This window comes from Saccoglossus kowalevskii, chromosome 20, assembly GCF_978046115.1.
Source record: "Saccoglossus kowalevskii chromosome 20, keSacKowa6.1, whole genome shotgun sequence".
NCBI classification, from domain to species: domain Eukaryota; kingdom Metazoa; phylum Hemichordata; class Enteropneusta; family Harrimaniidae; genus Saccoglossus; species Saccoglossus kowalevskii.
The window spans coordinates 6,151,562-6,294,093 of record NC_140660.1 but is presented as its reverse complement, the minus strand read 5'-3'; the positions used below and the strand labels follow the sequence as shown (position 1 = coordinate 6,294,093).

At 36.0% G+C, this 142,532-nt stretch overlaps 2 protein-coding genes and 4 long non-coding RNA genes across 8 annotated transcripts; 3 read left to right on the top strand and 3 right to left on the bottom strand.

Moving 5' to 3' along the window:
• Nucleotides 1–14,813: 14,813 nt before the first annotated feature.
• Nucleotides 14,814–19,673, bottom strand: LOC146729955 (uncharacterized). The gene is made up of 2 exons (XM_085494721.1): nucleotides 19,325–19,673; nucleotides 14,814–18,616 (listed from the first exon to the last, which is right to left on the bottom strand). Exons 1-2 carry the CDS (start codon nucleotides 19,671–19,673, stop codon nucleotides 14,814–14,816), a joined length of 4,152 nt encoding a protein of 1,383 aa, XP_085350847.1.
• An 11,617-nt stretch (nucleotides 19,674–31,290) lies between these two features.
• On the bottom strand, nucleotides 31,291–34,549 carry LOC146729954 (uncharacterized). The gene is made up of 3 exons (XR_014927925.1): nucleotides 34,442–34,549; nucleotides 32,636–32,717; nucleotides 31,291–31,342 (listed from the first exon to the last, which is right to left on the bottom strand). It is a non-coding gene; the product is annotated as an uncharacterized LOC146729954 (long non-coding RNA).
• A 2,899-nt stretch (nucleotides 34,550–37,448) lies between these two features.
• On the top strand, nucleotides 37,449–43,178 carry LOC144349693 (uncharacterized). Of its 2 annotated transcripts, XR_014927775.1 has the most exons (3): nucleotides 37,449–37,530; nucleotides 40,364–40,438; nucleotides 42,004–43,178. It is a non-coding gene; the product is annotated as an uncharacterized LOC144349693 (long non-coding RNA). The 2 variants fall into 2 exon arrangements; XR_014927774.1 differs by lacking the exons at nucleotides 37,449–37,530; nucleotides 40,364–40,438 and adding an exon at nucleotides 41,240–41,423.
• A 13,026-nt stretch (nucleotides 43,179–56,204) lies between these two features.
• LOC144349694 (death-associated protein kinase 1-like) lies at nucleotides 56,205–122,130 on the bottom strand. 2 transcript variants are annotated; one of them, XM_085494581.1, is made up of 12 exons: nucleotides 121,987–122,130; nucleotides 117,600–117,689; nucleotides 92,025–92,123; nucleotides 77,876–77,974; nucleotides 65,454–65,594; nucleotides 65,247–65,354; nucleotides 64,122–64,241; nucleotides 63,063–63,332; nucleotides 59,887–60,022; nucleotides 59,630–59,799; nucleotides 59,344–59,532; nucleotides 56,205–57,970 (listed from the first exon to the last, which is right to left on the bottom strand). In XM_085494581.1, exons 1-12 carry the CDS (start codon nucleotides 122,020–122,022, stop codon nucleotides 56,669–56,671), a joined length of 2,760 nt encoding a protein of 919 aa, XP_085350707.1. In that variant the 5' UTR covers nucleotides 122,023–122,130; the 3' UTR covers nucleotides 56,205–56,668. The 2 variants fall into 2 exon arrangements, with proteins under 2 accessions (XP_085350707.1, XP_085350708.1); XM_085494582.1 differs by lacking the exons at nucleotides 117,600–117,689; nucleotides 121,987–122,130 and having other exon boundaries at nucleotides 77,876–77,991; nucleotides 92,025–92,124.
• On the top strand, nucleotides 66,581–73,774 carry LOC144349695 (uncharacterized). The gene is made up of 3 exons (XR_014927945.1): nucleotides 66,581–66,936; nucleotides 71,053–71,183; nucleotides 73,478–73,774. It is a non-coding gene; the product is annotated as an uncharacterized LOC144349695 (long non-coding RNA).
• Nucleotides 101,532–102,815, top strand: LOC146729953 (uncharacterized). Its single transcript, XR_014927897.1, has 2 exons — nucleotides 101,532–101,660; nucleotides 102,522–102,815. It is a non-coding gene; the product is annotated as an uncharacterized LOC146729953 (long non-coding RNA).
• Nucleotides 122,131–142,532: the final 20,402 nt, after the last annotated feature.

Genomic DNA, 142,532 nt, shown 5'->3' with positions numbered 1-142,532 from the left:
ACAACCGTGAGTTTGTTAATTTGAACACGTTTGTGATGTATATATCCACTATTCATATCATAATCAGTACACTGGAATTTCTGGGATATAAAGTTCGAGACAACAAGCAGAATATTTTGCGAGAGATCCTGTATAATAATTTGCCATTCTGGGGGAGTTTAATTTTTACCAAATTTAGTCAGTTATTCCTGTAATCCCGTAAAATTGTCACACTGAGTAACAAAGGCAATTCCCTATTTATAGAAAAAAACACACAGTCCTTCGTCACATATGAAAGCAGTAAACGAGCGTCCGAGTTCCATACTCCAGGATGTATTGCTGAAATATAAATATTGGGGCGGCATTATTAATGTAACACGATGAAGTAGGAAAATACATTATGTTCTCTGTAAACCGTGTGTACTCACAAGTTTCTTCTCAGATCCGAGTTTGAAAACATCTATGCTAATTATAGTACTGCTTACCATTGTCATGGGATTTCATCAAACTGTAAAATTGTCATCAAGTCCATATATAGCTTTCGGATATCAAACCCTAACCCTAACCTAGAATTAACTTGACTCTCGGACTTTGGTAACAAGACAATGAGTTTAAATGTAGCATAGTGAGTTCTATCATAAACCAACCAATAACTTGACTTGATTCTCGTTGATGTCACATTAAATACATCAATCATATTTGATATCATGGCAATGAGTTTATATGTAATTCTACTGCATTTTATCACATGTATCATGTAACTTCCATGTAATAAAACTATGTGATATTTTCTATATCAAAACCCCAATATCACTCACTTCATTGACAATTTGATTTGTCTTGCATAAATTTGAGGCCATGACAACTAAGAATCTCATAGGTAGGCAAAATAGTTCTACCTATAGAAATAGACTACAACTTCACACCCAGCGAGGAGAAACCCATATAGATCAACGTTGGCGAATCGGGGAAATATCCCGAAACTTGGAAATTAACGTCACACTATTCGACATAATGGAGCTACCACTTCGACGCTATCTAAAATTTGAACGTCCAGTTTCTACACATGTAACAATAAATATATATATTTTAATTGGAGCTGATAATTATTGGCTTTTCACCAGAAAACCAAACATTTGTCAACGAAACAATCGAATTGCACATGTAGCTGTCAATGCACCTTTTGAATGTTCGATGTCTGGACCAATGGTGATAAACAATGCTACCAGGAGATACAATATACACACCTATCACGTCATGATTGATATGAACTCTGATCCCGCGCCTTGCATTACATCATAATGGGATCTTGAAGCGACTGATATCCGTCACGAGGATGCAACTATTATTGAAACCAAAGCATGCCATGTAAAGAGATATACGGTCGATGGAGGTAATTATTTGAGTCAATTCGCGTTATCACTACATTGATACGGAAGTCGGAGCACCCACTGGTAACAATGAACTTTGAGCTCACTATTCGCCGCACACGTCACATGACCCAGAGGCCACCCAGGGACGTACTTCGTATTTACAGTAACATAATCAATGATCAACTAAACAGTGGCTACATAGAACGCGTGTCAAAAGATGACAAAACTATCGGATATTATTTTGTACAGTGATGAATTAAAAAAGACAACCACGTGACGCTGATACGCGTGATTTATGGCTGCAGCGCTAAGAATCGTTACGTAAACACCAGCCTTAATGACTGCTTGGATATTGGGCTACCACTGCTCAATGACCTAATATTGATGCTACTACGAAATAAGATCAACGTGATCGAGCTAACGGCCGATAAAAACAAAGCCTTACAACAATACTCGTAGTGCCGAACGATAAAGACGGTACTAAGTTTTTATGGTTACCAAGGCGACAGTGAATTCGCAACATACTGCCTCCATGGCGTTATATTAAGAACCATGTGTAATCCTTTCATCATGAACATTGAAGTGATAGCAATAACCTACGAGAACATGAAAATTCCTAGCACTAATGATCTAAATAGAAATATCTATGTGGATTACGAATTTTCAGGATGTGACATCATCAAGCAGCAATCTAAGCAATATTACCACGAAGTCAACAAACTTCTTGCTACAAAGAGCTTTAATTTATTTTTGTGGAGATAGTGGATTAAACACACACGCCATAGCCAAGTTGTACCCATTAGAGAGAAGTGCGACTGCTGATGTCATGGACACTTTTTATCCCACCTACGGAAACTTGTTGTATTAAAAATAAATTTATTCCTCAAGAAGCGGGTTATACGATCATCAAGAAGTACAACTGTGGATTCCCGTGAACGTATTATGTAAAATCGCGAGAACAAATACTGGAAGATTCTCAACTACCAGACATTTAAAGATGCACACATACACCAAATATACAATACATGAGACGTTTTCTCTCTTTTTAATATACACTAAATAAGACATTATAAACTCTGGTATCAATTGCGTCAGCACTGAACATGTCATGACCTCAGTAACTAGGTCATATTAACTGACCCTTAAGGTAGAAAACATTTAACATTGTAAATAGTTCTTGTTTAAAATTAGTCCTGCTTACCGTGACATATTTCTAATCTCGTCTTTATGTCTCTCTCAATATGGGTCACTAATAGTGCCCCCAGGATGTCGTCTTTATGTCTCTCTTAATATGGGTCACTAATAGTGCCCCAAGGATGTCGTCTTTATGTCTCTCTCAATATGGGTCACTAATAGTGCCCCAAGGATGTCGTTGAGAAAATATACACAATCAATAACATGATGTTTTAATCGCCATTATTTACTATGTTGTTCCTTAAATCAAATATTAATTCTCATTTTACATGCTTTGTTACGAGAACGTGCGAACGTAAGAGAGAGCTCCGGATATTTTTGTTTGGTCTATCCGTGCACAGGACAACCCTACCTGAGCGACATAATCTCTCGCTTCGTGGGAAAACAACAACTCGAATCGAGTCTCGGGATTGAGTTCCGATTTTACTGAACCCGATGATGGCCAATATATGAGCCTGGCCGAAATCACGCTATTTTATCGCCTTCTCCAAATTACGTTTCATTAAAACCGTGGAATCTCTGGAGTCAATATCGTTAGTAATTTCTGTGTGGTAAAACTGAACGAATTGCAGCCCTCTCGTTCGGGGAAATAAGAGTTGTTTGTCGGTGGCGATTGGCACAAATTGTTTGCTGTATTCTTACTTTCATTCAAGCGTACCTATTTTTAGTGAATGTACACGACATGACCATTGAGATAGTCATCGGGAGACATCAGTATCAAGGAGCTATTGCCGTCTAGATTTAAAACAGATTCTCAAATATTAAAAATATATTAATTCTCGAGTGATTAAAAGAGTTGTTTAAATGAAATGGTCGCATACAAGAAATAAACGAGGAGCTTAGCCCTAGCTAAGCGTTCTCGCACACTTCGTTTGCCCGTGCTAAGGTTCTGGGTCGGTTCTTAAAACCGGATCAGATTTAAGTCGTACTTAGCGTTTCTTAGCCCGTGACAAGTGTTCGCGTACGTTTTCTTAGTATGGGCTAACATGTTTGACCCCTTAGCCCGTGCTAAGAAGCTGTTCGTGAACGCAAGTATTAGTGTAGTAAAAACTTGATCCATTCACGAGAGTTCGGAACAAATTTCTCGTGCATTAATTTTGCGACCTGTCGTTGTGGCTTACAATGGCAACAATATATTTCGAGTTTGTTTTCTGTTTGATAAATGTAAATCAACGTGAAAGTCAAATATGGCACGAGAAATAGAAAGAGAAAAGCGTGTACAATTAAATGTTTAAATTAAGAATTGTCTGGTTATCGCGGCACCTCCATGAAAGCATTTAATCTACCCGTAACAAAACGTTAATTTAAATCAATTTATCCAAAACTTTCAACTTTCTACCATACACAACAAAGCTAATTTGATGGACGGTAATGGCTTACCTATTCGTAGTGATCCACGAGTGCCGTACTCTCTGCTTGTAGAACCGCCCCAAAACCAACATCATGATTCATACTTGCGACGTACTATATTTCGTTTTCCCAAAATTTTGAGTTTTAGAGCAAATTTTTCGGTGGCTAAGAGATCATATCTATTGCACACATACGCAAGTGTTCTACAAGCGTTTTCAGCCGCGTAGTAGTGGTGGTAGTATTATGCAAATGAGTGACTCGATGTCTCAAATACTAGTGAGATTGTAGCAATAGAGAGATGCTGAATTGTTCGAGTTACGGACATCCAGATACTAACACCGTGTTACGAAAACATCGAGTTACCAAAATTCACAGACATCAACTGCATTGCATTACTAGTAGTTCATCACGGAAGGAAGCAGACAGCGAGGTGATCGAACTTTTTTTTGTTCTCGTGGGGCATTCTCTGACCAATTGTCCCAGTGCGGGACTTTGTAATGCCATATGCACGCGGATACAAAGTCAATAGTTATATTTAGATGTCACATCTAAATATACTACTATAGTACTAACATCTTGTCGTTTGATCTTCCAGGAATTCGATATCAGTGGTTGGTTTTCGAAACTTGTCACGTGTAAAATGTACTCATAAGTTAATTATGCAGTGAGAAGTCATCCACGGGGGGAAATCGTTGATGTGTAAATAATGTGAAGAACGGAAACAAAGTCAGAAATACGTGTCACATTATATCAACACAATCGGTTAAACGTGTTTAGTCAGTAAAAACTTGACTCATTATAAGTCGGATAATTCACTCGTATCGTGAACTCGTTAAAATATTTTACTTTGAATCGCACCAGCGCCCTCTCGTGTTGTAGAGCATTTTCCATTTAAAAATTGTAGTGCAGGTCCTCTTTCCAATAACAAATTGCGTACAAAATAATTTACAAAACTCACTGAATGCCTTCAAAAGTATGAGAAACTCCTCATAATATATATCTATAAATGGTTTTATCAATGTAAACACAAATACACTCATTTTGCTCTTTTTCACTTATAAGGAATAATAATTTCGTTGCATGACGTAGTCAGCCAAGCAGTAGCAATAGCGCCCTCGCCGACCGAACAGCATCATATCCCACGAACAACAAGATGATGAACACTGGGCGGAAATTGTCCAGCACCTTATCACACATTATGTCAACAAATAAACTCTGCCGTGAATGTTTACTCTTTGATGGCTATCACTATTTGACGTTCCTCCAATTTGATTTGTACAGCCAAAAATTCGTCGGGGAAGTGAAAACTATATCGTTCTGTCAGGCAGTAGAGGGCGTGATGAATAGCGGCCATTAAATATGAACCACGAATATTCGGTATTACGTATCACGTCATACCCTTTGATGTTCGCATCGTATAGACATGCACGTCGATATTTGAATTCGGGTGGTGGGTTTTTGTAAAAATAATGCCCGAAAATATTATTAAACAAATATTTAAAAAAAATAACACACATTTCATAAAAGAAAAGCAATATCACACTGAAAGAAATCCGGCTCAAAACAGAAAAAAACAAAGTAATTTACAAATTTTTATCATCTTGACGCCCAAACTTTTTGTAGGTGAAACCAATATTTTCTTTATAAGGTCAGAGTCCTTCACAGTGATTCAGACAGTCAAATGGACGAGTCAAGACGTTGTGTATGCATAACTATTTTGTTACAATCATTTCAACATTGCCTGGTTCTTATTTCCCGCAACGTAACTTCGATCATATGTTACTGTGACATACACAAAAACGCTATTTCAATTTAAATGCTCAGTTATTTCGATTGAACCCATTGGCTTCCACGTATAATTGAATTAGCAGCAATACCCACGTGTAAGTGTGAAATGAAAGTAAGGAGGGGTCAATTTCCGGGGGTCAACTTGAAGTTGTAGAATGGAGATCTTTTAATTTGTTAATGACAGTTATTTTTGAAAGTGTAATATTAAAATGTAAAACAACCACCCCAAATGTTTTTTTTTTCTCAAAAACTACATCCCCAGCAATATAGACTTGTCTCTCCATCAGATATTATTCTTATATTGTTATATAAGAACGCGTGGTTTGTGAAAAACTGTCCACTTCCGCACCTCGGCGTGGAGGCACTTCTCATAGACGGACCGTAACAGAAATTCAGTAGAAGACAAAATATTTTTTCGTTAGCGTTGGGTCAGCGTGTGGGAAAACAGAGATGTTAGTTCGAACATTCATTGTCTTTTCCAGTTTGTGATTGGTTCTGGCAACGCTTGGTGAATCGTGACGTGGCTCCGACTGTGAGAATATATGATGTGTTCAAAAATAACGCGCAAAGCAGTGGGTGTCGGCCAAAATTAATTCTGGAGCATAAAATATGCCATATATTTCAGCATTAGTGCAGAATTGGAAGACGTCCTTGATAGTCAGGTCAATAAAGATAATTTATTTGCAAAAACAATCAGAATATACGGTGTATGTTTCGAATGACCAAAGATTCAAGGAATAAAGGGTGTATGCTATGATGATATAAGTAATATTGATTATTTTGGCAACAAATAAATGGCCGTGATTGGTCACCAATTGGCCTACCTTAGTGCACATCATTTTTAGAGGATGGACTTCATGTTCGTATCACAGATAAAATCAGATTATTTGCAATATTCTAATTAGAAGAGACATTTACAGAAGGAGTGAAAAGGTGCGTACTGTTCACAACGCTCAAAGGGATAAATGGTGCGTTATGCAATGTTTGATTCTAATTATTATCGATTCTTATGCAATGGCTGTCTTTGGTCACGGCTTTTTAAATCCTACTCAGAATATAAAGTCCTCGCTGCTGAAAACTGACTAAATTATTTGTATTTTTTTGAAATGTTTTCACATTATCAACATTTTTATTAAATTTCGTGATATGAAGAAATAATCTCACCGTGATTCCATTATAACGAATGTGTGATAAGAATTAACCACAATAATTATTTCGGTTCTCGTTAATGATTTGTATACAGGTGTGTGTGTGTGTGTTTGCAAATATGTTGATTTTTAAAATTTGAGATCTCTGCAAATGATTCAATCATTTACTAGTGTAAACGAGTTTTCCGAAATTAGGTGTTGCCTGTGAGTTAAACTGCTCACTCTGCCTGACTAACACACTTTTCCTCAACCCATTCACTTTTCACTCACCCACTCATTATCACACTCTCTAATTGACCAACTGAACCACCTAACCACTCGTTCACTGATTCATCAACCCAAATGCAGCTTTACTCACTCACGTAATCAGCATTTGAATCTCAAATTAATTCAGTCACTGTCAAACATACATTATCAAGACACTCATCACTTGACTCACACACACTTGCCAACTTACTCGTGTATTCTTGACTCACTCGCCATAAATTGCATTCTCACTATCTCTTTTTCTTCCACTTTTCATCAACCCATTCACTGTTTACTCAATTCACTCACCCACTCATTGCCACACCAACCACTCACTGTTTACTCAATTCACTCACCCACTCATTGCCACACCAAACCATTCACTGTTTACTCAATTCACTCACCCACTCATTGCCACACCAACCACTCACTGTTTACTCAATTCACTCACCCACTCATTGCCACACCAAACCATTCACTGTTTACTCAATTCACTCACCAACTCATTGCCACACCAGCCACTCCCTGTTTACTCAATTCACTCACCCACTCATTTCCACACCAACCCATTCACTGATGACTCAATTAACTCGCCCACTCATTGCCACACCAATCGACTCACTGTTTACTCAATTCACTCACCCACACATTGCCACACTAACCCATTCACTGTTTACTCAATTCAATCACCCACTCATTGCCACTCTAACCCATTGACTGTTTACTCAATTCACTCACCCACTCATTGCGACACTAACCCATTCACTGTTTACTCAATTCAGTCACCCACTCATTGCCACACGAACCCAATCACTGTTTACTCAATTCACTCGCCCACTCATTGCCCCACTAACCCATTCACTGTTCACTCACCCACTCATTGCCACACTAACCCACTCTCTATTTAGTCAATTCACTCACTAACTCATTGCCACACTAACCAACTCAATTGTTACTTAATTCACTCACCCAGTAATTGCCACACCAACCCACTCACTGTTTACTCAATTCACTTACCCACTAATTGCCACAAAAACCCACTCTCTGTTTACTCAATTCCGTCACCCACTTCTTGCCACACTAACCCACTCCCTGCATACTCAATTCACTCTCCCACTCATTGCCACACTAACCCACTCACTTTTTACTCAATTCACTCACCAACACGTTGTCACACTAACCCACTTACTGTTGACTCAATTCACTCACCAACTCATTGCCACACTAACCCACTCAATTGTTACTTATTTAACTCAGCCACTCATTGCTAAACTAACCCACTCACTGTTTACTCAATTCACACACACCCACTCATTGCCTCACAAACCCACTCACTCTTTACTCAATTTACTCAGCCACACACTGTTTACTCAATACACTCATTGCTACGCCGAATCACTCACTTTATAATCAATTTACCCACCGACTCATTGCCACAGCAACCCACTCACTTTTTACTCAATTTACTCATCAACACATTGTCACACTAACCCACTCACTGTTTACTCAGTTCACTCACCAACACATTGTCACACTAACCCACTCACTGTTTACTCAATTCACTCACCAACTCATTGCCAAACTAACCCACTCACTGTTTACTCAATTCACTCACCAACACATTGCCAAACTAACCCACTCACTGTTTACTCAATTCACTCACTCATTGCTACACTAACTCACTCACTGTGTACTCAATTCACTCACCCACACATTGCCACACTAACCCACTCACTTTTTACTCAATTTACTCATCAACACATTGTCACACTAACCCACTCACTGTTTACTCAGTTCACTCACGAACACATTGCCAAACTAACCCACTCACTGTTTACTCAATTCACTCACTCATTGCTACACTAACCCACTCACTGTGTACTCAATTCACTCACCCACACATTGCCACACTAACCCACTCTCTGTTTACTCAATTCACTCTACCACTCATTGCCACAGTAACCCACTCTCTATTTACTCATCAAATCATTACCACACTAACCAAATCAATTGTTACTTAATTCACTCAGCCACTAATTGCCACACAAATCCACTCACTTTATACGCAATTTACTCACCCACACTGTTTACTCAATACACTCATTGCCACGCCGATCCACTCACTTTATAATCAATTTACCCACCCACTCATTGCCACAGCAACACACACACTTTTTACTCAATTCACTCACCAACACATTGTCACACTAACCCACTCACTGTTTACTCAGTTCACTCATCAACACATTGTCAAACTAACCCACTCACTGTTTACTCAATTCACTCATCCACTCATTGCCACAATAACCTACTCTCTGTTTACTCAATTCCCTCACCCACTTCTTGCCACACTAACCCACTCCCTGCTTACTCAATTCACTCTCCCACTCATTGCCACACTAACCCACTCACTTTTTACTCAATTCACTCACCAACACATTGCCACACTAACCCACTCACTGTTTACTCATTTCACTCACCAACACATTGTCACACTAACCCGCTCACTGTTTACTCAATTCACTCACCAACTCATTGCCACACTATTCCACTCAATTGTCACTCAATTAACTCAGCCACTCATTGCTAAACTAACCCACTCACTGTTTACTCAATTCACACACACCCACTCATTGTCACACAAACCCACTCACTTTTTAGTCAATTTACTCACCCACACACTGTTTACTCAATACACTCATTGCCACGCCGATCCACTCATTTTATAATCAATTTACCCACCCACTCATTGCCACAGCAACCCACTCACTTTTTACTCACCAACACATTGTCACACTATCCCACTGACTGTTTACTCAGTTCACTCACCAACACATTGTCACACTAACCCACTCACTGTTTACTCAATTCACTCACCAACTCATTGCCAAACTAACCCACTCACTGTTTACTCAATTCACTCACTCATTGCTACACTAACCCACTCACTGTTTACTCAATTCACTCACCCACACATTGCCACACTAACCCACTCTCTGTTTACTCAATTCACTCTACCACTCATTGCCACAGTAACCCACTCTCTATTTACTCATCAACTCATTGGCACACTAACCTAATCAATTGTTACTTAACTCAGCCACTAATTTCCACACCAACCCACTCACTGTTTACTCAATTCACTCACCAACACATTGCCACACTAACCCACTCACTTTTTACTCAATTTACACAGCCACTCATTGCCACACAAACCCACTCACTTTTTACTCAATTTACTCACCCACACACTGTTTACTCAATACACTCATTGCCACGCCGATCCACTCACTTTATAATCAAGTTACCCACCCACTCATTGCCACAGCAACCCACTCACTATTTACTCAATTCACTCACCAACACATTGTCACACTAACCCACTCACTTTTTACTCAATTCACTCACCAACACATTGTCACACTAACCCACTCACTGTTTACTCAATTCACTCACCAACTCATTGCCACACTATACCACTCAATTGTCACTCAATTAACTCAGCCACTCATTGCTAAACTAACCCACTCACTGTTTACTCAATTCACACACACCCACTCATTGTCACACAAACCCACTCACTTTTTACTCAATTTACTCACCCACACACTGTTTACTCAATACACTCATTGCCACGCTAGTCCACTCACTTTATAATCAATTTACCCACCCACTCATTGCCACAGCAAACCACACACTTTTTACTCAATTCACTCACCAACACATTGTCACACTAACCCACTCACTGTTCACTCAATTCACTCACCAACTCATTGCCAAACTAACCCACTCAATTGTTACTCAATTAACTCAGCCACTCATTGCTAAACTAACCCACTCACTGTTTACTCAATTGACATACACCCACTCATTGCCACACAAATCCACTCACTTTTTACTCAATTTACTCACCCACACACTGTTTACTCATTACACTCATTGCCACGCCGATCCACTCATTTTATAATCAATTTACCCACCCACTCATTGCCACAGCAACCCACTCACTTTTTACTCAATTTACTCACCAACACATTGTCACACTAACCCACTGACTGTTTACTCAGTTCACTCACCAACACATTGTCACACTAACCCACTCACTGTTTACTCAATTCACTCACCAACTCATTGCCAAACTACCCACTCACTGTTTACTCAATTCACTCACTCATTGCTACACTAACCCACTCACTGTTTACTCAATTCACTCACCCACACATTGCCACACTAACCCACTCTCTGTTTACTCAATTCACTCTACCACAGTAACCCATTCTCTATTTACTCATCAACTCATTGCCACACTAACCTAATCAATTGTTACTTAATTCACTCAGCCACTAATTGCCACACCAACCCACTCACTGTTTACTCAATTCACTCACCAACACATTGCCACACTAACCCACTCACTGTTTACTCAATTCACTCACCCACACATTGCCACACTAACCCACTCTCTGTTTACTCAATTCACTCTACCACTCAATGCCACAGTAACCCATTCTCTATTTACTCATCAACTCATTGCCACACTAACCTAATCAATTGTTACTCAATTAACTCAGCCACTCATTGCTAAACTAACCCACTCACTGTTTACTCAATTCACACACACCCACTCATTGTCACACAATCCCACTCACTTTTTAGTCAATTTACTCACCCACACACTGTTTACTCAATACACTCATTGCCACGCCGATCCACTCATTTTATAATCAATTTACCCACCCACTCATTGCCACAGCAACCCACTCACTTTTTACTCACCAACACATTGTCACACTATCCCACTGACTGTTTACTCAGTTCACTCACCAACACATTGTCACACTAACCCACTCACTGTTTACTCAATTCACTCACCAACTCATTGCCAAACTAACCCACTCACTGTTTACTCAATTCACTCACTCATTGCTACACTAACCCACTCACTGTTTACTCAATTCACTCACCCACACATTGCCACACTAACCCACTCTCTGTTTACTCAATTCACTCTACCACTCATTGCCACAGTAACCCACTCTCTATTTACTCATCAACTCATTGGCACACTAACCTAATCAATTGTTACTTAACTCAGCCACTAATTTCCACACCAACCCACTCACTGTTTACTCAATTCACTCACCAACACATTGCCACACTAACCCACTCACTTTTTACTCAATTTACACAGCCACTCATTGCCACACAAACCCACTCACTTTTTACTCAATTTACTCACCCACACACTGTTTACTCAATACACTCATTGCCACGCCGATCCACTCACTTTATAATCAAGTTACCCACCCACTCATTGCCACAGCAACCCACTCACTATTTACTCAATTCACTCACCAACACATTGTCACACTAACCCACTCACTTTTTACTCAATTCACTCACCAACACATTGTCACACTAACCCACTCACTGTTTACTCAATTCACTCACCAACTCATTGCCACACTATACCACTCAATTGTCACTCAATTAACTCAGCCACTCATTGCTAAACTAACCCACTCACTGTTTACTCAATTCACACACACCCACTCATTGTCACACAAACCCACTCACTTTTTACTCAATTTACTCACCCACACACTGTTTACTCAATACACTCATTGCCACGCTAGTCCACTCACTTTATAATCAATTTACCCACCCACTCATTGCCACAGCAAACCACACACTTTTTACTCAATTCACTCACCAACACATTGTCACACTAACCCACTCACTGTTCACTCAATTCACTCACCAACTCATTGCCAAACTAACCCACTCAATTGTTACTCAATTAACTCAGCCACTCATTGCTAAACTAACCCACTCACTGTTTACTCAATTGACATACACCCACTCATTGCCACACAAATCCACTCACTTTTTACTCAATTTACTCACCCACACACTGTTTACTCATTACACTCATTGCCACGCCGATCCACTCATTTTATAATCAATTTACCCACCCACTCATTGCCACAGCAACCCACTCACTTTTTACTCAATTTACTCACCAACACATTGTCACACTAACCCACTGACTGTTTACTCAGTTCACTCACCAACACATTGTCACACTAACCCACTCACTGTTTACTCAATTCACTCACCAACTCATTGCCAAACTACCCACTCACTGTTTACTCAATTCACTCACTCATTGCTACACTAACCCACTCACTGTTTACTCAATTCACTCACCCACACACATTGCCACACTAACCCACTCTCTGTTTACTCAATTCACTCTACCACTCAATGCCACAGTAACCCATTCTCTATTTACTCATCAACTCATTGCCACACTAACCTAATTAATTGTTACTTAATTCACTCAGCCACTAATTGCCACACCAACCCACTCACTGTTTACTCAATTCACTCACCAACACATTGCCACACTAACCCACTCACTTTTCACTCAATTTACACAGCCACTCATTGCCACACAAACCCACTCACTTTTTACTCAATTTACTCACCCACACACTGTTTACTCAATACACTCATTGCCACGCCGATCCACTCACTTTATAATCAAGTTACCCACCCACTCATTGCCACAGCAACCCACTCACTATTTACTCAATTCACTCACCAACACATTGTCACACTAACTGTGGTGGATAAGTTTATATCGCAAAACTAGGCGTTGGGGTGTTCTTTTCGTCACATAAAACGAACTGACTAATCATGCGGAATTGTTATTGAAACGGACATCGATTGCGTTGTGTTTTCTTGAGTTGAACAGACGTGAGATATAATTCAAATTGGTTTATTTGTACTCAACATGAACATCAATATGTTGTACAGCAAATACTTCTTGGTATAAAATATAGATCGCTAAATAATAGCTCCATGAGGAGTTGGCATCGTAGAGAGCATAGAAAGGAGGGTGTGCATAACGAGCATCAAGTTGCGAAGCTACCATAGAAGGAATTACAGCGACGGCCTGAATCGGACTTCTCACGACAGCGCTTTGCCTGGTTAATGTAATTGTCAACGTTAGAGCGGCATTTGTCTCGGTGACAGCTAATCGGAGAAGTGCCAAACACGTGTTTGTACTCTAGAATATATCATGCCAAAACGTTCCGAAAATAAAACAACGCTAATGATTGGCGCATACAAACGAAACATAGCGCTGTCATTCCATATTAGGAGTGACACGCGACTAACACGAGGCAGAACTTTGGTGGGAATTTTGGGCGGTAAACAGACAAATACCGCGAGAACGCAATGGGAAACAATGTAGCGAACGTTTGGATATAGCGTCACGGTTGCTACAGAAACCGATCTAGTCTCTCAGGACTCAACTCGTGGTTATCAAAACAATGTCTGAAATTACAAACTAGCTTAGAGAACATCATACAGAAAGTAAAATTTGTTCATGTTAGATAACTGCGCGCGACATACTCCGGGGCGCAAAAATCACGAGAAGATCTCGGGATAACCTGAATCGAACATGATAAATTTTAAAATTAACTTGAATAAATCTCTGAAATTTAAATGACAGACTCTCAACAATAAACACATGTCAATCACATTGAACATCAGATATGAATTGTGAGTTTCAATCTTAGCTAAAACAGCAAATAACACGGTACAATGTATATCAAAAACAATACAGTATATCATGAACACATTGCAGATTTTGCTTTACAAATGATTCTCATTGAAAACTTGAAATAAAGTTACAGTGCGATACAAAGTTCAAAATTCTACAAAGTTATACAACACCATCACGGCACATTTGCCGTGTACTTTCGCTCGCTTTGAGCGCTGAAGCCCTTGGTTCGGGCCGACTAGAAAAGTCGTGGATTTGACTAGAAAATTCATTTTCAACGGACGGACTACCAATAACTTCTTCGGGAATTGAGAGTGTATTCTCTGGTGTTTCTGCATTAAGTTCGAGTGGATAAAGATGGTGTATAGAACGATTTGTTGAGCCGTTTTTGGTCTGTATTTCTACTACTCGGACGATACCGTCCTTGCCTGGAAGCAATTTAGTTACACGACCTAGTAACCAATGACATCGTTTTTTGATGTCCTGGTGTAATTGGACAATATCCCCCACCTTTATACAATTATTGGTTGTCCCTTTGATTTGATTCAAGTGACGCTCAGTTAGTGACGTCAAATATTCTCTTTGCCATCTCTTACTAAAAGCATTGTGAAGGGAGGATAAATACATAGCTCTTTTATTTGCAGTAATATTATCAATCTCAAAATTGGGTTCAGAAACACTAGGAATAGCTGGGGGTAACATTCTAATCTGACGTCCATTTAACAAGTGGGATGGAGTCAGTGGAGCTAAATCTTCGACACTTGCGGAGAGATGAGTTAATGGGCGGTCATTTATTGACGACTCGACTTCGACTAAAATTGTGGATAGTTCGGTAAAAGTCACGTTGGCACGACCTAGAATTTTCTTCAAGCAATTTTTTGTTATGGCTATCATTCTCTCGAATAGGCCTCCGGCCCACGCCATTCGTTTAGGATTAAAACGCCACGATATACGATTTTTGGTAAGATAGTTTTGTATCTCAGGACTGGACTCGAGTCCTTTCAAAATCTTAGCGGCGGCTATAAATGTGGAACCGTTATCTGAGATCATTTTCCGGGGCGTTGACCGTCGAGCAGTGAAACGTCGCATAGCCAAAATGAATGATGCGGCGGTCAAATCTTGAGTTAATTCTAAGTGAATACATCGAGTTGAGGCGCACGTAAAAATTAGTACATAAACTTTACTAGAAAGACCAGTGTGTTGGTCCCTAACGAACAAATGTCCCGTGTAATCTGTTCCGCAGAATTCGAATGGGACTGCTTCCTTCACTCGAAAATCAGGAAGTGGAGCTTGAGTAGGAAGGGGAAATGGAGTTCCATCGACCTTCTTACAAACGACACAAGATCTCAATGTAGAATTCACATGTCTGCGAATCGCGGTGATCCAATATTTTTCCCGAATTTTGTTAACTGTGGTTAACGGCCCACCGTGGTTTAATAAATGATGAGCATCAAGAATTATGAGCGTAGTAAACCGATGTTTACCAGGAAGGAGTATTGGATGCATGGTTTCGAAAGGAAAGTCGGTATTCTGAAGCCGACCACCAATTCGCAGTATTGACTTATCGTCAAGAAATAGTTTAAGTTGTTTTTGAAGTACGACATGTCTAAATTGTTGTCTCCGAATAGAACTGACAACGTCTCCGAAATGTGTTGACTGAATCGATGTCAACCAAGCGTGTTCCGCGTCGTATATCTCCTGTGTTGAGAGAGCAAGTCTACTTGACAAATTACTCGGAGTGTGGTTCAATTTGGATTTGAGTTTCGAAATGAAACGAAATATATAAGCAGTTGCTTTCAACAGACGATGTAGATCGTTGAAACGGCGAATATCGATAATCTTTTCAAGACTAGGTTCTGAGTTTGATTCAGTTGCGTGAATAATCTCCTTCGGTGCGATGTTTGGCTCATTGTGAAGTTCAAAATGGTGGCCGAGTAAATTGTCAGATTCAGAGGCGACATGTAACGAAACGATCTGATCATTAATTTTGGAGTTTTGTAGCTCAGGAGGTTCGCGGTTTGTATCGATGATATCTCCTGACACTGTTTCAGCAGTTTTTATGAAATCTTCTGCTGATTTATGGAAATGAGGACTAATTTCGTTCTCCGAATTGACATGTCCTCTGGATTGACTTGGGGGCGTACAAAGTAGCGGTCGATCGCTAACGGTGTCACTCGTACCAGTGGTCGGACACTGGGCACATTTCTCGGACACTTTTGGGGTCGAAATATTATTTTCAATTTTGGATTTTTCGGTATATTCTTTGTATTGTTGTTCATGTGTAATGTTGAGTGCCTGCTGTCTTGTAATCGTATCTTTAACACCCACTGACTCCAGGTCCCAGTAACTAGCAATCATTTTATCCATTACACTGTCATGTGCTCGGATAGAAGCAATGGTGAATGAATTTGTTTTGTTTGTCCTGTTGTGCGTAGTGAAAGGCCCTGACAGTAGGTACCCAAAGACAGTCGGTATAGCGTTTGGTTTGCCCCTAACTATGCGTGAGTTGTGTGTAACAAAATCCCAATAGTGATCGGCGCCTATCAAAATATCGATGTTTAATGTGGATCGATTTGACGGCGGATAGGCCAACGATAGACCTCTCAAATGTGGCAAACGTGCAATATCGTAAGTTACAGTGTTCTCCAATCCCTCGGAAATACAGTCGACCATCAGTACATCGATCGGGGATTTAATGCCACCTTTGCTTTGTAGTGACAGCGTGGTTCTCGGTATGGACTGCACACCGGAACGCGGATTGGAGAACGAATTCAGACTCAATAATTCGTTATAATTTGGGATTACACCTAGTTTACGTGCGAAAGAGTTTGTGACAAAGCTTCTATCACTGCCATTGTCAAATAGGAGGGTAGCAACACAGTTAGTACCTCGAAAATGCGTACTAACTCGTGCGGTTTGAAGCATTGCGCGTCGCGGACTGTCAGAGTTAATTTTTGAGTCACTACCGGTAAAACGCGATTGTTCACCAGTATTTGCTGAATGTGAAAAATGCGAGTTTGCCGTGCTAGAATTCGTTGAATTTGTTTGCGCAGTTCCAGATTTATCAAAATGAATTGACGTATGATGTTTACTCTTACAAACACGGCAAGTGAAATGAGACTTACATTGAGACAACATGTGCTTTCCCAAACAATTAAAGCATCGTTTGTTTTGGGTAATAAATTCGACTCGATCCTTCCTAGTTGAAATATTTGTACAATTTGTGGTGTAATGCTTGCCTTTGCAATATATGCAATGTGGGGTTCTGTCACCAATTTGTGTTCTACCATGAGTGTGATCAGTTTGTGTGACATGGTTTTGTTTCTGTTGATCAGAATATGTGGTACCACTGTAAGATTTGTCAGTATTATTGTAATTACGACGCCCATATCGTTTGGACTTGAACTGTGTTGAGTCATGTGTACTCTGGGTGAAAGCATGTATTGCTGAAGGGTTTGTGTCGTAATCTACCTGACCTATGGCGAGGATTTTAACCTCATGTAACATGTGCTGACTGAGTGTGACTAACGTCCATTCCCCGCTTGGGTTGGATCGCGCTAAACTTTGTTGAAATTGAACTGGGAATGTATCCAGTATCATGGGTATGAGGAGTTTCTCATAGCCCGCCTCTGGTACACCTAATAAACGAAGTGCCCTGATGTGCTTTTCCAGGGTATCATGATATTTCCGTAAAGAATTGGCATCATAATTGGGTGCGTCTGCTGTGCGTAATGCACGCATGTGAGCAGCGATAATTTGATGTGGCTGGCCGAATCGTTTGGTCAAAAGCTGGAGTGCCAAACTGTAATTTACTATAGTAAGATCTAAGCCGGTTATTACTTCTAAAGCCTCCCCCTCTAACGACCTTTTCAAATAAGCAAATTTGATTATAGGACTAAGTTGTGGATTTAAACCTACAGCAGCATTGAACATATCCCAAAATTCAGCCCACCCCGTATACTCGCCTGAATAGACGGGCAAATCAATACGTGGCAATTGAACAGAATTAAATTGAGTGTATTGTGGATTCATACCTGAAATATGAGCTGTTGGAATTGAATTGTTCAAAAAGTTATTTTGTGTAACTTCTACTTGAGGCACTGGTGCATTAGCGGGTTGATCGAACTGTTGTACAGGTGGTTGAAACGCGACTTGAAACGTCGGTACTGGGGGCGCGACTTGAGGTGTCGGCGGCAGCACGATTTGAGGTGTCGGCGGCGGTACGACTTGAGGTGTCGGCGGCGGTACGACGTGAGGTGTCGGCGGCGGTACGACTTGAGGTGTCGGCGGCAGTGCGACTTGAGGTGTCGGCGGCGGTACGACTTGAGGTGTCGGCGGCGGTACGACTTGAGATGTCGGCGGCGGTACGACTTGAGGTGTCGGCGGCGGTACGACTTGAGGTGTCGGCGGTGGTACGACTTGAAGTGTCGGCGGCAGTGCGACTTGAGGTGTCGGCGGCGGTACGACTTGAGGTGTCGGCGGCGGTACGACTTGAGATGTCGGCGGCGGTACGACTTGAGGTGTCGGCGGCGGTACGACTTGAGGTGTCGGCGGTGGTACGACTTGAGGTGTCGGCGGCAGTGCGACTTGAGGTGTCGGCGGCGGTACGAGCTGTTGGACCGGTGCTTGTTGATCATCTGGAGGGATTGGTTGTTGATTTACTTCGTGTTGACCAAGTTGTGGGACTGGATGTAATTCTTGCTTCGCTGGCTTGTTTTCTGTCAGGAATAAATTGATCGAACTAAACCTCTCTAGTAATTTGAGTTCGATTTCTTCTGTTTCCGTAAACTCTGCGTCCAGAACATCGGCGTAATTTCTGACTTCATCGCAGGCCTTTTGTAAGTTTGAGATACGATTGTCAAGTGCTAGTATGCTTACTTTGATCAGCCGATATACTTCAGATTTGTTGTCAGTGACTTCAAAGTCTTGGATTCTATCCTCAGCAAGTGTCAACGCGATATTTAATTGAGTCACAACTTTGTTCAGTCTATCCATTGCTTTGTTCAGGATTCTTCGAGGCATGATGAATCAGTATTGAATATCCTGGTCTCGGCACCAAATTTATGTGGTGGATAAGTTTATATCGCAAAACTAGGCGTTGGGGTGTTCTTTTCGTCACATAAAACGAACTGACTAATCATGCGGAATTGTTATTGAAACGGACATCGATTGCGTTGTGTTTTCTTGAGTTGAACAGACGTGAGATATAATTCAAATTGGTTTATTTGTACTCAACATGAACATCAATATGTTGTACAGCAAATACTTCTTGGTATAAAATATAGATCGCTAAATAATAGCTCCATGAGGAGTTGGCATCGTAGAGAGCATAGAAAGGAGGGTGTGCATAACGAGCATCAAGTTGCGAAGCTACCATAGAAGGAATTACAGCGACGGCCTGAATCGGACTTCTCACGACAGCGCTTTGCCTGGTTAATGTAATTGTCAACGTTAGAGCGGCATTTGTCTCGGTGACAGCTAATCGGAGAAGTGCCAAACACGTGTTTGTACTCTAGAATATATCATGCCAAAACGTTCCGAAAATAAAACAACGCTAATGATTGGCGCATACAAACGAAACATAGCGCTGTCATTCCATATTAGGAGTGACACGCGACTAACACGAGGCAGAACTTTGGTGGGAATTTTGGGCGGTAAACAGACAAATACCGCGAGAACGCAATGGGAAACAATGTAGCGAACGTTTGGATATAGCGTCACGGTTGCTACAGAAACCGATCTAGTCTCTCAGGACTCAACTCGTGGTTATCAAAACAATGTCTGAAATTACAAACTAGCTTAGAGAACATCATACAGAAAGTAAAATTTGTTCATGTTAGATAACTGCGCGCGACACTAACCCACTCACTTTTTACTCAATTCACTCACCAACACATTGTCACACTAACCCACTCACTGTTTACTCAATTCACTCACCAACTCATTGCCACACTATACCACTCAATTGTTACTCAATTAACTCAGCCACTCATTGCTAAACTAACCCACTCACTGTTTACTCAATTCACACACACCCACTCATTGTCACACAAACCCACTCACTTTTTACTCAATTTACTCACCCACACACTGTTTACTCAATACACTCATTGCCACGCTAGTCCACTCACTTTATAATCAATTTACCCACCCACTCATTGCCACAGCAAACCACACACTTTTTACTCAATTCACTCACCAACACATTGTCACACTAACCCACTCACTGTTCACTCAATTCACTCACCAACTCATTGCCAAACTAACCCACTCAATTGTTACTCAATTAACTCAGCCACTCATTGCTAAACTAACCCACTCACTGTTTACTCAATTGACATACACCCACTCATTGCCACACAAATCCACTCACTCTTTACTCAATTTACTCACCCACACACTGTTTACTCATTACACTCATTGCCACGCCGATCCACTCCCTTTATAATCAATTTACCCACCCACTCATTGCAACAGCAACCCACTCACTTTTTACTCAATTCACTCACCAACACATTGTCACACTAACCCACTCACTTTTTACTCAATTCACTCGCCAACACATTGTCACACTAACCCACTCACTGTTTACTCAGTTCACTCATCAACACATTGTCAAACGAACCCACTCACTGTTTACTCAATTCACTCATCCACTCATTGCCACAATAACCTACTCTCTGTTTACTCAATTCCCTCACCCACTTCTTGCCACACTAACCCACTCCCTGCTTACTCAATTCACTCTCCCACTCATTGCCACACTAACCCACTCACTTTTTACTCAATTCACTCACCAACACATTGCCACTCTAACCCACTCACTGTTTACTCATTTCACTCACCAACACATTGTCACACTAACCCACTCACTTTTTACTCAATTCACTCACCAACACATTGTCACACTTACCCACTCACTTTTTACTCAATTTACTCACCCACACACTGTTTACTCAATACACTCATTGCCACGCCAGTCCACTCACATTATAATCAATTTACCCACCCACTCATTGCCACAGCAACCCACACACTTTTTACTCAATTCACTCACCAACACATTGTCACACTAACCCACTCACTGTTTACTCAATTCACTCACCAACTCATTGCCAAACTAACCCACTCAATTGTTACTCAATTAACTCAGCCACTCATTGCTAAACTAACCCACTCACTGTTTACTCAATTGACATACACCCACTCATTGCCACACAAATCCACTCACTTTTTCTCAATTTACTCACCCACACACTGTTTACTCATTGCCACGCCGATCCACTCACTTTATAATCAATGTACCCACCCACTCATTGACACAGCAACCCACTCACTTATTACTCAGTTCACTCACCCACACATTGCCACACCAACCCACTCTCTGTTTACTCAATTCACTCACCCACTTATTGCCACACTAACCCACTCAGTTTACTCAATTCACTCACTCACTCATTCATTGCTAAACTAACCCACTCACTGTTTACTCAATTGACATACACCCACTCATTGCCGCACAAATCCACTCACTTTTTCTCAATTTACTCACCCACACACAGTTTACTCATTACACTCATTGCCACGCCGATCCACTCACTTTATAATCAATTTACCCACCCACTCATTGACACAGCAACCCACTCTCTTATTAACTCAGTTCACTCACCCACACATTGCCACACTAACCCATTCAGTTTACTCAATTCACTCACCCACTCATTGCCACACTAACCCACTCACTTTTTACTCAATTCACTCACCAACACATCGCCACACTAACCCACTCACTGTGTACTCAATTCATCCACCAACACATTGTCACACTAACCCACTCACTTTTTACTCAATTCACTCACTAACACATTGCCACACTAACCCACTCAATTGTTACTCAATTCACACACCCACTCATTGCCACACAAACCCACTCACTTTTTACTTAATTCACTCACCCACACACTTTACTCCATGCACACACCGCCACGCCGACTCATTCACTTAACATTCAGTTCACCATCCACTCCAACCCACTCACTTTTTACTCAATTCACTTACCCACTCATTGCCACGCCGACCTACTCACTTTTTACTCGATTCACTCGCCCACTCAATTGTTACTCAGTTCATTCACCCACTCTCTGTTTACTCAATTTACTCACCCACTCATTGTCACACTAACCCACTCACTGTTTACTCAGGTCACTTACCCACACATTGCCACACCAACCCACTCTCTCTGTTTACTCAATTCACTCACCCACTCAATGCCACACTAACCCACTAACTGTTTACTCAATTCACTCACCCACACCAACCCACTAATTGAGTGACTAATCACTCACTCATTTATCAACCCACTCACTATTTACTCAATACACCCACCCACCCATTGCCACACAAACCCACTCAATTCACTCACTAACTCATTGCCACACCAACCCACTCACTGTTAATTGAGTGTCATGTGACTGGCTAATTGCTGAGCATTTTCAAATTGAATAAATATTTATAAAACACTTCTTATGAAATTTATGGTATATGCAAAATTAAGTTTATTTAAACGGGATGTAATTGTTACGAGAACTATTTGTTTAAATTTACAGATACATGCAAGTATTCTCCATGCCAGTAATTAACTACTCGTAAACATCTTTGATGGGTCATTATTTTGTGACAAAGCATTGTATTTAAAGCACATTCCTCTCTGTCTTGTAGGTCATTACGGCAATAATACGTATGACTTGGGTTCTAGAGAAATAATTACATTCAATGTTGAGAAAATATAAAAGTGCATTAGTTAAATACTGAATATGAATAATTTTATCATTATTTCAACAAACTACAGACAAGTGGTGTGATTCATTGACTAGTAATACTGCAGAATATATTATTCATGTTGTTAATTTAATAATTTAACACAAAATGTTACAAAAGCCATGTACACATTGCCAGTGATATGTTGGCATCCATTGACAGGTAAATTTACCAATCAAGAGATGATCTATTGTCAAACATTACTGTTCCACAGTATTCACTGATTACAAATAATCTGTATTTCAAGTGTATCTAATAAGACAATACAATAAATATGCATTATGTGAAAAACAGTGATCCCAGTTACTGTAAAATACTTTATTATTTCTGATGGAATAAATTTTGGCTGAAAAAACCTTTTGGGTGCGTTGTACTGCATGAAGTTTATTTTCACTGATTCTTGATGAATTGAATGTAGAATAGAGGAAAAAAAAGTATATTTGCTGGATTTTATTTTCACTGAATCACCCCTTTAGAGCAAATACATTCCAAGCAAAAATAAAGTATTTTACATTAGTAGAGAAGTAACCAGGCAAAATTATTTTTTAATTAACAAAAGTGATTCATTTAAGAACAAATATTTTTGAAAAATTTCCCAAAATGGCATTTAATACAGCTTTACATTACAACTTATAAACACAAATGTGCATATAAAATACTTTCTAAACACATGTCTTTGTAAGTGTATTATCTATTGTGGACACAATTCTTGTATTTTTATGTTTCTGTCCATGAAATGCTGATTCATTATAGAATAATAATTACTTAAAGTTCATCCTGTAAAATAGACAAAAACATTGTATCACATACATTTATAGTCATCAACTTAAGGGTGGTGATCAAAATCATACCAGCGATTTCTGGTTCGGTATCGGTATGTTTGAAATATGACTAGAAATCGAGCCTGTTAGGGGATTCCAATTTGTTTTTACTGCCAGTGTGTCCAAGGCAATGAAATAGTCTTAATTAAATTCATGCATGGTTGGACGGGTAGTTGACCCCTCCTCCTCCCACAACTCCAGAAAAAATAAATCCTGGCGTAGTCAAGATGTTATGAATAACGGAGTTATATAATCTTATTGTTACTATGATTATAGCTGTGAATATTTGTAGAATGCAGATGTCAGCTCGCGAAAAGGAAGTGCTGCACTGAATTGTCAGCTCATGAATATTCTTGCATAAATTTGTATATTGCATATTATTATACATCTGTTACCGTAATGCCATAAGTTACAGCGTGCTGTAATTTTGCGGTGTTTTACGGGGTATTTTCATCCTACCATATTAGGAAATATGAATTCCAAATATGGAATTACGTGATTACGCACGTAAGTGTCCTCCAAAAATAAAAACAAACATGGCTGCCACCAGGGTTTTGCCGGACTCCATACAAAGAAGTTTGCTGATTCTGTTCTAAACTTTTTAGATTTCGGCATTCCCATGATGTATCCTTGGTAGGAAAAGATGTATAATAATAAGGTTATTACGAAGATACCTCAAAGTATGCACTCAGACAGTACGCTGTTGCATCGACCTCCGCTGCTCGTCGGTCGATACTGCCGCTGTACTGTCTTCGTGCATACTTTGAGGTATCTTCGTAATAACCTTATATTATAGAGGACAAAGCAGCTCCTCCGAGCTCCGTGGATACCGGCCAGGAAACCGCTGGTTTGATTTTGATCACCTCCCTTACATCGGAATTTAAAATATAAAATGAAAGTCAATGATAAGAGGTTGCACCCTTGTTTGCCAACACAATTAAAGCAGAAATTTTGATGGTCAGGTACGTGATGAACAAAACTAAACTGAGACAAATTTTTACAGATAACAGGCATTCCGAAGCATGCAGCCCTCTCGAAAAAAACGGCCGTCGCAACCATGTTACATACAATCATTAAGGTATTGGCTCAATTGAGACATATTTATCACATAGGAGGCCCTCTCGAAAAGAACACAGGGTTCCCACCATGTTCACGTTTGCATATATCGGGTAAAAGGAAACAGTTTGAATGGTGAGTTACATGATGACCCAAACTAAACTGCAACATATTTCAAAACGTAGCTGGGAGTTTCAAATTAATTATGCTCAAGAATCCATAAATGGTTTGTTACCTTGAAATAAATCTGCCATGCCAAACCATGAAACCCTCATACACCAAGGAAATTTGGACAGTCATTTACGTGATGAATTAAACTATTTTAACTTGTAGGTGGGGTTTCCTAACCATCGCCATTGATTTCTTTGTCTTTTCACTGTTGTTCACTGACAGCAGTTTGCGTACACTCTTAACCTATCAGAAGAAGACAGCATTGTTAGTGTCAAAACTTTTCATACTTTTACTTACAGTTGATTTGCAGGTATTCAATCTAATATAAATAGGAGCAAAAAATTAATCAAAATTTCGCATAATTATTGATTTTCACAAATGTGAAACTTTTCATGTTTTTTTACCTGAATGAGATATTGTTTTGGAGAACTGCCCAGCAAAATGAAAAAAATGACATTTTCAGAATAATTCCCACAGGAAGCCATGTTAAAGCATTATTTCAGATAAAATGAATAATAATCATCAGAATATTTTAATAATTCTTGACAACCATAATTACCAATCTTGTAACTACATAATATTATTTCCCTAAATGTAACCAACAATCATTTTGAGATATGGTATGATGTTTTAAGAGACAGTTTTCCATGAATTTTGTTAGTCAATGTTAATCTCAGTGAAATCAAAATTTTCTTTTCATAAACGTCATAAAATTATCAAATCTCAATAATTCCTAGCAGTAAAAATAAGCGGTTTACAGTATCTCATCATTAAACAAGCAGCCTATCGGCTGAGATAGTTCCGTTATTAGCAATGAACATTGCAATTAAAGAACAGAAGATATCAGTAGAAAATGAACAATATGTATAGTATCAAAGCAACAGAACTTCAAAAATAATCATCAAAATTAGATAATTAAAGATATCACCACGCAATTGAAAAATCTGAAAGAGGTCCACATGTAGTACGTATATGTGTAATATAAAAGCAATCAGACTTGCGGTTTTCAACAAGAAGTCAAAAATATCACTTTTTACCAAACATTTAGAAATATTCACTAAAATTAGAGAATTAAAGATATCATCATGAAATGAACAAATCTGGGAGGGAACCACATGTACCAGTAGTACCTATATATGTATTATCAAAGCAATTAGACTTGCGGTTTTTAACATGAAGTCGAAAATATCACTTTTTACCAAAAATGACAAAAATATTCACCAAAATTAGAGAATTAAAGATATCATTACAAAATGAGCAAATCTGAGAGAGGTCCACATGTAGTACACCTACATATGTAATATCAAAGCAATTAGACTTGCGGTTTTTAACATGAAGTAGAAAATATCACTTTTTACCAAAAATGACAAAAATATTCACCAAAATTAGAGAATTAAAGATATCATTACAAAATGAGCAAATCTGAGAGAGGTCCACATGTAGTACACCTATATATGTAATATCAAAGCAATTAGACTTGCGGTTTTTAACATGAAGTCGAAAATATCACTTTTTACCAAAAATGACAAAAATATTCACCAAAATTAGAGAATTAAAGATATCATTACAAAATGAATAAATCTGAGAGAGGTCCATATGTAGTACATATATATGTAATATCAAAGCAATTGGACTCATGTTTTTAACAAGAAGTCGAAAACTATTACTTTTTACCAAAAATGACAAAAATATTCACCAAAATTAGAGAATTAAAGATATCATTACAAAATGAACAAATCTGAGAGAAGTCCACATGTAATACCTATATATGTATTATCAAAGCAATCAGACTTCCGGTTTTCAACAAGAAGTCAAAAATATCACTTTTTACCAAACATTTACAAATATTCACTAAAATTAGAGAATTAAAAATATCATCATGAAATGAACAAATCTGGGAGAGAAGCACATGTAGCACCTATATATGTATTATCAACGCAATTGGACTTGAGGTTTTTAACAAGAAGTCAAAAATATCACTTTTACAAAAAATGACAAAAATATTCACCAAAATTAGAGAATTAAAGATATCATTACAAAATGAACAAATCTGAAAGAGGTCCACATGTAGTACACCTATATATGTAATATCAAAGCAATTGGACTCGCGGTTTTTAACAAGAAGCCGAAAATATTATATTTTAGCCAAAATGACAAAAATATTCACCAAAATTAGAGAATTAAAGATATCATTACAAAATGAACAAATCTGAGAGAGGTCCACATGTAGTACCTATATATGTAATATTAAAGCAATTGGACTTGCGGTTTTTAACATGAAGTCGAAAATATCACTTTTTACCAGAAATGACAAAAATATTCACCAAAATTAGAGAATCGAAGATATCATCATGAAATGAACAAATCTGAGAGAGGTCTACCCAAAGTACATATACACCAAGTATCAAAGCATTCAGGCTTGTAGTTTTCAAGAAGAAGTCGAAAAAGTAAAACACTGACACGAACGACGACGGACAATCACTCATATGATAAGCTTCACTCGACAAAGTCGACAGCAGAGCTAAAAACTTCTCAAAAAATCTGATGCCATGGCTGGCAGGAAACAAGCACTTGCAAAAAGCAAAATTTTTAAACAAGCAGCCTATCGGCTGAGATAGCTCCGCTGTTAGCAATGCACATTTCAATTAAAGAACTGAAGACATCATTAGAAAATGAACAATATGAATAGTATCAAAGCAATCGTACTTACAGTTTTCAACAAGCAGTCGAAAATATCACTTTTTACCAAAAATGGCAAAAATATTCACCAAAATTAGAGAACTGAAGATATCATCACAAAATGAACAAATCTGAGAAAGGTCTACATGTAGTATCTATATATGTAATATCAAAGCAATTGAACTATTGATTTTTAACAAGAAGTCGAAAATATCACTTTTTACCAAAAATTACAAAAATATTCACCAAAATAAATTAATTAGAGAATTGAAGATATCATCACAAAATGAACAAATCTGAAAAAGGTCCATGTGTTGTACCTATATATGTATTATCAAAGCAATTGGACTTGCAGTTTTTAACAAGAAGTCGAAAATATCACTTTTTACTAAAACGACAAAAATATTCACCAAAGTTAGAGAATTGAAGATATCATTACAAAATGAACAAATCTGAGAGAGGTCCACATGTAGTACCTATATATGTAATATCAAAGCAATTGGACTCATGGTTTTTAACAAGAAGTCGAAAACTATTACTTTTTACCAAAAATGACAAAAATATTCACCAAAATTAGAGAATTAAAGATATCATTACAAAATGAACAAATCTGAGAGAAGTCCACATGTAGTACCTATATATGTATTATCAAAGCAATCAGACTTCCGGTTTTCAACAAGAAGTCAAAAATATCACTTTTTACCAAACATTTACAAATATTCACTAAAATTAGAGAATTAAAAATATCATCATGAAATGAACAAATCTGGGAGAGAAGCACATGTAGCACCTATATATGTATTATCAACGCAATTGGACTTGAGGTTTTTAACAAGAAGTCAAAAATATCACTTTTACAAAAAATGACAAAAATATTCACCAAAATTAGAGAATTAAAGATATCATTACAAAATGAACAAATCTGAAAGAGATCCACATGTAGTACACCTATATATGTAATATCAAAGCAATTGGACTCGCGGTTTTTAACAAGAAGCCGAAAATATTATATTTTAGCCAAAATGACAAAAATATTCACCAAAATTAGAGAATTAAAGATATCATTACAAAATGAACAAATCTGAGAGAGGTCCACATGTAGTACCTATATATGTAATATCAAAGTAATTGCAGTTGCGGTTTTTAACAAGAAGTCGAAAATATCACTTTTTACCAAAAATTACAAAAATATTCACCAAAATTAGAGAATTGAAGATATCAACATGAAATGAACAAACCTAAGAGAGGTCTACCCAAGGTACATATACACCAAGTATCAAAGCATTCAGGCTTGTAGTTTTCAAGAAGAAGTCGAAAAAGTAAAACATTGACACGGACGACGACGACGGACAATCACTCATATGATAAGCTCCGCTCGACAAAGTCGACAGCGGAGCTAAAAAAGGCAAAATACTGTCATTGCAAATTATTGAAAGAAACTGAAGCAGCAGTGGTAGAAAATGAGCACAAACAGTGTTTATCATAGTGATGTAGACAACACAATGTCATTGTAAAATATTGAATTAAAACTTTACAGCAGTGAAAAATTAATGGCTTACTGCCACACTATTCGTTAGAAACAAGACAATAGTTGTGTTCACGTTACACGAAGTACAGGCTAAGATTTAAGCTGATTTAGGCTTATCTAGTATATTTGCATTTCGGCTAGACCCAATTGCGTCCACGCACAGGGAGGGCCAGTCGTTAGCACGGGCTAAGGGGTGCCATTAGTCGGTGACCTTTGGTAAGCCGCTATTTACGAACGAAAAATGGATGACACGCACGAGGTTCTATTTCTGCTGCTGGCATGTTTCGTTCTAATTTTGAAGCGACGTGCACAGGAATGCGAGAGAAGACGGACCCAACTTATTTGGATGCACATAAACAGTATACAACGGTCGTAACAGAATACAGAGTTTTATTAATGCATGTCGTAGACAGCGAACCAAATTTATTTTGTCTACGATTGGAGCTGCTGTACGCTCTACTACAGTGACCCGATTAGTGTGGAAGCGAGCGCGGAGTAATGACTGGTGGAATATTGTCGTTATACGAACTTGGGACAATTTTCACACCCAAAGGTCGCCACAGAGGGCGCTTAGCCCTGGGCTAAGCATTCGCGCATACTTTGTTAGCCCGTGCTAAGGTCTAGACCACGTCTTAAATTCGGATCAGATTTAACCCGTACTTAGCATTCCTTAACAGTATACAACGGTCGTAACAGAATACAGAGTTTTATTAATGCATGTCGTAGACAGCGAACCAAATTTATTTTGTCTACGATTGGAGCTGCTGTACGCTCTACTACAGTGACCCGATTAGTGTGGAAGCGAGCGCGGAGTAATGACTGGTGGAATATTGTCGTTATACGAACTTGGGACAATTTTCACACCCAAAGGTCGCCACAGAGGGCGCTTAGCCCTGGGCTAAGCATTCGCGCATACTTTGTTAGCCCGTGCTAAGGTCTAGACCACGTCTTAAATTCGGATCAGATTTAACCCGTACTTAGCATTCCTTAACAGTATACAACGGTCGTAACAGAATACAGAGTTTTATTAATGCATGTCGTAGACAGCGAACCAAATTTATTTTGTCTACGATTGGAGCTGCTGTACGCTCTACTACAGTGACCCGATTAGTGTGGAAGCGAGCGCGGAGTAATGACTGGTGGAATATTGTCGTTATACGAACTTGGGACAATTTTCACACCCAAAGGTCGCCACAGAGGGCGCTTAGCCCTGGGCTAAGCATTCGCGCATACTTCGTTAGCCCGTGCTAAGGTCTAGACCACGTCTTAAATTCGGATCAGATTTAACCCGTACTTAGCATTCCTTAGCCCGTGCTAAGCGTTCACGCACGTTTTCTTAGCACGGGCTAAGGAATTTGACCTCTTAGCCCGTGCTAAGGAGCTGTGCGTGAACGCAATTAATTGTGCAAGCTTGTAAAAAACAAACAAAAAAACCTTGTTTACTCACTTGCTTAGGCTTAGTTAGGTTTTTGTTGTTGTTTAGGTTGAGTAAGCCATCCATTTTGTTTTAACTGTTCTAACTTGGTAAACACGTTGATGTCATTCACTTGAAGCATAATCATATTCCAGAATCTAAATCCCAAATCAGTTGATGTGGTGACCAGTTTAGAGTTTTGATTCTGCAAAACAAATACATGATTATATTCACAAAATATTTGTGTATTAGTTTTGAGAGTTTTGTGTGGAAATTGCAAAACTAACATTTGCGTGTTGTTACAGAAACCGTGTTTAGGACCACGTGGTAGGGCATGTGATCATTTTTCTGTCATGTGTTAGCGAATAAATCAGTCAGTAGATTTGATTTTTTCCACTGATTTGTACTCCCCAATGGAGTGTGCCATGAAGACTGACCTCCCTAGCAGTCAGCAAAATGGTTCAATTTGATTTTTTGGGGATTCCAAAGCAGATACGAGTCAGGGGTTTTTCTAGAAAAAAACTGCAAGAGGGAACACTGCAATTCAGCGATACCACCAAGTGGGGGAGATAGGGTTCTCCCTACAAGACTGTGGAGTTTTTGATAATTTTAATGTAAAATGCAGCATTCTATGGCTTCCTTGAGGCCAAAATTACTATCAGACAGGTCACAGTTGAAGACTGTGGCCACATGTGATCCCTGGTGAATCAGAGGTTCTGCGCGCAGGGGAAGGGGCGCATGGCTATGGCATGAGGGCACTGCGCCTGTTCCCTTGTTTAAAAAATTCCTGCGAGTGATTACCACCAGAGAAGCATACAAAACTCTGGTGGTAATTACTCGTGTTGATTGACGTTAATAAAAAAATTATGTGGTATTACCATTCTCGTCTGACTTTCCACCCAGGGTACTCAGCTCAAAAAATCATGTATTTGAGGGAGGTGGGCACTTAATACCCAAGCATCCCTTTGAAATAGTGTGCAAATGACAATTTCAGTATACCATGTGACAGATTGAAGAGAATATTACGTCTTTTTGGGAAAAAAAATTGACAAATTAGTTGCATCATCATTGATTTCAACAACACTTTTACAAAGAATAAAACAAACAAATTGGTCACGATTATTAACAGGTCATTGTCGAAGCGTAGTTCACACATAGTTACCCTGTCTATGCATTTACAACAATTCACGGTGGTCGATATCCATGACGTGTTGTATAAATTTCATTACCGATATTCGGGAAAAGTCAAGCAATAATCAAATACCAGATTTATGATTACACAGTAAAATTTGGGGCATTTCAGAAGGGGATGGGTGCTTAGTCGAAACTGAACCCGAGAATAAATAGGTTCCAAAAGTTGGAGGTAAACGCTGAGCCGAGCATGGGTGCTATGTCGACTGAGTACGGTATACATAAATACAACATGTAAAGAATGAAATCACGGTGAAAATTTGTAAAGTTGGCAACGATGTGAAAGATAATAATAAATCTGACTCACGATATTCTGTTGGCATATTCCTCTGATCTGAATTTTTTGGCATCGAGAGTTGAGCTTCACCAAATGCAGCATTCACCACAAACTGCAAAGAAAAGTGAAGACAAAAAACTTGATTAATCATTCCCATGTAACAAGTGTCAAAAACTATTGTTCTGCTAGAAAAATAACACCATACTGAAAACCATACTGTCACGAGTAGTTACAAGATGGTCCATATATATATGGTTGTCAACAATTTTTGAGGAATTCTGATGAATACTGTTCATTTCTTATGAAATGATGCTTCAACACAAATTCCTATGGCAACGGTTTCGAAATGATGCATGTTTTCAAACTGGTTTCTTTCCAAAATAAATATTTTGTACACTGTACACTGTACTAGGTAAACAATCTTAAAAACTGATAATCAATAATTATGTGTGATGTTCTTTTGACCATATTTAATAGATTGAGTACAAGCAACTTTAAACTCTCACTTTTCACACTAAGATCACTTTTGTCATCTCTCTCAAAATACACCTGAATAATGTATTGACACCAACAATGAGAGTCAAGTTAATGTCATGTTGTTTTTTAAACAACTGATAGAAGCAGTTGTGTTTACCAGGGAAAATTGCAATGATAATACTTTAGCAAATTGTGTTTTCTAATTTTTTTTGTCATGTTTGTCCAAGTTTTCTGTTTTGGTTTTCATGTTTGTCCAGGTTTTCTGTTTGTGTTTTGATTTTCGTCCCAGTTTTCTATTTTGGTTTTCATGTTTGTCCTAATTTTCATATTTGGTTGCCTTGTGACAAATGTAGTCATCCAGGACAACTGCTCATTTATGTAAGCTTAGAGGGTCCTAGAGCTATTTGAATATTAAGACTCCCTAGATTGATTACTCTTGTGGAGGCCACAAAAATCAAGATGAATCAGCTTGTTGACTGCTGGGGAGGCCGGTCTTATTAATAATTAAAATTATATGTGACTGCAGGTGACTTTCAGAACAAACAAAAATGTTGTGGTCCTGATTTTCTTTGTATTTACTTATTTTGTTCCTAAAATGTTAATTAAATTTTAGTAACTTACACATTTTATAACTTTATTTTTTCAAAATCATTATATCATGAGTGGCATGCCATATTGGCTTAGAGGACACATTGCTGCTTAGATGCACAATGTGAATTCCTTAATACCCATTTGAAATAATCTAATTGTCAGTCACAGCTATTTAAAAAAAATTGGGTGCCACTTAATACTCCACTGTTGCTGGACTTGGGGGTTTTCATAAGATTTAGAAATAAGGGGAGTCAATTTGAAACTGGCATTCAACAATTAAATTATTAATTTTAAATTAGCTGAAAAATGGATAATGTTGTCATACAATTTGAACAGTTACTGGCTTCCAATGAAAATCCAGTGTTCTGTCATGTGACATATTTGATGGATAAGCACATATGGTGTAAACAATTCTGTGTTGTACTGTAAACAACTTTATTATCACTGGAATTAACTTTCTCTGAAAAGACATTTTGAAAGTTTTGTTGAATGTAAAATGATATTTTTGGTGAATTTTATTTCTCTGATTTGTGAATCAGCAAAATTAGAGAAAATAAATTCCAGTAATTTACAGTAGATGTGACTGATGCAGTGATATTTATTTGGTTTGAAATGTACAGGTTCGTGAAATAAACAATTAAATACCCGGAATATTCACTGGATCTTAATTTATCATATTTACCTATCAATGAAATAAGCAAGAATAAGCTCCAATCAATATATACAAATGTTACAACAGTATGTTGTTTGAGGGCGCTGTTTACTCACCTTCTTCATTGAGTTCGTTCCCTTTCATCTGCAATTTTACACAGTTTGTTAGTTCGTTCTTCCTCTTCTCCAACCACATGTAAAAAGTAATGATCACCTCATGGCTCTAGTGGAGGAGACCAACAGCCCGACTGTTGGTAGGGCTGCCGTTAATGCGTACATTATGGGATATGTCTATCACATTCTTTTTCTGTTTTACACCAATCACTGGACATCATTCATAAAAATGTGTGGCAATCAAGAGATGCACCTAACATCGTAATGAAGTCGTTAGTAAAGACTCTGCTTCTCAGCAACGTTCTCGTCCTCCTCAAAAAGTTCTTTCAGTGATTTTAGTTCATCGTCATGGCAATAATTTAACTCTTTAGGTGACATATTCCCATCTATTATGTCTTCTACTGGATAGTGGTCATTGTCTTCCATTATATAAAGTTACTTATCTGTTAAAGAAGTTAAAATTAGTAACAAGGTCAATGAGATTTTTGTCAATATCCACAAAATAAGATTAATAATTTTTCCGCAATTTTCAGAAAATTATGGAAATTACATTAAAAATTAATAAAAATAAAGGCATAAATTTTGTACTTTTGTATCTCATTTTCAGTTGAATGTAGACATCTACATGTACTGGGTGAGTGTGTCACAGAAACTGAATTCTTTTACTAATGAATGTGACTTTGGATAACACAGGTGCCATGTTGTCCAAGCTTGAATGTTCAATAATACATTGTTTTGTATCACCATTCAATAATTCTTAAGAATAACAAATCTAAGTAAATCTAAATCTTTTATGCATATTAAACACAACTAAATGTGCTTATCTTAACACTGTGTAGAATAATATGTTGCCATGACAATCATGCTGCCATGACAACCATGCTAAAGTTCCATTAAAGCTATGCTTTTTTGACACAACTGTCTCATTAAAATAAAATATTACATTTAAAACAAGCACCCAAATCACGCAACAAAATGTGGTTGGTTTCCAGTCCATCGGACAACATCACACGGTCGGAAATTAGGCAATAAGCAGTCCATTAAAAAGCAATAAAACTTACTGCATGTATAATAAAAGCAGAAGGTTGAGCGAAATGAATACTGTAGTAACACAAGGGTCCGGACAACGAGTCACACCTCTTTACTTTTGGTTTTATTCTGTTAATTCTTTATTAGTGTTAGTGTCCAATACTCATATAGACAAAAGCACTACTTAATCATAAAGTTTATATTTATGGCGAAACATGCAATTGTCCCCCTAGGCTAGTCATAATAGCGATTTTGCTAGATCTACTAATTGCTAACTCTGAATTCCTAGAATAAATCACTTGTATCACAGTTAAAACCATTCTCTGCCAGAGTCTGGATATGTAAATTATATTCAATGTTGAAAACATTGTTTTTTACAGTATAACTCGCGGCATTCTCATGTTGCCATAGAATGGTTATAGGAACTCCCTAGGTCACTAAATTGTTTAAGACTTAATTATGTCACTCCCTCACAGTCCAAACTAAAAAAGCCTCATAAATGGTTGCATGCCAAGACGTATAGTTTTGCCTGCACAGTTTCAACCCAACAATATTTACAAGTCAAATTCTTCGAGGTACTGTGTCTCAGGATACATATATAATGCTGTACAAGCAATAACATCCCTGTATTTTCTTCACCTTTAAATATAATTATAAAATATGCATGTTTTCTAGTGATTATATAGCACTAATATTATATAATACTGTAATTTTATATAAGGGAATTCACACCCATCTGTGAGTGTATACAAGGCATCAGCTGTATCCAGTAGACTACAATGAACAAGACACGCCATGATTTGAGTAGCACCAACAATACCTGCCATACATAGCATTAATAGTATCCATTCATAAAGTGGTGTTCCTGTCATTCACAGGAGATTTCTAAATTTAGTTTAAACTTTATCAATAAATTTAATATTTTAATATTTAGGTAGTAAAAGATGTCTATGCATGTGAAAATTCACGGTTATCACACTCAGACGTTTACCTGGGAAGCCCACGATGATTCATGCATTAACAAGATGACATCATCGAGTGCTTGACATCTTGACCCGATTTTCATTGGACAAGTCACCCAGTGCCCCTAGACATCTCGACCCATCTATTTCAGGTGACCCGCTGCCTTGACCCGATCTCAGTGCTTGTTTCAGTAAATTATTATTTTTTTGCTGCTCTCATTGTTCATTTCACAGCACACAACCCCTGAAAATGTCACTAATATTGACATGTAACAAAAGGCGTGAAATGTCATTAACAAATTATTTGTTTTAATCTTTTTAGACATGCAGGCTTATATTTAAAGCTCACATGTGTTATTTAAGATTGGTTAAATATTTAATATTTTTTTTTCAAAATAAAAATTGTAATTTGTCTTTGCCTTGTACGTTTTGGTATATCTCTTTTTGTTTTGTTGTTTTATATGCATTTCGTATATATATGCATATATAGTTTGGGTATATTTGTTTACACTGTATGTTTTGCTGACGGTATACCTCTTTTTGGAGGATGTGGTGGCCCTGAAAAGGGCCGTTTAGCTTGTGTACAATTGTACTAATTTAGTGTTTTGTTGGACCGTATATTTTGCTGCAACAGAGTAGCGATTTGCGTTTAAAGATTGGTTCGATGTTTTAGGACAGATTACCGGTATTGCATCTTGGTTCTTATTTCCAGTGCCAAGTGCGACGAAGTCTGTAGCAACAAAACCTGAACCGTGCAAAACACTGGAATTTCAAACACCGGTAAAAGAGAACACAGCGTTCCAACCGAATGCCAAAAAATAAACACCATTCGATATCAATATTATCAAAAGAAAATCCTACTTACAGTCGTGATCTTCGTCATGTAGGAGAAATACTTGGTTCACTCTCAATAGTTGGCTGAGATTCAAATCTAACTTCCTGCCAGGCATAATGAACATTATGAACTTTGACACTCACGAAACTGACCGAGTATGCCCGAATAAGGAAGGAACGTCTTATGTGCGCGCCCTCATACGGTGACCGAATGTTGCGGGTCAAAGACATGTCGTCGTGATAAATCCAGCTACGTCAAAGTTTTAGGTGAGTTTTCTTTAATTTTACTTGTTTTGTTGTGGTTATTTTTTGTCTTCAGTTCTCAGAATTCGAGTTAAAATTGAGTAATGTAGTCAAAAGTCTTGTTCGACTAAAAGTAGTTTTGTACGACCCGTTGTTTTTATTTGCTAGCCGGCCGGCGTGTATAGACGGCTTTCCCGGAAGTAACGAGACTTGGGTGCAGAAATATGCGTGCTTTGTCATGGCGGAAAATGCAAACATGTAAGTTTGCTGATAGTAGATAGAAAAGAATCTTAAGTTTGTCGGGTCGATTGGTACACTCTAAAGCACAATATCACGCCGTGGTTTCTAGTTTATTCTAGTTTACACATGGCCTAGTTGTGTACAATAGCGTGTGTTGTTTTCATGAGCACGGTTCTGAATTAATTTTGTCTCCCCATCTCCAATCCTAACCTTAACCTTACCACTACGCCCAGCTCTCCCCAATTGGTGTTCCTGATAACTCAACTGTGACTGCAATTCTCATGTGTTCTCTGTTTGCTTGTACTTCCGTTTATTGTTGTCGGTAGGCACTTTACACAGTGAGTTCAGGTGGCTCAATACAGTATCACAAATGTCTTTGGAATTTCTTATATTTTTATTTATACAAAATCATATGTGAAAAAAACAAACTGTTTTGTGCTCAGTCCCTCTGCTGTTCGTGTTAAACCCACAATTCGGTTACCTGCAAAATATTGAACAAAATCATGGAACAATTTCAATTCACCTTTATTACTTAACAACACATAATGGAAATTGTTTATTGAAAAGTAAGAAATTATGATACTGTATTATTGTGTAACTTGTCATGACAGTCCTTGTTTACATGTATAAGTAGATTAAGTATGATTCCAAGTACACTCAAGCACATAAGTCTGTGTCATCACTGATTGGCTGTTTCCATGACTTCAGTACATTGCCATGGGAACTCACATATGCAGACTTGAGACTCAACCACAACAGACTGATTCAGTGTTCTCCCCAAGACATTTTCGGGTAGCAAGGCTGTGATTCACTAGTCTATTATTCATATTTTCAAAATTGAGTTGTGGTGAACACTATCTATGGACACAGTAGAACCCGGCAAAACAAACCAATCTTTGGTTCGGTGGAGTGTTGATATAAAAAAATATTGATAGGGATCTGTGAATGTTTGTCTAAAGCTGGGCCAAAAATACCTTCTTTTTTTTTAAATCTGACTAATGTTCAACATTTTTTTTTCTGAAACACAGAATCCTAAGTTTTTATTCAACCTGATTTCTTTACAGAAGGGATTTTTCATGAGAAATGATAAATTTTCAAAATAAAGGACACTTATTATGATTGTTTTATTATCAAGTAAAATAGTGTAAAAAGTGTGATCGTTGCTGACTGGAGTTCCATACCCTTTACTCTATTACATACTAAAACTACTATAGCAAGTTGGACAATATCACCATAAAGTCTTACTATCAGGTTTAGAGGCAAATAAACAACAAACTAGTACGTAATCCATGATTTTTGTTCTACTTGATTTTTTGAATTCACATTGCTAAATGCACATTAGGTTTATTTTGTTTGTTGTTAGGAAATCACGTTACCAGGTATGGGATAAACAACCTGGTACAGAGTTCTGTCCAGTTTGATTTGAGTGTTGATCGCTAATTAATATTCATGAGCTAATTGATATTCATTTTTGTTCTATTGCTATTTAACTTTTATATTAATATTTCAATGTAAAATTAATTTGCTTAAAAGATATGAAGAATAGATACATTTAATTTTCATAATATGTACATGTATATTGATAAATTGCCCTCTGACCTGGCAGTCCTTGTGGAAACAAGAATTTAATCTGTTCTTTTTTCTAATGGAATGTTGGCAAAGTACATTTATAGTGAAAAATAATTATTCCTTGGTTTGCTGACTCAACATAGGTTCTGAATTTAATTTTATAAATGAGTCATGAAGCTAAAACACCAACGAAGTTTACTATACAAGAGTGCAAGTGTAGTTTAAACAGTTTGATGCATGTTTGTCGGTGACATAATTAAACTGCGATGGTAAACCTTGCTTCTGTTAATTTATCACTGTCTTCCCTTCCATTATCTTTATGTACATGTATGACTTATTCCAATCTGGTTTGATTGTTGCAACTAAAAGAATTTCAATAAAACACACATGTCACACGTGTATGTTGATTTAGAATGTCTGTTTCATTCAAGTTTTGTTTTGTGTTATTTTTCACAGTGTGTTATTAGGTGTTAAAACCAACAAGGACAATAGAATGACAGTCCGACATCATGTGTGTTCATGTATCATAAACAAATTGAATAGTGTCTGTCTTCAACTTTTTTGGCCAGAAATTCTAATTGCCTGACGCTAGAGACCAGTGCCAACTCCCTGCTGTATACAATAACAAACAAAAGTACAGCAAATTCAGGAGAGCTACATTTAGAACTGCAAGTACACATCAACACCAATGTTGGCATTGTAAAATTTATATTGAGCAAAATATTGTGAATTTTCATATCTGACATGAAGTCAACTTTATTTTTAAATATTTGGATTAGAAAAATATTCTCAAATCACCTCCACCCCACCCTAAATATTAATTTTTCAGGAAAGGACATAATCGAGGCAGGCATTTTTTGGGGTGTAAGAAATGCATTTTTTTAATATGGCTTGACTCTATTCCACTTTTCTTAGTTTAATCATGGACATACATCCATGGTTTAATACATGACATACAGACTACCCTGAGTTATGTCATAGCATGACAACTAAAATGATTATTTAAAATAATCGTGTTTGTCTTACCATGTCCTATCATTGTTTTCAGGTAATCTCTGTCTCTGATAAAATGATTCTATCTAGACTTGGACGCTGGATAACTCCATGGAACAAGAGAGTACAGGTAAATTATAAAAAAAAACACAGCAACCCCCTTGTACACTTGAGTGTTTCCAGAAAGTGGGTGGTCTAAATGTATTCTTTTACACACAGTATTTAGAAAAATAAATAACTTCAGTAAAGTTTTGATGCAACATTTTTACTTTTTTTCTGATAATTTTGGACCAAAGAGTTAATTTTCTATTGTCTGCATACAAGTCTTAATCTAAGGTTTGGGAAAATTATGGAAGAATTATGTGGATTTAAAATATGTGACTTTGACGTTGAGTTTAAAATGATGACTTTGTCTGCAGCCATGTGGTGAAAAAACCCTGGCACTCTCATGAAATTGTTTTTTATAACTTTTTGTTACTTTTTGAGAGATAACATTTTTCTATGTGAGCCTAATAAAATGAATTCTGTGTTTTTGGTAACCCAGGGTTTTTTCTACAAAAAAAGTACAACAGGGAGCACTGTATTTCAGCAGCCCCACCAAGTGGGGGAGATAGGGTTCTCCCTACCAGGGTGTGGAGTTTGGGTTATCCCTACCAAGGTGTGGAGATTTTGATAATTCTAAGTTAAAATGGAGCATTCTATGGCTTCTTTGGGGCCCAAATTACTATCAGACAGGTCACAGTTGAAGACTGTGGCCACATGTGATCCCTGGTCATTCAGAATTTTATGCTTGCCAGAGGATGAGGGGTGCAAGGGCCATGGCATGAGGGCGCTGTGCCCATGTTCCCATGTTTAAAAAAAAATCCTGGTAACCTGTTACCATATTTATCTTTAAGAGCACACTCTGGGATCTCACCAGCCCAATGGGAGTACTGGTGACTCATGAATATTAATAAGTCACATGTGCAAATACTTATTTAAGTAAAAACAAATGTTATTTTTTTTTATCTTTCAGTTTTAAAAAAAACAAAATTTCATTTTATAATTCAAAAATGAAGCAGTTTGAAATGCAAATTGGGCATGCTGTCAGAAAGTGTTTACCTACAAACAGTGAGGTGGTAATTTTACAAAATTTACTAGTATTGTTTATATGCTGTTACCACGTCATGAAATCCACAACTTGCAAAATGCGTGCTGGTCGGTGCCTAATTATATCTACAATTGGATTATTGTCCTGGTCAGAATTGTTTCTGTAGTCGTTGTTAATTTTGACCACTGGTCAGACTGACCACTGCTGACCAGTGTTGTGAGATCCCTGCACTTTCATTGGGAAATATAAAGTAAAAAGAAAATAAAGAAAAATAAAATAAACCATCGACCACTTGGGAAGGTTGTTCTGCTCATGATTATAATGCACTTAATTTGTGTGTAAAATTAGATTCTGCATGTTGTTTGTGATGTCAGAGATTCAAATTTGGCAAGTCCATCTAGTCAAACCATTCACTACACTCTATTTCAAGCCATCTTTTTTAGAATAGTGCAGTGGTGCAACTGTGAGCATATCTGATTACATATGCCAAATTCAAATCTTGTGTTTCATGTTTATATGTTGGTATATGTGCCTGTAATTTTGATTTGCTCAGCTGTTTTTATTTCCCATTTACTTACAAACTTTATATTTGTTATTGATTACAGATTCCCAGCAAGAATGGTATCTCCGCAACCATCCTCACCTTCATTGGGGTGTCTCTGTCTGGATTCAGTGCACATCAAATGTTCCTGGATAGCAAGAAAAGAAGTTTTCTAAAAGAGTGATCCACACTATCTGTCGTCTTGCAGCATGTTTTGCATTACATCGTCTGTTTGGTAGATCCATATCCCTCATCACGGCTGTCAACACATATCAGCAACTAACTGTATTAACATGTCATAGAATGCTATTTGGATACGAGAAAGATTACTGACAATCTATCATGGTATCCATATTTCAATTATAGAAATATGATGACTGTTTTCATCAGAAAAGGTATCTCTGAACGTCTTCGATACGATTTGGTTTCCTCTTGTATCTTTTCTGCTGAAAATTTACAAGAATGGACACCTTCCTTGCTTCCATTTATTCATGATAAACTTTCAATGTTTTAATATAGTCATGATAATTGTTTATTTTCTGTTAAGTTCTCAGTTTACATCTTGAACTCATGCTATTAGTTGGTATCTAAATATACCAAAACAGAATTGTCACATTGTCAAGGGGTAAATGGAACTTGTCACATTGTCAAAGTTTAAACTCAGCTAGTCACACTGTCAAGGCAATCACAGTCACTGGAAATAACTGAAAACTCTTGAGCAACATCTTTCAAGTTGTATTGATTGTACCTGGCTCTATCAGTGAAAGTAGTAAAAAATAAAAAAAAAAAGCAAACTTCAAGATATAGTGTACATTATGACTCATAGCAAAATCTGTCCTTAACACTCATAGTAGATTTTCAGGATATTACAGAAATCAAATTAATTGACCTAGTCTTCTAGAGGTCAATAATAATGAAAAACATGAACTTGAAATTTGGTTTTTGTGTTTCGACATGTTTTATGCAATCTTTCTTTTACTTCACCAAAACATCTTTATTTTGATACAAGTTTATTTTTGTTTCTATTCACAATTGTAATATATTTTGCATGGGAGTAATGTTTGATATATAAACAACACATTATTATTTGACTGTACATGTATGCCAATGTATTGATTGCATTGTAGACTTTAAACAGTAATAACTCTATTTCATTATTACACTGTATCAATTTATTGTTTTGTAAATAACATTTGACAGGAATTTTGTTTTTGTAAATAAAATCTAGTCTTGAACTAACTGCTGTGTATTGTATGTTAGTTGATGTTTGTGGTATGTTTACTCCACTGACAAATTTAATTTGATGCATATAATATTGTGAAGTGAAAGCTGTGAAATTATCATTGTGGACATTTCTGTTTACGGTAATACAGTGATCGCAGAGGCTTTTTTTCCCAATGGTGTGTCATCACTAGCGACCACCTTGCTAAATATTGACATATTCCAACCATTACTTGGTTTCAGTTGATTTCTTACCATTGGAAACACAACGAGAAAATGTGCGTTTACGGATATAAATCCACATTTTTTGCTGAGAGTCTTGTCAATTTGACAATTATTCACAAGCGTCCTGTTTATAGTCTGCATTTTCCTTCAGAAGATTAAGACAAAATTAGCCAAATCATGTTTTTTTTAGTAAAAACTGAAAATTTACACAAATTTTGTCTGTTGCCACTAAAATTTGGGTTCATACCCAAATTTGGGCGAGAAAGTCTGGTGGTGAAGAGGTTAATTTGCATGAAAAAAGATTTCGCTTTGTCATTTGCCCATGAACAAATTCAATGCAACCCCATTGTTAAATATTTTTGGTATATTTTTGACTCCTTCCTGAAAATGGTTCACTCAATTTATATGCAGACACCTTGGGTAGTCCTCAGTCAGATTTGTTCATTTTTTAACTTATAAATATTTTTCTCTTTTTTTATTTAAAAAAATTCTATTTTTGACGACTTTAAAATGTTCATCCCATTTGCTTTGATATTCATAATGCAGACGCTCCGATTGACCTCTGTCAAATTTATTAATTTTTTGATGATTTATGGACCAATTTTTTTTTTTTAATTTTAGTTTAATATTGTAATGTAAAATACAGGGAGGGGCCTTTGTGGGGCTATTCTGTATTCAGGAGCTGGGAGCTTATCTTCAATACAGGTCTAATAATCAACGTCTCTGGTAGCGTGCTTATCTTATAAGTCTTCTCCCTTCAGCTCGTCTGCTGTTATGGGGTGGGGATAGTTTGGTGAAAGTATATCACTTCAACTGAGGCAGTGAAGGGAAGGAAATATACCGGTAACGAATACAATAAATCAGAACACAATATATAAGGTTTCCTCCACTTTAATAAAAAAATAGTACAGGTACTAGTCACTGGAACCAGCAAGACATGGGGATATACAGTAAACAAATAAAACTTGGCACTTGATCGATGCTGCAGGGAGCACTCCACTCTCCGGTGAACAGCAATGTTGCATTCCTTCATTTCTTGCACGCTGTCGAAGCAGCTGCACTACATAAACTTTTGCTCGGTGTCTAGGGAGTATCGGCAACTGCATCGCTATCTGCTGTTACTAGTAGCGTCGGTACAAAAGGTGTATTTCGGGAAGTGAGCGTCAGTGGATTCTGAGATTGTGTGCACCATTTAGAAATATCGATTATTTTGTAGAGAATATATTTGAGAAATTAGTTTCATATTTAATATCACTTAAATATGTCTATTGTCGGTACAACTTGTATCGTAAAAAATAATTTGTTCTATTAACATTGCAGTAAATATACTGAATGAAACACACGCGTAAAGTTGACAATATCGTGAATATCAAAATTGTTATGTGAATGTCAATTCTGGTGTGCATTGACAAATTAAGATTGGATGTAAGGTGTTGTATTGGTAAAGATCTGTTAACATATCTAAGTGCTGGGTAATTAGGGTTGACCATTGTTACATCTGGTGGGGGTGGTGTTTACATCTTGCACATCTGTGCAGAAATTTGGGTTATATTTGGAATATTTTAGTCAAAATATTATTAAATACAAAAATCATCTTATTACACTGTGATACGTGCATTATAGTAGTGTAAAATACTTTATTTTCGCTTGGAATAATTTTCGCTGTTTTCGCTGAAGGAATGATTCAGTGAAAATAAAATCCAGCGAATATACATTTTTCTTATATTTTACATTCAACTTATCAAAAATCAGTGAAAATAAACTCCACAGAAAACACCCAAAAAGTCTTTTCAGCGAAAATTTATTCCAGCTAAAATAAAGTATTTTACAGTAAGATATTGATTTTTGTACGGCAAAACATGTATGTGTTTATTTTGATCACAACCACAGTCACTTGGGGGCTGAAAATCAATAAATACTAATTTAAAAAAAAAATCATCCGTATACGTATATAAATATTTATATTTATTTATATACCTATAGCGGATTAAAAAATTAGTCTTTATTGATTTTCAGCCCCCAAGTGGCTGTGGTCACAACATATGTGTCTAGCTTGAAATAAATAAATGGTAATTTTTCAAATAATTTCCCTGAAAATAAATTAATTGATCAGGCATTGATTATACACCATCTCTGGATCCTGGATTTTTTTGTGCTTATAATCCTCTCTCCGAATATCCCCCATACAAATGTATCCAGGCTATTTTTGCACTTTGACCTTTTGTGCTGCACTATCCTATTGTTGTCTTGAATTATTCACTTTCGTTGGTAGAGCGATATGTCGCCCTCTTGCGGCACATTTATGATCAAACTCATTTTTTTGGAGATGCGTATCTTGTAAAATTTACTGTTTTGGTCACGTGCAGATTTGTAACTTCATAGTTTTATGATTTATGGCGTATTATTCGTTATCCGTAGAAAATAGCACTGGAATGGAATGTTTAAATATTCTTGGCGATATTGCATTGGAGGAGAGAAGCAGCGAACTCAAACACTTTCTCTCGTTCGCCCGTGACGTTGATGTTGTTTGTACATTGAACTTTGTATTTCTGAAGAAAATAGAGCAATATGACCCAACTTTTGGTAGTACTAGAATTGGATAAAAACTTAGATGAGGTTGCGAACTTCCGAAAGTCAGAAAAAAGGCGACACTGCTGTGGCGGTGCGACGTTGGACAGCGCAGAGCAACCCGATGTGAGTACTTTCCTGAGAATACACAGGTAAGCGATCACGTTATGTATGGGCTCCGTAACTTGATTGAACACGTTAAACTGTTCTCACGTATCACATTTCACATCGTACATTGCGCTGTTTATATGTTGAGGGAGGGATGAGAGATCTGTTTAAACAAGAATTGACTAACTGCTAGCGTGGTAAAAAATGTCCCCCCCCCCTCAACGCAAAGGGACGAGGAAAATCTGTTCACCACGCGCAAACAGTCTAATGAAATATTTTGACGCACGAAATTCAAAATTCGGTGAGCGAACTAATTTATTTATCCACTTCCCTATTGTATTCTCTTTATTACCTTTCACTGTGAGTTTCCTGTGTGACATTGCAAGATGCGTAAGTGAACTGAGTGAGTCAAATGTTTTTTTTTCTCACAACTCAAAAGCAATTATTTTTCCACCCTCCTACTCTGTTTCTTAACAAGTCTTGTGATTGGTGAATAACAAATTCTAAATAAGCCATGCCTCCAACTGTGCTGGTAAAACCATACACACTGCTGATCAGAAATATAGTCAATCTGTTTAGTTTCTTTTAATTTATTTTACTAATATTGAAAAATAGAAGTAAGGCGTTGGTTAAATTTTAATAAGCAACTAATATTCTCCTCACTGGTTGTTTTCATACATTATGTTAAAATATTATTTAGTGAAGTCAGTGGTGTCTACCTAGACTGTCGAAAGTTCCCGGCCTAATAAAGAGTCACTTATTTTCAAACGCTGTAGGCGTTTTAACGAAATGCCGAGGGCATCTCAGGCGAGGGTCGTAAGGCCGAGAGACTGTTATAGCATGTAACGCCCTCATGCGTCATTACGTTGAAATTTCCCAGTGACGTTCCTACTGAGACTTGTCACTCAAAAGTGGCGAACACTCAAGAGCCAGAAACAGGCGACGGTTCTGTGGTGATGCAATGTTTGGACAGCATGGGGCAACACGATGTGCGTACTTTTCTGAGAAATAAACAGGTAAGTGATCACGTTATGTTTTTATTTGAAAATTGACGAACTGTTGTGACCGTTGCCCAAGCCACCTGAAAAAGGCAGAGGAACGTGTTCTGTATCAAGCAACACTGACATGTGAAACAGAAACATTTGATGCACAAAGATCAAAATTCAGAGAGTGAACCAATTTATTTAACCATGCCCACCCTATATTCTCTTTATTCTTATTCACTGTGTTATACCTGTGTGATATTGCAAGGAGAGCAAATTAAGAAAGTCATGTAGCTTTTTCTCAACTCAATCGTCAATATTTTTAAACCAATGGCAACCACATATTATTATTATTATGTATATTTATTTCATGATTTGTTTAGAATATAAACTAAATACAAGTAACAAATTTAACAGCCATGGACCTACTAAGATTAAACAAAACTCTAAAAGGGCTGACAGCATGCATAATGATTTATCAACTAAATATGAGGCAATAATCTGTGAAACTGTCAGGTCAAACTTGCCAATTATCTCATGAAAATTAGTTGAATGTTGAGGATTATGACGTAAATTTTAAGATGGCGATCATCTTGAAAAAAAAAATCACTGGTGTTCTCAAAATGTTCACTCTGTTTCCCACAACATTGGGTGTAAATCAAAGAGTGGTAAAACTATATGAATTGGATGGCTGAATGGACAGGCACTTGTCATTGACTTGTTCATACATACCTGGACCAATCAAGTTAAAATTTCAAACATGCACTACATCACGCATCTGGTTATATATCTGGGGTCTATTAATACCAACGAGGACCGGGTCACTGAAATTGACTAGCTCAATATAACTTTTCATTCTCTTGATATTCAGCAATATACTTGTGTATATGTGATCCTTCATCTTGATTCTCATGCAAAGGCTCATGGGAAAAATAAGACATACATGTGTATCATTTGTTGTGAAAAATTACGGAAATGTTTTCTTCCATAACTTTTAAAGTACAAAGTTCAGAAAATGGTAATATACTCATGTCAACCATGCATTTAAAATGGTTGTCATAGCAACAGAACTCAAAATATTTATTTTTGAATTTTTTCATTTGTTTTTCAAAATGTTCAAATCTTGTATATTTTATACAATTTATAGCTGAGAGTAGCTCAACCTATTGACCACAAGAAGAGGTCAAACAAACTATCATTTCTGATTTTAACGACCAAACGTAACTTTTTAATTTATTTTATATTTTTGGTAATATCATTGCTTGTTGTGTCTTTCACACTGATAATATTCTCAAATTCTTAATAATATTTCTAAACTATAGATGTAGTCATTTTCTCAATTGTTTTACAACAGATGCTGTGATGCCATATTTTACCCACAATTCTCTGATGGAAAATAAAAATGCAAAACCATTGAAAACCAACAGTGGCTGTAATGACTAATACATGTTTACTAAAGCACGTAGGTGTCATGCTCATTTTCCCCGCTCACTGTTAGATCCCACATTATTTGTGAAATCAAACGTAAACCAAGACATACAAAGGTCATAGCATCGGGGGCATCAAACATCCCGTGGGACATTGGGTCTGCACCCTTCACACAATACGCAAAATCTCGCAGTTGAACGAAAAATCACCTACTGTAAAATACTTTATTTTAGCTGGAATTAATTATTTGCGTGTTTTGTATGAAATTTATTTTTACTGATTTTTGATCCGTTGAATGTAAAATATAGTAAAAAAAGGTATATTCACTGGATTTTATTTTCACTGAATAATTCCTTCAGCTAAATAGCGGAAATCAATTCCAAGCAAAAATAAAGTATTTTACAGTATTAGCATAACTGTTTGAGGTTTGGAGCTGATCATGTGATAAAAATGTTATCCCCTGATATCACTTATTTGTAGAGCTGATTGATACTTGTTGGCATCTTCAGTTTGTGGCTAATACTGCCCCATGAAGCATCTAGATCTACGTACAATATATAACCTCACAGTATGTCTGTGTATCAGCACCACATCATGACATTTCAGGGGTTGAAGCATAGTCGAGAACCCCTCATAAAATTGGCAATGTTTGCTCAATATGTTACATGTTTCAGGTACATTATATTGATGAAATGATGAAGTATCATATCATGTCTTGTCAGGTTAATTTAGTACTGTAACAGTGAAAATTATTGATCTTGTTCGGTTAATATGGTAAGACTATTATTGCTGGTTAATTCAACTTAGTTGCAATTATATTTAGCAGATTCTATTAGGTTCATAGTGTTACTCAAGTTATAGATACAGGTTCATGAGCACTTGGGAGTGAATTTTTTTTCTACTTTTTATTATTAGCTGTGCTATCGACTTTGTCGAGCGGAGCTTATCATATCAGTGACTGTCCGTTGTCATTTGTCACCGTCCGTGTCAATGTTTTACTTTTTCAACTTCTTCTTGAAAACTACAAGCCTGAATGCTTGGTGTATATGTACCTTCGGTAGACCTCTCTCAGGTTTGTTCATTTCATGAAGATATTGCTTTGATATTGCATATATAGGTACTACTTGTGGACCTCTCTCAGATTTGTTCATTTCATGATGATATATTCAATTCTATAATTTTATATTTTTGTTTATTTTTAGTAAAAAAGGATATTTGCGACTTCTTGTTGAAAACCATAAGTCTGATTGCTTTTATATTTACATATATAGATACTACATGTGGACGTCTTTCAGATTTGTTCATTTCATGATGATATATTCAATTCTATAATTTTATATTTTTGGTATTTTGGTAAAAAGTGATATTTTTGACTTCTTGTAGACTGGCGCAGTCGGGGCGATTAATTTGTTTTTGTAGTTTAGATAAAAAAAATCCTGAAATCAACCTGACTGGTTTATTCTGCAGGAAATTCATTGCTATTAAATATTCATGGTGTGCACGGAAACACGTGCAAAATGAGGTGAACATGGTAAAGGTTACACTGCAGACATAACATGACGGCACGTTGAAATTCGAGTTTGTCGTAGTCGTCGTTTCTAATTCATCACAATTTGTAAAAAAGTAACTTGTACTAGTCGTAGAATTGAAAAAAAATCGGCTGCCACAACCAGCCTACGTCTTCTCGGTCAGAGTTCAGTTGAAGAGACGTTGTGATTGGCTTAGATGATTGTCAATTAGAACATCATTAACATAATTACCCGTTGAAAAATCGGCGGGTTCCTGCAGTGTCGATAGAGGGCCATGCAGATTAAACCAGTTGGAGTGATTTCACAGTTACAGGGGATTTCGCGCTAACACCTCCATTTCGCGAATTTTTATATTTTATTTGAACTACAAAAATAAATTAATTGCCCCAACTGCGCCAGTCTAGACTTCTTGTTGAAAACAGTAAGTCCCAAATGCTTCGATACAACATATTGTTCATTTTCTAATGATATCTTCCGTTTGTTAAATGTAACATGCGTTGCTAACAGCCGAGCTATCTCAGCCGACAGGCTGCTTGTCACTTTTTTGACTTCTTCTTGGAAACTACAAGTTTGAATGCTTTGATACTTTGTGTATATGTACCTTGGGTAGACCTCTCTTAGATTTGTTCATTTCATGATGATATCTTCAATTCTCTAATTTTGGTGAATATTTTTTGTCATTTTTGGTAAAATATAATATTTTCGGCTTCTTGTTAAAAACCGCGAGTCCAATTGCTTTGATATTACATATATAGCTACTACATGTGGACCTCTCTCAGATTTGTTCATTTTGTAATGATATCTTTAATTCTCTAATTTTGGTGAAAATTTTTGTGATTTTTGGTAAAAAGTGATATTTTCGACTTCATGTTAAAAACCGCAAGTCCTATTGCTTTGATATTACATATATAAGTACTACATGTGGACCTCTCTCAGATTTGTTCATTTCGTGATGATATCTTCATTTCTCTAATTTTGGTGAATATTTTTGTCATTTTCGGTAAAAAGTTATATTTTCGACTTGTTGAAAACCGTAACTGATATCTTCCGTTCTTTAATTGAAATGTGTATTGCTAACAGCTGAGCTAGGCTGCTTGTCCAAACAGTCTTGGCTATAGACTGTTAACATTTCGCAGCATTGTGAATATACTCAAAAGACGATTTTAAAATATAGAAAACAGGTACAAACATTCTCTCCTTCTCTGAATGCCTAGCACGATTTAGCAAGGCTGTATATAAATAATCAAAAAGAAACATATTATGCACTATATTTAACTTTTTACAAAACGATAATAGGTTTAAATTTGGAACTGTTACAGCCGTTTTAATTATGAGCATTAGCAAACTTCTTACTGAGTGAATGGTTATGCAAATTAGCCATTATCTTTATCGGTACTTGTGTTTTTCAGTTTACCAGGGAAGTTTAAATCTAAATAGCTCTCACAATTCTTGTTTATTTCAAAAGAAACTTTTACACAACTTTTATTATTTGTTTATTGACAAATGGGCGTCCAGGCGTATATATGTTTTGTTTTCATAATACAGAGTTGTAAAGCAGGATGCGTGTCGTATATTCAATCCCGGTCAGTATTTCACACTTTGAATGTCATTGTCCGAGAATACAAAGCTTTAAAAATAAGCCCAGACGTCCCTTTGTTCGTAGAGACATCGTCAAAATAGTGTAAAAAGACAAACTGACAAAAACTGCTAATTAATTTTCAATCTCTTCGACCAACCAGAAAACATGAACGGAGATAATACCACAATTATGAAAGTGACGTTAATCGTTCACAAAAATGGCTACTCTCATGTCCCAAAAAATGTACCGGTACGTTTATTTTTTTCCCCCGAAAAATTCCACCCGCTACATTCTTATTTGAGACGGTACGTTTATTTATTTTTCTAAATCGGGCCGATAGAAAAAAAATCCTGATTTAAAAACTGAAACATCGGTAAATCTCTTTTGTGTTTCTTTTACCAAGAGGTCGCTGAACTGTTATTAACATATTTAAATGCCCTATGGTAACTTGAACACATGAGCGCCATCCATTTCGCTTGGTTAATTAGCGACTTGACCTATCCAGTCAATCAACACGTCTCATGTGCATGGATAACATGGCGAATATCGTATCGCATTGAGCGTTTACATGTGACCGAAATCATTCGCTTGCGATGAAACTAAGTTGAGTTTCACTTGTATTTCATAACAATTCAACGAATTTTTATTTTGTATGTTATAGTAATCACTACTGAGTACTAATCAACAATTGCAACACTTCGAAAACAAGTAAGTTATTCACTTGTGAAATACAGCGTGATCGGATTGCGCTACAGTTACTGTAATCATTTGCTTGTACTAAGCAATGCTTGTTTTTATCCAAAACTTCATTTAGAATACATGTATACTTTTCATTACCAACAAAATTAAAAAAAATAATATACTGAGTATTTTTAGTCCCTGTTCGAACGAAGTGCACAGGGACATGCAGTGGTTTAGCGATTCGATTCAAAATGGCTGACTGGCAGCCATCTTGTTTTTTGAAAATGTTATATTTTGGACATGCTTTGTCAGTTTTCATTCAAACTTTGTACATAGATCATACATGTTTGGATATATGTCCCCGACCGTCCGTGAGTTCCTGAGTCTGTCCGTCCATCCGCGTGTCCGTCCGTCTGTCCGTGCGTCAGTCTGTCCAGAGTCATACTTCAGAATCCTGTGAACCGATTCCATTCATTTTTTGCATGTGTCTAGTACCTTATGTGGGACATATGCACATGCAGTGGTTTAGCGATTCGATTCAAAATGGCTGACTGGCAGCCATCTTGTTTTTTGAAAATGTTGTATTTTGGACATGCTTTGTCAATTGTCATTCAAACTTGGTACATAGATTATACATGTTAGGATACATGTCCATGACGATTTATTTTGCAATTGGATCAAAGATGATCGACTGGCAAGCATCTTGTTTTTTTGTTTCTTTATGCGGTATCTTGGACGTGCTTTGTCAGTTTTCATTCAAATTTGGCACATACATGTATTTTATACATGTTAGGATGCATATCCATCACAATTTGTTTCAAAATCAGGTCAAATCTCAAAAAATCCTCCAAAAAATACTTTGTATGACGCAGTTTTTCGCGATCTCCAGGGAAATGGACCGTTAAAGTTAGACGACCAGGTTCAAATGAGCTGTAATATTATTCTACACAATGGCTATTCGCAACTATTGTAAATCGAGACAGGTTTCATTCAACTACAGACGAGATGGGTTGAGAAAAATTAAATGAACCCTGACCTCTGGGAATACCTCATTCATGGAGTGCCTTAGTACCGGAGGTCGTCGAGCACGCCCGTACAACATACTTTGCGACATCGCTACAGATGTCGATTTTTCTGTAATTTCTGGGATTTTTTTTATTTTTAATTACTGTAAAATACTTCATTTTTGCTTGGAAATAATTTTCAGTATTTTCGCTGAAGGAATGATTCAGTGAAAATAAAATCCAGCGAATATACCTTTTTCCCTATATTTTACATTTAATTCGTCAAAAATCAGTGAAAATAAATTCCATACAAAACACCCGAAAAGTTATTTCAGCGAAAATTTATTCCAACGAAAATAAAGTATTGTACAGTAACCGAGCATTTTACTGTTGTGTATTTTGCCACTGAAAAGTTAGTTATCGATGACAGCACAGCAATGGTGTTTATCCATTGCATCGCAATGCTATCAGCACGGTGATCATAACAGCGAATAGAAAAATGTATACTTCAGTTTTAAAATGCTTTTGGAGAAAAAAATGCGTGAAAAGAAATAAAAAAACACTGAAAGCTGCCAGGCTAGAAGTTGCGAGATAAGGGTGAAAAAGTTTACTTATCATTTACAACTGTATGTTTTTTTTATTCCTCTTGCATGCTGGAAGTGTTTTTGTCTTGTCTGTTTTATTTTTTAACTCCCATGCGCGATGCACACAATGGGAGTCTTTGCAGTTAGTTGTCTTATATGTGTGTGTGTGTGTGTGTGTGTGTGTCAGTCTGTTCCACTGCTATTTCGAGAACCATACATCGGTTTTTGATGAAAATTGGTGCATTGATGCTCTGGGCCAATGCACAGATTTGATTAGCTTTTGGTAAAAATCCGTGCATATTAATTACCTCATTTGCATAATGATTAGTCAATTTTCGTTTTTTTCCACTGATACCTCAAGTACTAATCATCACATTTTAATAAAACTTTGTACATAGATGTCATAGGACACTGCACAGACCTGATAGTTTTTAAGGTAATATCAGCACATATTAATTACCTAATTTGCATAATTAATTAATTTTCAGCTTTTGATATTTCAAATAGTAAGCATTACATTTCAATGAAACTTGGTACATATATACTCAAGGACTATGCAGAGACCTGAATAGTTTCAGGGTGAATAATTGTGCATATTAATTACCTAATTTGCATAATTAATTAATTTTCAGCTTTTCCACTGATATCTCAAGTATTAATTATCGCATTTCAATAAATCTAGAACTATGTGGGGGCCCAATTAGTTTTTGGTAAATATTTATGCATATTAATCACTAAGTTTGCATAATTAATCGATTTTCAACTTTCACACTGATATATTTCACACTGAAACTTTGTACATGGATGCTGTAGGACAATAGACAGACTTGATCAACTGTGAGTTAAAATCTGTACATAGTAATTATATAATTTGCATAATTAACCAATTCTAAGCTATCACACTGATATCTAAAGTACTAATTATTCAATTTCAATGAAACTTAGTACAAAGGACAATGTACAAACCTGATTAGTTTGGGGTTAAAATCTGTTCATATTAATTCCTAATTAGCGTAATAATGCATAATTTTTTTGTTCTAATCACATTTCAATAAAACTTGGTACATAGGTGGTCTGTTACTTTGCACAGATCTCATTCATTGTACACTCAAATCTGTTCATATTAATTTTCTGATTTGCATAATTAGTTTTCAGCTTTTCCATCAATATCTCAAGTACAGTAATTTCAAATATTTTTTTACTCGCAGCACATGAGAGTTCTTTCTAAACTTTCTTTGATTTAGTTTATAAGGCTAGTTGATGCTTGAGCTAAGTAAACAGGGTAGAGTACAGGAAGTCACACATCACCGTACCGTAACTAAGACCAGCAGCTCATTTGCATATAACATCAACAGTGACTGACTAGTCAATCAATGAGCAACGTAAACAATCTTTTGGGACTTTTAATCACATACGCGTGCCTCGGTTTCTCGGTTTCAGGATTGACTATACTTCGAAATTTTAACATTATCTAGCTGAGACTATCTGGTTAAGAAAAAAAAATCACGGTTTGTTCTGCTGTGTTGCTGGTGTAGTGTAGATGTGATTTCCAGTCTCTTGCACGCGAGTAGAATATAGTGTAGCCATTTCTGTTCTGCCTCATTATTACCGGTGTAGTATAGACTTGATTTCCAGACCGTCACGTTAGAACAGTGTAGGGTAGCCATTTCTGTTTGTTCTGCCGTGTTGTTACTGGTGTAGTGTAGATTTGATTTCCAGTCTCTTGCACGGAAGTACAGTATAGGGTAGCCATTTCTGTTTTGCTGCATTATTACTGGTGTAGTGTAGACTCGATTTCCAGACCGTCATATGAGTACAGTGTAGGGTAGCCATTTCTGTTCTGCTCCATTATTACCGGTGTAGTGTAGACTTGATTTCCAGACCGTCACATGAGTACAATATAGTGTAGCCATTTCTGTTCTGCTCCATTATTACCGGTGTAGTGTAGACTTGATTTCCAGACCGTCACATGAGTACAGTGTAGGGTAGCCATTTCTGTTTGCGATGCCATGTTGTTACTGGTGTAGTTTAGACTAGATTTCCTGTCTCTTTTATGCGAACATGGTCTAGCGTAGCCATTTCTGTTTGTTCTGCCTTGTTGCTACTGGTATAGACAAGACTTCTGTTCTCTATCCCACTAGTAGAGTATAGTAGTCATTTCTGTTTATGACAAAGTGTAGACTTGACTTCCTGTCTCTATCCACAAGTACAGTAGCAGTTTCTCCTTGTTATTCTGCACTCACTGGTATTTATGGCTAATTTTAGTGAATGCTTGATATCCATGTTTGTCCTTATGAGGTGAACTTCTTGCTCTATAAGGTTTTATCCAGATAATGTCACACAATACATAGTAAATTCCTGTGTACTGATTTAATAAAATTTTATTTAACCAACTGATTTAAAATTTTACATTTTAGAATATAACTGATTTAATTTTGGTTCTAGGATATTACTGAAATAACAAATAGCATTTCTAGAATATTTTGGAAAATAAAAAGAAAATAATTTGCTTGAAGGATATTACTAGGAATAGTAGAATGCTTCAAGATCTTTAACAATTATAGAAAATTTATTATAATACATTATGTGGTAACATTATTTTCTCTAATTAGATTATATCCTGTGTATAGTGAGTTTAAAGTTAGTCATCATGTAGAATTATTTTAAATGATAAAATTATATCTATCATAATCCAACAGTTTGTCACATTGAGTTGTACTGAATAAATGTTTTTATCTTAAGCAGAATACAAGAGTTCTTTTAAAAAGTCAGGAGATGGCACTTGTATCTATACCATGGTCATTTCTGCTAGAAACTATTTAAATCTTCAGACCCTCAAGTGCAAGACCTTCTGCTAAATCTCCTGCAGCGTGCTTGGGCTTTCCATCAGGATTCTGAACCATGTCATTCAGGGCGCACTCTACGTCGCGTTTGTGCAGGTATTTCTTGTTGATTTTCATCAGATTCTCTACAGTGCTTTCATAATACTCTTCACCATATGGTTTCCTTTCATTCTTCTTTGCTGATGGTCCATCTCTTTGGCATGCAGTCTCCCAATTTGCGGACCATTTATCAAGCAGCTGCTCTGTCTTGGTCTTTTGTAGCATTTGTACTTTGGTAGCCATGGCCTGTCTCTCAGAAACTGATATTCCCATATGTTGTGCCATCGTTCTATAATCCTCACCAGTATCAAGCTCCTGTTCCAATGAATTTATAACTTCTTGCTTTGCTTGGTGTGTCATCCACTTCACATCACACTTGATGCCTTTCTCCTTAAGAAAGAGTAAGTCAAATCCTGGAACCATTAGGTCTGTAACTTTCTCCATTATTCCAAGCTCCTTTTGGTATACTTTGGCTTTCTTACCTTCTGCATCCTTTATTTGCTGCAAAGAGTAGGACTTCACTTTATTCAAGTCGTGGTGGTTTTTTAGTGAGTGAGCACTAAGAACATGCAATTCAACATCTACACCAGGGCTTGCTGCATGTAGAACTTGGTAAACATCGTAGGTCAGTCTTTCCAATAACTCGTAGCACTCCCCAATCTGGTCCTTATTTTCACATCTGACTGCAATATTGACACTTCGAATGTCATCTGAGAGGAACACCAGTGCTTCAACTCTGTCGCAGACCTTGATACCATTTTTCCATATTCCGCTTGGAGTACATCCTAATTTGGTAAAACTAACGTGAAGTCGCGCCTGTAGCTTTGGGAAGAAGCTTGGTGAGAATATATCATTTTCACGTTGGCAGATGAATCTTCTACCATAGTATATGTTGATGTGTTGGCTCATCATCCACTGATCCTCAGGCATGATGTGTTGGAGTATATTGGGTATGATAAATTGACCTGCATGACCTCCACCATAATCTTTATCACCTAATGGAAAAATGATCTCCATGTCGATGAGTAGTTGTATCAGCTTGTCCATATCGGCCTCACTACCAAGTACATACTTGATGTCTTCAATGGGATAGATTTTTTTGGTTTCTAACTTTTTGGCGAATTGAAGAAATATGCGAGTTGCAAACATAGGACCAAGTATTCGTACTCCAAACCATGGAACGTCAATAATTATAACATCTTGGCTTTCTGCGGTCTTAGAACATTTCATGTACTGTAACTGTAATAGAAAATAACATCTATATAAACATCACATGCAATGTTTACCAGTATTACTACAATGTAACATTTCACGTAAGGTTAATGTCAAACCAGGATAACAAAGCTGTTATACTTTGGATCACAACATAACCTCAATTAATTAGATCTGTTACACATGAAAATTGGTGACATCCTACCAACAGTAACAGTTCTCAAATGGGAATTGAAAACCATATCAACCATGTCTGCAAATTGGCATGTTTTCATATTATAGAAACATCTACAAAATCATAGAATACCTCATAAATTACATGGTTTGTCTTCTCCTACATACTTTGTAACATCCAAACTTGACTACTGTACAGTCTACTTTATGGGATCTCAATCATCAACATAAACATACTCCAGTGTATTCAGAACACATCTGCCAGTCTCATCGCTCACACTAAGAATATTTAAAACATCACACCTATTCTATACAACATTCACTGGATACCCAAGTGACTACACTTCTAATCATGCATAAATCACTTCATGTCCAAGCACCAACCTACTTATCAGCCTTTCTAAAGCCATACAACCTCATTTATAATCTCTTAGAAACTGAGATCTGGTGTCACATGACTAGATGATATGCCCTATCATTTATGGGAATAATAGCGTACACATCATAGGAACAGCAACTGGTGTCACATGACCAGATGATATGCCCTATCATTTATGGGAATAATAGCGTGCACATCATAGGAACAGCAACTGGTGTCACATGACTAGATGATATGCCCTATCATTTCTGGGAATAATAGCGTGCACATCATAGGAACAGCAACTGGTGTCACATGACTAGATGATATGCCCTATCATTTACGAGAATAATAGCGTGCATATCACAGGAACAGCAACTGGTGTCACATGACTAGATGATATGCCCTATCATTTATGGTAATAATAGCGTGCATATCACAGGAACAGCAACTGGTGTCACATGACTAGATGATATGCGCTATCATTTACGAGAATAATAGCGTGCATATCATAGGAACAGCAACTGATGTCACATGACTAAATGATATGCGCTATCATTTACGAGAATAATAGAGTGCATATCATAGGAACAGCAACTGGTGTCGCATGACTAGGTGATATGCGCTATCATTTACAAGAATAATAGCGTGCATATCATAGGAACAGCAACTGGTGTCACATGACTGGATGATATGCCCTATCATCTATGAGAATAATAGCCTGCATATAACAGGAACAGCAACTTGTGTCACATGACTAGTTGATTTGCCCTGGAATAATAACTCGCATATCGCACTCAATTAATGTTACATGTTTATTGGTACGTATATACATGATAACCACTTGTATTGCTACACAATGTATTACCTCTGTGACAGTGTGAAGGTGTTCTGTTGCTTTCTTAATATAGTCTTCTTCGAGGTTTGGATTTATGCCCTCCCTAACACGAGCTAGGTAATCATCCCAGTATAGGACAGGAAATAATTTCTGTTGCTTTTTCCATTGTGTAACCAGTTCCATAATCTTACCACATATAGAAGGCATTGGTTTTAAATTCTGTAATCATATGAGGATAATTGTATTACTACTTTGAAATGAGTGAAACACTTTTAATCATAGAAAATACCTCATTCTTAGAGCAAAATAACTTTACCTTCATTACTTCATCTTTTCTCATACGTAGAATTTCTCGCAACTTTTTCATGTCAGGACTTTGGGGATCATGAGTATTCAAAACCAAAATTTCATCTCCAATAAATATACCGATATGTTCACTAAACATCTTGGCTGCTTCATCTATCACTTCTCTTGCAAGTTTTCGGACTGAAAACAAACAAACAATGTATTAGAATTATTGTGAAATTCAAATATTATACAGTATATAATACGTACACTATAGTGCATTCTTACCTTCGTTTTCATAGCCATACTTCTCTGCCCAATCACCTCTAGTAGCTACTAAGTAAACATACAGTATGCGCTTCAAAGTATCCTTTGACGAACTACCCTTGTTTGTCGATATAAACATCTGTATAATCTGCTTAACCTTAAAAACAAAACAACAAAAACACTCAATGACTTAAAATAATTTTACCACCAAAGGAAGACTGTAATGTTCATATTCTTTTCTCTATTTTTTGTATGCTTATATTTTACTGAATTTACACAACATTGTAGCATCTACAAAACTATCATCTACAAATGTGTCTGGTATGTCAATATATTTGCAGATATCTAGAAAAGTCTCTTTTCAATAATAATTTTGATTGTTTTTGATATGTCTGTTGACCGTGTTCTTGTAATAATGTGTATGACTTGTCATTGTCATTAGTTTATTCATACTGAGTTAGGACGGCATCAGTAGCAATGTCGGTCATTAAACATGATCAGCAGAGACAAGTCAATGATCGTAATTAATGGGAATCATATTTAGTAATTTGAGGGCTGCATTAAAACCCGAATAATTAAACAAGAACTATTTATTATACATATTTTCTGATTTTTCGTCACTAAACTATAAAAGAACTAGAGTTGTCCAGGTGAAACAGTCGTCTTTAAATCAATGTATTGTTAAATTTTAACCTTTAAATGAAAAAAATAACAATTTAAATGGCATGGAGGAATACATTAGTAAAAGTTCTTATCATTCGCCAGCTTTATTTTATTTGAATTAACCCGTAAAATTCATGCGTTTTCTAACATTTGTTGACAACTTCAGTGTTGAAAATCATGAAAATAGGTATGTGTGGTTCTCTCACAAAAACTTGCTGTGTCAATGAGGAAAATATATTATCTAATTACCGATATCAATTAGCATAGTTTTTTTTTTGTGCTGTGGCAGGCTTCAAAATTATTTTTTTAACAAAAAACAGTAAAATTTTATAAGGCATAGAATTTGACCTGTACTAGACAGAGATATATTAGGGTTCACATCGAATCAGTTTCCTTTGCGAAAAGAAGTAAACCAGCTAATATGCATAAGCATCACATTTCATTGAAATTTGGTTCATAAATTCTCGGAGGTAATCAACAGGTGTGATTAGAATAATGTTGAAAAACATTTCTGTTGATTATCTAATTATTATTATCCAATTTTGATATATCAAACAAGCAGCCACTTGGCTGAGATAGCTGCGCTGTTAGAAATTCTCATTTCAATTAAAGAACTGAATATATCAATAGAAAATGAGCAAATCTGAGACAGGTCTATCTAAGGTACCTATATGTATACCGTGAAGGGGTTAATTATTCACTGGGTTTTAATTTGCCTATTTCACTGACTGGAAAATGCACTAAATTAAAACCCAGTGAATATGTAAAATTTTGCATAGAACACATTATCTGAATGTAGGGAGTTCAGAATCCAATATGGCAGCCGTGAATTCCACACACGCTGTAACTTTTCTCTAGAATTTTAAGCTGTTATTTTACAAATTCTATATGTTGCACATCAATAAAATAATGCAAATTATTCAAACAGGTTAGTCGTTTGTCTATTTCGCACGTAAAAAGCTTGATACGATGAATGGCTCAATCACAACTCCTGCCGAAAAAAAAACATGGCTCTCGATATTTTTCAGGGTGCGTGATATAAAACAGAAAAGCCAAAGAGGAGCCAATCAACACAGATCTTTCAAACACAGATGAAAATATGGCCAATAAAATTCGCTATGAGATGGTACTAATTTAATTTATGTAGCTATGACTCGTGCAAAAGAAAATTGAGGTCAAAGTTTTGTCCGTTCGTTTTCTTTTTGTCAAACTTTGGCTGTCTTCTGTGCAGATTATATTGTGTGTTGTACGAGACTACCTAGTTAGTTTTTTTTAAACAAGTATAATACTGTTGTTAGGCAATTCCAGATTACATTTTCGTGGCATTATCAGTGTTCTGAAACTTGAAAATGCTTGGTTCGACGATTTTTCCAGCAATTTTACCAAAAATGCACGTTTTTTGAAAACTACTGAACCAATTTTGTTCAATTTTTTTGTTTTGTTACTTTTTCACTGAGTAACAAAGTTATACTGTCAATTAAGCTATTTGGAATAATTTATTTTTTCACTGTACTCCCTACTAAATGATAAAACCGTGAATTTAAAATTCACTGAATATGCCTGAATTCGTAAATCGGGGAAATTTAAACCCAGTGAAAATTAGTCATTTTACAGTAGTATCAAAGCAACAAGAAGTCGAAAATATAACTTTTTCCCCGAAATGAAGATATCATCATGAAATGAACAAATCTAAGAGAGGCCTACCCAAGTATCAAAGCATTCAGGCTTGTAGTTTTCAAGAAGAATTCAAAAAAAGTAAAACATTAACACGGATGATGACGGACAATCACTCATATGACAAACTCCGCTTGACAAAGTCGACAGCGGAGCTAAAAAAAATGATTAAAAATGTGGTCATTTTTCGTTCGGTAAATATCGTGTGATTAGAAATTACTCCGTCAAAGAAACACCTGGCGACTGGATCTAGAGGCTGGGCTATTCCTGGGAAGCTGGATTATACCTGGGGAGAAGTGGGAAAACTGGCACAGAACCACCCTGGTTAGAGGAGTCTTGTTAGTGTCCCAAGAGGTATGATAGGCATAAGTAAGTAAGTAGTTAATTAAAAAGCTTTATCTTAAACCGAGTCAGTTCAACAATGTATACTTATCACGGCAAGCATCTCACCACTGCAGACAGGTCAGCTTCCTGTTATCAAACCATTTAACCCAAAATTGCACGTATTTTATTGTCGCACATTGGCTAGCTCAAGAAAATATCCAATGAGTGACTCGTGATAGCAAATCTATTGGGCAAATATAATAATTACTACAAGACTTTAATAAATCTGATCATAGCTCACAAATGTGTATATTTGAATCTCTCATGTGTGCAGTTTCAGCATTTTTGCCAGCAGAAATTTACCTTTGTTTTAGTGTATGCACGCCTTAAAGCCTTTGCCTTTGCTCTCAGGAACATTTCTGTCTTCTCATATGCAAAGATATTAGCTGCTCAAACATTCATCCTTTTTGATTTCACTAATTACATCACCATGTTTAATGTTTTGATTTTATAAGTCTTATAAATTTATGACTTACCTCTTTCATTGCTGATTCCTTTACTTTTTCTATTCCTATTACTTTTCCATCTTTATCGAAGTCGATGCCTTTATACAGCAGTGCAATTGTGGCATAATCCGCTTCCATCGTGAACATAGAATGTGTTGCAAAATATACACCCTGTCCTGCCATGTCGACCATATTTATTTTACCTACACCTGGTACTTCTGCCCTGGAAAAGTCAATGCCAGCTGTGTGTGTGTACTCCTTTTCCTTTCCAGGATCAGGGGCTGGTTCAGTCTGCGATGTCTGCAATAACATAACAAACAATGTTACAATTCATACATATTTACTATTGTGAGGTTGGATGTAAAGTACATTTATAGTAGTTTGTATTTAAACAAGAAACTCACAAGAAACAAATGCCCAAAATTGTAGCCATTTTTACACACAAACAAGATGGCAGACAAATCATGTGACTGAATAAAATTATTTAATTTTTCATATGTCAAATATTCAGTCGTTAAAAACGCTTCTTGGGAAACAACTGCCTGCAATCTTTACCATTTTTGGTTAAACTCAAGATGGTGTCGTATTATTTTGTTTTCTGTCAGAAGGAGTCGGTACGAAGCAAGTCAAATTTCAAAATGAATAAATGGCATCTGTAAAAACTACTTCCAGTTTGGAAGACATCAAAGATGGCAGCCAAACCATGTGATCAATCACAAACAGCTTTACACACTTTAAAGAGCATTATGCTAATTTCAAATCAATGTGTCAAAGTGGTTCTGAAGAGGATTTTCTTTAAAATGTTTTATGTCATTTTTCAAGGGGGAAAATTGGCAGAAAAAGTCACAAAGTAGATATATTAATAGGTCAATTAACTCTCAAAAAAGGTTTATAGTGACCACTTCTGCTTTATCTTAAGATGTCTGCCAAACCAATCGACCAATCAAAATTCTGCAAGTTAGGTGCACCAGTTTGCATTGTCCCCAGTGTGCCTGAGATGTACCCGGGCGACAAAAAACAACAGAAGAATTAAGACAAACTTTAACAAAAACAATAGGGTCAACACAGACTTGAACCCTAACTACTTACTTTTAGTAAAGTGTTCTTCAAGGTAGTCTTGCCAACACCTTCATGCCCTGCTATAAAGAGGTTTATTGTGTCAATGGGAATTCCTTGCCCTTCTTCCAACAATATATCAAAATTTCTTTTCTGTTGATAATTGAATAAAACAAAGCATTGATATGTAGCGATTAGTTCTTTTAATCGAACCTAGTGGATTTGTATTCATGATGGTATTTGACAGATATATCATAACACCATCGTAAAATTATTCATAAAAAATGCTCTGATAATTCCCAAATACACTGTCGCATAGCTCATTTCATTAAATACATTAGACAATAGATTAAACTTGTAGTGTCATTTCATGTCCTTCCAAGACGGAGTTACATGATTTCCCATTAAATTTTTAGATACAAAAGTTAAGTCGCAATTTCAGCGGCAATCCCCAAATATACTGTGCTCTTTTACCCACACTGAGGACAGGAACAGGTACAAGAATATCAGCTTTATGTCCCCTCTGACTGGATGCCATTCAACAAACTATGAATGCTATGAGGTAGCAAATATTAAACCTGGAACAGTATGTTTCACTGCTGAGTATAGGCAACTAAACTTAAAATGTATTACAGTGCAAGTTACTCCTATTACACATAAACTAAAACACACTTTAATAGCAACCAATCACAATGTCCTCCTTTAAACACTTTCCTTCATAGGACGCAGTAGCTGAAATAGAATCTCATTACTGAATGTACAACCATTGTTGTCATTTCAGACTGCTATCCCTCAATAAGTTATTATTACAAGCAAGGATGTATAAACATAAGGTTATCATGGGAATACCACAAAGTAGGCAGTATAGGACCACATTGATCTCTGCTACACGTCAGTCAATACAATCGCTTTACTTCCATTGTGCATACTTTGCGTTATTCTCATATAAATCTCATTATCACATGAACAAGCCAGGTTATTTTAGTTGAATAGAATATACAGTTTTCAAACCCTGGTTACGCCATTCAAACCTGTGTATATATCATTTTGTATTTTTTTCCCAGCTGTACAAAAGTATTAGAATAAAATATACAAAAATATAACTGACAGTTTTCTTATTTACTGTAATTAGAATATCACAATATAGACAATATTTACCTGTTCAACTTTTTGTAATAATGACTCGGCTTCTTTGTAGTATTGGTTTCGTATTTCACTTCCAGTGCCAATTTTAGATCTCACAAATTCTATAGGTGTAAGATTGTCCTAATAATAATGATATTAACAGTAGAATTAACAAAATAGAATCACAAAAATGTGAATTCTTGTGAAAGTCATAATGTGGTAGTTAGCATTACTACTGACCTTATTTGGTGACGTCATATCAATACCATTATCTAATAATAATGCAATAATCTGTAATGCTCTACTTATATCCTCTGTAGTCTTGATAGGATCCACAATAGTATTAGGATGAAGAATGTAGAACAATGCATTCTTGTTATCCTATTATAGAATAAAACAAAGTCATGTTTATTCCATCCTGCAATCATGCTGTATATAAAATACATAAATATTAGTTCAGATAATCCACTCAGGTGTGCACATCATGCTAACATTAAGGAAGTATCATTCCTGGAAATTAGAATATCACAGGTTGTTTCCATACATAGACTCAGATGTGACATGGATTCATGGAATTATTATTATTATAATACTTAACATACTGTAAGTAAAAACCAATTGAGTTATTAGATATAAATTATGTGGTAAGGCTAATTTTAGACACAGTCCAGGGGCCTATGGATTGAGCTCTGCCTGTCTGTTCGTTCACCCATCAGACCATCACAGTTCATTTACAGATTTACCCAAAACTTAGTACATGGTTGAAACATGATGGAATGCATATGGCCCAGATTTTTGTGGATGGTGGGAATTGCTTTGCATCCAAAGTTTATGTACAATCAAAAACATTTCTCATTAAAAAAATGATTAAAAATTCAGATGGGATGTAAGTTGTATTGTAATAAAATGTGCGCATGTCGCAACAGACGCAACTTTCCTTCTAGCCGGGCATGGCGAGCAAAAGATGTAATTTAGATAATTTTTCCAGGGTTGGTAACATAGTGGTCCCTCAGCAACGCCCACCCTTTACTGTCCCTGATTTTGTATGTTGAGGTCCCTGGGCTTATGACAATGAGAAATACATTGTAATATGTACATTATAATAAAAACATAAAATAAGTATATAAAATTAAATTCACGCCATACAATGCAAGTGATTTTAATCAGATTGGAGAACATGTAGCAGTAATTTCTTTTGAATTATAATACCTTATCACTGGGAACTTTCATGCTATATGTAGGTTTTGACATTTACTCTATAATTTATTGTAGGGTTTATAGTTTCAAGTTGAAAATTTAAATCATTGCTACAATTTAGAATATTAATAAGAAAATTAGCATAAGAAGCCCTAGATCACGTAATTTTCTTAGCTACATGTATATGTATATTTTTTTTTTATAAACTCTTTCATTTATAATCTAAATAGACTAATACACATATGCAGCTTGGGTACGGACAGGACATTGTGTTTCTTAACTGTCATCATAACATTTTCCAGGTTAACAAACGTATACTGATTTTTACTGATGGCAACTTCTGTTTAATTTTCAGGCATATTTTGTTTGCTGACAGATTCTTGTTTTGCAACTATCCCAGAGTGCATCTCACCTACAGTGCCATTACTTCACTGTCGACTGTGCAACGTTTACGTCCATGCTTAATAACAGAGTTCCTTGACTGTAATATATTGTACTTGTTGGTGAGCAGAATGGTTTAGTAGAGGTAGGTCATTGAATGTTCATATCTTAGTAATTGCAACCAGGAACTCCTGGGTTCGAACACCCATAGCAATTAAATGTCATCTATGCTTAGAGTGTGTTTCGGGGTTCAGGGTTTTGCAGTGAGAATGTGTGCAACAATTGGGATTCCAGGCCTGTGATTTCTTTGAGGGCCGCTTGCAAGTTGTCGAATCTCATCGCTTTGTTGGGCTCGAGGTCGCCGTGCGTTAAGTTCGGGGATTCTGTGAGCGCGAGTGAGTGGACTGCTAGCTTGGGCGGAAAGTTCTCCCGTTTGTCTTGGGTACCGCATCAACGAGTGAGAGGCCCGGCAGTGGAGGACACCCCCCCCCCACGTTGATCGGAGGGCATCCTTAAAGAGCCCACTGTGGATTCTCCCTTGCAGAGCGCCGGGTTTTCCTCTGAGACTTGGCCTTTGGTTGAGGGCCTGTCGAGACAGATTGCGTCTCTTGCAGGCCGGCCAGGTAGACCAAATGCAGATGGAGAAGGTTGCCTCCACTGCAGGTCTCCAATTTTGGTGCCGACCAGGGCAGGACATGCATTTCACCTCCCCCTGCCAGGGATTGTCTGTTGGAGCCGGTAACATGAATTTGTCCCTGAGCCCCGTCTGCACACCTCCCCTGTTTCGGCCAAGTACTGGGCATAGTGGAGGCGCACAGACGGTTTTGACGGTCGTTGGTCGTCTGCGGAGGAGGCTATTCTTAAGGCACCAGGCTGGGGCAATTTTATGCAAAACTCTTTCCACTGGACCAAACGCTACCTGATCGCTGTGGTCTCCAGTTCCGATACCAACAAGGTCTGGGACGAAACAGCACACCCTTGACCAGATCCCAAGGTTCCTTCCCCGACCCCACGAACTTTTGTTCAACAAGACGGGTAAAGGGAGATGGCCATGTTCCATGGACTTTTTCTGCAGCTCAAACTGAAACGATCCACCACGCCCTGAGGGTTACGACCCGTTAACTTCTTGGAGTATGTGGTCAGCACGCTGGGACGCATAGTTGTGAGTCTCCAGGACTCTGAGGCCTCAGAGGCAGAACGCACCAGCCTTCTTGACCAGGCGACACAGCTATTGGTAGGACATCGCACGACTATGTGTGATATTTTCCAGTGTCATTTGGCTCTCTTGGCAGGGGCTACCTCATTCTCCTTCCCAGAATTCCTTGCGGTTAGATCACCGAAAGTATCTCTGCCACCACACACCGCCATTTTGTGGTGAAACACCACAAGACTTTTACTATGCGCATCATTTGCGTATTTTTATTCCCCGTTCGGACAAATGTTGGATTTCGTCCGCCCGTCCGTGGCATTCAGACATATGCACCCCGATTTTCGTTATGACTCGATTAAATATGGCTGACTGGCAGCCATTTTGTCCCTCAAATTTGCTAAATTCTGATATTTAAATATGTCTGGAACTGTTTATTGGAGCTGAACAGGTTGATTTCAATCAAACTTTGTATGATGATCATGCATATTGTGTAATAGGTGTACGTCACTTTTTTTCAAGATTCGGTCCAAGATGGCCGACTGGCGGCCATATTTGTTTTGTTTTTGTGCTGATTTCCTCCATAAGACATGGCCTGATTCAGTTAAAAGTTTGTACATAGATACTATGAACTGTTTTTCATGGCTGAATAGGGCGATCTCAATTAAACTGTGTATGGTAATCAAGCATATTGGGTTATAGGTGCATGTCACTTTTTTTTCGAGATTCAGTCCAAGATGGCGGCTATTTTTTTTTTCCCGTTTTCGTGCTGATTCCTCCTTTTGGAGCTGAACAGGGCGATATGGCCTAATTCAGTTCAAAATTGAATAGGGCATTTTCATTCAAACTTGTATGATGACCTTACATATTAGGTTATGATGCAAGCCATATTTCTTTTGGAGATACTTGAACAACAATACCCAACTGGCTGCATTTTTCTTTTATGGTATTTCCTCTGTAAAATATAGTCCAATTCAGTTCAAAGTTTCCACGTACATGTAGGTACTATACTGAGAGTAACACAATCTAAAATTAGTGTTAGTGTTAAAAAAACATTGATCTTTTATTCCTACATGTCACTTGTACTGAACATTTACATCGACTACAGCTAATACTGAACAGGGACTATGCATTGTATTGTGTTTATTCCTACTGGAAAACAAGTTTTAAAATATTTTATCGTTAACTGATAAAGATTTTCCTGTAAATGTACTGTCAAGTGTGAAATAGTTATAAATTAAATGAAAATAATTTCATCGCGGAATAATAGTTACTAAGGGGTTACTCGGTTCATCAAACTGATCTTTCTGTCGATTGCCAGATGAAAAATATAAGGAAACGAAAGCACTAAGGGGCATTGACGACTAAATCATCCTACTTCCCACTGACTTTGAAAACAGCCAGAATCTACAAACAATGCATACGCTTTTGTAGGTTCGAAAATCAAACACCTGCATGGCAATGTTTTGTTGGGCGTCTTTGAAAATAGTACCACTGTGACGCATCGACCAATCAACGATAAGCATAAAATCGTGTGGTGGCAGACATATATTCCTAGAAATATAACTCTGCCTGGGAGATTGGGGCTACCTCTGTGCAGCGAGATGCTGTCTTGGCAGCTTGTGTTTTCGCTTGCTGGTTATGGCTCCGTCACTGCCTCAGTTACGCAGACTGGACCTCTTCCACGCTCTTTGATGGGGAGAATGTGGGTGCAGTCTTTGAGTTTCGGAAGGCCACTGACCAGATGGTACGCCATATCAAGTTGCTTGAAGTGCACTTAGCACTGATACACTTTCTACCCATAGTTCGAGGCCACAGAGTCTTGCTTCGCGTGTCTTGCTTCACAGCAGTGGTCTCCTATATCAACAAGGTGGTCGGACCAGATCCCCACTGCTGTCAGTTCTGGCGGACCAAATTCTCCTTTGGTGCCTAGAATACAATGTGAGCTAACCGCACACCACCTTCCAGGGGTGCGTGCAGTCAAACTGACGCCCTCTCGTGGTGACTCCATTTCCAGAACGCAGAGTGGCAGATACCCAGATGGGTAACCTCCTGTTACTGTTTCGGTGGTGGGACGGTCCAAAGTTACACCTGTTTGCTACATCCCGGAATGCCAGTGACACACCTGCCTGTTGACCCCAGGAGCTTGTTCCATGGACACTTTGTCGATCCTGTGGACCCACATGGATGCGTACACTTTTCCTCCCTTCCCACTAATTCACCGGGTTCTGGAGAAACTTCGACAAGAGTGCAGGTGCATCTTAACGACTGCAGGGATCCCTGCTCAATCTCTGCATCACACTTTTTTTGTGGAGAGGTGTCTCCCATTAGCACTCCTTGGAAGTTCCCAGGTCTTGTGTCCTCATGCAGAACTGTTTCGGCTTTTTTTTCCTTTTCTTTGAAGGCTAGCTACCCTAGACTTTGGATTTGGGTCTAGTGTTCTTGGGCATGCCGACCCCCGTCACCGTATCAGCAGTTGCTTTTGGAGACGTCCCTGGCTAGGTAAGACACTGTTTGTCACTGGTCTTAACCAGGTGGTAGTTGTAAGTAGAAATATTGTCCCGGGCTGGGACACCATTTATTGTTTTGCTTGGAAATCCACCGCCTCTCAGTGCATGACCGCGAACACAAAGGGTATGTGACTCAGAAAATGCAAAAGCCGAGTGGAAGCATGTATGTTAAAGTAGTTAATGAAATAAATGATGTGTTTAATTTATTCAGAAGCCTAGGAAGCGTAAATACAACAGGGTCAGAGTGCATTGTAAAGCTTTTCTCATTCGGTACGCTATTGTTTTTTCCAAGTAATTGTTGTGATTATGCCAATCAAGATGGCGCCTGCTTAGTGACCGTAGAATGCAGTGCCATTTCAAAGATAAAGCACTGCCATCTTTGCACAAATAGTATATTCTAGATAGGAATGGAGAAAAATATTTTCTCTCATTAAAAAATAAATCCTTATTATAATTACATTTCTATTTTGCTTGTATTTGTGTGATCAAATTTCACTTCAAAAATTCTTACAACAAACACATTTCTATGCAGCCTAAATATAACTTTTTTTATGTAAAGAACAATGAATTTAATACATGCCCAAAACTCTATTTTCTTATTCAGAAATATGGAAGTTATGGTTATTAGAACTGGACAACTTAGGAAATTTAATGTCGGAAATGAAGACGTTAGGTGACATTAACTGTATTGCACTGTTGTATCTACGTTTACATCATGGTCTACAGGAACTGGAGGTAATGTTAAACAAATCTTGTTAAGTCTTTTGAAATTATGATCCTGATATTGTAATACCAGAAAAAATAGGTAATTTGACAAATAAAGTTAGGAAACATGTTGCCAGGGCCAGAGGAGCTTAATAAACTATAAATATAAAACAAAATCATTTCTGTATGCAATTTCTGTCATGGAAAAAAAGCTGTAACTTGTGAACAAAAACATTACTACTAAAACATTATTTTTTGTGGAGGAATGCAAGAACGACCTGTACATGTTACTGAATTGCAAAGTGTGATCATCACACATCAACTTCCTGGAGTGTGCAGTCAAAGGGTTGAAAGCATGTGTACAGCCTACAATTGAAATTAATACAACAGTTAGTTGAAGTCAGTGAGCACGTCTACAAATTTACCATGCTAAACAAAAACAAACACAGTTTTGAACTGGATAGTTTTTATAGTGAACATAAAATCTTTCATTCCAGAAAAATATGCAATGTAAATTAGGATGTGAGGATAATTCTGCCATCAATGTGTGTGGAAATCATTCAAAACAATTGCATTTGCTGCCACTAGTGATGAAATTAGTCTTCTGAATCTATGGGAAAAACTCTCAGCTGCACTAGTTAAAGAAAGAAATGAAAATTATCAAATTATTTGTTTCCATGACACCGAGAAATATAAATAAAAAAAATTAAGATGCAAGATGACAAAATATCAGGAATGGAATGCACTCTGAAGAAACACAACAAAAAAGTAAATTAATGTGAGCTACAAATACAAGAAAAAAGTCAATATTAGTGTCACCTAGTCAGTGTCATCTCCCAAGAAACACAACCAAATAGTAAATTAATGTGAGCTACAAATATAAGAAACGAGTCAACAATATTAGTGTCACCTAGTCAGTGTCATCTTCCAAGAAACACAACCAAATAATAAATTAATGTGAGCTACAAATATAAAAAATGAGTCAACAATATTAGTGTCACCTGGTCAGTGTCATATCCCAAGAAACACAACCAAATAATAAATTAATGTGAGCTACAAATATAAGAAATGAGTCAATAATATTAGTGTCACCTGGTCAGTGTCATATCCCAAGAAAGAAAAAGATATAAAAGCAAAAGTTACTGGAAAAGAAAAACAAAAGGAAAAAGTAAACTAATTAGAGAACGATAATCAAGAACTCTCAGCACAAATAAAGGTTATGATGAAAGACTCAGAAATAAAGCCTTTTCAAAATGGAAAATATGACATTAGACAGGTGTATTATGATTTGTTAGCCCATAATGTTGCTGTTGAGCAGTGCACTCCAATTCTGAGAACTGTGCAAAACATAGATATTGAACCAATTACCTAGTAAATCATTTACATCTATGATAAGAATAGAAACATTTCACATGGTACATTCAGCACATACATTCTGGGCCAACAACCAACACCCTGCATGGTAATGGAACTAGGAAAAAGTTCATAGATTACACAGGAATTCAAGTCACCCTATCTGACAGGTCTTTCTTCTATACTCAAATTCCAAGTGTGTAACATGGTAAAGCTCAGGACCATCCAATGTTCTCAATTCAAACATTTCACAAACAAAATGAAGCAATTAGGGAAAATGATGATGAAAAGGTGTCACTCTTTATAGTCACCTAGTTGAATTCAGCTTATATCTTAAATTATTACTGTCCAGCTAGGATTAAAACACAGGCAAGTGAAATTTGATCTCTTAGCAAATATTTTTGTCATTTTTAGTAATTTTCTATTTCTTTTTTCAAACTACATTTACCAGCCTAATTGCTTTGCTATTGGAAGTGGAAATATTTTTCGTAAACAAATTGGCATGTTCTTTAACAGCCACAACCAAACTACAAATTCACACCATTTTAGTTGGGAAAAAATGGCTGGGGGTTAATACAAGAAAAGACTTACAAGTCATACTCAATAGTTACAAAATATACTCTATGAACAGAATTATTTTACGGAAAATAATACTACTAGGCAATACAGGCATTTTGCAAAGCCATGCTAGCAATTTTTTAGCAATGGCTTACAAACAAGTGTTGAGTTTCAGAGTGGTGTCGAACGTAAATTTGAAAAAAATAATAATAATCACTTCAATAATAAATATAGTCAGTCACAATTTCAGTTTAAATTACACTACATTACAGTGAAAGCCTGATGTGGTATTATTGAAAACTTAAAATACATATGTAAATTTGACAAACTATTATCTCCTGTGTGACTACAAGTCAAGAATGAGAGTATAAATGCTGATTGATTTGTCATATCTACTGTTTTTTTGTTTCCAGGACCAACCAAAAGAACAAACTTCTAGAGGAGGAATCAGATCATCCTTGGTTGTGGACACAATCAAAAGTCAGTGTTAACATTGTGTGCACAATTTTGTGCTATTTGCCTTTGCTTATTGTGTTTTTAGCATGCCACGGCGTACATTGTGAATTTATTCAAAGATCTATTGGTACATGTGCGTACAATGCTCAATTTATTTAGACAACCGTGTGTACCCTTTTATTTAGACTATGTATTCAGATCAACGTTATTATTTTATTATCTAGTTCTTATGTCATTAAAAGATTTGAACTGTATTTTATTGTGTCGAACTGACTTATTGCATGAAAGCCCTATTTAGCACAACAGTGTTGGATTGTGAATGATTTGTTTACTCCAGTGTTTATTGTGATACATTGCCTATCATCTTTAGGGTCATTAACGTATATCTGGATATGGGAATGCCACTATATATTACTCTTCGTTCGAATGACCTCTGTGTGTCCAATGTTGAAGCTGGAGATTACATGATCTAATATGACCTTGTTATGATAAATCAAAAGATGCACCTAGATAAGTCCTGCAAGAATGGCATCACCAGTCACAACCCAAATTCATTTTGCTGGTCAATCAAAAACAAAGTCCGGGTAACAATGTGTACAGATGATGAGTCACTAATTGGTGTTCAGTACTGCATAGACATGGAAGCCACTGATACAAATTTTAGTGATATGTTCAGGTGAATGGAGAGATAAACATTACATTATCTTGAAAGAGACTTAAAGGACGGTGGACGTCATGTAGCATTCACATTTTATTTAAACAAGCAATGTATTTTACATGTGTTGTGTTCGCTGCTATGAGTTTCATATAAAACAGGACACTGCTCGATGACCACCGCCTCTTAAGCACTGCACAGAGCACATATTGCATTACAAGAATATCGTAAAGACACACCTATATCTAGGCATTCACATGTTGATTCCATGACACTGGTTAAGTTTGGGTGCCCCGTGTCAAATCTAGTCACCTCAATGCAATAATCAGACAAATATGTCCTTTTATAACAAACCACAAATGAATGTGTACACTTCTTGCATATTTACCCATGATTCCCTGTCATGGCAAAAGTCCTGCAACACGTAAAAGGTACAAAAGCACACTGTTACAGTCGTATTCATAGAAGATGAGGATTGGGGATGTTATGAAATCTTGTCTGTACATATAAAATTGTAAAAACATGATCATTCTCTCATGCTATGACACAAATTGAATTTGGGCTACCGGTAAATTGAATTGTATACCATGACGTACAGCTGTTATGTGCTACTACTCTAGTGTATTTCACCACACACAAATTTCTCACGATTGGCAGACTATATCATCTACTTTGGTAATAAGCCAGTGCATATCACACTTTCTGTACAGAAGATAGTGTTGCATACATAACCAGTGCATTTCTTCATTTTCCCAGCATTACTGCCTGCTAATGATTCTCTCTATAAATAATGAATCTAATATATGGATGCAGAAAATTGAACAATTTAAAAAGCTGCATTCATAATTTATAGAAAACAATTAGACTTCATCAAATATCACAATGAGAAAATACAGACAAAACAAATTTCTACATCTATTCAAACAGGTTCCGGATTTAATAACAACATGCCTGAGGATATCGTCAGTCTTTAACATACATCGACAAAGACATTTATTTAAATCATGCAGATACCGTATTTGTCGTACTTAGTGCCCACCCCTACCGAAATGTTCGAAATAAAATCGTGAAACGTGGTCAATTAATTACAGAGATATTATAGCATACTTGTCAGATTTATTTAGTGCCCATGTTCAACCTAGGGCCCAACCATTAAGTCATTAACCTTTTCACTACCAGTTCTCTCTTTTCATCACAAATTCACGAAATATTCCTGTTTCTGCACTTTGCTTCAGAAGATTGGAAGAAAATTACCATTTTTTTTTTAAATCAAATTTAAATTGACTGACATAATGTATATTTTCTCTAAAATTAGAGTTCATTTCCAGAAATATTGAATAATATAAGAAAAAAGTTAAGCAAAATTGTAGTGAAGAAGTATGGTGGTGAAAAGGTTGAGGTGTTCATTACTCGAAAATTGGAATTCATCATTTTTAAAAAACAGTGTTTCCTGTTTCTCGGCGAAATTTGTACAGGGTAAATTGTGCTGAAAATGACGGAATGAATTGCTTTGCATCAAGAATTTGCGAACAATCAAAAAAAAAAGATAATGATGAAGATCAATACCTAATAATTTCAACATTGTAAAATCTGACGGTATGTAAATAATATTGTAAGAAAATGTGCATATTTTTGTGACCATTTCTGTTTCTTCATTGTAAAAGTCTTGTGGAAATCAATAATGACACAACATGGACTTTTTTTGCCACATTATAAAACCTTTTTTAACCATTTCACCACCAGACTTTTTTGCCTAAATTTGTCTGCACTTTTTCTTTTATTCAATATTTTTCGAAACGAACCCTAATTTTGCAGCCAACAGACAAAATTTCAGTCAATTTTAAATTTGTGCTCAAAAATTGTTGCTAAAAATGTCCCAATCTTCTGAAGGAAAGTGCAGACTATAAATGGGAATATTTTGTGAATTTGTGATAAAAAGAAGAAAACTTGTGGGGAAAAGGTTAAAAAGTAGCTTCACGCTAATGATTTTTGTGTTATGTTCAGCATAAAAATGTAAAGGGCAAATTAAAAGAATACAATTTTTTTTTCTAAATTGAATTGAATGTGCAAATTAATAGTCTGTGAATTAATAGTTGATTTGTACAGTTGATTGTACAAAACAATGTTGAAAAAAAAGTCTTATGTTTTGGTTTTGCAGATCTCCCAAAATATGAATCACTATTCAAAATATCACACAGGGCAATCTATATGATAAATACAGTACCCCGGTATATGCACCAGGTGTCATTGATTAAACAAATTTTGTGAAGAGTTTGCCAAATTTAACTGGTTATAGATTTTAAGACGTAACGAATATTGGAGAACTATAACTAAATGGGCAAATAAAATACCACAAAACACATACACTTGATGGAAAAGATTTGAGATATACATGCATTTGTCTTTGTGCACAACACAAGCTAAAAGTTTCATTGCAGCCGATCCACCCACAATATAAAGCTTACAGGTATTGGAAGTATCTTGTAGAAAAATATATCCAGTAACTTTTTAGTCGCTATTTTCACAAATGATAAAAGAATGAGAATCAATTTCTGTCGCAACATAAAAACATTAATGTGATCTGATTATAACTGTATATTAATGCTCTAGAAATGAGACAGGGATGGGTATAGATAAAAAAGTCAGGTGTATGACCTCATGTGCCAAATTGTCCAAGCCGTCTATATCTCATGATCTAGGTCACCAATAACCCAGTTCATAGCAATAACAGTGTGGTACTTGAGTGAGGCATTCAACTGTTGGGACTTGTATGTGTAAGCATGATTGAGGCCTCATCTCCATCCATCAGTGTTTCGATCATATTCAACTCTTCCTGGGACAAGGGCGACGCACTACCGTAACTGAGCAGTGGCAATAGCACGCCCTGCTGTAGACTGTACTTAACATAAAGGAATACTTGGTGTATCAAAAGAATGCAGGCTAATTGTTGAATGATGATGACATGAGGGATTCCTATAGGACAAATTCCTGTAAGATTTCTTTAAAATTTTGACACAAAATGCTATAGAATTCCTCTAGGACAAATTTTCACAGGCATACTAAAGGAAACATGTGTCAAAATATTATAGGAATCCTACAAGAATTTGTCCTATAGGAATCTTAAAGGAATCATACAAGAAACTTTTGTAATGGAGGCTGAGGATATGGAACATAACAAGTAAAGCGTCATGACTGAGGAATATATGCATAATGAGGTAAACATAAGACAAATGGTAAAAGATGAGAAACCAGGTCAAACACCAATCAGAAATTGCGTACTGTAAAATAATTTATTTATCGCTGACGAATGATTCAGTGAAAATAAAAACCAGCAAATACACTGACCTCATCAGTGAAAGCAACCTCCATACAAAACACTCAAAAAGATTCTTCAGCAAAAATTTATTTCAGCTAAAATAAAGTATTTTACAGTAATTAATTGTGACAATAGTATTCAATCTATCATGAACAGTTGAATGCAAACAATTAAATGTAATTAAACAATTAAATATAATTTATACGTCAACATAAGTATGAACATGGAAGACTGAATGCATGAATGAATGAATAAACCAATAACAATTAGGTAATGGTAAATAATAATAATAAATAAATGTAGTTAATGTCTTGAATATGACATGAGTTATATACCAATTATTTTTGATGATGTCATACACATAAGAACCTAATTACTCCTCACCTTGTCACGAAGATTAATATCTGCAGATTTAGATAACAACAGTTTTACTGCATCCAATGCATTTCTATAGCAAGCCCGCATCAGTGCTGTCCTACCATGCTGTAAAATATAGAAGACTACATATCACAGTTATTAGTGAGATTGTATGTATTTACATATTTACACACAAGTGTTCATGTAGTTCAGCATTTGGTTTCTCTTGTGTAGAATTGGTTAATTTAAAATTTATGCAAATTGTTGCAAATTACACGGCATGTCGAACTAATAATTCCTGTAAAAATTGCACACAGAGAAAATCAACATACTGAATCAACTTAAATAAGAGCTTTCAGAAAGCGTTCATGATCAAATTTGAAATAGCATGGAAAATAGCATTTTATGACTGCATGGATGTAACCGTTTATTTTATTTGGGATTGGAGTAGGGTTATAGCAATACCTAGGTATGTATTCATGGTATTACTATTGATATGTTATATCAATTACCAGGTGACATGTTAGTGAAACACAAAATTCAAAGCTAAAAACGTTTACAGTATCTAAGTGGGAAATTATATATAATCAAGCCACCATCAATATGTCTCCACATAAATATAGTGAAGGTACACCTAATAAGCTTTTTGATCTGTGTGAAAAAGGCCGAGTAGAAGCGGCTAAGTTTCAGAGGACCAGGGCAGCTTTGTGATTTGTGTGGCAAAGCTAATTTTTATGTGAAATTGAATGGCTGCTGCTCAGAAAGTGTTCTTCTGAGTGGCCATGATTTGGTCACATAATCTCAGCCTTGTAGAATTAGTTATCCCACTGACGAAAAAACATTTCTAATCTTAACTCACAGTCGGTCAGCATGTATCACAGTTGCACATTCTCAGATGGCTTGTTTTGAATTACAGGTTTGCTATACCACAAGTGTGTTATATAAGGCGTGTAAGCCAGTGGGTCGTTGGCGCCAGCAGTGACAATCAAGATGGACTGACAGGGCTAGGCAGCTAGCATGAAGTGCAACGAGAAACTAGGAAACATTAGACAAGTCCCCCCCCCTATGGCGAGACTGGCAAGCAACTGAACTGAACTGTACGTTTACATTTTACAATTTCTGGTGATAAGAATATATTGGGAAAATTGACTGGTATGGCAAATAGTGTATTTTCCATAATATGGATATGGCTAACAAGAAAAGTACATTGTCTGTCTGCTCGGTGTAGTTCTGCTCAGACAACCCCTCCCCTCACAATCCTGTGTGGTTAGTCCATTCATAACTGTGTATGTCACATGGTTGCACGATAGATAGTTTACCAACAAATAGAAAGCTTTTTTTTTTTATAAATGACTGCCAAAAAGCAGCTGAAATTTGGCATATCTGATGGCTACGGCTACGGCTTCATTTCTGCCGATATATGTTCTAGTGACATGAGCTGAATTTGTTGCTGACTATTCTACTTGTTTTATACTACATGTAGTTTCTTTTTGACCAAATATAAATTCAGTGTGTCTAAAGTGACCCCAAGGATCGCTGTACTGATATATCCAAATTTATAGTCACCATTGTAATACATACAAATATATACAATCTCACTGTGTAATAAAAATATATTCCTTCATTTCCAGTACAGAACTCTGATAAGTTGCTATATTGATTATATAGGAAAATGTCAAAATATCAACCCTGTTCAATTTGAATTCTTGTTAAAAACAGCAAGTCCAATTGCTCTGATACTATCGCGAGGTATACATATTGTTCATTTTCTAATGACATCATCAGTTCTTAAATTGAAATGTGCAGTGCTAGTAGCGGAGCCCTCTCAGCCAACAGGCTGCTTGTTTTTTCTGATTCAGTGGCATCTATTGAGAAGTCTACTATCAATGGACAGATTACAGTAAGCACATGCTGAGCATCCAAGTACATATATGAGATGTTTAAATAGATTTGTGTCGGATAACTGCTCAGAATGTTAGGGACTTTTAGTCCTGTTTGGACAGTCTCAAAATGTGGACTAATGGATTGATGCATTCATTTGTCCGTCTGTATCTAGCCATATTTTACATATGAGCCGAACAAATTCACACATACATTGTACATTATATCAGACATATGTGCAGACATTTGTTCCGTTGTCCAATTCAAGATGAAAGAATGATGGCCATTTTAAATGCAGAAAATCATCAATATCACTTTATTCAGGAAACAAATCCCAGTCATTTGTAGACTGATTTGATTTAAACTTGGTACATATATTGAACATAATGGGACCATGATGCACTTCAATCTATTTTTTTTTTGGATCAAGTCTTTCATCCATTCATCCATTCTAATGATATATACACAGCAATTTATTATTAATGTTGAATAGTGTGATAATACACACAACACAACTATGTATCACAATTTAAGGCAATGCATTACAACACAAATTTGCAATGCACAACAAAACATGACGCAATGTACGCCCTGCGACAATACAAAGTAGGTAACATATCATAACCTGTGGCGACTGCAGCATAGGGGTGTGTTAACCAAATGACCCAATCCAGCTAATGTATACAGTGCAAAATGCCTATAAATAACTAGCAGTGGTGTCATTTCATGTCAATAAGTCTATTCTCTAAAAAGAGAGTGAAATATATAATGGGTAAAATACACCATTTTGTAAAGATAAACACACCCGTGTCACAAAGGAGCCGGGCTTTAACTCGCATGTTTATTCCTGTCAGGCTGCTTCGAAACGTGCCCACAAGTGGAGATTTCGATAATCCTTTCCGTAATAGATGGGGAGAAAGAAGGATATACCCATTAAGGGCTTCCTGGCTTTGTTTATCTCTCGCTCCCGCCCTGCTAAGTAAACTTCGCCGATACATGGTAGTAATTGAGAACTGGGTTATAGAACACAATAATTAATTTTGATGATATACAAGAAGCAATAATTTCTAATTGACAGAATAATTCCAGAATTACTGGATTAGATATTGCTATAGTTCAAACATAGACAGTTAAAAAAAGCAAGTCATTTCCAACGTGCGTGCATGTGTGTTTGTATGTGTGCACGGATATCTCAACTGCTAGTCAAATTTCAATGAAAATTGGTACTGTGGTGCTATTGGATGATGCACAGACGTGATCAGTTTTGGATAGAAATTTGTATATTAATTTGTTAATTTTAAACTTATCCATGTACTAGTCATCATATTTAAAAAAAAAAACTTGTGTTGTTTAACTGGATGAAACAATGCAATAATTAACACTATGGGTAGAATCTTAAAAAAAATTACCAAAAAAAAACGGTTCTCAATTTTTTCAAATATCCATAACATAAATGAGTGATCTTCAAGGTTGTTATATATATTTTTTTTAACAATTGATACCTGAACATGAAATTGAGATATGAAAAAAAATGAAAAATTAATGACGATGCAGAAAAGAAATATTATTAACAGTCTAGGCGAATCACAGGTCACACATGAAAAAGAATTAATGTTTATTTTTAACATTAATCCCTATGGATAAAACTCTTTTGTATATTTTCAAACAGTCTTTTTTCAAAAAAAATGTTTCATCCCAAAAGTCAATGACATTTATTTTTTTCAAAAATGATGCATATTGTATTGGGGTGGTAACAAGCTGGGGGAGGGTCTGAAAAATAGTCGAATAACATTTTCTGCCACAGTACCCTAAATTCTACTAATCTGTGTACGATCCTATTTTGCATACAAACAACTATGGGGAAGACAATCTTTTTACTGAATCTGACTTTCTATAATGTTTCACTTCCAAAATGGTGTTTTATAATGACCAATGCAATATTAGGGTAATGTTTTGTCTACAATAAAGGTCATGACAATTATCTCTACTTGACTGCTAGCTGATGTGCTTTGTGCACCAGAGCAATGGAAATATTGGCAATGATGCTTTTAATGTATTATACCTACAATCTGACCTTATGACTTCACTACTACTATGTCAATTACTCTAATAGGTAATACAGTTTGACAATGTTTAACATTGTATCAGCTGTTCTAAATCCTAAAGAAAATTTAGTAGAAATGGGTTCAATAATTCCAGCTATTTCGGTGAGAAGATTTTCATTATCAGTTCATGACAACATTTGGGTATATTTTCCTCCAACTCCATACACTTTGTAACCCAGTTAAGTCATGTAAAGATATTTTATCATTTTCACAAGAATTATTGTATCATGCCTTGCTAGTATAATTGAATGAGAAAATGACTTCACTTGATTGCAAAAAGGTCTCAGATTGTCATTGTCAGTGAATAACACTTTAATGAAAATAAATGAGAATTGTTTTGCCAATATCAGATATAATATTTGTAGACCAATGTCTCTGCATCAACAATTGCCTCACATAGACTATAGTTATATTGGTAATATGAGAGACATAACAGCTACATTTTCAAAGCAATGTTTGTCAGTCACCAAATTATGTTTCAATTAACCGAATTGATATCGAAATTGAAAAGTGAGTAGAAATAAGCAGTCATTGTATACAATATCACAAAAAATGCAGGACTGATATGAACAGTACAACAGTATATAATGTAACCTGATTAAAAATTATGATTACATGTACTTGTCTGCAAGACAATAAATCTGGAAACAATAATTTGTGTGAGCTAACTCTTCCAGTGTGAATACAATTTTTATTTGTAAAATCTACAATCGACCCAGTTCAAGAACAAAAATCAATTAAAAAAGCAGGACGCCATGTTTTGATAAACACTTCATCCGCATAATTGTACCAGACCCATGACAAAGTGAACAAGAAAATCAATCAGTACTTGACATTGCAATGCAGTCAATCCTCCCATTATGCTACTCCCTGTAATAATTAGAATTCAATGCCATAAAATTATGAAAAAAAACTATAAAATAATTACGATAAAATACACAAAAAACTTCAACAAACTTAAGCAAAGACAGTAAAACGCCTTTTATACAAAATCTTCCAGCACGCACGGGGATTGCAACCTTCCTCAGCATGTAGATATGCCACTAATCAACCAATCACCGTTCAATTTAAATGCCTTGCAAGAAACAATATTTTTTTTTATATTTTTTTCTCATATGCGCCCTGGTTGAAGGCATGCATCACCTGGGTCAAAGGTGAAACTAACATGTGTTCTTTTATTCACAACTTAGCCGCTGTGTACCCGTGAATGTATTCTATGTGTATTTGGATGTTCTAATCTTGGTGTTTTTCCAGTGATTTCTCTAAGTGCAAGCCAAATACAGTAGGTGTGTCTTGTTTACCTGAGTTTTGCAAGAGTTTGAGCTGCCCAAGAAGTGCGATTTTTTTCATGTTGTTGATTACTGGCATGTTGATTTCCCATTTTAGAACCATATTTTCAACTTAGTTTATCATTTTCATATAGCAATCTTGTCATATGTTAACATTGTCATCTATAGGAGTTATAATTAGGTATAAGCCCTGTAATTCAGAACATGGTCATGTGAGGGTGCCATTTGGTGTGGATGGCACTTTTCAAAGTCAGTTGTCCATAAGCCATTGGAGAGGCAAGAATGTTTTTTAGCTCCGCTGTCGACTTTGTCGAGCGGAGCTTATCATATGAGTGATTGTCCTTCGTCGTCGTCCGTCGTCCGTCGTCCGTGTCAATGTTTTACTTTTTCGACTTCTTCTTGAAAACTACAAGCCTAAATGCTTTGATACTTGGTGTATATGTACCTTGGGTAGACCTCTCTTAAGTTTGTTCATTTCATGTTGATATCTTCAATTCTCTAATTTTGGTGAATATTTTTGTCATTTTTGGTAAAAACTAATATTTTCGACTTCTTGTTAAAAACCGCAAGTGCAATTGCTTTGATATTACATATATAGGTACTACATGTGGACCTCTCTCAGATTTGTTCATTTTGTAATGATATCTTTAATTCTTTAATTTTGGTGATTATTTTTGTCATTTTTGGTAAAAACTGATATTTTCGACTTCTTGTTAAAAACCGCAAGTCCAATTGCTTTGATACTACATATATAGGTACTACATGTGGACCTCTCTCAGATTTGTTCATTTCGTGATGATATCTTCAATTCTCTAATTTTGGTGAATATTTTTGTCATTTTTGGTAAAAACTGATACTTTCGACTTCTTGTTAAAAACCGCGAGTGCAATTGCTTTGATATTACATATATAGGTACTACATGTGGACCTCTCTCAGATTTGTTCATTTTGTAATGATATCTTTAATTCTCTAATTTTGGTGAATATTTTTGTCATTTTTGGTAAAAACTGATATTTTCGACTTCTTGTTAAAAACCGCAAGTCCGATTGCTTTGATATTACATATATAGGTACTACATGTGGACCTCTCTCAGATTTGTTCGTTTTGTGATGATATCTTCAATTCTCTAATTAATTTATTTTGGTGAATATTTTTGTAATTTTTGGTAAAAAGTGATATTTTCGACTTCTTGTTAAAAACTGTAAGTCCGATTGCTTTGATACTATTCATATTGTTCATTTTCTAATGATGTCTTCAGTTCTTTAATTGAAATGTGCATTGCTAACAGCGGAGCTATCTCAGCCGATAGGCTGCTTGTTTAAAAGTTTGTTTGCATGTACAGTTAATAAATTAAATTTTGTGTTTGTTTCTGCATGGTGTACAGATACACATGTCTCTGTAATCAATCATAACTAAGTAAAGTTCATTCGTCAGTTTATTTGTAATGTCTGGGATTCGACTTTTTTCATGTTGGCTACCGGAAAGCATTTCGGCACTGTTTTACTGCAAGTTTTTAATTGCTCATTAATATAATAAATCTTGAATGAAATCTGCCAGGTACACCTGACAAACAGTGGAACCATCATTTACAATGTGCAAAGTCATCTGACTACTGTACATACATGTATATCTCATATTATTTTTATTAAGAATAAGATTATTATTAGTCAGAACTTCAGAGTCATATTTTAGAACCAGGATCTGTTAAATTCTGTGCATGTGTCTATGCACATATAGTGGTTTAGTGTAAATAAATAAAAGCTGCTTAAGGTAGCAGGATTATTATTTGCATACTTGTTTTCTTCTACTAATTGGGACCAAACGACTACAAATAGACCCAGGAAAGTATATATTTTTGGAATCGCCAGACTTCAAGCTTTTCAAAAGTGTGTTTGTCATGCCCGTATCTGCATTCTACGGTGCGTTACTTAATCAAAAATGAAAAATTACTTTTTTTGTAAAAAAAATAATTACGCATTTATGCTGGTGATAAGAAGTTTTGTTTTCACTTTTCCTAGTTGTTCAATAGTCTGGTAAATTGAATGTGTCTGGACAGTTTTATTCAAGTAACGCGTTTTGAAAAGTAGTGTCCTGAATTTTAATTTCTGTTTTAGTCGCATTGACCCCAACTCAAACCACAACACATTGGTAAATAATCGATGAAATAGTTTGTCTGGACACACTCAAGTTCCTCTCATTGTCACCTTAAAGCTGTGAAAAGTTGGTGTTAATCCGACGACAATAAGTATACGTTATTTTTTGTTAAAGACCTTGTATTTTGAAAAACATAAACTCCTAGAAAACGTCGATGAAGTCACAGCAAAGATTTTCAAACTTGTTTATCTGCACAATCAATTTGTTTTCCCATCAAGGTCTGTTTTAACATGTGTAGGGGCATCCAAATGTGTAAGGCTATTGGAAACCAAAATAAAATAAAGGAATAGGATAGCTATAGTTCGATAAAATCGGCAGATGAAAACACTAAAATCAATGATTTTTTTCAGTGGCTGTGTGACCTTGTGTCTGACACATTCATATGCAAATGACTAATCTGTGAAATAAACAGGGGCGGAGACAAACCACTCAAATGTTTGGAAACATACATTGTGTGTCAGATAGCTACTGATAACACATCCTAACATTGCTTTGTCTTGAGTTAATCTTTGAAACTTATAGGCACACAAATTAAACCTGTGTTGTTGATTTTAGAAAACACTACTGAAACTGCCTTGCTTCCCTTCAGAAAATCTACATTTTAACCAACTTACATGACATTTTAGGTTACGTTGACTTTGTCAGATGAAAGTTTATTGTGCATTTCATCAATTAATAAATAAATGTGAAAATCGTAATTTTCAACACAAATAATAGTCTCGCTACCTTAAACCACTAAATATGATATAGTATTTATAATATTTGGTAATCAATGTCCTAAGAAATTATTAAAAATGGCTAGACGTTGCAATGTCCAATCACCAAAAAACATGCAGCCCCATATGTTTCACTGCACATCATCCTCTGTTGACAAAGTGATAAAACCAGGAAAATATGTTTGTCATTAAATATCTTGGCATAAAAATCACGTCATTGACCTTTAAAAAAACTGTTTGATCAGGAATATATGTTTTCAAGACGTAATGTAGCATGCATTATTTTCTGGTAATAGTTTAAATCATGAATAACCTCAAAAAAAAACTAATGAAAAGACCTTCAAGTAATTGACCTTTTGCTGTTGGATACGCTTTGAGAATTTCACAAGTTTTACACTATTCTTATTAATAGCCAAGCTAATGGTTTCCAGGTGAAAAAAATTGTAGAACTCTATACATCTTAATTTAAATATCAACATTCTAAATTAGGCACAGAGAGACCAATTATTTAATTCTTAAAACAATTTAAAAATGAGTGTGATATCCTGTTTGAAAATCAGGACGAAAACTACTAGATTGGTTAGTTGCCATAGAAACTGTGGTAACAATAGCAGCTAGTATGCGAAGATAATTATATTGTTACAAAATTGTTATCAACCTTCGTTGTTCTTGGGAATAGGTAATGACATTCTACACGTGGTGTTATTAATACTACCTCCAGCCTCGCTCATGTAACTCCCCACGGGAACCAGAAAATCTAAATCAACTGTGAAAATACATAAAATAAAATATTGTATATTTCAAATATAAGTGTTGTTATTTTGTTGGAGAGTGAGTGTGAGAGATGCATGACGTAGTTGTATATGGTGGATGTCTGTTCGATGTGATAAAATAAATAACACAGTCATTCAGAAAATATCATGATTTGTTGTCTAATCTTGGGTTGTTGGCCTTCGGCTCTGGCATCATCAATATTACGGTCATGACCACTATCCCTTGGGCAGCCAACAAATCATGCTATTGCCCTCACAAACATGTTATATTTAACTATCCTTCAACACCCGGCCACATTCCGTCCGACATTAAAATCAAACTACAATAAGTAATAAACAACCCAGCTCCATGTCAGTGAACATTTTCACCAATATCTAATTCTGGTCCCCATAACATCTAATTCTGGTCCCCATAACCCATAATATCTAATTATGGTCCCCATAACATCTTATTCTGGTCCCCATAACCCATAATATCTAATTCTGGTTCCCATAATCCATAATATCTAATTCTGGTCCCCATAACCCATAATATCTAATTCTGGTCCCCGTAACCATAATATCTAATTCTGGTCCCCATAATACATAATATCTAATTCTGGTCCCCATAACCCATAATATCTAATTCTGGTCCGCATAACACATAATATCTAATTCTGGTCCCCATAACCCATAACATCTAATTCTGGTCCCCATAATCCATAATATCTAATTCTGGTCCCCATAATCCATAATATCTAATTCTGGTCCCCATAACCCATAATATCTAATTCTGTCCCCATAATCCATAATATCTACTTCTGGTCCCCATAACCCATAATATCTAATTCCGGTCCCCATAACCCATAATATCTAATTCTGGTCCCCATAACCCATAATATCTAATTCTGGTCCCCAAAACCCATAATATCTAATTCTGGTCCCCATAACCCATAATATCTAATTCTGGTCCCCGTAACCATAATATCTAATTCTGGTCCCCATAATACATAATATCTAATTCTGGTCCCCACAATATCTAATTCTGGTCCCCATAACCCATAATATCTAATTCTGGTCCGCATAACACATAATATCTAATTCTGGTCCCCATAACCCATAATATCTAATTCTGGTCCCCATAATCCATAATATCTAATTCTGGTCCCCATAATCCATAATATCTAATTCTGGTCCCCATAACCCATAATATCTAATTCTGTCCCCATAATCCATAATATCTACTTCTGGTCCCCATAACCCATAATATCTAATTCTGGTCCCCATAACCCATAATATCTAATTCTGGTCCCCATAACCCATAATATCTAATTCTGGTCCCCAAAACCCATAATATCTAATTCTGGTCCCCATAATTCAATAATATCTAATTCTGGTCCCCACAATATCTAATTCTGGTCCCCATAACCCATAATATCTGATTCTGGTCCTAATAACCCATAATATCTAAACCTGGTCGCCATAACCCATAATATCTAATTCTGGTCACCATAACCCCATAACCCATAATATCTAATTCTGGTCCCAATAACCCATAATATCTAATCTGGTCCCCATAACCCATAATATCTAATCTGGTCCCCATAACCCATAATATCTAATCTGGTCCCCATAACCCATAATATCTAATTCTGGTCCCCATAACCGATAATATCTAATTCTGGTCCCCATAATCCATAATATCTAATTCTGGTCCCAATAACCCATAATATCTAATTCTGGTCCCCATAACCCATAATATCTAATTCTGGTCTCCATAACCCATAATATCTAATTCTGGTCCCCATAACCCATTATATCTAATCTGGTCCCCATAACCCATAATATCTAATTCTGGTCCCCATAACCCATAATATCTAATTCTGGTCCCCATAACCCATAATATCTAATTCTGGTCCCCATAACCCATAATATCTCATTCTGGCCCCCGTAACCTATATTATCTAATTCTGGTCCCCATAACCCATAATATCTAATTCTGGTCCCCATAACCCATAATATCTAATTCTGGTCCCCATAACCCATAATATCTAATTCTGGTCCCCATAACCCATAATATCTCATTCTGGCCCCCGTAACCTATATTATCTAATTCTGGTCCCCATAACCCATAATATCTAATTCTGGTCCCCATAACCCATAATATCTAATTCTGGTCCCCATAACCCATAATATCTCATTCTGGCCCCCGTAACCTATATTATCTAATTCTGGTCCCCATAACGCATAATATCTAATTCTGGTCCCCATAGCCTATAATGTCTAATTCTGCTCCCCATAATCCATAATATCTAATTCTGGTCCCCACAATATCTAATTCTGGTCCCCATAACCCATAATATCTAATTCTGGTCTCCACATCCATACTGGATATCCAGTGTGTGGCTGCCGTGCATTGTTGTTTCCCAGTTTGGGACGTCCTCAAGTGTATGTGTTTAAAATGACACTGTTGAACACAACCTTGGCAGCTGCGGTTTGGATCAGTTCATATTGTGGACAGTGTTTATTTCTGCTGTATCACTCCAGCCAATCATACATATGGCAAGTATCGTTAGAATAATTGATTAAACAAAAAGCAACTCAGAGTGATTGGCAGATGCAAAACAATAATCAAGTTTCCACAGTCTCTCACAACAAGCGGTTTGCAGGGCACATTACAGACAGTAGTGTACATTCCTGTTACCATGTACAAGGTTGTGTATGCTGCCCCCAACGGCGAGAAATTTTAACTGAATCTCATCAACAACTGCTAAAAATATAAAGAAAATGTGGTTTTGCAGTATGTTGTTAAAGTTGACGTTCTTGCGGCTATCGTTAGTTTTCTTAAATAAGACTGGTTAATGTCAAGGAAGTTAGTAAACACATATCTATTCAATTCAATGACATGAGTGAATAATGTGTTCACTGCATATACTGCAAATTACAGTACAATTCTCAATATGATAGAACGATGTCAAAGATAAATGAACTACATTTAGCTAAGAACGTATCGTTATTCCACAAACACTGACACCATTTATAATATCATCTCTTACTTTCATCACTTTTGTTGTTATGGCAGTTTAGATTAATTTCACTGTCAGTTAGTTCATTCCACATAATTTTAAAGGTCGACTGATAATCAAAATATAATTATTATCAGTGTATTGTTGTCATGAAAACATTATTATGATTGAACAAGACCTTGTTTAAAAAAAGAAAATACACGTTTTTTGTTGTTGCTAAATTAGGCTCCACGCAGAGAAACAAAACTAACATGGTATACAGTGTGATATATACATGTAGTTATATGGGGGTAAAAAAAATATTTGACCATCTAAATGAAATGAAACCAGTGTAATCGAAAAACCGGCCATCAAGGTTCATTGTGGCCATGATATGTAGCAATTGCAGCAATTGAAATATCTTTAAAAATGGGTTCAGTATGTTTTCACAAAGAATGACAAATTAAAAATAAAAATTATCATCAACAATATGCCACATGGTGTGATTCAAAATGCAATATGCCTGTTCCAGGGTTCATTTCAATTTACTATATAATTGTCCACAATGCTTCATGAAATTTAGTTTCCCAGATTTAGGGGTTGTTTGTTGTGCTTTCTTTTTTAAAACCACATGAAAATACGAGTGACGTCATATAATAAAAACTGTTTATTTACTATGTTGACATATTATACAACTCTATACACGCCTAATATATGTTTAATTATAACATGGTTAGTCTGAATCTAGCAATCTGATTGGCTAAAACAAGGCCTAATATCTGGCACTAGAAGACTTGTTTGCGTTCCCCGAAGCCGAATAAAATGGTTTAATGCTAAGTAAACGATGTAGACACTAGAGGTTTGGTAAATATATGAGTAGGAGTGAATATGACAAGTAGACCAAGATACTGGGGTACCTTTTTTGCTGAGTTGCATTTCGGTGTGGGAGGCGCATCCTGAGCAGAACCTGCCATAAAGTTGTTCCCCAAGCGGTTGCCATGGCAACCCACACCTTGGTCTGGAGACGTTTCAGGCCTGACTCGCACCAGGGTGATGGTCACGTCGTACCCGACAAACAATTCCCCACAACATTTATTAACAAGTGAGAAATACAAAGTTACAAAGTGTATGGAATTACGTGTATGAAGATAAAAAAGAAAGAGAAAATGGGTTGGGTGTATGGGCACGAGAATGAACAGTAATGCGTGTGTTAGCAAGTTGATAGTCCAGCATAGCCTGAGGAGTTGTAGTGAATGCCAAAGGATAGCCAAACAAAGTTGGTCAAGTTTAATGAGGAACTATGCGAGAAAGAATGAACTGATTAAGCAGGGTGTGAGCTGAAGCTAGGGCCTGGTCTATTAATAGCATTAACCTTGGTCATATGATTTAAATATGCTTGGTTGTTATTTCCCAGCAAAAATGACAAAATTGGTCATAAATTGCATGACAATGTTCATTAGTTTATTACATGTATGTACAATCATGAAGCTAATGTCCCATTGTACAATTAAATAGCATTATTTCGTGGAAAATGGTTATTTTTAGAACAATTCCATAGAACACAATATTAAAGAAAAATTGCATTTTTTGACACTTTTTAAAACCCAGATTTTTTTAAATAATTCAAAATAACAAAAAGTACTCCATCATTAACAATTTTTTTCAGCCAATATGTCACCAGGCTATATTTTGAGCTTTGCATAATATCTCTGCCATAGGAACCTATGATAAAAGCATTACATGCCAAAACGGTGACTTTCCATCATAATACAATCATCAATTTCTCAGATATAAGGCTGGTGATCCTGAAACAATATACTGCCTTGGCGTATATTTATTGCAAAATGAATAAATTCTATTTTTTTTAATTTATGAGTAGGCTTCTACTTAACAAAATACACATACACAATTACGCCACAAAGAAAGATGAGTCCGAATGACATTGACAATCGTTGAATATTAGATGAAGAGTTACTAACAAACTATGATAGTTTGTGGAATCGATGTCATGTCGTCATGGTAACAAGCTTTCGCTAAACAAATCCAAAACATTTTATATTAGGGTAAACAAAGTTTACAAAGATTAACGACAGAGCGCCCTCACATGACATACAATGTACATCTTTAACTGAAGTTTCATTTTAGAGATTGATTGTGTTTACTGATAAAAATAATTTCTATCATAATTTGATGACGTCTTAAATAATTACAATTCATCTAATATAAGTCAACTGTCAATAGCATTGATCAGATTTATCACAATAATTTACAAACCATGTCCTGGTGGTTTATGTCAGCGTTGTGTTTCAGTAACAGTGAGATGGCAGAACAGTGGTTGTTTTGTGCAGCTGCCATCAATGCAGTACTCTTAAACTGTAAATAAGAATAGAATATATGTTTATACATATCACGTGGTTTAACAATGATGAGTAATATTTTGAATTACCCTGGTTGGTGACCTTACATTCTTTGTTCAAAATACAAGCAAAATAAAACCCACTTTAAATATTCCATATTATGTATTATCATATGAGCAACTGTGACTATCCGTGTTTCCCTATGGATGTAGCTGTGATAATTCAGTAATCAATCCCCATCATGTAATATTTTTATCTACGCAACTACGCATAACTCAAGCATATATTTGCATTTCAATTCACATTTCTAATAAATTTTGCCTTGCATTGAGTTTTTGCAGGACTTTTGCATTGAGTGTTTGGTAGTAGCTTTAACTTTGTATTATTTTGTAATTCTGACATAACAATATAAAATACTTCAAAGATTTCATAAATATCATATTATATGGTCATCAATGTGATACTGTGTTTATCCGTTTCCCAAGCAATGAAAACAATTATGAAAGGAATCATGATTTGTGAACACGTATTTAAAATCAGTGTGGAGCTTCCAGTATTCTTGGTTGAAATAAGTTATTTGTAACATTGCAGGCAGAAAAGAAAGGCAGTACCACAGCAAACTTTGATGACATGTTTGACATGTTTTAACTATAATTTGTACATGTATTGGTTTTGTGTTTTGCTCAAACTCAAAGTATTAAAATACGTAGTCTAGGGTGTGAACACTTGGAAAATAGGCACAACCCGGAAAAGTTGCTGGTAGTGCATGACAAATTTAGTTTATTTCTGTATTTGATAAGGATTTGTTGAAACCATCACGTAAAACCGTTCAACGCTAAAAAATGAAAGTTTGATTATTTTGTTTTCGGGTTTCCCCTTTGAATAGTATAAATAATGTTGTGTACGTAAAGTCTTGTATGCAATTTGTTTGAATGATACAGGCGCTGTGTCATATCTCATCTACATTACCAAGAGGGGATTGGCACGAGAGGGCACCATCCGATCTGGATCAAATGTTTCAGTCATCCGCAATCTACCATCAAAACAACAATGTCCCTGTTTCGAATAAATGAAATCTTTTCAGTGATTTCTTTATTGAATAATTCTCAAAACAAACATTACATAAAAATATTCAGGTCCTAAAATTGTGTCTATCGCTAAACAATTCAACTGACAAACAGTTTGGTGCTACCAGTTTCCTGATTTTATTGTTTTATTTCAAACTGCACACGCACACAAAGGCAGTGATTTTTTCAAAATACATTCTAATGAGGTAACTTGACACTGATAAAAGTTATTGAAAAATATGCACAATTTTGAGCAATAATACTGGTGTGAAATATCAACGAGTCTCAGAATTCTTGATCTTTGTCGGTGGTGGCGATATTCCTCAAGATTTTCATGTATGCTGCTAATATTAGCTTTCTCTATCAATACGTGTCAAATCGGTGAAGAATATTGAGAAAATGACACAGTATCCTTTTTTGTCTATTTATTACGTATATTATTCTATTAATTGTTTAAGAATGTGTGTGTTTTAAAATGTGTTCTTTGAATGGTGTGTATTTTAAAATTGTTTAATATGACGAGTGTTTCAAAATGATGTGTTCTTTGAATGGTGTGTATTTTATAATTGTTTTAATATGACGACTGTTTCAAAATGATGTGTGTATTTTAATATGAGGTGTTCTTTGAATGGTGTGTATTTTAATTTTTTCAATATGACGAGTGTTTCAAAATGATGTGTGTATTTTAAAATGACGTGTTCTTTGAATGGTGTGTGTTTTAAAATTGTTTATATATATAAGTGTTTCAGTGTTTAAAAATGATGTGTGTATTTATAAATCTGATAATTTTAAAATATGTGTGTATTTGATGCGTATCTTTTAAAAATAATGGTGAGTGTGAGGGCGATATCACCTAATCAAATGTTTGTGCTTCGGAAAAAAAATCATGCATTACCCTATTAAAGCTTGTGAGGGCGCTAACTTTGTAGAAGGATTTGATTTTGTGTGTGTGAGGGCGTTGTCTCCAATAACAGAGGTGGCGGCACAGAAGAGGGGTCGCCCCGTCCCCGGAAAAAGTGCGTGACCGCATGTGCCTATAGGCCACAAGAAATTGCGAGCAGGTCTCGTCCCCTCCTCCTATGCAAAATTTCGTGCTGCCACCTCTGAATAATAGCCACATAGCGAGGTAATGTTTGTGGATTTTTATTATGTCAATAAGGTAAATAAAAAAAATTAAAAAACATATCCAGCACAAACGTATTACTCAATTGGCCATATACATTTACCTATACTGTGTATAACACATGAACCTGACGTTCTACGATCATTGACTATAGTCAGCAATTCACTCAATCTATCTGTCTTGTATGGAGTTAAGTTATATTATCTTAATTTGATTTGACGTCATTTGATAAATATACATTTTCCCTCTATTATTTCTTTCCTTGTATATGAAAATCATGTCCATTGAGTTGAACAGCCCAAGTAGTGAATTAAATACGAAATTTGGATTTGGTGACTTTGCTATGAGTGTATACTGTATACTGTAAATGCATTAATTATTCACTGGGTTTTAAATTTACTGATAAATAAAACTCATTGTTTCCATGACAAATTCGTGAAATAAAAAAAAGTGAATATGCTCGTAACATCAAAATAGTGAAATTAAATGTCAATGAAAATAAATGGTTTTACAGTACACTAAAACTTTTATATGTGAGACGCGTCATGCAAAAGGTTACCTAACGACAATGGTATGCACTTGACTAGAACACGGGTAAAGGTCATAAAAGGCTGAGGGAAATTTTCCCTGTGGTTTGTTTCACAATGACGCTCATTGACTGGATATATGGAAAACATTGCAGTTGAAGTTCTAAGTATTTACATAGTGATATATTGTTTTTTTTTAAACAGTATTTTGAGTCGTTTTAATTTTAGATGCGAGTCTGATAGCGGCTGCCTGCAACAAGTATTTGTGTATTCTACCGTTACACGCTTCACAGTGCATCACTCGATCACAATTCCTTGTCATCTTCGTACGCACTGTGACAACATGAATTCAGACTTTTTCGTTGTAGACACTACCAGTATTTACAAGAAATGTTGGCAGATTCCCAGGGAAATCCCAGCGATGTTGACACGATGTTGCCAGTTACCGGCCTGTGTACAAATAACTGACGTCCATGTTGAACTAGGAAGTGACGTTGATGTGTCAGGCGGTGAAAATTCGCACCAGCCAGCTGAACTGAGCTTCCTATACAACATGTTTCCAGTATCTGCGAACACTGAAGGGAGATGCAGGCTATATTGAAAGTGCAGAGTTGAACATTACATATTATTCCGAGAACGACTGTGGTTGCAGCCATCACCATTGCCTCAGACGGATGACTGATGATCGCGTGTATGAGTATCATCTACAAATACTAGTATCCGACAAAAATGAAAAAAAATACTGGTCCTGGCTAAGCAGCAAGACTACACACATCAAGATACCCAACTTGGGAAAAGCAATGAATGTGTGGGAATTCATGGCAGTTGGTAAGTTATTATTTTATCATTTAGTAAGGGTTGTAAGTAAGGGTTGGCCTTTTGAAATCATGAGCGTGGGGTGGGGATTTTGTTAGCGGCTGACGGAAGATTTTTTTTAAAAATATTGCAAGACAGAAGGTATTTTTTGGCACATTCAAAAAAAAGGACAGATAAGACAGCTTGAAAGAAAAAAATTACATCAGTCATACTCATCCAGCAGCATCCCCTCATGATTTCAAATGTGTGATCAAAACTGTGGTGAACATTTTGTAAACAGGCCTATCTATGTAAAGTTCTGTCAATTTTTAAAATACGTCTTTGATCGCTAGATTTTCAATCCCCTCCCCCCAATATCAGTCTTACTATTAACAATTTAATTTTGATTTATTTCGAAATGGAGAACAAGCATTTTTGTAATGAAATGGTTAAACAACAAATATGTAACTACAGTGTGATGTAACTAAAATTAACTGCAAATGATTTTAAATAAAAACTAGAAATATAGTTATTTCCATTTGTTGTGATATTACCATCACCTTTTTTTAAGGCAATAGACAGTTCAGAAAACATTATATTGAAAATGGAATTGTGCCACGTAGACATGAAACTAAAGATATAGACCGGAAAATGCATTTTCATTTGATATGAGTAGAGTGTACATGTGGGAAGTTAATATTATTATATCCTGTGTGAAATGTAAGGTCAAATAAAAATATGTGCAGTTCTGATTATGTTACTCTACCTAAAATGTCATCTTTACCTATGCTTTGACCAACGTAAACCAATGATGCAAAATCACAAAGATTTCAATGAGACTTAAAACTTAAAAAAATACAAAATGTTGACCAAATCATCATTAAATATGAGTTATGTTGAGTAATCAGCAAGTTCAGGCAAATTAAATGATGTATAACGAAGGAATTCACGAGATATTTGTATAATCGAGATAAAAAATAACCTCTGACTTATTTATTTTAATTATATGTTATCGGAATCACACAATTTATTTGGCCAAATGTTTCTGTGAACACTAACTACCCATATTTTTTTAAAAACAAAATTGCATTTATTACTATTTTTTCATTTACTTTTACTCTATTTAGTGAATGACAGAAAAATAAGTCAAGATATATTTTTTTCTCACTTAAAATATGAACTGTATTTTCTCTATTAGAAGCACAGTTACCAATAGAAACACACATAAATGAAAACTGATTCACTAAAATATTATTTATTTTGACCATAGAAACACTTCTAACACAGTTTTAAGAACATAGTATATCCTAAGTATATTTTGCCCCATTACCAAAAAGACCAACCCATCCAGTATTTTGTACACCCACTAGTAATAAAATTTATATTCAGCCATGAAAAAGATTATCGGCTTACATACACTCATTTGATTAATGAAAAAAAAACATTTAATAAAATGTAAAAATTGTTGTTGAAAAGTGTGCAACCAATCGCAGTGATTTTGATATTAATACTCAAGATGAATGTATTTTTGAAATGATCTGAGCGTCATTGAATCAGCAATCAGTTTTATGTTTAGAGTTTGGTTGGTACAAATGAGAACGGCTACAGCCAATTACAACCAATCAAATTTGAATCTACATTTATTTAAATATTTACATAAATTTGTAGTTTATTTCATCTTTGGTAATCAAAATACATTGATTTATAGGTAAAAAACACATTGAAAGTAGTCCTAAATATATCAGTATTTTAATTATTTTACTCGCTCAATCAATTTAATAATATAAAATATTATATCAATTTAATAGATTTTTTATAATTCATATTTACAGACACGTAACGATTGTATTTTGTAAGCAGTTCAAAATTTTTAATTATTCATTTGCATACTTTCATTTGCATAAGCTTTGTTCGTTTGTTTCATTTCTCCACTGCGCATGATTATTGTAGCCCATTTGCTTCGTTCTGTTTACAGGCACTGTTTACATCGCACGCTGTTCGTGCCCAGTCAATTCTGTTCGGGTATCTCAGGAAACGTTCCAGTTTATTCATCCTTGGGTAACTTGTAGCATTTTTCTATTTCACTTCTGCAGGTAGTTAAGCTCCGCTCCGCTCTGGACCACCAGGCGTTCCGCTCACTCCACTCAGCATTTGCTTCCGGTTCATTGCGCAACGTTACAACTCAATGGCGTGCATTCTTCCTTTTCTGCCGTTTCTTTTGCATCCAGCCAGTTCCGGCCACAACACGAACGATTATTCGCTACACACAGTTCCTCGCCCACTCGTTTTCAAGCACATCATCTATCCGCAACTACCTCAATGGTGTTCGGCTGCTGCACCTTTTCGTCACCGAAAACTTTTCGTCCTGCGTAAGTCCAACGTGGTGCGCCCTTTAGATACAGCTTTTGACGCCCGCATTCATTTCTCGAGGGGCAGCGTCGGATACAACACCACAGGTTTGATCATTCGAATCACATGGTCCCAAATCATACAGTTCAGTGAACGGGTACTGCACATTCCCATCCTGGCTATCTCTGGCTCCGCCCTCTGCCCAGTATCAGCCTACAAGCAGATGGTGGACATGTTGCCAGCACCTTTAGAAGTTCCCCTGTTTCTTGCACCGTCATCTACCGGCAGACTGCATCCTTTGACCTACCAGTTATTGTCGACATCTGTGATCATTTCTCAGCTCCACAGGGCTGGACCCAAACAGCTACTCCTGTCACAACTTTCGTCGTGGAGGTGCCTCCTTCGCATTTCAGTCAGGAGCAGAAGCAATTAAAGCGCAAGGCGACTGGCGTTCACAAGCTTACCTGCTCTACATGGAATCCTCATTCGGTCGTCGCCTCAGGACGGCATCATGCATTCGCGCTGCTATCAAGTCTGGCCAAGTCGATCTGACACTTTGAACATTCACTTTTGGTGGCTTTCATTTTTGGCCTTTTAGTGCTGTATTTCGCTGAATGCCAGATTCAACAGAATAAAACTAACTTTTTATTTTCTTTTGCCGTTCTTTGCCATTGAATAATTGTTGTATTTTGTAAGCAGTTCAAAATTGTTAATTATTCATTTGCATACTTTTCATTTGCATAAGCTTTGTTCGTTTGTTTCATTTCTCCACTGCGCATGATTCTTGTAGCCCATTTGCTTCGTTCTGTTTTCAGGCACTGTTTACATCGCACGCTGTTCATGCCCAGTCATTTCTGTTCGGGTTACACTCAAACGAATGTTATTCCAATGACAGCTGCCCCAAGTGATCATGATTCACATCCACTAGTGTACATAATTACCAGCACACTCCAGGAAAGAACATGTGCATAAGAGCTACAAACAAATCATGTGAAGCAGAGAACTAAGTATACTGTAAGTTGGTCTATCTCTTTTAAAAAATATATGTGTAGAGTGTGTGCTTCATATTAAAATTCTTACCCCAAGGATAGACTTATCAGCTGATCTACATCATGTCCATTACACTTTTGATTTTGACCAGAGTGTGTTAATATCTTAATGGAGGTTTTTTGTCATTGACTCCCATGTGTGATGGGAGTCTCTGCAGTTAGTATGTCTGTATGTGTGTGTGTCTGTTCCACTGATATCTCAAGATCCATACATCAGTTTTTGATAAATAGATGATCTGGGCCAATGCACAGATTTTATTAGGTTTTGATAGAAAGCCATACATATTAATTAGCTAATTTGCATAATAATTAGCTATTTTTTAGCTATTCCATGACTGTTCCACTGACAGGCAATCATTGGATTTTGATGAATCTAGGTAAATAAATGCTCTGAACTAATGTGCAGATTTGATCAGTTTTGGGTAAAAATCATTGAATATTAATTACCTAATTTGCATAATGATTAGTCAATTCTCAGCTTTTCCACTTATATCTTAAGTATTAATCACCACATTTCAATGAAACTTGGTACATATATGTTTATAGGACACTGCACAGACCTGATAGAGTAATATCAGTACAATAATTACCTACTTTGCATAATTACTTAATTTTTAGCTTCTGATATTTCAAGTAGTGATCATTACCTTTAAGTGAAACTTGGTTCATATATGTCATAGGACACTGCACAGACCTGATTGAGTAATATTAGTACAATAATTACCTACTTTGCATAATTACTTAATTTTTAGTTTCTGATATTTCAAGTAGTGATCATTACCTTTAAGTGAAACTTGGTTCATATATGTCATAGGACACTGCACAGACCTGATTGAGTAATATTAGTACAATAATTACCTACTTAGCATAATTACTTAATTTTTAGCTTCTGATATTTCAAGTAGTGATCATTACCTTTAAGTGAAACTTGGTTCATATATGTCATAGGACACTGCACAGACCTGATTGAGTAATATTAGTACAATAATTACCTACTTTGCATAATTACTTAATTTTAGCTTCTGATATTTCAAATAGTGATCATTACCTTTAAGTGAAATTTGGTTCATATATGTCATAGGACACTGCACAGACCTGATTGAGTAATATTAGTACAATAATTGCCTACTTTGCATAATTACTTAATTTTTAGCTTCTGATATTTCAAGTAGTGATCATTACATTTCAATGAAACTTGGTTCATAGATGTCATAGGAAACTGCACAGACCTGATTGCGTAATATAAGTACAATAATTACCTACTTTACATATTTAATAAATTTTTAGCTTCTGATATTTCAAGTAGTGATCATTACATTTCAATGAAACTTGGTTCACATATGTCATAGGACACTGCACAGACCTGATTGAGTAATATCAGTACAATAATTACCTACTTTGCATATTTACTTAATTTTTAGTTTCTGATATTTCAAGTAGTGATCTTTACATTTCAATAAAATTTGGTTCATAGATGTCATAGGACACTGCACAGACCTGATTGAGTAATATAAGTACAATAATTACCTACTTTGCATATTTAATTAATTTATAGCTCCTGATATTTCACGTAGTGATCATTACATTTCAAAGAAAATTGGTTCATAGATACTCAAGTACTATTCAGAGATCTGACTGTTTTGGGGTGAATATTTTTGCATAATAATTACCTAATTTGCATAATTAGTTAATTTCCAGCTTTTCCCTGATGTCAATCATCACATCTTAATGAAAGTTGGTACATAGAAGCTCTAGGACAATGTATAAACCTGATTAGTTTTAGGTTAAAATCTGTTGATATTAATTCCCTGATTAGCATAATTATATCTCGGCTTTTCCATTAATTTTGAATTAATTTGTAATGTGTCCCAATATACTCAGCACACAGGAGTTCTTTCTAATCTTTCTTAGATTTTATTTTTTGTCTCATAAAAAATCTATACAATTGTTATTAATAATGAAATCACTTCTAAGCAGGTGAACTATCTACTTGATGAAAATCTATTGGTGTAGATGATTCTAAGTCTCATGCAGTTACATCTGTGCTAAATAATTATATTGGCAGGTATAGTGCTGGTGGCCACACAAAGTGTTTTGGTTTTTTAAAATGCAATGTTGCCTATGCGTATCAATCACCTGCGATTTCACTGGTTTGACTGAATTATATTTCTTGGCAACTCATTTATTCTACTTCCTAGTATTTATATTTCCAGGTTTTCAATAGCTCCAAATATTGAGTGAATATTTTTTACATTGCCAATGCCTAATCACTTCATGTGGGTTAAAATCAAATTTATTGCGAAAAACTTAAAGGGCCCTAAAATAATCAGGCATGGCCTGTGTAGCAAACTAAAATAATCCTCTTTAACATTTTGACGGTACTCGGAAGACTGCATTCATGATTGTGGTATTTTATTGGTATGTATGACAGATTTCTTCAGTTCAGTGACTAACTGCATCTTTATATTATGTCCTTATAGATTTGGTCATGGCTCTGATAAAAACAATGCAGTGATCAGAAGAGCTATTTATTTTGATTTCCAAGAGGTTTTACTCTGTCACTTATATCAGCAGAATAACTTCTGAGAGCTGATAAGAATTCCTTATTAGTCAACCAGGATTATGTGCAGAAAAGTTTACCAGGTATGATGTAGAATATAAACAACAAATTTACTAAATCCACACACACATTAATTTCTGTAACTCATCACATACATGTACATGTTTCCCATCTCAATTAAACTTTACTGTGTTACTGGATTCATGATATAAATAAATATGGCTGACTGGTTATCAAATATGACAGAGTGGAGCTGTTCATATAGGTAATTGTTCATCAGGCATCTGTCAACCACTCTATTTGTGCTTGATATTTTATATGTAGACACCTTGAATTGACCTCTGTCCAATCTGTTCATTTTATGACAATATTCTTAATTCTCTAATTTTTTTGTATTTTTTTTTAAAAAGGGCTATTTTTGACGTCTTATTGAATACCAGTTCAAATGCTTTGATACTTAGTATGTAAGGTTCATTAATTTACATCCATGATATTTGTAACAAGATAACAATTGTAATTGTTTGACAACAGCCAAATAAACTGCCATGGTTGTGATATGGCATTGTTTGACATATATTGTGGGAACATGGCAAATAGTTAATATTTCATAGTACAACTTTTGAAGAATATATTAAAATAGTCTACAAAGACAGCAGAGCTATTTCGACTGTTGTTGCTCTTACACAACAATTTTGTTTGACGAGATTTTAATGATTTAATACGCACATGGCTATTTTCTATTTATTCTTGAAAACTTCTAGGCTGATCAATTTGTTGCTGGATATGTATGGACCTTGTCTAGAGAAATCTATCAGATAATTTGTACATGGAAAATGTATTCACTAAATTGCATTGATGTGCACAAAATTTCTCTGTCACAGCTTTCATCAACTGTTCTTGTTTTCTCCCACACAATTTACAATTCACATATCGGTTTGTTGCAGGTAATGATATGATTGCAAGAGCTATATTGAGGCATTGCATCATGGGAAGGTTTATTCTGTGACCTGACAAGAATGAGGAAAGTTTTAAAACCATCGATTTTTGTCTTTGTTAGGCTTGACTACTTTGCTTGCTTTCATGCTGGAGTTTTGGATATTTTTTTAGTTTGTAATTGAAGAATGTAACAAATGTCTGTATTTAAGTAGAAACATGAAACCAACACCTTTCAATACTGATTATTTTAAAAGTTCAAATAAAGTAAAGATAATTTTTCTACCAGTAATTTAACCGCCAAATTTTGCTGAAACTTATTGTTGTAATGTTCATACGATTCGTGTTGTATTCTATAAGGAACCATGAGAGTAATACAGTTCATGTTATATAAACTGAGAAAACAAAATGAATAATCAATTCATAAATAATTACTGATAATCTCATTGTTCTTGTTTATTACCATTGTTAGTTCCTGTTTGCACAGTATCGGTGCAATAATACAATCAATATTATTCATATTCCATGCATAAATCATCATGTCACATATACATTCATTTCAAGATATTATGAAGACAATTTTAGTGCTAAAGATTCATCTAAATTTTTGCAATTTCTGAACTGGATCTTGTCATGTCACGCATTGACATTTTTAAAACTTGATAATCCATTGATCATTTTTGAAGATCAATCTCAAAGTTGTAAACTATTGTTCATTTTGTTGTCTGTGATTCAATCTAAAGTTTTCATATTTCAGTTACAGCTTCAGTTTCATGGTCTGTTTCATTAACACATCACATACTTTCTCCTATTATTTACCAGCATTCATGGGCAAAGTATTAAATAGTTTAACTATGTTTTTTGTAATTTAATACATTTAATATTGGTTTGATTTGAAAACTTTTTGTGAATTTTTTTAGGTGCAATAAAAAGCAAAACAATTTAGCATTAAATCTTAAAATTTGAACTTAAAAAGAGAGCCAATAATTAATGCTATAAATGAGTTTTATAATTGTTATACTGTATTTCTTTCATCTATTACTTCATATAACTTTAGATTATTATATTTACTTTCACTAATGAGAATGAGTTTTGTTTAATAAATATCTGTCTGTTCTTCTTCAAATAATATTTGTTTTTTGTCATATATTGAAAATCTATTTTAACATGTATAGATATAACGTCATGACAGTTTACGAGATTCTACTTACAATGGTGAAAATATTAATTATCTATTTCGTTGCAAATGTTATGCTGTTCCATGAAAAAAACCCAAAAAGATCTCAATGAAACTTCAAGTTGATGCTGATGTGATCTGAGGTGATCTAAATACCTGATTAATTTAAGGTCGAAATCCCTGCATATTAATAGCATTATTTCTACATATTAGCTAATTTCCTAACATCTCATTTTATGAAGACTTCTCAACTCTAAACATTGCATCTTTGCCAAAGACTTAACCAAGGTGCAAGGTATGGTCTATACAATGAGAGTTTAGGTTTACAAAATGTGTGGGATTTAAGATACTGTACAATACTTTAGTTTCGCTTGGAATACATCTTCGCTAATTTCGCTGAAGAAATGATTCAGTGAAAATCAAATTTTGCGAATATACCTTTTTTCCTATATTTTACATAAAACTTGTCAAAAATCACCCAAAAAGTCTTGTCAGCGAAAAATTAATGCCAGCTAATTAAAGTATTTTACAGTAACTGTTTTCAGGATATCTACCACAATGCCATAACATTTGCAATGTTCATATGAATATATGACATTCGTCGGATATGTTACATTCAAAAGGTTAATACACATGAGAACAAATAAAATCATTCAAATATAGCACACCCCCCCCACAGGTGTGGATGGGTTAATGTGTACTTTTTTTCATACTAATTTTTCAATTAGTAATAACGCTTTCGTCAACATTGTTTTTAAACAAATTTAAAATTACACATGTCAATTAAAAACACACCTCATTATAAAGCATGCACACCATTTCAGAATATGACCCATTTTAAAATACACACAATTTTAAATTACACTCATGCTTTTTAAAATGTATACATTTTAATACACGCATCATTTTAAAACGTGCATCCTATTGAAAAACACATCAATATATTTTGTTTGTTTGTTTGTAAGCAAAATAACTACTGGTAAAGGTATGGACACATTTTCATAAAATGTTTGAGTGGTGTCCTTGAGACAAAGATCAATTGATTAGAATTTTGAAAAGATCTGCGTGAATTTCTTGAAAGAATTCTTCATCATAATCTATGTCTACTTGGAAAATAATAATGAGCCATGATGATTTAAAACTCCTATGAAAATTAAAATCTTTTCTCGAATGATAACAAGAACAATGCTGACCCCCCCCCCCAAAAAAAAACAAAAAACAAAAAACACACACCTTCCCTCAGTAATGGTTTTGCAATTTCCAGACAAGGAGACTAAACACCTTACTATTTTCCAGTATAAATCGTGTGCAACATTTTTTTACTCATGACCGCCCTCACATTGTGACACATTAATGAATAGATAATGAGAAATACCCAAACAATCATCGGTCAGAAGAATATCCTTACAACAAAAACATTTCACAAAACATACAGAAAACCCTGTATATATACAAATACAAAGAGCCAAGAACTGATGTAAAATATCTGATGCAGAATTGTGTTTCCACCATATAGGACTTGGCAAAGGATTATGGGATAAACAATTGACCCATTGGGGGCGTTTTTAACTTTAAAATTAATTTCATTGGGAAAATTGTTTTAAGGACTTGTTTGGAGTTTTTGGCTGCAAGGAAACTTATTGTATTGGATTTTCACTCATTCTTTCATTCTAATTTATGTTTTGTTATTTCCATATCGCAGTGGAAAAAAACATGCATCTATCTTGTATATTAACAAGTTTTGGTTGATTTTGGTGAAAGTGTCCAGAATGGAGACTTGACAGTTTAGGCTTAAGTGACTGACAGCTTTTTTTATTCAACCTTTCTTATTCAACTGAGATTACACCAGTCTCAAGATTTCTACAGATAGACAGCTTGCAGCCAAAAACAGTAAAAATCTTTAAAGCAAACTTCCCAATAAAATTAATTGAAAGTCCAACTAAATAACCCTATAATAAAAAAAAAACTTAACACACTGCTTGAATAGAGAAGTGGAAACATATTTCTGTTCTATAGATGCATTTGACATGAGCACACAGAAGGAGAGAGTATTCAACTTGCTACTTTGTACATTTTGACTTGGTTCAGTTATAAACCCCCTCCCACTGTGAGATTGGAAATTTGCCCCTCCTCAACGTTTTTGTTGATCAAAATTTTGTGCAATGTATTGCATGCAAGTAAAAATTATAACTCTAAAAATATATTACCACAAACTAGACCAAAGACAATAGAACCTGTCGCACTTGCCCAAATATTCAACAATTTTCATGACATTTTTATTTTGATTTATTAGCAGGCAACTCTGTCTTAAAATAGCATTTCAAAAGAGCGCCCCCTATCGGTATTTTAAGAACCAAAGCGAAGGAACCTATTTTAATGGAAGCTGAATATTAACCTGAGTTTAGTAATGAAATTGGCTAAAACACTTGAAAATTAAATTTAAAAAAATATTATTTTTTCAAAAGATGAAAATAATAAAAATATGTTTTATTTGTGAGTCGTTCATTGGCGATTACCAAATATTTTTACTGCCAGTGGTTACAATTTTGTCTACATAACATTCCGCTTTTAATATTTATTATTCTACCAAATCGTGCTTTGTAAATATTTGCAATTTCATTGTACATTTCGTGGTTTAAATTAAGCGGCGTGTAAGTGCGTGATCATAATTCAACTTTACGGCTAGCGCTGTTTGCTATATAACCAGGATTTAGTAAATTATTATTAAAAGATCATGACCGGGGTAATAATATAGCAACTTTATATGCTTTTCTTATTATATAACTTTTTTAAAATTAGTTTTGTATTGACAATTTTTTATTAATCTGTATCCTGTAACATGACTTGCAATAATGTCGCAAATTTTGCTTGCCGATTTTCTTCGACATGTAGCCTTGTACTGAAAAAAAAAACTACAGACGATTCCATGCGTTCGTTCCGTCGTCATCTCAAGTACGGACGAAATATAAAAATCGTAAAGACTTATCAGTTCTCTTAGTCCAGAGACATTTCGTAATAAATACAGTTGTTATGTTTTCAAACGTGTAAAGGCTTACAATATACGTTTCCGTATTGAGAGCATATAGCTTGCATCATGCACACGAATATTACCACGCGTTTCACGGTGGCCGTATTTCATAGCTGTGTTTCTTTAGTGTAGTAAATTGAATTGATCTAATTACTTGGATTGTTAGCCCTCAAGTAACAGATTGTAAAATTTCAGCTCAATCTCTGACTGGGAAGATAAACTTCTACTGTACAATATTTGTCCGTGATGCAGTCATAACGGGAAATTTTACTGGACAATGCCTAGAAAAATAGGTAAACTGGCAAAGTAGGAACTTTTTTTTTGTTTTACAAAAAATATATAATATAATTAATTGTCAATTTAGCCTTTTTAACGTGATCGCGAAAACTAGCGCTACTGCGAAAGAAATCCCGACTGGACGCATCTGCAGGCGACCCCCTGCGTTGGAGTGAAAACCAGAGCGGAATCACTCCGGTGATTATGCTAATTAATGCAGCTAGTACGTCATATCGTATCTATATTATTAAATGTACGTGACCTTTCACTTCTGAGGTCCCGGCGGTTTTGAAAGACTACTTATATACATTGAACATTTAAATCGACTTGTTTTCAGTAAACATGGATAGAAAGTTAAAGAATCCATCTCTGCGATCGAATCGAATCAACAATTAAAAGGTCATGTTTACTTTCACACACCCACTCATGAATAATCAATGACATCATGAATAATTAATAGTCAAATGCCCGCAGATGCGTCCAGTCGGGATTTCTTCAGCGGTCAGGTTAGTTTTCGCGATCACGCTGGGCTAAAAGAACAATTAATTATTTCTTTTTGTAAAACAAAAAAAGAAGTCCCGACTTTGCCAGTCTACGAGATAGGGCGCAATCAAATATACGATTGCTATATACGATCTGCCAAATTGCAGTGTTGAGGCAATTAGGAAATAAACGAACATTGGCTGGCGACTATGGTTCAGCCAGTGATCAAATCAAATATGATAGGGCACATTATATCCCAAGGAGCGTACATCCCTGGTTGAGGGATACACATGCACAAACTGCATTTCGCATATCCGCATGTACACAGGGTTGTATAAGACTTGACCGGACGAAGCGAATATGACCGTCAATGGTGAGTTTTTCATGTGAACCTCAGGCTACTCTACTGGGGAGTCCACACCCCATGTATCTTGCTTTCCAAAAAACAGTGAAAGAAAGAAGCTGAAGGTCAAGTACTCAGTATAGAAATGAAAACAGAACCGGGTTTGAGTCAGTATTTTTCGAACTATCCCTAGCATGGGACTATCCGGAGAAAAATTTATGTCTAAATGCATGTTGTTACCATGGTTATTATGGTGGTAATAAACGTTGTTGCTAAAAAGTTAGTGAAATTTTGTCTTCACTAATTAGTAATGTATAAGATTCTTGTGTCTTCCAAAGAGTGAATTACGGCTAATAATCAGCTGAAAATTCCTGATTCTGATTGGTTAAAATGTCTAGCCATATGTTTTTTTGGTGAATGTTTGTACAATGTATTTATTTTCTTTCTTGAAATTCAAAACCAGCTTTCAATGCATACTCCAGGTTATGAATATGGATTTGAAAACATTTAATATTTTCAAATAATCTGCATAGTTAGTTATTGCAATGTCTGATAATAATCTTTATAGACTGCATCGGAAACCTGAGTGCTAACGTTGCGTGATCTGGGGTTGCAAAAGCCGTACGCAGTCTTTATAGGTGTAATTACAATGGTATCACGGCGTGACCTCAAATACAATACTTAATTTAGAAAATTTATAAAAATAATTTATAAAAACCGTAATACGGGAAATTATTGTTGTCCTTGTTGTGAGGGCGCACTTTCCATAGCGTTACGGGACCGGGCAATACTTGGTATATGATAACACGTGTTAAGCCATTGATATGAATCACCCAAAAATACAAACTTTGGGGACAACTGATTTTATTTGACATACTGAGCTGAAACCTATAAAGTGAGATGAAGACCGTCAACAGAATATTTACACACTTGATCGTTTTCGTAATGAAAAATTCTCGGAAACTTTACGAATTCTCTTTAAAATAGACTAAATTTAAGATGGTTAGTGCATTTTAGAAAAAAAACTGTGTTTATCTGTTATGTATGTAGACGTTTTTTAGTAAGCGAACATCCTGTGGTTAACTTCAACTCATTTGCATATCATTAAAATGTCGTCCCAACAAAATGTGAGATAGTCATGTTTTTTTTCTGAAATTATTTCAAAACGCGGTTCAGAGCGGGAATACATGTCGTAGTTAATGAATATTCCGATGGAAGTCATAGTATCAGATGCATAATATTTATCTACAAAAATTGAGTCTTGTTGAAAATTAGAGAATTATCAAAATTTACCAAAGCTCAGACGCCTATAGTATTCTGAGACCAAAGCGAACATTGAAAAACTGTACACAGAGGGAGTTTCCAACAGGTAATTCGCAAGAAAACTTGGGCCCATGTTATTTGGTCGGACGAATCAAAGTTTACTGTGGAAGTGGAAGTGTTATGGTGTGGCGTGTTTTGGGACTTAGGATCACTTGTCATTGTACCGACGATTATGAATCGATAGAAATATTTGGATACTCTGCAAAATGAAATAATAATACCGTCGGGAATGAAACTCGTTGAGCAAATTTTTATTTCAACAAGGATATTGCTCCGTTCATACAGCATTGGCACTGAAGTGTTTTCTGAATAATCTACAAGACTACGGATATAATTTTAGCAATTTCTCATTAGCGAATTAAAAGTTTTTCACTGAGAATTAGTCTTTCGTCTCGAATGCCGTTTTCGTTCAATCTTGCATGAAAATTGCTATTTTTTATGTTTATTGTGCGTGTTCGTGAGTTTATTGTATTGAATGATATCATGTGTTCTACATACATTCATTTGTGAAGAGACTCCATATACTGTCACGTACATAAGAAGTGAATTTAACGCTTTACTGAAAATGAAGTAGATTGACTCATATTGGTACCCAGCATTGACTTTGTTACTGATACGATCAAGGTAACAAACTAAATTTATAGTCGTGGACCTGACAGCAAGAACCCTATTATGGCCATCGTTATTCAGTTTTAACATAGGCAAGCAGACACGAAATATCGAATAGACTGAATAGAGTGATATAGGTCGCATATTTATTTGCCAATGTACGATTCCCCGACTTTTGCACCGGTTTAACATTAGTATATTTAATGTATTGGGGAATACACCAGATAGTAAATTTATTTGTAAAATAGTAATAATGGGAATGTATAACTCATCGGAACTTTGTCATCCGGAACACAAATATTACCCAAAGTGTCATCAGTACACATGATAACGAGTATCACTACAGCTGTCATTAATAAACAGGAAAAATGTGAGTTTTTAAAAATTTAGCTATTTATTAAAAGATATTAAACACATCAGTATGCGTTAATGATTAATATGCGTAGCAGGGTATGGCTATATGTTTACAAAAAAAACCTCCATAGCCCCTCCCCATTTCAATTGTATACAGTATGTTCCTCTTCGGGACATGTATAGTTATTTTGAGGGGCACGTTTATTTATATTGAAGGCTGGAGGTTACGGGTTAGTTTTCAGGTTATGAGTGGGCCTTAAAGAACTCTGTCCCTCCCTGAATCTTACACACTACCTTGACTATCAATTTGCAGTTAAGTTGAAATAATCGATTGGATCACCGGTTACTACATCATTCCAGGCAAGTTTTCTCGTAACTAATGATTGCGTAGCCGGACTTTAGAGACAGAATTATCGATGACAGCAATCAGTAGATCGTAGAAAGTCAACATTATCCGATGAGTGCAATATTTGACGGCAAGTGGAAATCGACACACCTGTTCACGATGTGCAAGCATTGTATTACGTCATCAGCTTGTTTTATTATCACAGTCCAGCGAATAATGTGGAATAATAAATTATATTATTTGGCGGAATATAAGGAAATGTTTCCCCTATTTAAGAGTTAAACCTGTACGGCCCGCGGCTATTGACGGTCAAGGTAATTTCTAACATTTTGGTTTTGGCGTAATTTCAATTGATGGATTGGCGATATACAATTCCAATTTAATGTTAGTAGTCCCCAAATTTATGCCTGTGGTGACAAAATCGCCCTTTCAAAATGGGATTCTGAAATGAACAATGAAAATTAAAATCCTATTTTCAATTTGAGGCTGTTCATTTTATTGACGCGCTAGGGATACTCTCATTTATTTGCATATCGGTCGGCGGCCACGGGCCCAACCAAAATAATTATAGATCAAAGGCAAGTTGAATTAAAAATGTTTCCAGTCATGTATCTTCCAACGCTTCGTCTACATTATGATCACGTGGGTGACCTGCATTATACACTATGGAACAGCAATATTTGTCATTATTTGTAACAAAATTTAGTTTCGAAAATAAGAGACAGAACACTGTTGAGGGACGTCTGAGTTTCTGGTACGTTTTATATTTTAAGGCGGCGTGTGGATATTTTGCATAATTAGATATCACTGTCGCTGTTCCCGCGTGGCACATTAATCGTTCATTAACTTAATGAATAATGGGGCCCAAACGTTCGTTTTGTCATCACGTGTCTATATTCCAGTCACACTATTTGTTGAATCTTTGTTCACTGTCATTATTATTCGAATGTGTTTTCTCTTTTCGAAATTGCACTTGCTTGAAAGTGTTGAGTGATAACATATTTTGGGGTTTTCGTCGGATCATATAATGTTTTAGTCCCGTAATTTTGTTCACAAACGGCCTCATTAACATTGCGATCCACTTCAAAAAGCGGCGTTCATCGTTCAGCGCATGTTCTAATTTCATATACAGTAAACAAACATTGTATTTTACACGCGTTGCATATGTCGCTATGAGTCGCATATCGAACAGGACGCCGCCTGGCTGAATTACTGAATCGTCGCACAGTTTTTTTAGAAATTCCTCCAGTGTCCGGATATTGAGCGGCCAACCGACTGTTGATCTCGCTGTGGGGAGTCCCCTGTTTGACTAGAACACTGATATACTCATCGTCAACCTTTTCTTCGATCTTCAGTTTAATTATTAGCAAGGCTTTAGTTCTAGAATATGACATCATGTACCAAACGAACACGTGTTAATCTATAATAAAAGTGAGCGTCAAAACGGAAATGACTGCTCATATTGTAGTTTGTGCGTTGATGGACTCGTCTTCGAATGAAAATGTACAAATAACCGATAAGACCCCCTTGCGATTGAATAAAATGAAACGTCCCAAATGAACATTTCTGTTGTTCACTTCTTTCATCAAATATTATTACGCCAAAGACCAAAATGTTAAAAAAGAGAAAATATTAGATATTCACTAGGCCGTCATTAGCCACGAACCCTGTACCCACAGGATTTCTAAGTTAAATTTCATATCAGTTTTTTTTTCGACAATATGTTTATGGGTGCTAACATTATCCGTCCACTACGTCTAATGGTTCTTGTTGTATACAGCCGATCACGACGGAAGATACAATGTCAAACATTTAATTACCGAGTCTTTCACAATTATGTGAAGGCGAAAATATTGTACATTGCAGAAATAAAAGTCGTTTAGTATTTATTATACAAATTTAGGAGTATATTTTCACCTATTGGTCAATGAGCAAGGTAATTGCGCGATGCCTTGAAAACAAATAATTTAGCTTCGGAATGTCAACCCTCGTGGTGAATGTACATTTTGTGGCTGATTTCAGGGTACAAAACCGCTGGAATAACTTTCGAATTGACTCCAAGTCACAATAAACAAATTCATTGACATTAAGTAAAAATAGTAAAACCGTTGTCTTGTTTATTATCTCTTGCGCTACAACGGCGCTTTCTCAATGGTCGATCGGTATTACGTAATGTTTAGCTTTCGGTCGTAATCTAATCTGAGTTTGGGAACAATATACCATAACGCTATTGGATTATTGGCTCGAACTGAACGTTACTTTGCTAACCTCTGACTTTTTTATATCAACATGGAAACGATGGTGCCGACCAGTTATCCACGATAACAAACGCAAGCCCTGAAACATGTGTAACTACGGTTACGTTAGCTCTGGTACAGCTAAATGAATATAAAAATCTTTATGTACTGGATACGGCTTTGCGGCCCGAGGTCGTGCAGCGGAAGTACCCGAGCTTGAGAGGAGCGTAAGCCGTACGACTGAGGGCAACAAAAGCCATATCCAGTCTATACCTTATTGGTGTAATTAAAATTTTACAATGGCCTAATTTACAATGACGCGTTTTCATTTGATTGCTGAAAATCGAGCCCATTGGGCGTGATTTGTGAAATTATTTCCCCGATATCAGGGCGCACTTCCCATAGCATTGACGAGGCCGGGCAATGATGCGAAGTATACGATAAAGGGCATTACAGATACGGGTGTACTTGTAATGTGTACACGTTACTTTTCTCCTGGATGTGTACATATGTTTGTACGAATGTCTTCAACTACATATTGGAAAAAGAAATAATACCGGTAAAACATGCGTCGTTGTCGGTTACTTTTTAAGAATAGTTAATTATTCACTTACATGCTCCATACAAACGTGAAAGCTGTATAAATTAAAGAGGAATGACCGTTATAATTAGAGCAATGAAAAAAAATTATTTTTGAATATTTAAATAATTTCCAAACTACTTCCAAAATTAGTTTGTTGCTGTTTTCGCTGGTTAGCAAAATACAGTAGGAGAGGTAGTTGAACTGTAAGTCATTTTGTATTCACGTATACACGCAAAATAACGTAACAAAAAGTGGTTTCTAATGACATGAATAGTAATAATATTCACGTTTGTATGCAATTGATCGACATAATATTCGTCAGTCACATCGCTCGTAAACACGGTTCATGTAACAACAGCCCTAGAACAACATTGAAGCGTGATTCTAAGGTCGAGCTCAGTTTCGGCTTCGGAAACAAGAACTGAACTTGTAATTGACGCGTTGTTAGAGGCGAGTTTTTAATCTAACGAGTATGCCCGTTATCAATTAGACCGAGAATATACGTGTATCGTATCATCTTTACAGCCCGAGTATTATGCTCATTCTCAGTAGATACTGACTTTATTTTCATAGAATGAGGAAAAACCTATTCGCCCGTATTTGTTTTTAAATTCATAGTAATTATGTTAATAATTATCACTGGGGATGCTACAAAAATAAAACACAAGTGAATGGAAGACTTACATGTACGAATGTTTCAACTTAAATCGATTATATGGTGTAAAACTATCGAAGTGATGAAAAATAATTATAGGTGTATTGTCCATCTCATTAGAACCACTCGTAGAAAATAAATCAGACTGACCAATAGGTGTTGACCACTACAACAGTTAACAGAGATTAATTGTGTGGTTGTAAATTGCATAGACCTTATAGTACAGAATGGTTTTCAACCAACATCGACATCAAGTGAATATATTTCATCAGACTACTATAGAGCAGACTAGCAACGCGGCTTTCCCTTCTAGCTTAACATGTTTGCGTGAGTAGGCCTAACGGAACCAGACCTCACTGTGTTGGGTGTGTTGGGCTTGGAACACCTTGGACGGCGCGACGCATGCGACCTCATCAGGCTACTTTCCCTCTAGTCAGATGCGTGCACGTCTGTTTTTGAGGCTTAACTATCTAATGCAATAAACAACCGAACGAACTGACGCGACTCTAATGTTATAACGCGATATACATTAATATTGCATCATATAACGCTAGATAGTGCGAGATGTAGAAGTGGAGTAGTAATCGTAGTTAATTTTTCTTTTTTTTTCGTGATTAAATGCTCTCCACGAATGCGACAAAACATACCGTGGCGAAAGTTATGTCTATGTTTAGTTTTCTATGTTTTTGTGGTTATACAGATTAACGAGAAAAGAGATAATCAAATGACAATTTTGTGACAAATAATGGTTTCTCAACATATTGTATATTTGTTTATTTGGACACAGACATTTTCAATATATATACATAATAGCACATAGTGAGAAGGGCTTTATGACGTTTCTGAATAAATTATTCTCTTTCTGTTTGTTGCCTAATTAAGAACCGTAATTTAGCGTATATTTTTCGAAAGCCTGAGCATAGAGGGACAAGTTCGCATGGCACATTTAACTATTATTCTGTGACAAAGTGTTTTTTTTAAAACAAGCAGCCGGTCGGCTGAGATAGCTCCGCTGTTAGCAATGCACATGGCAATTAAAGAACTGAGGACATCATTAGAAAATGAACAAATATGAGAGAGGCCCACATGTAGTACCTACATGTGTAATATATCAAAGCAATTGGATTTGCGGTTTTCAACAAGAAGTCGAAAATATCACATTTTACCAAAAATTACAAAAATTTTCATCAAAATGAGAGAATTAAAGATATCATCATGAAATGAACAAATCTGAGAGAGGTCCACATGTAGTACCTATATATGTAATATCAAAGCAATTGGACTTGCGGTTTTCAACAAAAAGTCGAAAATATCACTTTTTACCAAAAATTACAAAAATATTCACCAAAATTAGAGAATTGAAGATATCATCATGAAATGAACAAATCTGAGAAAGGTCTACATGTAGTATCTATATATGTAATATCAAAGCAATTGATCTATTGGTTTTTAACAAGAAGTCGAAAATATCACTTTTTACCAAAAATTACAAAAATATTCACCACCAAAATTAGAGAATTAAAGATATCATTACAAAATGAACACATATGAGAGAGGTCCACATGTAGTACATATATATGTAATATCAAAGCAATTGGACTTGCGGTTTTTAACAAGAACATGAAAATATCACTTTTTACTAAAAATGACAATAATATTCACCAAAATTAGAGAATTGAAGATATCAACATGAAATGAACAAACCTAAGAGAGGTCTACCCAAGGTACATATACACCAAGTATCAAAGCATTCAGGCTTGTAGTTTTCAAGAAGAAGTCGAAAAAGTAAAACATTGACACGGACGACGGACGCCGACATATGATAAGCTCCGCTCGACAAAGTCGACAGCGGAGCTAAAAAACCGAGCCGTGTTTCTCACCGTCTTAATCTTGTAAACGAGAAGAACGAGTTTGAATTTTCTAACACGAACGCATTCGATTTGACGGTGGTCTCAACGAGTCGTACTACATCATAACTTAAACTCGAGAAAAACCCGAAATATATTTGGGATAATAAAAACTGAATGTTTGCTGCATTATTATAAACAGAGACACTAGGCCAAAATTATTAAACACTGATATCTTAGAGCACATTAAGCGTGTCAGATAACAATTAATTTCGTTATTATTGCCCGAACCTGTCAAATCTCGTCACCTGTTTTGGGGCGTGTCTGTTCGATGTGAAATTGCTTCAGCCATTGGGTAACTGAATTAACTGGTGTCTATGTGAAAACCGCTGTAAAGTGGCGGTAAAATGAATTTGCGCGGTTTTACCAACATAGTAAACCAAACTTAGAACTCACGATACTTATGCAGACGAATTTGGTCGAACAACCATGAAAAATAAATGGCAGGACTTTGGTACAGCAAACAAATTAAAAAAACGCCCTCAGTTGGACAACCAATCATTTTATTATTAGTTACGATGTACCACATATCATTTCCATGTCCTTTGTAAACACCACATACGCGATGTGCCGCCATCCAACACAATCTGCATCAACTCCATGAGCGAAACACGACGCACTTGCTAAGCCAGACCGTCTGGTGGCGCCCTACTATTTCATCAATAACCAAATATACTATTACCCTGTTCCCGAATTGGACATTTGTTTATTTTGAGTATTCTCCAATTCTACGCCTAGTTCTTAGTAATTAATAATTCCACGTGTTTATTTTTCCGTTATTTGACAGACGTAAATGTCATAATGTTAATTCGCGGAAATGTACACACTAATACTGATAATGAAATAAAAATTTGCCGAAAAATATTCCCCATGGAAATAATTCAAATCAAAATATTTGGCAATATATTAAGTTTTGCGTCGCATGCACACGATTGAAATATCATATAAAATGGGCCTAATATACTAATGCTGTATTTATTTAATTGTAAGAACGAGTTTATATCCTGGAATGACCACGATGTACCACGTATCATTGGCAAGTATATTTTGTTATGACTGCGTGCATTACTTTGGTGATATCGTTTATAACTTAATTACACATTATCTCTTATATTTTGCAAATATGATGGCATAATTATATGACCACCCCGCTTCTCTGACTTGCGACGGAAAGTTTATCACCCGTTAAATCATAATCGTCAACAACGTAAGATGTTATCATGTAAGTCGTCCAAAAGTTACACAGTATGTAAATATCCACGAAACGGCAGTCGCATTTATTTGTTTTAGCATTAAAACACTAATTTTAGCAGCGTCTTACCGACATGTATATGATTTGAAAAGCTGGAATGATGTTCAAGTGGCCGTTTTTATCGATTTTTGAAAACTCAAAAAAAAAAAAAAAAATAGTCCTACTCGATATTTTAAGAAAGGCTTGTATTTTTGCCATTTATCTAAAAACAACAGCGGCTGCAATGCACATCTACCGACGCGTTTCTACGTCGTCATTAGCGTAAATGTAGTACCATAAAATTACGATTTGTCTATCTTTTTGAAACCTGAAGTTAGTCATGTGATAAACAAGTTGTAACTTATTACGACTTATTCGTAGAACTAGTTAATATTTGTGACGTCATTAGCTGTGTTTTTCATTCACATTCAGTCCGTGAATTATAGTAGTTCTGACGTTACTCGTATCGACTGGCACCATGAACACGTGATATCAGGTGATAACCTCATAGTACTACACATATCTATAATAACTCACCGGGCCATATCTTGTGTTGACATTGTGACCTCTATCCAACCATTCCTGTAGAGTCTTACAATCTCCTTTAGAAGCAGCCCCATTGAAGTTCTGTAAACAATACAGAGATATCATGAATAATGTGAGATTATATTTATCTATCATTATTCACTCACAATTAATACTGCAAAATAATATCATGATATTTCCATGACAACCTTGGTTCATCAAATGCAATCGATTTCAATGTATATTTAAATAAATAATAACAATATCTTGCATATACTGCAATTATTATCATTTCTTATTCATAAATGTCACGTGATGTATATATAACGATAATTATCAAGTATTAGTTAATGATTTAGTTACATACGTTACTATGTGACGTCACGCATATACGACGCTTTGTGAAGTTAAACATATTTGTTTGCTGTGTGTCGTCGCATATGCATTACAATCAAAGTACTAGTATTTTAGATAGAGGGCGTGGTAACTATAAGTCATCGTTCACTGATGATAATCCTGTAAGGGATGAGGAAGCTCATCCGCATATTATTTGACAAGCAATCACGTTCACTGGAGAGGGAATTTACAATATTTCAGACGATGACACTCTACACAACAAAACACAGTGGTCAATTTGAACTACCTTGCCTTCACATATTAACGTCATGGTGACGTCACAGGAAGCGTTCACTCGAAAGCACGATTTCAAAGATTGGTGACGTTGGACGATTTAGTGTGACACGGTAATAGCATAATGTGTCCGTGCATGAACACCCTGTCACCCTGTGGCAACGGTTGGTAGCTTCGAAATTGTAATCGTAATGGGCGTTTCAACCGAGGCCATACCTTTCCTGGACACACATTCAGTTGTTGTAAAAATGAACGATGAGTTAACAAACCGATAAATTTCATAATACTAAGAAATTGAACTCGGGATAATAAAATAATGAAATTGGTGGAAAATCAAGAAAAGTAAACAAGTAAAAAAATAAAATAAACTTGAAAAAACAACAACAACAATCTCGTCGAGGATACCCAATACGAAATTACTTCTTTGATAAATCAAAATAAATCCCATTGCCTTCAGAAGTATAAACGGTATAAAAAATATAGGCCCCAACAACAATGATTAATAAAAATTACAAATATATTTCCTCACGGAAATTTGGTTAAAAAATTCCCTGTCATAATTCTAAAAAGTAGATCCAAGGCTCAGTAACCCATAGTATATATACAATACAAGTGTTATCGTAATTATCCCACAAACCAGACCTGCTGTTTGTGTATCAGTCCGGACTAAGTCAGCAAATGCAAACACATTCCTCGTCATTGTGAGAGACATTACATGCATATACGAACTAATTTACATAATTTCTCAGCTCTATTACAAACATACATCCCAGCGATACACGAGGCGGCGAAGCATTTGGTTGGAAACGCGTACCACGAGTTCTTCTCACGACGACATTTACCGAATATCCCCGAAGTCAACATCAGTTTTGTATAACGCACTAAATGTGTTTAGAACATTGTATTTTGCTTAAAACTATTTCCATCTTGTAAGTGGCATTTATTTGTTTTCTGTCTGTCCTCCACGTCCCACTCTTTCTAGTACTCACAGGCATTCCACTAAGTACTTGATTTGTTGAACAGTGTCGTTTCAAGTAAACGGTACACACCAGTAGAAAATATAGAAATTATTTATAAATACTTAATTTTTCGTTGGAAAACAAATATCACCATATAGAAAACAACGAGCAGCTTAGATCCATAAAAAATACGACTTTTGTAATTTCCCATGGTATTTAACAATACGCTGATGTTCATTTCCAAATTAAAACGGTCACGCCGTGAAATGTATTGTTGTTATTAAATTTATTCAAGAGATTAGTTTATGTAGTGTATCTACACCTTCAGTAAAACTAACATGATTCAGGAAGCATCCATACAAATATTTCAATCATGATTAATATACCTCTATGTGATATGAATTGAACGATTTCTGTCAGACTATATTACAAGTGAGGTCAATTTAATGTTACTATCATTAGTATTTTCATACCTTTTCCATATATTCTCGATATTTTTTTTCTGTGTTGAAATCAGTAGACAGGATTGATTACCGCCAGACAACACTACACTGCCGGTTATTACGTGTGTTTGTTAACATCACCTTTAGCGACAATAACTATCCAATGCAAAGTGGGTGTATTGCTGAAACATTGCCGAATACAAATATATCACCTTGTATTTACATATATTAACCATTGTTGTTGTATTGTTGCCAATGAAACCACAGTTTTTCAAAACATGTTTGGTTTAATTCGTTGAGCATATAATATGTTGGTTTGGTTATATTTTACTATGGATTTGAACTCAATTTATTCAGACAATTATGTTCTCCACAGTGGCGTGTACATCACGTAATTGTCAACGCTCATTGCCTGTTTTGCGTGCAATCTGAGTTCATACACTTTTGCAATGCATAATGACAACATTAGTTGAACACGTGGTCTTACTAAATACTTTTTCCTATCATGCCTTCTAACAATATAGTATACAAACTAAAAAAAACATGCAAATGATAATTTAAGCAGATACATTGTTTTGAACAAATTGGAACTTAATTGTTGGTTTTCCTTATTTTGTATTATACAGGCATGTTGTGAATCAATATTAATTATCTATACAAAGAATGTCGGTTGATTAAGTGAATCTTACAATGGTGACTAATGCAATACGATTAGTGAAAATCAAGGTGAGCGTTTTCTATGTCTTGGTTCAATTAACACAATAATTAATTCCACCAACGAATAAATCGTCACAATAACGTAATATTAATATAAACACCCGAAAAATAACACATAGTAATACATTCATAACACTCACGAATAATAATAGAAATTTCATTATTCAATACACAACTGAAATAACGAAAATTTAACTTTTGCACTCATGCACAGAGATCAAAAGGTCAGGAGCACATTGTTGGAATCAGCAGAGTAGAAAAAATTAGAAACATAATATTTGACACTAATAGTTATTTGAAGCACAAGATCAGGAGTAAACAATAATACCAACGCCGACACCAACATTACTGACCTACAGCCATACTTGGGGTTATAAGAGAGTGAAGCCAGTGGTCAACCGAGTAGACGTCAATTTAAATTACAAAAGCACGCACTCGAGTACATGCAGTTTAACAGTGTACTCCCCAGCCCTCTGAAGCATCTCGGTAACGTGACGCTTGGACACTCACATTATAACTGTTATAATATAGATATTGTGTTAGCTGCGATGATTTACACACGCCTAATAAGAATGTAATGCACCTTCTGAATATCTTGAAATGTAGACAATTTATTTCACGGCAGATCAACACAGCTTATGAGTCATATACATCTTGGTCCTGAGACTATGGCGCAAAGATAATTGTACATTATACGATGGCCTGGTACCTTGTAGAAAATTACAACCACATGCATACTGAGAAAAACATCCGAAAACGTTACATATCTGATATGCTAGACCCACAATCGCCGAAATGTATTATAGTATTTAAATCGTCTATTGATAAATGTGTACTCGTTTGCTACCATGCAACTGTCATATTTGGGTAGTTTTATATTATTTGGGATCAAAAACAGTCAGATAACCTACTAAATCGAAATCTGCTTAACAAGACAAGTTGTTCGCATACCATAACTACCATAGCTTGAGTATTGTATGTGAAATAAAAAAAAAGAACGGGGACAGTGTACTGTTTGTTTGCCATGGAATACATGCAGCTTATTATCATAACATGCTTGCGACAAGTATACACGAGTGTAACAAAGATTATGGAGTGTCTCTAGCAGCCAGAAACTCATACATGTGACAAGCGCGGGTTATGTAATAGCAACAAAGATATTATAAATCATTTCTATTTTGATGACCGAGTGTACCAACAAATCAGTAGTGCCAGCTAGTAAACCGTAAGCGTGACTACAAATTTATTGACCTACATTTCATAGAAAAGGATTAAATATGCATTTACAGCTCGACCCCGTCATTGTATAAGAATTTGATTAACAGTGATGGCTGATGTGAAAGTTATTAACATAGCTAAATATAGTACAGATACAGAAAACACTCCGGTGCGTCGACACAACTCCGGCAGCGTAAACGTATTAGCCGAGTGTGTAGCTATACTAACCAAATACATGGCGGACAAACGTGACTAATGTAGCCAAATACTCGACAGGTTTAGTAAACACCATATCAGTGGATGTGACCCCGCCCGTAATCGAAATGGTGTCTGACTAAATTTGTCTGTTTCGAAAGAGTCACTAGTTCAAACAAAGACGTCGCAATAATCCACTAGAATGAAACACATGCCACAATATAATACAATACTTACGTCATCAATCTTGTAATCACGGCCGCCTTCTGCCATTGTCTTAGTTATGTTTTGTGCAACGTCATTCTCGTCAATAAGGAAGTAGCAAACAAATATTCGTCAACCGACTCTACTACACGAACTTTCACCTTCGCTGTAATGCTGTTAGGGGATAACAATGAAAGAATATGGCGTCAACATTTCTACGAAGTGAGACTGATTTCAATGAATAATACCATTTGAGACGCACAACCCTGTCATAGAGGGCGCTTCTAAACACGGTTCACGTGACAACTTTCAAATGTTATAGAATTGAATATTTTCGACAGGCCATCAAAACTGTTCTTTTAAACACCTTAGTTTGAGAAAAAAATGACATTTTCTGCCATCTATGATGATATATTAGTTCTTATGTGCCCCTGATTTGGAACAGCAATATTTTTAGAATCGCCGCGCATCACTTTTCATCGTCGTTAGCAAAGAAAAAATAGGTCAACTAAGTGAGTTTTTATTATTTATATTACCATATCTTCGCACGTAGATGGTATAGCACGATTGGTGGGATATCGTTAGAAAGCTACATGTGCCGACATTAAGCTCGACGATGTTCTTAAAAATCGAATTTACAAGAGTAAAATGAGTCATTGTTTACTTCTACTCAATATTGCACTCGTATTCTATGATCCATATAGTATATTGTACTTTTATTTTCACTTCATATATATCATGAGGTTAATATATTACTTTTATTGATTTGACTTTGTTGTGTATTGTACTCGTCACTCGTTTTGTTTATTGTTGTCAGTCAGTTGTTTTTTTTTATTCTTGTACATGTACTTGTAAATTTCCCTACAACAGGCCTACAGTTGGATACGCTACTAATATATACAATTTATAGAACACGCCCACTCCTCAATCGTAATAAATTCATAAGGTTTGAAAACTGCAATGTTTCATATTTGTTTTAGTAGTATTATGTGGAAAGTCATCTCTAATTAGCGCGCCTTATTCCGAACAAATGTAACCACGTTAGTTTGCTAAGAGACGGATTTTTGCTGAAAATTTGTAAATTTTCAAATACTAACCCCTGGAAGATTTGGCACTGACTTTTGGGAAAGGGGACTAATCGTGTAATTATGATTCATATTATTGTCATATCCTTTCCAAATCAAGGCACACGTTTAAAGATATGTCCATGTGAATTGAAATGACATCCAAAGCATTACATGCACATTATCGTTCAACGGATGCATTTCCATGCATTAACGAATAGATTTAATTGTCATTGCATGGTAGAACATTTATTGTAATATGTGTCTGACAGAAGACATTATATTTGTAAACCACATAACAATACTAGTTATTGTGGCAGTCCACTGTTTTTCGTTTCTGGAGGAGCATCATTCCTGTACAGACATATTTGAGAATTGCGGTTCAATATTCATTCTCTCTTCCGTTAATTAAAATATTTTTATATATTTATATTTCTCCCGTCCCATCGTTTGCGATATAAAATATATAGTCTGCGCTTCTTGTATTGACCAACAACAACTCACTTTACATTTCCAAATATTCAGCCAAATATTTTGAGGAACAAGAATTTGTTCAAATCGAGCCTAATACTTTGTCAATTATTGCCACAAAGTTGGTTTTGTTTCAAAACAAAAATTACGCGAAACCATGGCTCAAGCCTGGGATGGCTTGCAGACGATAGTGAAAGTCCCTTGACGTGCACTTCTGCTTGAAGCAGGATTAATCATGATTGATAATGCTGTTGTTGTTCTACCTCAATAGCTCTTTTGTTGCCAGTGTGATAATATGTTATAGAGAGGTTGCCAGACGTAATTATAACTTTTGAGCCGTGTGTATCCTCGGTCTTCATTGCAGCGTAAGCCACGATGTAGGGTTTCCCAAGCTAGCGTATATATACACACACACATAAATTGCATAGGTGTTCATATGTTTTGGAAACAAAAATGAGTATATAGTACATTGTTGAAAACCAACGAATAACTAGGAGACCGTCTTTAGAACTGTATGAACTGAACTGAACTGTATAGTACAGCACTTTCAAAATAATATATGTCTCCCTGTCTTTCGGTCGGGTCACAAACATTCAATCACCCATTCACATTTAAATACGCTGCCCTACTTAAACATCATAGAGGATAATAACCTCTCTACCCTTTCACTGAATTGAGTTGACAAACATATTCTACCATCAACACCACTTAGTTTCGTTATTTTAAAACATATACAACGTGAGACTCGTATATTTCGTTATTTGTGAAGATATTAACGAGTTCGTATGTGTAGGTCTCTATCGCTGTGGTCGCTTGACTGATTTGGTTTATGTTATTAAACGCCACACATGAGACAGGTCTATTCACGTCATTGTCAAAGTAGACGATATTTACATATAACTCGTCTGCTGCTGCCATGGACTTTGGATGTGTAAAATATAATACACAAAATACGTACATATGTTATAACGTAAAAGTTTTATAAAAGTTTAAAAAACACTACTCAATTGACCCTTTATTTTGTATGGTATACGTCACGTGACGATTAAAGAAAACCTGGCGTTGTCTGCAATACAAATTCGTGGTTGAAACTGACAGTATTGTTTGCTATTAATTGCTGGAATTATAGTTTTGATATACGAGTAAATCGACACCATTTTTTGTTCCGGATTTTGACCAACCGATAGCTGTCTAGACATATCTATATTTTAATTATATGTTGTCCACACTAATACTGTAACCTTGTCTAGAAATGATTCGCCTCTATTTCTCTATTCAAACAACGCATCTGATTTTACGCATGATGCGATGACGTCAACATAATACTTACAACATTATACGGGTGAATTGGTAGATTATGATACAAAGTAACACTGCCAGTGATACCAGACATTTCATGAACATGACCTCTATAGATATAAATACATTGTATAGCCCGGGATGTCAATCGCCCCGTTGATCAGCCAGTTTGACATTCCTGGTGACGTAATTATATTTGCAAACTTTTATCATTGATGGAAGTAATTTCAGTTACTTTTGAAACACGTATGCAAATAAGGAGTACGTCAGCGGCATTTAACATGCTATCTAGGCCCGGTTAAAATGTATTGGTGACATTCTCGTAGCGATTAAATTTTAGGATTTTCATCTGTTTTGCAGTAGCGACAGTTGATTGTAGCTGCGATCAAGTTTTTCGTGATTCACTCGTGATCGAGCTCAACGGTATTTAGAGTACAGCGATAAATATCGTACAATTAAAAAGAACGGATTGTGCAAGAGCAATATGTGTGTGAAGTGTTTTTGGACAGACCGTCAATGGCGGCTCATCTTGTAATTTTGTATGGCTTCCATTCCGGTCAATGTAAAGAAAGTTCCAATGTTTTCTTTATTTACATACTCAGGATCCAAAATTCAATCTGAAAGTCTACCAAACCACAAAAGCGGTTTTGGTAATAAAGTCCACGTGAAGATTCGGCGAATAACTCGTTCCTTTGAAAGTTGACTCGAATAGATTGCTTGTCTGTGGTGGAAAGATATGTTATTGCACAGTCCTGGAACAACCACGTGATGCGAACTGGCGAAAAATGTAATTATTTGCTTTGCAAGGTTTTTTACCTATAATGTGCTGCAGAAGTGTAGTACTCTTGTAACACCGCCTGGGGAAGACACGATGACACCGTAGTCAGGCAGCGTGGCATTTCTATCAAGTATATTTTATTTCTTTTTTCAAAGTTAAATATCGTCTTGGTTAATCGCACGACGTATCTGAAGAATGCAGATGTGTTGACATGACAATTTGACAAATTAATGGGTCTTAAAATGATAGTAGACGTGTAGTTTTATTTTTTAAGTAGTTGACTAAATTGAGTTGACTGACTGCTTTTACATATTTGTGGTTATTAAACTGGAAAGAATATATTATAGCGTGATTGTTTTTGTATTTTGTTGTATATAGTACAGTTATATGCGGAATTATATTTTAAACAGTGTGCTAGCTGAACGTATATATTGTCTATGAAAACAAAACTCGCTTATTTTAATAATATCATGGGTAGCTTATGTGTGTAAGCCGTTCATAAAAATATATTTTGGCACTTGATTGCGGCAACATAGCCCGATACTTAACAATCCAAATATTGTCTATACTGTGTGATTTCGAGTAGTATACTTGACTTCCGTTGTCTTTTATTACCATTATATTATAGCAACTTTATTTTAAATGTAATTCTGAGACACGAAAATAAATTTAAAACATGAAAAACAATGTACAAATTTAATAAGCAGCCGAAAGCATCTACTTGCCATCGAGATGAAATAAAAACGAGTCCTGTAACTTGTATACAAGAATACAGATATGTCGAATATTTTAGCAGATTCGAAACAGTATTTTGGCGTTGCGATGTTTTATTTAAGTAGTTTTTGTAGCGCCAAGTTGTTATATGTTGGTGAACTCGTTTCAATTGACTTAATTTCAAATGAAATACAAAAGCGGATTTGTACCGTAAACACGACTGCGTTTTGAGATTAGACAAAATTATAACCGATACACAACATAACATAACATTAGAATCGTCGTTTGTGTGTTTGCATTCTGAGCGTATTAGAGCGTTCTCGTCATTTACACACAGAAACGACGTTCCTTCTTGTTTAGACCTGGCATACTACTAGTATGTACTATTTTATGCTTTTTAATTTTGTTCATGAACAATTTTGTTAAAGCCACAGCTCAATTATGTTATAAAATAAATAAATAACTTTGGAGGTCTGAATTCACCTTATTTCTGACACTCTTTTTGCAATTCATTCATTTTGTACACCAAATTACCCAAACTGCAGTTTGCCAAATCTGTCTGATTAACTAGACTACATGACTCAATATAATCATGTGTTCTATTCGCTTTTATTGTTATCATTTTAGTCATACTTTTTAACACAAAATGTAAGTGCCGCATGAGATTTTGTTTTTATTTCCATCGCTATATTTGGAATTCATAGATATTTTTTGGAATTCATTCCCGCCTTTAGTTGCACACAAGGAGAACAGTGATATGTATCATATGTTATCGTTGTGATGGCAACAATGCTGTTATTGGAAGGAGGAGATGTAGAGACTTTCACTGGAGCAGGGGTATCTGAAAGTGTGTTGAGAACACATCCTATATTTCACCCTACACCGATGCCAAACTATGGCTATAGTAATGAAGCTAACGCTACTGCTGGCGACTTGCCAACGACAGTGGAAATCTGGGGTCGATCATTGCTGCTCGGAAGAGTATCGACCATGATTGCTCGTTTACGTTGTTGGTATTCCATCACAATAGGTATTTTCGTGTTTAATAATACACTTTATAAAGGTTTCCATGAGCCGCGAGGGAGAGCTTCCGAAGGTAGCCTTTATCGCCACACTCGCATACATTACATAGGAGTTCATAGTTTTTTGGAAAAAAATAGGGGTATACAATACGTTGTAAAAAACCAAGCAATACGTAGAAGACAGTCTTTAGAACAGTGTTACAGACTACTTGAGATTGTATGAACTGAACTGTATAGTGCAGTGTTATTTCTTTCAAAGCAATGTACGAAGGTCGTCTGGTCCTTGGGTCGGGTCACAAACATTCACAGACCCATTCAAATTTAAATACGCTGCACTATTTAAACATCACAGAGGATAATAACCCCTTTATCCTTTCATTAAACTTAGTTGACAACCTTAATAAATATCACCCATCATATTCTACCGTCAACACCATTTTTTTAGGACAGCTACAACGTAAGACTCGTATATTTCATTATTTGTGAGGATATTCACGAGTTCGTATGTGTAACTATGTAAAATTGCATATTAATTGTACGTCTCTATTGATGTTGGTTTGTGTGAAACAGGTCTATTCACGTCGTCGAAAAGCAGACGATATTTACATTTGCTCGTCTACTGCTGCCATGGACTATGAATGCGTAAGAAATAATACACAATATACGTATATCTGTAAATCTTAGTGATTCCCTGGAAATTTAAACTAATTGCACAAAATGTAATCGTTTAATAGAAGTTTTAAAGAAAAACCCGATTATACTCGAGCTACCAGATAAACACAGCATTAATGCAATAACCTCATTTCAATTCAATTCTATTCTACGAAGCGATTCATACAACCACCACTGTAACAATAGTGCACGCACTTTATCGACAATCTGTGGGTTTATGTTACAACACAATAAATGAGTACCGTGAGGCGATGAAACTAATACGACACTAAAGAAGATCCATTTTAAAACAGGTTATAGTGTCTAGGGGTCAGCGTGGGGTCACTTGTAGTGGAGTACAAATACTGCCCATAATTTAGAAAGATGTCAAGCCACAATACGCAACTATTTGGGGTCATCGTTGGGTCACCTGAAATTGGGTAAACACTATATACTTTGATCAAAATTGTATTTTCATTTTGGGAAGTTTCAATCGCTTTGGGCCTTTGGGTTATTTGTACTTTTTCAGACAACGGCGAGCCCAACAACAAGGAATAACGAATTAAAGACAAGCGCAAACTTCAATGTTATACTCAGTTATGTTTCCGCTCGGCTGCGGAATCCCGGTACTCACGATATTTATACTAACAATGTAAGAAAATATAACACCAATGCCCACCTTTTTATAATTCACATAGTTCAACATTTCGCTAAAATATATTGTCATGGATACTGTACAAAAGTACATGACGTCATATTCTACAGACACTAATTGACTCGTGACGTTGCTAGTTCAAATGGAAAAAATGTTGACACTGAGTATATCAACGCTTTTGTCACACAGAATATATCTCAAGGCGAGATCAGCTGTCTGTTACCGCTCAGTATATTAACACTAGGCGGATTTCTGTGAGAAGCGCGCGACGACCGAAATTTCATGCATTCCTATGGTATAAGGAGTTGTTTGTGTTTCTATATATTTTATATGGCATATTTTATTTGATTTAACCATATTATATTTTATAATGAACATCAATAGGAGTATTTTTAAAGGTTAAACACATTTTTTTATAATTAATAGTGAAATGTTTATATTTGACTTGTAGTCAAATTTATGCAATTAAATTATGACTGCTACTTTATATTCATATAATTAAAATACTTGTATAAATATTTGTATATTTTATTGATATATTAAACCATTGAAGATGTCACTGTTATGTTATTTGTTAATAATTTAAGTATACTCTGACGTCTCCCAACGATATTCTGACTCAAATTTTCACAACAGAAAACTAAATTTCGTTACAGACAAAAACAAATGTCATTGTTACATATGTCGTGTTAAACAAAGCAAGGTGATATGACTCACTAGAAACATTGTTCATTCCAGTCGTCTTTAATCAATTATTATCGTTGGTCCCGGTGTTTACTGAAAATATCCCGCAGCGTTTCAATGAACTGAACAGTCTCAAATTGAAAGATAGATGTCGCCATCCACGGCATAGTCCGCTACACTATTGATTCTCAACTGATTGAGGGAGCTGCTTGTTCGGGCCTCAACCTCACAAGAGAAAGTACCCAGTGGAAGGAGCATTTGCAACTTACCACAATGTCAGTAAGCATATATTTTAATAGCCCTGCGTACAGTGCTGTGTGTACGGGGACGCGTTCGGTTGATAGATGTCCCCACCACAGCACTGCGTACCTCCATAGACAAAGTCCGGGAGCGCACCGTAATTGGTGCGCAAGTTAAAAATAAGTAGTTTCCCAGTCGAAATCGGTTGAAATGACGATAGCTATCTGTAACAACCATTACAAAGTTATCTGAAACTGAAATGTCTTTAAAAACGACTAGTAAAGACGGACAAATTGTAAACGCGTAGGTACCGGAGGAATTATTCACTAAACGCCGCCATTTTTAATTTCATTCACGCGAGAGAATGCGTTAGTTTTTAGGGCAAAGTAGCCGATTTCAACCACAATTGGACTCCGAACTGGGAGTTCTGGATATATCTGGTAATCGATCATCATTTTTGGTAGCTGGGCATGTTATTTCATTAAAAAAGTTATATTTTTCAAAGTCCCGGACTTTGTCTATGGAAGTTCGCAGGGCTGTGGTGGGGACAACTATCAACCGAACGCGTCCCCTTACACACAGCACTGTACGCAGGGCTAATAATTTAACACTCGCCCTTTAACAAATAGACGAAACACTAGAACAGTAAAAGGGTTCTACGTAAGGTATTACCCAGAACAATCTAGTTTGTAACATGTAACAAGCGCAATAGTAAAACGGTTTATGCTTCCCAACGTCTAGACGCACAAACACGTACAAAAAATTTAGACGACATGGCGAAAATGTGAAACATAAAACTGAGCGCGCGGTACGCTGAAGAGTGCGACAGAAATGCTAAATATTCGTCAGTCGAACCGTCAATGAAAACGTCTACACATACGATAAACACTATGTAGCCATATTTGTTGAATAATCAAGAGAAACTGATTATAGGAACAAGGAGTCATTCATTGAATTTGTTACTCCCAAAGTGCTTCTCTGATAGTCTGCCTAAAAGGGCGGTAAATTTAAAGTACGGTAAAATACACTGTATCGCAACAACAAAATTATATCATACACTTTAATGAAACAACTCACACAGGGAAATTACTAAGGCACCTTAGATTACAGAACATACGGTGTGCGCTCATCGAAATGTGTACAACCGAAGTTTTTATGTACACAATGTACAAGACTCACCTATCTCCAATGGCGGTCGGTCGTCGATCCACAAACTTGATTTCTTCGTGCACAACAATCGTTGCTTGAAACGCTCCAAATAATCCGGGATTATGTCACATCCACGCTGGGTTTCTCTGCAGCTTGATTATCATTAATTTTGAGAGCACACAGTCCGTCAAAAACGTTGAAATGTTTCAAATTGCCGGTGACTTCTTATCGCACGTCAGTTCACCACGTACGCCATGACAACCACTGCCTCCGTCTGACGCCAAGACAGGCTCGTACAAAAAGAAGGCCGGGCCCAATCTAAAATCCCTACAAAGCTAAATATTAAATCCCTAGCTACAGAATTTATGTCACCTAAATTATAACAGTACTATAAAATAATACAAACTATAGGGAAAAATAAAACGCGCTGACACGATAAAAAGACACTTGCACTGCACGGCATAGCCCTCTACAAAAATCCACTGGTCATGCCCTACGCGTGTTAGAATCATGACGTCACTCACACGCGTCGTTCCAAGACAAACTCAGCACAAGGTGTCAACAAAAGTCTCGCCGTTCAGCCCACACTGCACTAAAGTAAAACACATTCATATATTAGAAAACACAAGAAAATTCCCTGTCAAAATTGCGTAATAACGAACATAAGAAATACTGCTTACTCCTAGGAATCTATGTACAGGACTAATATGATAACCCCAAAATAACATAAAAAGAACAAGGTCACGCAAATAAATTATGCAAATTATCTTGCACAGCAGAAAATCCTCAAAACAAAGTGCGCTGGCTAATATAACTCAATGCTAGGTACTCTCTAAATAAATAATAATAATAAAGGACTCGTTCACAATACAGAGTGAACTACTCTGGGTGATTTTGAAACCAAACATGTGTACCCTACCTACACTAATATCCTTCTTTGATGACAACAGACTAAACCCATGGGTCTAATACCCATTGGTGCAACCTGACAGAAGTTGTCGTCACACTCTTTATATGGCAGTTGAGGGTTTAAAAACACTGTGACTTATTTTAGGGAAATATTATTTCGTATGTTACCTGATGTTGGTTCAATTAGAACTGAGGTTAAATTATTCACTAAAATCAAATGAAACAATATACCCATGTTTTTCTTTAATAACAGATGACGTTAGACAATACCTTTTCTGCATTATCTCAAGTTCTCCTTTCTACCAGCATATTGTACATTAATAGTATTCTATTTTAACATGTCATCTCAATGTTCATATCAACCGAGTTTTATTACATATTCTAATATCACTATTTTCATATCTACCATGTTTCTGAACACTCTCTATCAAGTATTTATATGTACAGAATTTAAAAAAAAAAGAAACAGCAACACTGGTTTAGAAAAAATGTCATAGATCAATGCTTCTTGAGTGAAAATTAAGGCATTGATAAGATAGTTAAGGAAATGCCTCATCTAAAACTGTAACTTAAAGTAGACAGCAGCTAGTTATCTTCACGCCATTATTATTTTTTTCAAAATGTTGAAGCGGAGTTAATTTCATAAAGCTTCCCGAAAATCTTTCAATCCCACCAATGATTCTGAATGATACATCAAGTGTATTTATTTTATACAAGTATGGGCAAAGAAGTGCGCCCTCAAGCAACATAGCAAATAGGTAAATACAACTTTGCTGTGGGCGTCACTATCTATTTGATCTGTAGATATTTGTCAATAAAACAAACTCCCATTATATCAAGATAAGTGTTATGTTGTCATGTCACAGAAGAGCTAAAAGGGGCGTCTTATTCAAATGGTGTATTTCTACATCGACATCGTCATAGGATTCAAGTATAAAGTGAAGTATGTCGTCGTGTCATTCTGTTGTAATGTCATGAATATTAATAACGTATTAATGTAATGCAAAGCTGTTGATCCGATGACCCCGTGTCAGATCCGTTTCAACCATGTAAATATGCACGCAAAATACCTTATTGTATATATAACATATTCCTTTTTAAATATGACCTTCAAATATCAAATGTTAATACCGTATGATGCGGATTCAGGAAAATGTGATGATTTACGATGTTGCATTAGTGAGATTATTAACTAAACTTTCACAACACTATGTTATCGTGGCAGTTTGTGACGTAGACATAACAAAACAAACGTATCATTAATATCATACAAAACATGCATGTAAAATTGAATCAGTTCAAAATGTATTAGCAGTGTCACGTGATCGTGCTATGCCACTCAGAACGTGGAAATATGACGATGAAGCCCTTCTTTAGTAGTTATAACAATAAACACGGAATTCTTTCTATGAGAAAGGTCATCGTATAAATATTGTTTGTTTTGTTCGATTTTTAAACCAATAAGAGCTTGTTACCACGTGGTCTGAGTGAATTGGTTGATATGGTGATATGCAGAAGATGTTTCCCCTGCTGAGCTAAACAGTAGTATTGTAGTTGACGTTGCAGTTTGTTTTAAAAATAGATTGGTCTGCCTCTGAATGACGTGAGAACTTTTCATTAAGTGTTTGCGGTTGTATGTTGACATTGTCTACGTTTGAGTGGGAATGCACATCTCCTTTTGTAAAGAGTTTATTATCAAACATTTATCTTTCACGTAACATAACTGAAATATATTTATAAAATATAAAACTAACATCTTCTGTGTTTTTCTCTAATAACATATGATATTAGTACCACTGCCCTCTATAGACAATCCCTTGTATTGTGTAACCTCCAACTCTGGTATCTACCAGTATATTGTGCACATTCTAATCTCACCGTTGCTTTGTACATATCTTAATCTCACTGTGATTATATAAATAATGGCTTTGTAGATATCTTAATCCCACTGCGATTATACAATGGCTTGTGTTTTTCTCTAATAACATATTATATTAGTAACACTGCCCTCTGTAGGCAATCCCTTGTATTGTGTAACCTCCAACTCTGGTATCTACCAGTATATTGTGCACATTCTAATCTCACCGTTGCTTTGTACATATCTTAATCCCACTGGGATTATATAAATCATGGCTTGTACATATCTTAATCCCACTGTGTGTATATCAACCGTGACATTGTACATATCTGAATCTCACTGTTATATCAACCGTGGTTGTGCATATATCTGTAGTACACTTCGAACTATTGTACGTGACACATCAGTAGTACGTGATTACGGAATACCAATACTTGATGAGGTAGGAAATTATAACTGATTTAATGTTTGATTTTAACAAATAACCACAATTTTAAACTGGAATGAATTATTTTTTTGTATTTGGCTTTAACCAAACTTCTGTCCAGGATTATTGGGCTTCATTATGTACCCCGAGTTTATGATTTCATGGTTGAACTTAGTCCGCTTTCCAATGTAACCAGTTTCTGAGTGAGGTTATTCGTATATGATCAAAGTGGGAGGGTCAAACTCTCCCTCTCTATAATCTGTCAATTTTGCTGTGGAAAACTGACCACAATATTACTAATTAATTTCATGCAGCGATTGTACACCATGATCAACTCAACTTTCCGCACCAAGAGTCCAATCTTTTATTATTCTAACCGTGCTTGATTTTCTTCCAAGAACTGAGTTTTTTGATAGAAAACTGTTCTTGATTACCAGCGAATTTTCAATCTGACGTTGGTCCTCGATACTAGAAACAGAAAGTCGAATTAGTGCACAGCATATGATTTGATTCGCTGTAGTGTTTGTATTAACACAGTGTTAGACCAGACCAGACTTGTTCCATGATCAAGGGCATTTTTACGTTTTCCGTTTGTTTGGCCACACTTACTTGTGAAGTTGTCATGACCATACGTGTTATACTAATTCTGCTTGATTTGTGCTTGGGTCGAATAATGTGTTGGCTGTATTTAACAAATGATAACGGAGTTGTGAAAGGAAGCCATTCTAAGCCATATGTCTTAATTTGTTTTAGAACTACGCGCGATTGCGAATGATCCACGCTTTAATGTTTCATACAACATATACGTTTCAAAAAATCACGCAATGTAGCGAAGAAACGAGTTCGTGACGTTAATGGGTGAATTTAGAATATTCTAAATGACGAATTACTGTTAAACCAAACACGACATTGCTTGCACCCATCTACGTCTATTGAAGTACAGTTGTGTTTAGTCCGCCATTTCAAAACCAAGCTGATTGTCTCCGCGTTTTATGGCCAATAATAATTTGGTACAAGTCATGAGCTCGATAAATCTACCAGCAAAACGATAATATACCGTAAAGGTGGGACAAACGAAACAAAAATGGTATTCGTTCTCAATTGAGTTATTAAAATCTGGTCAGAGCAATTCTATATTATGTATAGTTTTATATTTGCCATGTTTCGAACACTTATTGATCTTATTAATTAATATTATTAATCTTGCCAACATTGGAAATCAATGTCACACAATATTTCGTTAAATAATTTAATAATGTCAATTCGCGACACATTTTTTGATTTATTCAGGATTCACCAACACTATAAGAACGTGCATTGCATCTATGTAAGCACACGTAGTAATGCATTTTTCAATTAATAGTGAATACACATGACTCGAATATGACGTGTATATTAAAAGCATACATTCCCTATGATAACGTCTCTCGTTCGAAATACGGGAGATTATACAATAATATAAGGTTATTACCAAGATACCTCTAAGTATGCACGAAATCAGTGCAGCGGCAGTATTGACCGACTATTGCCAATCTACTTGGCCTCCCCGAGGCAGCTAAGCGAACGCACTCATGACATCGAAGTTCGTCAAAGTTAATACGGCTTTTTTTACGAAACAGCAAATTCTATTGTATTCTGAGCTAGATGTGTAATATTAAACATTTATCAAACACAATAGCAATGACACTAGCAATGTCATAAAGCCATATACTATTGTTCCTGATCACGTGACCATGGAGAATATCTTTCACGACGGTGACGTGTATAGTATAATAACACTATCTGATATTTCACACTAAACGTGACGATATGCACGATAAACGTCATCAGTTTTTGCGTGTTCGAACAGTATGCAGATATGAACAATACCCGCTTGGATAACAACAAAAACGTCGCCCCTAGGGAGCGTAGATCAACACATGAATCGTAAGCATAGATGCGTAAAATTACTCTGTCGTTTTAACAATTGGTTGAGTTGGTAATAAAAAGGTTATCCCCCTGATGTCACTTATTCGTGGGGTTATTAACTCGTTAATGTTCGGTGAATGCGACGGTAAATAAACTTCCAATATCTGTTGATGTGTTTACTTAAACACTCTCATGACAATATACCAGACAAATGATTAGCATAGTGAATTTCAATCGTCGCACTTACGTTATCTGACAACGGAGCTTTGCGAAATGCATTAAAACAAATTAAGTTGAAAGAAAGTCTCATGAGGTGTCACTAAGGTACATGTTACAGTTGTCGGCTGGTAAAATATCAATTGAACAATTATGTGTTTGTTTGCAGACTCATATTATGAAGAAAACTGCGCAGTTAGTATTGATGCTCATTCTGGCAATATGGATGCCGAATACTGGAATCAACGGCAGGGCAATTAACAATGAACTGACAAGGAAACGGGATATTCAAACACAACATGGTGCATCAGATGGTCCAGACGTATTTAAACAAAGTGGTCCAGATGGATCTGGTCAAGGTGGTCTAGATGGATTTGGGCAAGATGGACCAGGCAGATTTGGTCTAAGCAGATTGTGGCAAGGTGGTCCTAGCAGATTCGGGCAAGGAGGTCCAAGCGGATTTGGACAAGGAGGTCCAAGCGGATTTAGGCAAGGAGGTCCAAGTGGATTTGGACAAGGAGGTTCAAGCGGATTTGGGCAAGGAGGTCCAAGCGGATTTGGGCAAGGAGGTGCAAGCGGATTTGGACAAGGAGGTGCAAGCGGATTTAGGCAAGGAGGTCCAAGTGTATTTGGACAAGGAGGTCCAAGCAGATTTAGGCAAGAAGATCCAAGCGAATTTGGACAAGGAGGACCAAGCAGATTTGGGCAAGAAGGTTTAAGCGGATTTGGGCAAGGAGGACCAAGTGGATTTGGGCAAGAAGGTCCAAGCGGATTTGGGCGAGGAGGACCAAGCAGATTTGGGCAAGAAGGTCCAAGCGAATTTGGACAAGGAGGACCAAGCAGATTTGGACAAGGAGGTCCAAGCGGATTTGGGCGAGGAGGTCCAAGTAGATTTGGGCAAGGAGGTCCAAGCGGATTTGGGCAAGAAGGTCCAAGCAGATTTGGGCAAGGAGGTCCGAGCGGATTTGGGCAAGGAGGTCCATACGGATTTGGGCAAGGAGGTCCAAGCGGATTTGGGCCAGGTGTTCCAAGTGAATCTGGACAAGGCAGATTTGACCAGGGTGGATTTGGACAGAGTCATTTAGGCGGATTCGAGCAAGGTGGTCCAGACGGATTAGGACAAGGTGTTCCAGGCGCAACTGGGGAAGGTGTTCCAGACGGATCTGGGCAAGGTGGTCCAGGCGGATTTTGGCAAGATGGCCATGAGGGCCGTGATGGATTTGAGTCAAGCAGTTCAGATGAACATAATTGATTAATAGCAGATAGCCAGTGATTTGGGTAAAAGTGACAAGGTGATAGCGCAGATGGGTTCATATGGGTTCATATGGGTGATGTGTAATCGGACCAGGTGTTGGTGAAGATTGCATAGGTGTAGATTGAAATCTAGCAAATGTGGTTTTGACGGCTTGAAACAGATAAATAGCTACTGATGGTCCAGTTTATTTGGTAATTTTGGTGGTAATAAACCTTAAACGCTGTTGCGATCACCGTCGAGATCTCGTCTGGAGCGAGAAAGCCATGACACTTGCTTTCCTATCTGAAATATCATGTTACATTATATCTGGTCATAACGTGCATAGATTCAAATGTTATGCTCGTATTGATCTGGAGAGATGAAGATGCGTTGACAGAAGAAAACGGAACGCTTCCAACCAGATCTCGACAGCCATTTGAGTCTAAGGTCACTGAACTCTGGTTTGTGAGATTACACATATACATAGATTAGATATTTCATGACCTGTCTTGATGGCCGTACAGTATATTAGTAGACAGCTGACAAATATCACATCTCGCACAGCATGGTCATTCTACAAGAATCTGGAAAAAACTCATCTTCAACTAAACCTGAGCGTGTACAAACTTTCACCAATAGGAGAAAATGACGTCATGCATTAAATAGTATGGAACACACTTCAATGCATAGCTGTAGAATGAAATATTGCGACCAACATGAGAGAGCAATTCGAGCCATCGGAAAAAAAAATCAACAACATGATATGTCGAAACTATTATTTATATAGTCTTGATATGGCACTGCATCTACGGAAATATTAAGCATTGTATCCCTGTCAAATCTTAATATACGTGCCATCAGTGTTGTATATCAGAATTATTATCATTAGAAATCTGAGCCTGTGTTTCCAGTGTTTAATCAAATCAGTTTGTTTATTTATAGTATATATAGTCATTAAAAGAGAGAGATGCAAAATACACATGTTTTAAAGCATACTTTAATGAAATGGAAGTTGTTTATTGAAAGTCACTGACACAACGATGCAACATTCATTGTATGAAATGTTAAAAGTCCTATGAATACACATTTCCTGCAAACTGCGCCCTCTCGTGGTGTAGCGCTTCTGTGACGTAAATTGGTGACACAAAGGCCGTGCCAATCATTGATATATTTTATGATCTGTAACCGTCCATCAATGCAGATTACGTTATCGATCGATTTTATAGTTCGACATGACCATCGGACCAAGTTTCGATTTGAACGACACTGTCGTCCCACTTACACGTCACTCTAAAACGATTTATTATGATTCTGTACTGTTGATTTTAAGTTAAATAAATGTTTCTTCAAGTAATGAGAAAATAATAGAACTATTTGAGAACCCCAAAATAGTGCTCCCGCACTCAACGAGATCCCGGCGGCCATTTTAGCTAAGGTATATTACTCTGTGAAACCGCAATTACTTGATAAATGACGGAACACTTGGACAATATCGTATTCACTGCTTATTTGTGTACTTACAGTGAACTACAAAGCATAAACTTCCATTCCTATTCTTCCTTAGAAGAAATTGTTTTATGTCGATCCACCTAACCTAATGTTTATCTATGCTTTCAACAAAAATGCTTTGTAAAATAATTTCCAATCTTTATTAAATGTGTTATAATAACATAATATCATTATCCATTATCTAATGAATTCAGGTTTGTTTGTGACTCCCAAGCCCGGCATTTCAGATCACTTTTATCACACAATCAATCAAAATTCCCAAAAAACTTTCTGCTATAATACTGGAGAAGTAGCCTATTATATTAGTGATGACATGAGAATGTTCGACCTACGACAAAATGTATCTTCAAATGGCGTATACAATGATATTAATCGAACGATTTAATGATAGATGTGACAAAATAAGAATGTGAATCAGATCTATACCTTCTATTGTTTGACTGAGTATGACCACATTACACACAAGAAAATATAAGCCAACCGGCAATCGAGGTGTAAGTAGGAGTAAGAATGCTTAAATGACGAAGCCCTCAGCGGTGAAAGCAATATAATGCTTCTCTTTATATTGTACAAAATAACTGATCCATATATACCGCCCTCGAATAATACACATACAAGACCAGCCATATTATCCCATCATCGATCATCGCTGACTGGAACCTGTCACAGTGTAAGGCCTGCTTACTGCTATTGAGAGTAGATCGTAATCATCCTTTGTTATGTAAATCACGAGCACACCTGGTAGATTCTAATTGTCCTTCCAGAGTTGTAATCAAGTATGTCCGGTCAATCACCTTTATGTCAGTTATCACACGACAATGTACACCGCTCCTTCCCATGATTCCATGCACACTTCGATTTGCGGGGTTTGAGGTAATATGACAAAAAGACTGCTGACACTATCTAATAATCCATCTTTATAACTACAAATTGATCATGTTCCATTTTTTATCTCAAAGAAAGTGCAAATCATTGTCAGTCCTCACTTGGGATATCCGATCAATATCTGTCCGAAGGTTCTCTGAACATTTAATAAGTAAACCCTGATGAAAGTCGTGAGTAAATATTGCGCACATCTCTCGTGACCTGCGATTGCGTTATTATGACGCCAGAGATATGCTACAGGAGAATATCCCGGCATTGGCGATCGATGGCGTAGCGACTTATACCAGTCCTTTAGTCCCAACTTGTCATTGTAGTTGAAAGAAAAATATTAGGCCAGAGGGTCTGTCAACAGTCTAAACGGACCAACAGTGACATTAAAAAAGAAATAATATATACCGTCTATATCTGTGTGATGTTTGAATAATTTAAGTTTTTCAAAAATAGTTATGTTATTCTCGCGAAAAAGTCAGTATGGCTTTGTGCTAGACAATATACAAGCTTTCTTAGAAGAGTTTCTTTTAATTTATTAAAATATTTTAAAACGAACATTTGTTTGAATGTGTTGTACAACCTCTATAACTTCAAGAATTGAACTGGTCTTCAAATTATTCGGTCGAACTATAAATCATTATTTATTGAATGTCCGTATGTATGAATATAAAATGTAAAAACAAATATTTTCTAATTCATGATTAGAAAACCGAAGCTACATTCTAGTATCTTACATAATCTAGTTTATGTGGTTCAAACGGATACTGTATCACGTACCGTGCACGTGACTGCGTTCACAATAAACTGAGTTCAGTATTCTACGCACTGTCCAGTTTACAATCGGAAAATCTCAATTATTGGCTCAGTAATACAACACTTTGAGTGTCTCTCGGGGACTGTTCAGTATCACAGATAAAGACCTTCTTAAATCATGCATTTAATCTTTTCAAAATTTGATTCGTACCCTGCTTACTAATACTAAAAAAGGCGTGTCACGTGATACAGATCTTAATGGCTTCGTGAAGCACCGTGACAAAAATTGTGAAGGTGTGGCTTATTTACATTAAAGGTGCAAACTAGCTGTCGGTGAGCGAATATAGGAAGCCTGTTTATCAACAGATGGCAAAGAGCTGTTTATTTCCCGTCATTTTTATAAACCAGTAATTGACAAGAGTTAAATTACACGAGACTTCTACTTTTTGGCATTTGTCCCAACATGCATTTCAAAATGATACGTTCAAGCTTTTCAGCTTAAAGTTGGGTTTCAAATTTTGCAATTTTATTAAAAGCGACTTTGTAAAATTAATTTCAAACGTTAGTCAAAAAATGAATGGTTACGAGTAAACTTTACATTCAGCACGAGTGTCTGCACGTTTGACAAGCTGATTCTAAACCAGATAAATTAATTAATCGTGACAAATTAGTGTCCGACCTTGTAGTTGATATTTATACTTTGCCTTGAACAATATATACATGAACAAATGTTATTAGATTGTACTATTTATTATCTGGAGCGAACATCCGGGTATTCATATCTCCTGACAACCATTGAAAAGATCGGTCGATAACTCTCACGAAACCTAGCACACTTTTAATAGACAGACATGGTCGGCACTAGTTATTGCGCCCTCACCGAAATAAAGACTCACTCTGATTCCCGCATTTCGAGTGAATGGGTCGGCGAGGGCGCAATGACTGTCGTCGGCCATGTCAGGCTTTCTTTGAACATGAAACTTAAAAATACTGAGTAAACACTGAAACTTTCCCTATCAGTGGAAACAAATAATCTATTGTATTTCAACTGGTAACTTGTGCAGTTAATGAAATGTACATAACACAATTATATAATACACTGTAACACTTAATTATAAACATGAACATGCATGACAAACCTTTGTTACATGACAAACGAGTGTGAGTGTTATTCGTATATCAACTGCATGTTACATATAATAGGCATAAGAATAGTATAAACATATAAACAATAGAGTGTGGCCGAACAAACGCTTTGCCGGCATATTGTAACTTCTATTGCACTATTCATGTTCACCGTATTCTGATTACATATGTATACATGGTTTAGTAATAGACACATGTTAACACGTAAATCCATAACAAATAATGATTCTGTTAATATTTGATGTGGGTGTCCGACACACTACACTATATTGCGGGTTATTCAAGTCATATAGGCCTGCAATGATTGTCGACATCATTTTTATTGTGCTTCTATTCGGGGCTTAGTATTCCATGTGCGATACAAGTACGGTAAACTATAAGAAATGTCAGTTAATATTAGAGATAAGGAGTCCCAAACAACTACACTATATTTTAGTTATGTCTCTTCTTAACAGTATTGCTCTAACGTCGCTGTGAATTCTGGGATTGACAACAAGAGTCTTCAATATATAAACTACGCACATTTAATTAAAAACAATATGAGTTATATTGTTTTCAAACATTTTGCATATTTAATTATCTTTGAATACTAATGTCGTATCTATGACGTCATAGTATGCATCTCAATAAAATATGTTAATTTGATCATTATCTATAGTAACATAAAATCTTCCACACAGGATAATGTATATGCTACAAACGCGTTTTGGAATGAAATTTCCAAACGAAAGTTTGTTTGAAACTTCGAAAGAACAAAAACAAAATGATGTGTAATGTTGCCGTGGGGGGTTGTTCGTAGGAATCAATATATGCCGGTGGCTGGTAATTAAGCATGTTATAGATTCAGCGCCATTAGTGGAACATCAAATATAATATATGACCATTTTACAACACATTAGTTCCTACAGCTGTACACGTGACTGACATATTTCATTAAGTCATCACCAGATATAATCAATAGTAGTTTTTTTAGACCGGAGGTCAAAGACCGTATTGAAAAGCTATAATCAATTTAT

Excerpts from the sequence above, each read along its gene's own strand:
- LOC146729955 (XM_085494721.1), bottom strand. The coding sequence starts at position 19,673 with ATGCCTCGAAGAATCCTGAACAAAGCAATGGATAGACTGAACAAAGTT. Across the intron at positions 18,617-19,324 it reads ACATCCAGTCCCACAACTTG|GCGAGTATACGGGGTGGGCT; the intron begins GTCAACACGAAG and ends CCGTCTATTCAG.
- LOC144349694 (XM_085494581.1), bottom strand. The coding sequence starts at position 122,022 with ATGGCAGAAGGCGGCCGTGATTACAAGATTGATGAC. Across the intron at positions 117,690-121,986 it reads GTGATTACAAGATTGATGAC|AACTTCAATGGGGCTGCTTC; the intron begins GTAAGTATTGTA and ends TATTGTTTACAG. Across the intron at positions 59,800-59,886 it reads GTATGGCTATGAAAACGAAG|TCCGAAAACTTGCAAGAGAA; the intron begins GTAAGAATGCAC and ends GTTTGTTTTCAG.